We start from the raw sequence: 144,179 nt of genomic DNA, 5'->3' as shown, positions 1-144,179 counted from the left end.
TGTAAGGGGGAGTCACTGACCTGCTGACTTGAAGTGACTCAAATTGCTTATATAGGAAAGGATCCCACAAAAATATTTGCCAGGGTCCCAAACATACTGGGTGAGACCCTGCCTGGAATTCTCAGAATCCCCATTACTCTTATCAATCACTCTTATGCATCCTTATGCCAAATGTCCCACAGCTTGAGGGTCCCTGAGGAAGGCCCTATTCCTTGAATACTGTACACAAATATGTTCGGTGGAGGCAGGGCTTGGTGTCCTGACATGAGGGTCAGGAGTACTGAAGTCAAAGCTTCCAAGTCAGCTCCTTTATTCCAGAATTCAGTCCTCACTCCTGCTTGCTCTTCAGGGGCCCCACCCCCAACACACACACACACACACACACACACACACACACACGCACACACACAGGCTCTGACACCATGCCTGCCTCAGGGAAGCCGAAACTGCAGCCCAACACGTTTCTTGGCACTCCTGCAGGAGCAGCCCAGCAGCCACGACACTGGGCCCACCAGAATAGCTCAGAGATGCCAAAAGAATGTCAGTTCTCAGTCTGGCTGGGGCTGTTTCGGACCCTTTGGGAGTGGTGTGTAATCCCATCACCCCTGTTTGCTGGCTGTCCATGCTGGATGAGTCACTCAGGCTGCAGTGAGCTCTGCTCACCAGGAAGTCTCCAGGTGAAAGCTCCTGGCCAATTGCTATCTCCAGCTTTGGGGGACCCAAAAGCAGAGGAGGGGAGAGGTGGATTTTCACTCATGCTCTTGATCCTGCTACCACTTAGAAAACGAGATTCATTCCAGGGCCAATCTGCTCTCCTCCTCACCCTCGGTGAGCAAGTGAGACCAGTAAACATAGAGGGCCCCCAAAGGGCCACTTCAGGCAAGACTCTTGATTGCAGAAACCAGAAACTGAATGATTTACACAGAAGAGGGATTTATCTGAAGGACGGCAGATACCGATTGGGAGGGCTGGAAAACCAGCCGCACAGGACAGAGCCAGGACAGTTGCCTCCACCCACACTGGTGACAACCCCACATGACTGCCAGACCCCACAGGAGGCACCCGCGACCCTCTGGCCCTGGGCATTGGACTGCTGTCCCCTTGCTTCAGAAACACTGTCCAAGGTGGACCCCACCTCTTTGCATCACCGGCTCAAATCAAAGTCTGAAGCTTCTGACTGAAAATCCCTGGGTCTGGTCCCAACAAGGGAGATGGAAAAGCAAGATTCTGACGTTTTTCTCTTCTCTGGCGGGAGGCAGAACCAAAGCTTGTAAGATGGGGATGCCACAGACTTCGAAGTGGCTTCAGAGGTTGGCAGCCAAGAAGCTCAGCAGCTATCCGCTACAGTAAAATGATCCCCAATCTATAGATGTTGCCCAGTCTCAGAGGGTCAAACGACTAATCCCCATGTTTGACTCTGCCCCCCCCCCCCGCCCCAACATCCATGCCACACTGGCTCATAGCTTTCTACCTCTACAGCCCACCCAGGTATTGCTAAGCATCTGGGCTGCCAAATACTGACTTCCAAAATGTCCCCAAAACATGATAAAATGAAACTGAAATTATTGCTTAATGGCATTTGAGAAGAGGAAGGGCAAAGTTGGATTTTACTGAAACTTTGAAGTCTGGTTTAAGGCAGGTCTTTCAATGTAGGGTTGGGGGGAGGCTTGATTAGGTTGGAGTAGGGGTCAGGATATAATAATTTAAGGCTAGAGGACACAGCAAGGCAAGGGTTTTGAGGCAAGGGGTTCAAAGAGTCTTGGTGTGTGCACCACTGTCCATTGATGATTTCTTCTGCAGAGTTGACAGAGCTTTTGCAAAGTTCCTGGAATGAGCAACAAAATTATTTGCAACTTTTATATTCCAGGGCAAGAGTTCTCTGGAATAGTAAAGTCTTGAGGATGTGTACAGTAAGCTGTGTGGGTGCTGATGGAGAGGATGTTCTGAGAAATTCAGGGCAAGTGGCAAAGCAAAACCCTGGATCTGTGCTCTGGAGGAGGCAGCAGAACCCGGGAAACTAGAATGAAGGGGGAATCACACAGGCCAGGGACAGCAAAGGGGTTTTCAGAATCACCCCAGAGTTGCATCCAACCAGGCAGCTGGGGCTGGGGGGAGGGCGTCAAGCAGGGGCAGAGCCCCAATCCTCTTGAGAAGAAGATGGGGCTGGTGGCTTGGAGACAGGACTCAGGCTTGGGAAATGCTGGCGCTGAAAACAGTAGGTGCCACCTTCAAGGCAAGACTTTGCTTTAGTGTTTGCCCCAGGGCTGGAGAAGGCAAGTGAGGCACTCACCTCAGGTGAAATGTTAAGGAAGTCACTGTGTGGTAAGCACATTTAAAAGGACAGAGCATTCAGGGTTAGAGATCTGAAGCTATGAAACTCAGCATTACCCCACACAGCAACTGTTTAAAAAGTTGAAAAGGTGATCAGACTTCGACTAGAAATATGAATGAAGCTGATGTGGATAGAACTAAGGTAAATGAGAATACACGGTAAAGGATGATGTCATTCATATTTTAAAATTTCGACTTCTGTGTGAGACCAAAAGGAGAGAAGTTTAGTTGGTGCAAAATTTATATTTTGGGTAGCATATTATCTAATTTAACTTGTATGATCAGTTTATTTGAACATCATAATTGCATGGAATCTTGAATAGTATGTGAGATCTTGTTGGTTTGTACAGGTTGGTGTGATGCCCTGATGCATCCCAGAGTGATTTGGGTGGAGAATAAAAGGGTGTTTGCAGAGTGCCCTTGGGGTACTAGGGAGAAAAAAGGAAATGTTCGACTTCCCCATCTGGGGAATTCCTGATATTCTCGCAGGCATTGGGGACAACCAATTCAATAGGCTGAGCCCTCAATCTGGGGCTTACACCTATTAAACTTATTCCTGCAAAGGAGAAGCTAGGCCTTCTTATGATTATGCCTAAGACTCACCCCCAGAGAACCTCTTTTGTTGCTCAGATGTGGCTGCTCTCTCTAAGCAAACTCAGCAAGTGAACTTACTGCCTCCCCCTTACATCAGACATGACTCCCAAGGGTGTAAATCTCCCTGACAATGTGGGACAGAAATCCCAGGATGAGCTGGGACCTGGCATCATGGGAGACCCTTCTTGACGAAAAGGGGGAAGAGAGAAATGAGACAAAATAAGGTTTCAGTGGCTGAGAGATTTCAAACAGAGTTGAGAGGTTATCCCGGAGGTTATTCTTATGCATTATATAGGTATCCCTTTTAGTTTGTGGTATGTTGGAGTGGCTAGAGGGAAATACCTGAAACTGTTGCACTATATCAGCAGTAGCTTTGATTCTATATAGCCTTTACAATGTGTGGTTGTGGGAGCCTTGTGTCTGGTGCTCCTTTTTTCCAGGGTATGGATAGAAGAGTGAAAAAATATGGAGAAAAATAAATAAATAATAGGGGGATAAAGGGTAAAATAAAAAACTGGGTAGATTGAAATACTAGTGGTCAAAGAGAGGGAAGGATAAGGAATATGGGATGTATGAGTTCTTTTTTTTTTTTTATCTTTCTGGAGTGATGTAAATGTTCTAAAAATAATTATGATGATGAGTGCACAACTGTGTGATGATATTGTGAGCCACTGATTGCATACTTTGGATGGATTGTGTGTGTGCGAAGAAATAAAAGTATTTTTAAAAAGGGGGGGGACAGAACATTAGGGCCTCATTGAGCTTATGGTGGAGGTTGTACAAACTGTTCCATGCCTGCTTGCTGGTAAAAATTTGTTTAATGAACATCTGCATGTTTGGTAGAGAAAAATTTAAAGGATTCAGTAATCAAGTAATAATAATATTTTAAGTTTTGAACACAGTCAATAATTAAGATAAATATTATTTTTAGAAATCAAAATTATGTAAAAAAAAAACTGATTAAACAAAAGGTTAATATTTTACGTGAATACCCAGGGACCAGGCCAATCCAATCTGACTTGGAGTCTCCCAGCTCAGCCCGCACAACAGGATTCCACAGAATGGCAAAAGTCCTTGTGGGAGCTGGGAGAATTGGGCAGCCAGCCCCAGCCCTTGTGTCTGCTAATGAGACTGCCGGAGCCCTAACGTAAACTGGTGATGCTGTCCTCTCCATTTGGTGTCTGTCCCCTAGTGTGAGCTGCTAAGGGCAGGACTACAACTCATCTTGGTCTACCCCGAGCCTAGTACAGGACATGGGGTGCTCAGTAAGGGATGGAGTTGGCTACTGTATTTAGACATATTTTCTGTTTATATGAGTCCAGGGGAACATGTGTGTCCTGGTGCCCACAAGGATGCTAGGTCATGGTCTGGATTAATGATGGATGCTGAAATGATTTATTTCTAGAGAACTTTCTCTTGGTCAGGATCATGGCCCTCCCACGGGCCCTCACTCTCTGTGTATATCAGCAGCCAGGGCCCTCTGTCTTAACTGCTCTACACGAACCCAGCCAAGTACCAAGGGTCTCTAGCACCCAGCCCGTGTTGGGGATGGTGATAGCTCAAGCTGCTTCAATTTTCCCACCACCCTGCCTCCCTCAATCAAGCAGCCAGAGACCTGCGGTGAGCACCTGGTTCCAGCACGAAGGGTGGTCAGGTATATAAGACTTGACCCCTATCTTAACAGGCTGACTCTCTGGAGAACTAGAAGAGAACCAGATGGTACATCACAAATGGCAAATGCGTGGAACACACTGTGTGCGTCCAAGACCCCAAAACTCACAGGGCCTGGAGAAGCTGAGGGGACTTCCCAGAGGAGGCAGAATTTGGGCTGAGCCATGAGGGAAGGTTAGGCCACGAATGGGGAAAATGCAAGGGAAAAGGCATGAAGAAATGGTGTGGCAAAGCCCTGCTAAGTTGTCCTGGGCAGGAAGAAGCCTGGCCTGGCTGCAGGAGTGGGTTCATGGGGGTGTAGACACGACAGGGTCACATCCAAAGGACCAGAAGTTAGGTCTAGAACATACATTTTTTGGGGGGGATGCAATTCAATCCATAACATAGAGCTTGTGATATGAAATTCTCTTGCATTATTGGGATAAACCCTAGCTGTTTATTATAAATACCTACATATTTATACACTACAAATTCAGTTTGTTAGTGTTTCATTTAGGACTTCTACATTTATGTTCATAAGTGGAATCGGCCAATAGTTGCTGTGCCAATTTGAAATTATTGTGTCCCCCAGAAAAGCCAAAAGCCATGTTCTTTACCTCTGATTCAGTGTTGCTGGGTGGGATTTTTTTATTTCGTTGTTTGCATAGAGATGTGACCCACCCAGTTGTGACTGGGACCTTTTGATTAGGAGTTTCCATGGAGAGGTGTCTCTACCCATTCAAGGTGGGGTTGTTTACTGGAGTCCTTTAAGAGTGAACCGTTTTAGAAAAAGCTTTAGAGGCCAAACACCTTTAGAAATGCCGAAGGAAAACTCTCCCATGGAAGCCTTGTGAAATAGCCAGGCAAGAACACTAGCAGATATCACCATGTGCCTTCCCAGCTGAGAGAAGGGTCCAGAAGCCAAAGACCCCAGGAGATGCCAGCCACGTGACTTCCCAGCTGACAGAGGTGTTCCAGACATCATCAGCCTATCTTGAGTGAACGTAACCTCTTATTGGTGCCTTAATTTGGACATTTCATGGCCTCAGAACTGTAAATTTGCAACTTAATAAATTCCCTTTTTAAAAGCTGTTCCATTTCTGGTATATTGCATTCCAGCAGTTTTAACAACCAGAACAGTTTTCTATGTTTATATAGTCCTCATCTGGTTATGTTACTCTCATAAAATGGGTTAGGTGCTTTCCTTCTTTTTCTATTATCAGAAACAGTATATATGGAATGGGGATTAACTACATGTTTGAAGGTTTGGTAATGCTCATTTGTAAGGCCAACATGGATTGTTGTTTCCTTTGGAAAGGTAGTGCATTAAGCAGACAAGAAAACACTGCTCCATGTGTTCAAAGGAGGGTCTCATGGATGAATGGGTAGTAGGGAAGGCTTCCTGGAAGAGATGGCACTTAGAAGTGTAGAGTTCACAAAGGCAGTAGGGGGCAGGGCATGATAGGTGGGAGAACAATGTGACCCAAAGAATAGATACTATACCTAGCACCACCCCAAGTACAATGGGATAAACCAGAAATAAGCATTTTTAGTAAGCATCTCAGGTAATTCTGATATACACAAAACAAACCCCTGTTTGCTACATGTTTCACAGGTGCTGCTTTCCTCCCCTGTGCCACTCCTGGGGGTTGGACACGGTGGTGGGCCAATACACTGCATCAGTGGGGCCTCTAAGCTCTCAGACCCATGATTTAGTCCATGCCTGAAACATTTTACCTTCAAAACAGCATAGCAGGGGTGCCCACAGCCATCAAACACTGCTCAGGTAGCATGAAAATTTTTCACCCATCCTACAACAGAAATTATTCCCTTGGGATACATTTCCAGGAGTGGATTTTTAGGTCAATCTGTAGCTGTTTTTTTTTTTTTTTTTTTTCATTTAAAAAATATTTTTATCCATTTTACACATGCACGTATGTTTTAAAATTGCATATTTCTACAATGTTAATTATGAAAAACTCAGTTCTCAGATTGGTATTTTGAGTATTGAATTCAGAATTAGAAATCATGCTTCTTGGGATTCGGAAGGCATTGCTCCATTGTCTTATACCTTCTAACACTGCTTTTGAAAAGTCAGCTGCCAATTTGATTTCCTGCTCTTTGTATGTGGCCTTTTATTTTTATCTTTTTGGAAGATTTTAGGGTTTCATTTTTGTTCTTGTGTTCTCAGTTTTCCTGTTAATATGTCTTGGCATAGGATTCTTTTACGACTCATTATGCTGGACTTTCTATTTGTAAGCTCATGTTTTTCAGGTGTTGAATATTTTCCTGAATTACTTCTTTGATAATTTCCTCTACTGTAATTTATTCTATCTACATCCACCCTCCACCCCCCAATTTTCTTTGTTCTCTCTTTTTGGAATTCCTTTCATTAGATTTAGGAACTTTGATCTGCTCCTTTAATTGTCTCATTTTAATTGCCTTCTCTTTGTATTGTCGTTCCTCTTTCTGAGAGGTTTTTAAAATTTTTTTCCTGCTAGAAATATATATGAATTCCTACATTCCCAATATCTAACCAACACTGTATATTTTCCAGCTTTCTACTTTTTGCCTATTTAATGACTGTAACTGATATCTACTTCTTATTTTAAAGTGTATGCAACCTATTATTAATGAGTTTGAATATCCCTTCACATGACGAGGCTTTCAAATTTATTGCATTGTAAATTGCCTGTTTTCTGTTTTTTCTCCACTTTTCTATTGAGAGCTTGTTGTTTTCGTGTGTTCCAAGTTTTCAGGAGTTACCTATTGTAGATACTAGTCTTTTTGTTTTAAACGCTGCACCTAATTTATCCTAATGTTTATTAGTTAATTTGCACATAACTAGAAAGAAATCCTTAATTTTTAAGTTATCAACCTGATTGATTTATTTTTGCCATTTTTTTTTTTTGTGCTTTTGAAGGTTTACCCAAGAAGTTGTCCCTCCCTATGATACAAGGGCATTATTCTATATTATTGACTACTAGTTTTATAGTTTTCCCCTTTACACCTAGTATATATGTTTGGATATTGTTTTATGTAAAGATCTGGTTTTATTTCTTTCAGTACAGTGAGTTTCCTAATACCGTCTACCAAACAGTATGCTATTTCTTCCCTGATTTGTGGTTACAGAATTACAATCATTCAGTGCTCAGAGGTACATAGATTCATCTTCTATTCACCATTGTTCTTGAGCCCAAACTATATTTCTTTATAATTAAAATTCCATAGTATCTTAATCTTTCCTTCAATAATCACAGAAGTAAAAATCATCCAGTTAGAAAATATGCTTTGACAATAAACCTCTGAGAATTTTACTTAAGAAAATTTTGTAGGTATATTTTTAAGAGTGTTGACATGTAAAATAAATTGCCTTCCACTAGCAATGAATGAGAATGTTCTTTTTTTCATTGTCAATTTGACAGGTAAAAACTGATCATTTATCATGTTAATTTGCTTTTCTTTAGTTATTGAAGTCAAACATTTTATGTGTTTTTGATTATTTGTAGTCATTGTTTTGTGAATTATATAATCATATCTCTTGACCATTTTCCCATTGTCACAGTCATTAAAAACATTCATGGAAATGACTTTTTATATAGAAAGTCTCATGACTATTTGGCTACACCATACTATACAAATATTTTTCTTAGTTTATTGTGTACCTTTAAAGTCTTCTGGATATTTTTGTGTAGTCTAATCTCTCCTTTATGATTTCTGCCTTTAGGGGCACCCAGAAGCCCCAGCTGTTTGTAATATTTCACTTCTTAAGCTAGAAAGAAGACTCATTGGAGTTGACCTTGAAGTATGTCTGAAATAATTTATAATTTAAAGAGAGAGAGATTCGTTCCTCTGACTGTTGAGCGGAGAAGGGACTGGAGAAAGCAAGAATGGATGCAGGTAAACCTGTTAGGAGTTTTGAGGTGGCTGTAAATAGAGGTGTGGGAAGGAAGAAGGAGAGAAGTGGGGGAAACGGTGGGAGCTAATGATTGTAGAAGGGGGTAAGAGGAAAACAGGATACCCAGTTACAGGGTATGGCTGAGTAACTGAGTTGGGAGGATGGCGGTGACCAGGAAAAAGGACAGACTTATAGAGAAGGATGGGAAGTTCGGTTTCAGAACCTCTGGATTGGAGGTAGAGCTGTTCATCTCACATGAATATGTGGGTCTGCGGTGGGGAGAGAGATGGGGTAAGGAGACAGAGAGGTGGGAATCACCAGGACACCAGTGTCCTTGAAGCCATGGAGTAAATAGGATCGCCAGGGAGAGGGCTTAGGGCACTGAGGGGCTGAACAGGGAAGAGGAGCCTGAAAAGGAGACCAAGATGCAAAAGAATAGCAAGGAAGTTAGGGGAAACCACGAGGGTGTTGGTGTTATGAAAGTTAGGGAATTTTAAGATAGTAGGAGTGACTGGCAATGCCACAAGCTGCCAGGACTTCATGCAATAGCCTATTACATTTCAGTAACACCTTCCTATGTCCCACCACCACTGGTCCCTAATGCCTCCTCTAACCTGTCCTGTCCAAATTCTGACCTTCCTTCATACTACAGCCCAAATACCTTCTTTCCAGATCAGTAGCCCTCGCTGATATACCTATTGTTTGAATTTGGGGGAGCATTTACTGTTTGTGCCATCTCTTCTAACCCTCAATTCTAAATTATTTTGCATTAGTCCCCAGCTGCTTTCACAGATAAATTGCAAATTCTTTAGAGTAGAGTAGAAAATATGAGCACCTCTACCGTACATTCCAAGTACCTCTACCCACTCTCCATACACCCTTGCTTGAGAACTGTCTGCAGTGATTCGTGTGTCATTCCAAGTTTGGCCAGTAGGCTGCGCTCCAGAAAGAGGATGCTCAGAAACTCTGGCCGGCTTGCAGAAGCAAGAAACTGTCAACCCCAGTTTAAAGAGCAGTAATGAGCCGTCTTCTAAAAATACTGCTAGGGATGACCTCTCCCAAACCCCAGGACTGCTTTGCTACCCCCACCTCCTAAGATCTCCAAGATAATACCTGAGGTGTGGGGCCACTGGCAAAGGCTCTCTTCCCAGCCTTCTAGAGTTCCAGGGCTGGAAAGGACCTCATTTAATCCATTTGCATGATTTTCTTTATTAGTTTAGCGGAACTTAATTACTTTTATGACTGAATAATATTTCATTGTATATATATTTCACATTTTGTTTATCCATTCATTCAGTTGATGGACACTTGGGTCGCTTCCAAATTTTAACTATTGTGAATAATCCTGCTGTAAACATTGGTGTTCCCGCTTTTGATTCTTTTGTGTATATATCTAGAAATGGAATTACTGGGTCATACAGTTGTTCTTTATTAACTTTCTGAGGAACTGTCAAATTGGTTCCTAGAGTGGCTGCACCATTTTACAATGCCACCAGCAATGAATAACAGTTCCTATTTCTCTGCATCCTAGCCAACGCTTATTATTTTCTATTTTGTTTGTTTAATAATAGCCATCCAGTGGGTGAGAAGTGGTATCTCATTGTGGTTTTGATTGCATTTCCCTAATGGCTTATGATGAACATCTTTTCATGTGCTTATTTGCCATTTCTTCTTTGAAGAAATGACTATCCGAGTCCTTTGCTTATTTTTAAATTAGGTCGCTTGTCTTTTTGTTATCGAGTTGTAAGTTGATATTAAACCCTTAGCAGATAAATGGTTTCCAAATTTTTTCCCATTTTGTAAGTTATCTTTTCACTTTCTTGATAATATCCTTTGATTCACAGTTTTTAATTTTCATGAAGCCAATTTTTCTATTTTTTCTTTTGTTGCTCATGCTTTTGGTGTCATATCTAGCAATCCTTGCCTAATACAAGGTTCTGACAATTTTCCCCTATGTTTTCTTCTAAGAGTTTTGTGGTTTTATATTAGCTCTTATCAAAAGCACTTATATTAGGCTGGCAATCTATTTTGAGCTAATTTTTGTATATGATGGGAGATAAGGGTTCACTTTCATTCTTTTGTATGTTGATACACATTTTTTCCCAGGACCATTTGTTGAAGAGATTATTCTTTCCTCTTTGAGTGGACTCAGCACCTTTATCAAAAATCAACTGGCCATACCAAACCCTTGTTCTTGTGAAGCTTATGTAGCCTACCAATACATATGCATAAGAGTTACTTCCGAAGGACTTCTTTTATTGCTCAGATGTGACCTCTCTCTCTCCCTAAGCCCAACTCTGTAAGTGAAACCATTGCCCTCCCCCCTACATGGAACATGATATCCAGGGGTGAAACTCGCCCTGGCAGCATGGGAGATGACTCCCAGGGTTGAGCATGGCCCATGGGATCAGCAATGCCATCCTATCAAAAGAGGGAGAAGAAGTGTAACAAATAAGGTATCAGCAGATGAGAGTTCAAATAGAGTCAAGAGGCTATTCTGGAGGTCACTCTTATGCAAGCTTCAGCTAGACATTGCTACCTATCATAACTTGCCAAACCCCAACCAAAACCATTCCTGCCAACCTAAAGAACGCCTAGAGCAATATATAAGATTCTACAAAGGTTCCATGCACTAGTAAACTTTCCAGAAGCCTGCAATCTCCAGATGGGTCGCTGGACTGGATAAGTCCTGAAACCTAGAGGGGCCAGCCTCTCCAGAACATCAACTAGTTCCAGCCCTCTATCTCATAGTATTGACAGCCCCTTCCAACATGAAAAAGTTAGAATGGGCATAGTCCAAATACCCCTAAAGAGTGGGAGAAAGATCAAAGGTGATGGTGGAGTTATACAGAGAAGGTAGGGTTTAACAAATGAGTATGATCGTTGGATCATTATATTGATATTTCTTTCGGTCTCCAATATCTTACAGTAGCTAGAAGTGAAAACCTAAAATTGTGGAATTGAACCCCATACCAAACTCTGAAATCTGTTCTACAACTAATTGTTGTGATGTGCTTTGAAATTTCTTGCTTTTTTGTATATGTTATTTTTCACAAAAAAGAAAAAAAATTTTATTGTGATGATAAATACACAGCTGTATGATGATATTGTGAACTACTGATTGTACACTTCGGATGATTGCATGGTATGTGAATATATAATATACATCAATAAAAAATAAAAATCAAGTGGCCATAGATGTGTGGGTTTATTTCTCATCTCTGTGTGCTATTGCATTCGTCCATTTGTATGTCTGTATGATAGTTTTGATTGCTATAGCTTTCTAATAAACTTGTAGTAAGTCTTAAAATGAGAAAATGTGAGTCTTCCAACTTATTTCTTCCTTTTCAAGATGGTTTTCCTATCTGGGGGGTCCCTTGCCCTTCTATATGAAATTTTTTGTTGTTGGGGTGATGGTGGTACATGGGTCAGGAATTGAACCTGGGTCTCCTGCATGGAAGGCAAAACTTCTACCAGTGAAGAAATCAGAAAGAAAGATAGATGTTAAAGATTGAGATGGTATAATCTAGGAATGTCTAGAGTGTATAATAATAGTGAAATGTACAATGTACAAATTTTTTAAATGTTTTGGCATGAAGAAGAACAAAGGAATGTCATTAGTGCAGGGTGCTGAAAACAGATGATAATTAATACTTTAAACTGTCACCTTATGTGTGAGACTAAAGCAAAAAATGTTTATTTGTCACAAAATTCAGATTTTGACTAGAGCATTTCCTAATATAACTCATGTAGATAGTTTGATTGAATGTCATAAGTACTTGGAATTTCAGGTAGCACATGAGATTTTGTTGGTTTGTCCAGAGTGATGCCCCGATGAATCCCAGAATGATTTGATCAGTGACTGGAAAAGTATTTGCAAGACCCCTTCGGGGAATGGTGAGAGTGGGGAGAAATTCAACTTCCCCAAGTTGAATTCTTGATATTCTCACAAGCAGTGTGGACAACCAAAGCTATAGGCTGAGCCCCCAGTCTTAAGCTATAGGCTGAGCCCCCAGTCTTGGGGTTTGTTCACATGAAACTTAACCCCACAAAGGTAGGTCAAGTCTACTTAAAATTTAGCCCTAAGAGTCACCCCCAAGAGAGCCTCTTTTGTTGCTCAGATGTGGCCTCTCTCTCCAGCCAATATGATGAGCAGTCTCACCAGCCTCCCCTTCTCTGCATGGGACATGACTCCCAGGGGTGTGGACCTTCCTGGCAACGTGAGACAAAGATCCTGGAATGAGCTGAGACTCAGCATCAAAGGACTGAGAAAAACCCTAGAATGAGCTGAGAATTAACATCAAGGGATTGAGAGAACCTTCTCGACCAAAAGGGGGAAGAGTAAAATGAGACAATGTGTCAATGGCTGAGAGATTCCAAACAGAGTCGAGAGGTTATCTTGGAGGTTATTCTTATGCATTAAGTAGATATCACCTTGTTGTTCAAGATGTAGTGGAGAGGCTGGAGGGAATTGCCTGAAAATGTGGTACTGTGTTCCAGTAGCCATGTTTCTTGATGATGATCGAACAATGATATAGCTTTCAAAATGAGACTCTGTGAATGTGAAAACCTTATGTCCGATGCTCCTTTTAGCTACTATATCAACAGGAGAGTAGAACATATGGAATGAAAATAAATAATAGGGGGAACAAATATTAAAATAAATTCAGTTTGCAATAGTGGTAAATGAAAGCGAGGGGTAAGGGGTATGGCACATATAGTTTTTTTTTCTCTGTTATCATTTTATTTCTTTTTCTGTTGTCTTTTTATTTCTTTTTCTAAATCGATGCAACTGTACTAAGAAATGATGAATATGCAACTATGTGATGATATTAAGAATTACTGATTGTATATGTAGAATGGAATGATATTTAAATGTTTTGTTAATTTTTTTAATTAATAAAAAAAGTTAAAAAAAATCTAATCCTCGAACATATTTGATAAACCAGAAGAGTATTTCTTTTACTCAAAAGTATAAATTATACCATACAGAATTGGTATTAATGGTGAAATATCATTGATAAATCCATGTTATCTTCAGACCAGTTACTTCTACTTCCTCCTGGTCATTGAAATGGTAAACTTTGACCATGAATACGTTTTATTACCACTATATAAACCATATGTCATCAGAAAAAAAAAAAAACTTCTACCAGTGAACCACCCATGCACCACTCCATATGAATTTGATGGTTGGTTTTTCCATTTCTGTGAAGAAGGCTGTTGGAATTTTGATAAGGATTGCACTGAATCTGTAAATCACTTTAAGTAGTTGTATTAGTTAGGGTTCTCTAAAGAAACAGAATCAACAGGGAACACTTGCAAATATAAAATTTATGAAAGTGTCTCACGTGACCGTAGGAACGCAGAGTCCAAAATCCACAGGGCAAGCTGCGAAGCCGATGACTCCGATGGATGGCCTGGACGAACTCCACAGGAGAGGCTCACCAGCCAAAGCAGGAATGCAACCTGTCTCCTCTGAGTCCTCCTTACAAGGCTTCCCATGATTGGATTTAGCATCACTAATTGCAGAAGACACTCCCCTTTGGCTGATTACAAATGGAATCAGCTGTGGATGTAGTTGACGTGATCATGACCTAATCCTATGAAATGTCCTCATTGCAACAGACAGGCCAGCGCTTGCCCAATCAGATGAACAGGTACCACAACTTGGCCAAGTTGACACCTGTCCCTAACCATGACAGTCCACCCCTTGTCAACTTGGCACCTATATATATATATATATATATCACCTTAGACCATACTCAATCTCCAAATGAAAACAAATAAGCACACATTTTTTCTTTTACCTGACAATACTCAACCATCCCGCATACAACTGGAAACACATTAAATCTCTCCAGAATAGGGTGCAAATCCTTGGGCAACATTCATTCTTAAACTTGATATCTTACAACTTAAATAGTATAACACAAACAAAACAGCATTACAGTCCTCGTTTCTGTAACTGATCATGTGGTCGAAGTTCATATTTATCACTACCTTCTTCCACTACCCATTCCATGTTCCCTTTCCCCTCAGCAAGCACTTCAGCTGGCCGTGGTTCTTTGCCTGGTGAGGTGACCCAAACCTTCATTCCTGAAGTCTCAGAGCCATTAGTGGTCCTGCCTGGATTGTGTTGTTGCAGTTTTCCATTGATTTTAATCACAGGGCATGGTAGTACTAATAGACGCCCCAGGGGATCTCCTATATTCCAAGAAAACTCTTCTTTACCTCCATTATGTACTTGCAGTCCTACTTCTTTCTGATAGTCAGGGTCAATTACCCCAGACAATAATGTAATCCCCTTCTTGGTGTGTTGATCCAGAGGCATAAGTAGCCCAAAGTGACCAGGTGGCAATCTTAACTTCCAGTTCAGTGGTATCACTGTTGTTTCTCCTGGAGAAAGCATACCCCGTTTTGGAACTAAAACCTGTAGACCAGCAGAACTCAGGGTAGCAGGAACAGGAAGCAAAAATTTTCCTAGTGGATCACTAGGAGTAATAGTGAGTGGCACCACATCCATTTCCACCCCTTGGTTCCTGGATCCATGGATCCTGGCTATGGGAGAAACAGCACCATACAGTGGACGCTGATTCAGAGCATACACAGCTTCCTGGAGAACATTACCCCAGCCTTTCAAGTTTTTGCCACCTAGTTGGCACCGTAATTGAGTTTTCAAAAGGCCATTCCACCGTTTTATCAATCCAGCTGCTTCTGGATGATGGGGAACATGGTAAGACCAGAGAATTCCATGAGCATGTGCCCATTCCCGCACTTCATTTGCTGTGAAGTGTGTTCCTTGATCCGAAGCAATGCTATGTGGAATACCATGACGATGGATAAGGCATTCTGTAAGCCCACGGATAGTAGTTTTGGCAGAAGCATTGCGTGCAGGGAAAGCAAACCCATATCCAGAGTATGTGTCTATTCCAGTTAGAACAAATCGCTGCCCCTTCCATGAAGGGAGTGGTCCAATGTAATTAACCTGCCACCATGTAGCTGGCTGGTCACCTCGGGGAATGGTGCCATATCGGTGGCTGAGTGTGGGTCTCTGCTGCTGGCAGATTGGGCACTCAGCAGTGGCTGTAGCCAGGTCAGCCTTGGTGAGTGGAAGTCCATGTTGCTGAGCCCATGCATAACCTCCATCCCTACCACCATGGCCACTTTGTTCATGAGCCCATTGGGCAATAACAGGAGTTGCTGGGGAAAGAGGCTGACTGGTATCCATAGAACGGGTCATCTTATCCACTTGATTATTAAAATCTTCCTCTGCTGAAGTCACCCTCTGGTGTGCATTCACATGGGACACAAATATCTTCATGTTTTTGGCCCACTCAGAAAGGTCTATCCACATACTTCTTCCCCAGACCTCTTTGTCACCAATTTTCCAATTATGGTCTTTCCAAGTCCCTGACCATTCAGCCAAACCATTAGCAACAGCCCATGAGTCAGTATACAAACGCACCTCTGGCCAGTTTTCCTTCCAAGCAAAATGAACAACCAGGTGCACTGCTTGAAGTTCTGCCCACTGGGAGGATTTCCCCTCACCACTGTCCTTCAAGGACACCCCAGAAAGGGGTTGTAATGCTGCAGCTGTCCACTTTCGGGTGGCACCTGCGCATCGTGCTGAACCATCTGTAAACCAGGCCCGAGTTTTCTCTTCCTCAGTCAATTCACTGTAAGGAACTCCCCAAGAGGCCATAGCTCTGGTCTGGGAAAGAGAAGGTAATGTGGCAGCAGGAGTGGAAACCATGGGCATTTGTGCCACTTCTTCATGTAACTTACTTGTGCCTTCAGGACCTGCTCTGGCTCTATCTCGTATATACCATTTCCACTTTACAATAGAGTGCTGCTGTGCATGCCCAACTTTATGGCTTGGTGGGTCAGACAACACCCAACTCATGATAGGCAACTCAGGTCTCATGGTAACTTGGTGGCCGATGGTTAAGCGTTCAGTCTCTACTAAGGCCCAGTAGCAGGCCAAAAGCTGTTTCTCAAAAGTAGAGTAGTTATCTGCAGCAGATGGTAAGGCTTTGCTCCAAAATCCTAAGGGTCTGCGTTGTGATTCTCCTATAGGGGCCTGCCAAAGGCTCCAGACAGCATCTCTATTTGCCACTGACACTTCCAGCACCATTGGATCTGCTGGATCATACGGCCCAAGTGGCAGAGCAGCTTGCACAGCAGACTGGACCTGTCGCAGAGCCTCCTCTTGTTCAGGTCCCCACTCAAAATTAGCAGCTTTTCTGGTCACTCGATAAATGGGCCGGAGTAGCACACCCAAATGAGGAATATGTTGTCGCCGAAATCCAAAAAGACCAACTAGGCGTTGTGCCTCTTTTTTGGTTGTGGGAGGGGCCAGATGCAGCAATTTATCCTTCACCTTAGAAGGGATATCTTGACATTCCCCACACCACTGGACACCTAGAAATTTTACTGAGGTGGAAGGCCCCTGTATTTTTGTTGGATTTATCTTCCATCCTCTGACACGCAAATGCCTTACCAGTAAATCTAGAGTAGTTGCTACTTCTTGCTCACTAGGTCCAATCAACATGATATCATCAATATAATGGACCAGTGTGATGTCTTTTGGGAGGGAGAAACGATCAAGGTCTCTGCGAACAAGATTATGACATAGGGCTAGAGAATTGATATACCCCTGAGGTAGGACAGTGAAAGTACATTGCTGACCTTGCCAGCTGAAAGCAAACTGTTTCTGGTGGTCCTTACTAATAGCTATTGAGAAAAAAGCATTTGCCAGATCAATAGCTGCATACCAGGTACCAGGGGATGTATTGATTTGCTCAAGCAATGATACTACATCTGGAACAGCAGCTGCAATTGGAGTTACCACCTGGTTGAGTTTACGATAATCACTGTCATTCTCCAAGACCCATCTGTTTTCTGCACAGGCCAAATAGGAGAGTTGAATGGGGATGTGGTGGAAATCACCACCCCTGCATCTTTCAAGTCCTTAAGAGTGGCAGTAATCTCTGCAATCCCTCCAGGAATACGGTATTGCTTTTGATTTACTATTTTGCTTGGTAGGGGCAGTTCTAGTGGCTTCCACTTGGCCTTTCCCACCATAATAGCCCTCACTGCACGAGTTAGAGAACCAATGTGGGGATTCTGCCAGTTGCTCAGTATGTCTATGCCAATTATACCTTCCGGAACTGGGGAAATAACTACAGGATGGGTCCGGGGGCCCACTGGACCCACTGTGAGACGGACCTGAGCTAAAACTCCATTGATCACCTGGCCTCCATAAGCCCCCACTCTGACTGGTGGTCCAGAGTGAGGTTTTGGGTCCCCTGGAATTAATGTCACTTCTGAACCAGTGTCTAATAATCCCCAAAATATCTGATCATTTCCTTTTCCCCAATGCACAGTTACCCTGGTAAAAGGCCGTCGGTATCCTTGGGGAAGACTTAGAGGAAGGTTAACAGTATAAATTTGTGGCAGTGAAACAGGTTTCTCCCCCATAGGGACCTGGCCTCCCCTTCATTCAAGGGGCTCAGGGTCTGTAAACTGTTTCAAGTCTGGAAATTGATTAAGGGGCCGTGACTCTGTGTTTTTGTAATTCAGGTTAGACTTCTGTTCCCTTGACCTAGAACTCTTTTGTTTATACAGCTCCAACAAGAATTTAGTAGACTGCCGGAGATCCAAGATGGCGTCTTAGTAAGGTACATGCGTCTTAGTTCCTCCGACTCCAAATCAACTAATAGGTGAACAGAAACAGTACAGAACAGCTCCCAGGGCTACAGCAGGGAATGGACACACAGCGTAACCCAGTCTGGGCTGGTTAGTCTGACTGCGAAACTCGGCTGCGGTGAGTGAGATCCCTGAGCAGCGGGCGATTTCCCGAGCAGCCGCAGCTGCGGCAGTCCGAGCTAATCCCTCCCTCCTTCCCGGGCTGGCTGAGAGACACGGAGAGACAAGCTTCCCAGCCAAGGCGGCCGGCGCCACACTTTTCTGGGCGGCTTCGAGTCTCAGCTTCGAGTCCGCGACTACGAGTCTCGGATCAGAGGGCTATCCAAAGTCTGGGCTGGCAAGTCTGACTGCGAGACTTGGCTGCGGCGAGACCCCCAAGCGGCCGCAGCTGCGGCGGTCCGAGCTAATCCCTCCCTCCTTCCCGGGCTGGCTGAGAGACTCGGAGAGACAAGCTTCCCAGCCAAGGCGGCCGGCGCCACACTTTTGCGGGCAGCTTCGAGTCTCGGCTTCGAGTCCGCAGCTACGAGTCTCGGATCAGAGGGCTATCCAAAGTCTGGGCTGGCAAGTCTGACTGTGACTCTTGGCTGCGGCGAGACCCCCAAGCAGCGCGCGATTTGCCGAGCAGCCGCAGCTGCGGCAGTCCGAGCTAATCCCTCCCTCCTTCCCGGGCCGGCTGAGAGTATCGGAGAAGCAAGTTTCCCAAGCCGAGGCAGGCGGCACCCTTCTTTTGCGGGCGGCTTCGAGTCTCGGCTTTGAGTCCGCGGCTACGAATCTCAGATCAGAGGGCTATCCAAAGTATGGGCTGGCTAGACTGACTGCAAGACTCGGCTGCGGTGAGACCCCCGAGCGGCGCGCGATTTCCCAATCAGCGGCAGCTGCGGTGGTCCGAGCTACTCCCTCCCTCCTTTCCGGGCCGGCTGAGAGTATTGGAGAAGCAAGTTTCCCAAGCCGAGGCAGGCGGCACCCCTCTTTTGCGGGTGGCTTCGAGTCTCTGCTTCAAGTCCGCGGATACGAGTCTTGGATAGGAGGGCTATCCAAGCGGCGGTAGCCCCCCCCCACGGGAGGCTTCCTGGTCCGGTGGGGAATCCCCCAGGCCCGCTGCGGCCCGCAAACTGCCACAGGGTCCCCTCAAGCCGCGGCAGCTGACACCCCCACCACGCGCGGCCCCTGAACCAACGGAGAGAATTGGATCCGAAATCCCCAGGCCACAGAGATCGGTGACTGGGGGAGACCCATTCCAAACACTTGAGACAAACGTGTGCCACGTGCGCCACGTACTGGGCAATATAAGAAAAACAGATCCCAGAGATTTCACAGAAAAATCTTACAACCTTTCTGGGTCCAACACCCAGAGAAATCTGAATAAATGCCCAGACGCCAGCAGCAGAAGATAACTGTCCACGCTCAAAAGATTGAGAATATGGCTCAGTCAAAGGAACAAACCAATAGCTCAAATGAGACACAAGAGCTGAGACGACTAATGCTGAATATACGAACAGAAATGGAAAACCTCTTCAAAAATGAAATCGATAAATTGAGGGAGGACATGAAGAGGACATGGGCTGAACATAAAGAAGAAATAGAAAAACTGAAAAAACAAATCGCAGAACTTATGGAAGTGAAGGATAAAGTAGCAAACATAGAAAAAATAATGGATAGCTACAATGATAGATTTAAAGAGACAGAAGATAGAATTAGTGATTTGGAGGATGGAACATCTGAATTCCAAAAAGAAACAGAAACTATAGGGAAAAGAATGGAAAAATTTGAACAGGGTATCAGGGAACTCAAGGACAATATGAACCGCACAAATATACGTGTTGTGGGTGTCCCAGAAGGAGAAGAGAAGGGAAAAGGAGGAGAAAAACTAATGGAAGAAATTATCACTGAAAATTTCCCAACTCTTATGAAAGACCTAAAATTACAGATCCAAGAAGTGCAGCGCACCCCAAAGAGATTAGACCCAAATAGGCGTTCTCCAAGACACTTACTAGTTAGAATGTCAGAGGTCAAAGAGAAAGAGAAGATCTTGAAAGCAGCAAGAGAAAAACAATCCATTACATACAAGGGAAACCCAATAAGACTATGTGTAGATTTCTCAGCAGAAACCATGGAAGCTAGAAGACAGTGGGATGATATATTTAAAATACTAAAAGAGAAAAACTGCCAACCAAGACTCCTATATCCAGCAAAATTATCCTTCAAAAATGAGGGAGAAATTAAAACATTCTCAGACAAAAAGTCACTGAAAGAATTTGTGACCAAGAGACCAGCTCTGCAAGAAATACTAAAGGGAGCACTAGAGTCAGATACAAAAAGACAGAAGAGAGAGATATGGAAAAGAGTGTAGAAAGAAGGAAAATCAGATATGATACATATAATACAAAAGGCAAAATGTTAGAGGAAAATATTATCCAAACAGTAATAACACTAAATGTCAATGGACTGAATTCCCCAATCAAAAGACATAGATTGGCAGAATGGATTAAAAAACAGGATCCTTCTATATGCTGTCTACAGGAAACACATCTTAGACCCAAAGACAAACATAGGTTGAAAGTGAAAGGTTGGGAAAAGATATTTCATGCAAATAACAACCAGAAAAGAGCAGGAGTGGCTATACTAATATCCAACAAATTAGACTTCAAATGTAAAACAGTTAAAAGAGACAAAGAAGGACACTATCTACTAATAAAAGGAACAATTAAACAAGAAGACATAACAATCATAAATATTTACGCACCGAATCAGAATGCCCCAAAATACGTGAGGAATACACTGCAAATACTGAAAAGGGAAATAGACTCATATACTATAATAGTTGGAGACTTCAACTCACCACTCTCATCAATGGACAGAACATCTAGACAGAGGATCAACAAAGAAATAGAGAATCTGAATATTACTATAAATGAACTAGACTTAATAGACATTTATAGGACATTACATCCCACAACAGCAGGATACACCTTTTTCTCAAGTGCTCATGGATCATTCTCAAAGATAGACCATATGCTGGGTCACAAAGCAAGTCTTAACAAATTTAAAAAGATTGAAATCTTACACAACACTTTCTCGGACCATAAAGGAATGATGTTGGAAATCAATAATAGGCAGAGTGCCAGAAAATTCACAAATACGTGGAGGCTCAACAACACACTCTTAAACAACAAGTGGGTCAAAGAAGACATTGTTAGAGAAATTAGCAAATACCTCGAGGTGAATGAAAATGAAAACACAACATATCAAAACTTATGGGACGCAGCAAAGGCAGTGCTAAGAGGGAAATTTATTGCTCTAAATACCTATATCAGAAAAGAAGAAAAGGCAAAAATTCAGGAATTAACTATCCATTTGGAAGAACTGGAGAAAGAACAGCAAGCTAACCCCAAAGCAAGCAAAAGGAAAGAAATAACAAAGATTAGAGCACAAATAAATGAAATTGAAAACATGAAAACAATAGAGAAAATCAATAAGGCCAGAAGTTGGTTCTATGAGAAAATCAATAAGATTGATGGGCCCTTAGCAAGATTGACAAAAAGAAGAAGAGAGAGGATGCAAATAAATAAGATCAGAAATGGAAGAGGAGACATAACTACTGACCTCACAGAAATAAAGGAGGTAATAACAGGATACTATGAACAACTTTACACTAATAAATACAACAATTTAGATGAAATGGACGGGTTCCTGGAAAGACATGAACAACCAACTTTGACTCAAGAAGAGATAGATGACCTCAACAAACCAATCACAAGTAAAGAAATTGAAGCAGTCATTCAAAAGCTTCCTAAAAAGAAAAGTCCAGGACCAGATGGCTTCACATGTGAATTCTATCAAACATTCCAGAAAGAATTAGTACCAACTCTCCTCAAAATCTTCAAAAAAATCGAAGTGGAGGGAAAACTACCTAATTCATTCTATGACGCCAACATTACCCTCATACCAAAACCAGGCAAAGATATTACAAGAAAAGAAAACTACAGGCCGATCTCTCTAATGAATATAGATGCAAAAATCCTCAATAAAATTCTAGCAAATCGTATCCAACAACACATTAAAAGAATTATTCATCATGACCAAGTAGGATTCATCCCAGGTATGCAAGGATGGTTCAATATAAGAAAATCAATCAATGTAATACACCATATCAACAAATCAAAGCAGAAAAATCACATGATCATCTCAATTGATGCAGAGAAGGCATTTGACAAGATTCAACATCCTTTCCTGTTGAAAACACTTCAAAAGATAGGAATACAAGGGAACTTCCTTAAAATGATAGAGGGAATATATGAAAAACCCACAGCTAATATCATCCTTAATGGGGAAAAATTGAAAACGTTTCCCCTAAGATCAGGAACAAGACAAGGATGTCCACTATCACCACTATTATTCAACATTGTGTTGGAGGTTCTAGCCAGAGCAATTAGACAAGAAAAAGAAATACAAGGCATCAAAATTGGAAAGGAAGAAGTAAAACTATCACTGTTTGCAGACGATATGATAATATACGTCGAAAACCCGGAAAAATCCACAACAAAACTACTAGAGCTAATAAATGAGTACAGCAAAGTAGCAGGTTACAAGATCAACATTCAAAAATCTGTAGCATTTCTATACACTAGCAATGAACAAGCGGAGGGGGAAATCAAGAAACGAATCCCATTTACAATTGCAACTAAAAGAATAAAATACCTAGGAATAAATTTAACTAAAGAAACAAAAAACCTATATAAAGAAAACTACAAAAAACTGCTAAAAGAAATCACAGAAGACCTAAATAGATGGAAGGGCATACCGTGTTCATGGATTGGAAGACTAAATATAGTTAAGATGTCAATCCTACCTAGATTGATTTACAGATTCAATGCAATACCAATCAAAATCCCAACAACTTATTTTTCAGAAATAGAAAAACCAATAAGCAAATTTATCTGGAAGGGCAGGGTGCCCCGAATTGCTAAAAACATCTTGAGGAAAAAAAACGAAGCTGGAGGTCTTGCACTGCCTGACTTTAAGGCATATTATGAAGCCACAATGGTCAAAACAGCATGGTATTGGCATAAAGATAGATATATCGACCAATGGAATCGAATAGAGTGCTCAGATATAGACCCTCTCATCTATGGACATTTGATCTTTGATAAGGCAGTCAAGCCAACTCACCTGGGACAGAACAGTCTCTTCAATAAATGGTGCCTAGAGAACTGGATATCCATATGCAAAAGAATGAAAGAAGACCCATATCTCACACCCTACACAAAAGTTAACTCAAAATGGATCAAAGATCTAAACATTAGGTCTAAGACCATAGAACAGTTAGAGGAAAATGTAGGGAGATATCTTATGAATCTTACAATTGGAGGTGGTTTTATGGACCTTACACCTAAAGCAAGAGCACTGAAGAAGGAAATAAATAAATGGGAACTCCTCAAAATTAAACACTTTTGTGCATCAAAGAACTTCATAAAGAAAGTAGAAAGACAGCCTACACAATGGGAATCAATATTTGGAAACGACATATCAGATAAAGGTCTAGTATCCAGAATTTATAATGAGATTGTTCAACTCAACAACAAAAAGATAGCCAACCCAATTACAAAATGGGAAGAAGACTTGAATAGACACCTCTCAGAGGAGGAAATACAAATGGCCAAAAGACACATGAAGAGATGCTCAATGTCCCTGGCCATTAGAGAAATGCAAATCAAAACCACAATGAGATATCATCTCACACCCACCAGAATGGCCATTATCAACAAAACAGAAAATGACAAGTGCTGGAGAGGATGCGGTGAAAGAGGCACACTTATCCACTGTTGGTGGGAATGTCAAATGGTGCAACCACTGTGGAAAGCAGTTTGGCGGTTCCTCAAAAAGCTGAATATAGAATTGCCATACGACCCAGCAATACCATTGCTGGGAATCTACTCAAAGGAATTAAGGGCAAAAACTCAAACAGACATTTGCACACCAATGTTTATAGCAGCGTTATTTACAATTGCAAAGAGATGGAAACAGCCAAAATGTCCATCAACAGACGAGTGGCTAAACAAACTGTGGTATATACATACGATGGAATATTATGCAGCTTTAAGGCAGGATAAACTTATGAAGCATGTAATAACATGGATGGACCTAGAGAACATTATGCTGAGTGAGTCTAGCCAAAAACTAAAAGACAAATACTGTATGGTCCCAATGATGTGAATCGACACTCGAGAATAAACTTGGAATATGTCATTGGTAACAGATTTCAGCAGGAGTTAGAAACAGGGTAAGATAATGGGTAATTGGAGCTGATGGAATACAGACTGTGCAATAGGACTAGATACAAAAACTCAAAAATGGACAGCACAATAATACCTAATTGTAAAGTAATCATGTTAAAATACTGAACGAAGCTGCATCCGAGCTATAGGTTCTTGTTTTGTTTTGTTTTGTTTGTTTTGTTCTTATTATTATTACTTTTATTTTTTTTTCTCTATATTAACATTCTATATTTTTTTCTGTTATACTGCTAGTTCTTCTAAACCGATGCAAATGTACTAAGAAACGATGATCATGCATCTATGTGATGATGTTAAGAATTACTGATTGCATATGTAGAATGGTATGATGTCTAAAAAAAAAAAAAAATGGTCAGCACAATACTGCCTAATTGTAATGTAATTATGTTGGAACGCTGAATGAAGCTGCATCTGATCTATAGTTTTTTTCTGTTTTTTTTTTCTTTCTCTTATATATTTTTGTACTTTTTATTTTTATTTGTGTTTTCTCTGTGTTATCACTTTATTTCTTTTTCTGTTGTCGTGCTATTTCTTTCTCTAAATCGATGCATATGTACTGAGAAATGATGACCATACACCTATGTGATGATATTAAGAATTACTGATTGCATATGTAGAATGGATTGATTTCTAATGTTGTGTTAGTTAATTTTTTTTAATTAAAAAAAAAAAAGAATTTAGTAGACTGCCCTTCTATTGTATTTCTAGGCACCCCATGATTTACTAGCCAATGCCACAAATCTCTGCGTGTCATATAATTTTGATGCCTCCTTTGAGTTTGTTGTCTATTATAATAGTCGCGTCTACCCTGTCTTTGGTGATTAAGTGCTGCCACCTGGCTTCTGCCAACTCAGGATCCTGTCATCCCCATTGTGTTTAAGGATTCCAGCTCAGTGACAGCAGTTCCTACAGTAATATCTGACCTACAGAGAAGTGCAACCACAGAGCTCTTGAGGGATGATGCTGCTAGTCTCACAAATTTATTTCTCACTGTTCTGGTAAAAGGTGCATCCTCTGGACATTCCTGGGGTGTAAGAGCAGGCTTTGCATGATAAATCCACTCTAACATCCCAATCTCTCTAAGCCTCTGGATCCCCTCATCTACATTATACCAGGGCAGTTCTGGCATTTCAACCTCAGGTAATGTTGGCCACCTTTTGATCCATGTTTCAACCAACCACCCAAACAAGCTGTTAACACCTTTTCTAACTGCTCTAGCTGTAACATTGAATGCAGAATCTCTGCTTAGTGGGCCCATATTAATAAATTCAGCCTGATCCAGCCTTATATTCCTCCCACCATTATCCCACACTCTTAAAATCCATTACCACACATATTCCCCTGATTTATGTCTATACAAATTGGAAAACTCACACAGTTCTTTTGGAGTATAACGTACCTCCTCATGTGTGATACTTTGTACAGGCCCTCACCTTTAGGGGCCTGTTGGGACTTTAGTCTAGTTATAGGTCTAGAAGAAATGAGGGGTGGTGGGGGTGGGTCATGAAAAGAATTAGAAATATCTTCCAAGCCATTTGCTTCAGGGCTTTCATTTGCAGTTTCATCTGGTGAAACAGGATTAATAACTCTAGGGCTAATCCCTTCAGGAGGAGGTTGGGTGGCCAATTCCTCAAGGCAGGCTGGAGGTGGGGCGGCTATGTCCTCAGGGCAGACTATTACAGAGTTATCTAAAGAACGTTCAGCATGGCCTAGGGTTTCAACCTCACCCCCAACATCATTATCAATCCATATGTCACCATTCCATTTTTCAGGGTCCCACTCCTTTCCAATCAATGCCCTCACTTTAATGGCAGACACCGTACAAGACTGAGATTTCAGTTTATGTTGTAAAGTTGCTACTTTAACAATAAGATTCTGAGTCTGATTTTCAGAGATCTCAAGTCTACAGCTACAGGAAATAAGATTTTCCTTCAGGATACTCATAGAAACCTCTACATCTTTCAGACGGCACTTAAGCTTCTCATTTGAAGCCTTAAGCCCATCCCTTTCACCCTTTAATGTAGACAGTGTATCTAACAACAACCAACCAATATCTCTATAACTCTTATTTCTACAAAACTCTGTAAAGGTGTCAAAAACATTATCCCCCAGAGTCTGGCTTCGTACAAGCGAAGCATTAGGAGAATCGAATGATGATATTTTGACTATCTCCTTTGCCAACTCAGTCCATGGATTGGGAGTGTCATTCTGATTACGGGAATCAGAGTCCTTAGTGTCTCTGAGTCCAGTCAGAGTAGAAAACCATTCATAAAAACCCATTTTTAAGATTCTGTTCCTTAAGAACCACTCCTGGTACCAAGATGTATTAGTTAGAGTTCTCTAGAGAAACAGAATCAACAGGGAACACTTGCAAATATAAAATTTATGAAAGTGTCTCACGTGACCATAGGAACGCAGAGTCCAAAATCCACAGGGCAAGCTGCAAAGCCGATGACTCCGATGGATGGCCTGGATGAACTCCACAGAAGAGGCTCACTAGCCAAAGCAGGAATGCAACCTGTCTCCTCTGAGTCCTCCTTAAAAGGCTTCCCATGATTGCATTTAGCATCACTAATTGCAGAAGACACTCCCCCTTGGCTGATTACAAATGGAATCAGCTGTGGATGTAGCTGATGTGATCATGACCTAATCCTATGAAATGTCCTCATTGCAACAGACAGGCCAGTGCTTGCCCAATCAGATGAACAGGTACCACAACTTGGCCAAGTTGACACCTGTCCCTAACCATGACAGTAGTAGTGACAGTTTTTAAAATTTTTAAATTAATTTTTAAATTTTTAAAAAATATGACAGGAAAGAAACACAAACATTCTTAATATATGATCATTCCGCTCTACATATATAATCAGTAATCACAATATCATCACATAGTTGCATATTCATCATCATGATCATTTCTTAGAACATTTACATCAACTCAGAAAAAGAAATAGAAAGACAACAGAAAAAGAAATAAAACAAAAACAGAAAAAAAAATTACACATACCTCTTACCCCTCCCTTTCATTGATCACTAGCATTTCAAACTAAATTTATTTTAACATTTGTTCCCCTATTATTTATTTTTATTCCACATGTTCTATTTTTCTGTTAACAAGGTAGATAAAAGGAGCATCAGACACAAGGTTTTCACAATCACACAGTCACACTGTGAAAGCTATATCATTATACAATCATCATCAAGAAACATGGCTACTGGAACACAGCTCTACGTTTTCAGGAAGTTCCCTGAAAATTACGGCCTCTACATTACAACTTGAATTACAAGGTGATATCTACTTAATGCGTAAGAATAACCTCCAGGATAACCTCTCAACTCTGTTTGGAATCTCTCAGCCATTGACACCTTGTCTCAAACCCCTTTTAGTTGAGAAGGTTTTCTCAATCCCTTGATGCTGAGTCTCAGCTCATTCTAGGATTTCTGTCCCACGTTGCCAGGAAGGTCCACACCCCTGGGAGTCATGTCCCATGTAGACAGGGGGAGGGTGGTGAGATTGCTTGTTGTGTTGGCTGGAGAGAGAGGCCACATCTGAGCAACAAAAGAAGTTCTCTTGCAGGTGACTGTTAGGCCTAATTTTAAGTAGGTTTGACCTACCCTTTGTGGGGTTAAGTTTCGTATGAACAAGCCCCAAGACTGGGGGCTCAGCTTGTAGCTTTGGTTGTCCACACTGCTTGTGAGAATATCAAGAATTCAACTTGGGGAGGTTGAATTTTCCCCTGTTCTCACCATTCCCCGAAGGGGACTTTGCAAATACTTTTTTATTCACTGATCAAATCACTCTGGGATTTATCAGGGCATCACTCTGGACAAACCAACAAAATCTCATGTCCTACTCAAGGTTCCATGTACTTACGGTGTTCAATAAAGCTATCTACATAAGTTATATTAGGAAATGCACTGGTCAAAATATAAATTTTGTACCAAATAAACATTTTTTGCTTTAGTCTCACACATAAATTGAAATTTTAAAATATGAAGTACCATCTGTTTTCAGCACCCTGCAGTAATGACATTCCTTTGTTCTTCCTTATGCAAAAACATTTTTAAAATTTGTACATTTAGTCGCTATCATTATACACTCTAGGCATTCCTAGATTATACCATCTCAATCTTTATCATCTATCTTTCTTTGTGATTTCATTTGTGCCCCCAGCCCTCCTCCCTCTCTCATTCTCACATTCAGCTTCATTCAGTGTTTTAACATAGTAGTGACATTTTAAACAATATTTAGTTTAAATATATAGTCTAATCCATGAGCACAAAACACCTTTCCATTTATTTAGGTCTTTAATTTCTTTCAGCAATGTTTTGCAGATTTTGCTGTACAAGTCTTTTACATCCTTGGTTAAATTTCTTCCTAGATATATATTTCTTAAATGTTTTCTTGAGTTTCTTTTTGATTACTGGTGTATAGAAGCACAACTGATTTTTGTATGTTTGATCTTGTATCCCACAGTTTGCTGGATTCACACTTCAGAAAATTTTTTTTGTGTGTAATTGAATCAATGCACATTTGGAGGTTTTTTGTTTTTGTTTTTGTTTTTTGCATGGACAGGCACCAGGAATCGAACCCAGGTCTCCGGCATGGCAGGCGAGAACTCTGCCTGCCGAGCCATTGTGGTCTGCCCATATTAGAAGTTTGAATTTACACTATTCATGTGCTCTGAATCTATCCAAGACCCTAGCAAAAACAGGTCCTAGACCAGTGATCCAAGAAGTTTGCATTGCACACAAGCAACAAAAGAATAGACAACAACAATTAGAATAAGCAATAATTCCAGGGTCGGAATCTGGAATAATATGGTTCCCAGGGGACAAGATAGGAATAAGGAATGGGAAGTTAAGGTTGAAAATGTTCAGAGTTCCTATTTGGAATGATGGAAATGTCTTGGTAATGGATGGTGGTGATGGTAGTACACCATTGTGAATGACATTAACAGCACTGAAATATATATCTGAATATGATCACAAGGGTAAATGTTAGATTGTATATATGGTAACAGAATAAAATTTTCTTTTAATCCATGGAGCTACACTACAAAACAATGAATATTAAGTTAAACCATGGACTTTAATAGCACAGTTATAAAAATCTGCTATCATCAACTATAACAAATGTTCTATACCAATGGAAGGTGCTGGTGGTGGGACTCGTATATGAGAATCGTGTATTTTATGTATGATTGTTCTGTAAACTATAGCTTTTCTAATAAAGAGAAAAAAGAAGAGCTAGATTAAAGCACACACACATACACACCAATCAATAAGGAAAGATGCACAGAAAAAAATGAGCAAAGGATTTGAACAAGCAATTTCCAGAACAGAAAACCCAAATGGAAAATATATATAAATGAAAAGATGTTGAGCAACGGGAATTGGAATCCCCTGCTGGTGGATTTGTACTTCAGGAGCATCATTTGGGAGAGCCACTGCTATATCCAGTGGAGTTGAGGGTGAGCTCATACTTTGACCCAGCAATTTCACTCCAAGGTGTTTACCCAAGAGCAGTGGAGCTGAACGGGGTGGAGGTGGGGGTAAATATTGCCCCTTGGGAAGCATTTGGAAATGTGCGGAGTCCATTTGTCATCATGATAGGGGAGGGCAGGCCTTTAGCGGGTAGGGTTGCTAGATATCTTGTAACGTGCAGGAGATCCCATACAATGAAGAACTGTCCCACAATTCCACCTATAAACACATAGCATTTTTTGCATGTTTTTAACATACACTGAAGTTTCCTGGTATGCAATTATGAGGTAAATAGAAGGAAAATTATACTTCGTGCTCTTAGGAACATTACCAAGAGTTGTTCATTCACCATTTCAGAAACTGATGGCATTAGCCACAAAAAAACAAGTTGCAGAAGCATGCATACAATGTTGCCACACCATAACGATGTATATTATTTACAGATACGAACCTAGGTAGTAAAAATATAAAAACCTGCAAAGAAATAGCAAACAAATCATGATGGTTGGCATTTCTGGGCAAGGAAGGCTTCAAATATATTTGTAATGATTACTTTCTTTAAAGGAAAAAAATTGATCGGATATAAACATAGCAAAATGTAAGAGTTGACAAATCAGTGTACGGAGTGTGTTGTTGTTCCTTATTGTATTCTTTAACCTCTTCAGTGCTTTAAATTACCTAAAAAAGGGAGAGACTTGAGAAGAACGGGAGGGAAGAGGAAGGCAGGCAGGCAGCCGGCCCGGCCTCTGCACGTGCTTTGTAACTCTCCAATGTCGAACTGCGAACTGCGAATAGAAGATTTTAAGCTTCCACGGGACTGAGATTTTCTTAAAATCAAGACAGCGTTCTCAGCCCTGCTCCTTCTTCCACTGTTCTCCATTTTGTCCTGAGTCCACCCCCATCCTCAGTATTTCCTCTGCAACTAGCAGTCTGTTGTGGCTTAAAATCTCATATACCTCAAAGTACATTTTAATAGTATACTAGTGAAGAGGACTCAAATAAAATGAATCTCTTATGGTGGGGTTTGGGAGACTGGCCTTTGCATACTTACATAGTTATTTGGGGTAGGGATTCCTCTTGAGCACAACTCAGATTGTATGATCTGGGCAGACATTTCTGGTAACCTACTTATAGTGAAAATCCTGAATAAGAATTAAAACATTGGATGGAGAATGGGGACTGGAGGTGAAAGTTACAGAAATGATACCCACCAGTAGGTGGGATAATTTTTATTGATCCTTTGAAGGATTCTCACTCAAGGAAAAGGGTTATAGCTCAACATTTTTCATGTCTATCTTTCAGAAAACACCCCAAATCTCTGCTTCTGTTTTGAATTCAGCACACCCAGCCTACCTGGATTATCTGTGGGCTCAGTCCTGGCCCCCGTGTCCAGAAGCAAATATTGGTATGTGCGGTCCCGTGAGCATGGGTGTTTGTAGGGGTAACAGGACAGGCTGGGACCTCCAGGGAAGATGGGGCTGCAGCCCTGCACGTGCTGCAGAACAGGGGCCCGCTGGGGGCAGCGCCGAGGCAAGCCTGGAAGGATCCCTCTCCCGTGTGCTTGATTTGGGGTCGTTCTTTGGGTGCAAGAATAATATGCAGGCTCCAACCTATGCCGGGTAAGGAGAGGTGACGCAGGGTCTTAAAGGGTAAGAGTTTTCCAGACAAAGAGGAATTGGGAAGGTATTCCAGGGACAGAGGACAGACAGCGAGAGCAAACCTAGAAAGTAGGAAAGTCCTGGTTTCGGGTATGTGTTGAAACAGGGAGTTTAAGGTGGAATGGAAGCTAGGATTAGGAAAGCGGGGGTTGGGTGTGGGGCTGTTGCTGTGCTACCGGGAAGCTTGGACTCCGTCCCCTATCCGCTGAAACAGATCGGTGGGGAAACAGATCGGTAGCAATGTGAGAGTGTATATAACTAGGTGAGAAAAGCGGAGTGGGGCGGGGGCGGGGTGGAAGGTGCGGATGGAGTGGGGGAAGGGTGCGAGGGGGGGCGGAGTGGAGTGGGGGGGAGGTGACATGGAAAGCTTTTGAGGAGGAGTGACGATTGTCCTGAAAGGTCGAGGGGTTATTTGGGAAGAGGGGGAGGACTAGAGAGACCCCCACCCCCATCCCCAGGGCAGAAGAGAAGGGACTGTGGCCAGTGATGTGGGCTGGAGGAGAGATTTGTCTGACTCAGCAGGGGCCAGCCCACTGGGCTCGGAAGGTGGGGTCGACGAGAGAGCAGACCCTTGGGGGCTGGCTGGGGGCTTGGAGGTTCACGGAGTTGGGAAGACAGAACAGCGCTGGCGAGGATGGGAGAGGGTGGGATTCAGCGCACCAAGGAAGCCCTCAGTCGACAGAGAGGTGGCTCAATTTTTTTTTTTAAAAGAAACGAAGCTAACTTTGGGTTTGCATACGACAAAACAGTATAAGAACGCATCAAGTAACAATTCCCCCCCCCCAACCAGATCCCCACGTAAAAGTGACCCGCGCTGTCTGGGCTCAAAAACCTACTGCCCGGGTTAAAATTTCCACCTGGGAGAGGGTGAGGGGTCTCGTCCCTCCGGCCTCCCACGCGTCCTAGCCTTGGGAGCCTCAAGTTGCTCATTGAGAGACCCGGAGTGGGCGGTGGGGGCGCCCCTAGCACAGGACAGCCTCCAGACGCCTCAGTCGCGGCGGGGTCCCCACGGGCTCGGCCCAGCCGGCACCCGCTCCCCGCGTTCGGGTCCCACCCGCGGGGCTTAGCATGCCCGACAGCACTAATGCGGCGGGGCCCTGCCAAGCAAATCTTTTGTCCTGGGCGGGCGCTGACTCAAAGGGCGGCATCAGCAGGCCCGCCAGGCTGCAGACCCAGCGGGGCGCTGTCCCAGGGGCTCCGCGGGCACCACCACCACCACCCCAACCCCCCCACCCCCGGCCCGGGTATATATCGGGGAGGCGGGGGCAGCGGCAGGAACCCGTGTTGCCGACGATGGCTCAGCGCTCCGGGAAGGTGAGTGCGTCCCGGGCGCGGGCAGGGCGGGGGGTTGCTGAAATCCGGCGGGAGGGACGAGACCCCTCACCCTCTCCCAGGTGGAAATTTTAACCCGGGCAGTAGGTTTTTGAGCCCAGACCGCGCGGGTCACTTTTACGTGGGGATCTGGTTGGGGGGGGTGTTGTTACTTGATGCGTTCTTATACTGTTTTGTCATATGCAAACCCAAACAAAGTTAGCTTCGTTTCTTAAAAAAAAAAAAAAAAAAAAATTGAGCCACCTCTCTGTCGACTGAGGGCTTCCTTGGTGCGCTGAATCCCACCCTCTCCCATCCTCGCCAGCGCTGTTCTGTCTTCCCAACTCCGTCCCCGGCTGTGGGGTGGGGGTGGGGGGTGGGGGCAGACGCCGCTGGAGCCTTGGTTGCGGTGTGAGGGGAGGGGGCGCCCTGGACTTGTTCATCGAGCCCCTTAGGCCCCACTTCCCTCTGTCTTTTTTGCCTGGCAGCCGAAATATGACTTTTTCTTCCTCAGGATCTCCTCAGGGGTCACTGCGCTGGTTCTCTGCAAAAGGTTGAGATATGAGGTACTGCTCCAATCCTTTGGGTGCCCAGGTCTCCTTGATATCTGAGACCTTCTGCTGAGGCCCTCAGCCAGACCTGTCTTGAGCCTGGAGGGTGCCTGATTTTAGATTCTCTCCCAGTTCTCTAGCTTCCCCATCCTAGCTAAAGCCATCTGCCTCCAGAGGCCACATTCAGGAGTGCTAGTGGGTGACAGCTGTACAGTATGGATAGGCTAGGTTATGCTTTAGTAACAAGCAACCCCAATAGCTCATGACTTCAAACAACTAAGATAGATGCCTCGCTGGCTCACAACACATCCATCCTGGTCTGCTGGTTGCATTATTCCCTATGTCCCAGGCTAACAAGAGTGAAAGAAAGAGCATGGCAGAATGCGCACCAGCTCTGAAAACTGCCACTTCCGCTGACACCTCTTTGGCCATCAAGTATATGGCCACGCCTGACTTCAAGAGGCCGAAAAGTGCAAGTTTACTGCATTCTCCTGGGAGGAGAACCAGCAATATTTGTGGCAGAACCAATGACTGCCACATTTACTAGGCCCCCACGTAACATTATTTGCACTTCACCAGGGCCCTTCTGGCAGCATAGTTTGTGAAAACCAGAGGGAATTTAATGTTGGTTGGAATTTTAGGTTCCACTTCAGAAACTGAGTTTCGAGAATTGTTCCTTCTTCATACTGTGTTGTTTGGTGACAAAGAGACTGTGTAGGTGCCACACAGCTGTAGGGCATGATGATGGAACTGATCCCTGGGTAAATAAAGTTCTGGATCTGACATGCCAAAGGAATGGCCTGCAAAACAAAGAGAGGAGAGATTAAAGAAGCCCTCGTTATATAACTTGTACGTTGTGACTCTGATCGTGAAAACCTTGTATCTGATGCTCCTTTTATCCAGGGTATGGGCAGATGAGTAAAAAATATGGATAAAAAATAAATAATAGGGGGGATAGGGGATAAAATAAATTGGGTTGATGGAAATACTAGTGGTCAATGAGAGGGAGGGGTAAGGGGTATGGGATGTATGAGTTTTTCTTTGTTGTCTTTATTTCTTTTTCTGGAGTGATGCAAATATTCTAAAAATGCTCATGGTGATGAATACACAACTATGTGATGATATTGTGAGCCACTGATTGTACACCATGTATGGATTATGTGTGTGAGGATGTCAATAAAAATATTTTTTAAAAAAAAGGAAAGAAGCTCTCTTTTGAAAACTTTAATCACTGAATTCAGACTAGGTGGATTGGGGAACTCAGTTCCTCCAGTTAAGGAAGCTAGTCCCAGGAACTTGACTTTCTGGAAAATAAATGTTGGGTTATGATGGTGTGGTTATGATGGTTTTCAAAAGACAAACCGTTTTCTTTTGAAAACATTCTCATTAGCATTATTGCGGGTACAGAAACTAAGCAATGGAAGTTTGAAAGGAGCTTTTTCCCCAAAAATGGCCTCTAGACAAAGGGGAAAATCCTTGCCCTCAAATATCCACTGAAATTTGACTTCTCAACCTTGAGCTCCAGAGGGCAGATGAGGGCCAGGGGTGTTGAGTTTAAAATCAATCCACCACACAGAAAGGAGAGAGAATTCCATTCATTCCTTTACCCAATCAACAAATACCTGTGGAATACCTATTGTGCACAGCAGGACTGTGCTTTAATAGTGACCTTGGAGGTTGTGGCCCTCTAAGATGTCAGCTCCCAAAGCCAAAGGAAGAAAAAGCCCTTGAGGTGCCCTGCACCCTCTGACCCAACTTTTCTCTTCTAGATCACTTTCTATGAGGGCAGACACTTCTCGGGCCGGAAGCTGGTGGTCTTTGGGGACTGTGACAACTTCCAGAACCGAGGCTTTATGAACCGAGTCAACTCCATCCGCGTGGAGAGTGGAGCCTGGATTGGCTTCGACCACCCTGACTTCCGGGGCCAGCAGTTCATCCTAGAGCATGGCGACTACCCTGACTTCGTCCGCTGGAATGGCCACAGTGACCACATGGGCTCTTGTCGGCCCGTGGGAATGGTGAGGGGGCCATTTGACTTGGGGAGTGTGTGGGCGGACTTGCTGATGGAGTGACCGATGGAGAAGGCCTGGGAACAGATAATCAGGGGAGCGTGGCCCTCTCAAACTTAAGATCTGATGAGACTGTGGGATCTTTGAAATAAGAAATAGCTCTACACAGACCCACCCATTGTCATGTGGGTGCCAAGGATCCAATTGGAGAGCCTCCTGAGAGGGGGACTCTCCGGTTTATGAACCTATATTCATAAACTGTTCGTGAACCTGTGTTCCTAAGAACTTCCACGTTCAGCCTTTTCATGGCCTGATTGTCCTGGGTTGTGGCCAGACCTTACAGGGCACATCACCCCATCAACACGTCTTTCTTCTTCTGGGTTCTGCTGACTGAGTAAAATTCACCTGATCAGCCAAGTTTTCATGCATATGTTTTCATGCATGCACATTTAAATATCTGATCCAAATACCTTGTTAAATTTTCCAGTTAAAATGACATCGAAAATATTATGATGTAGCTTTGAATTTATATCCAGATGGGGAAACTCTTAGCAAAAGTAAGGCTGATTTTGGCCTCATGTATCAACTCATGCAGGTAATCTTTTAGCACTTTTCAGGGATCTCTGTGCTCTATCCTTAGGCTGATAAATGGAGGAAGCATAAATATCAAAGGCCAGCGAGGGAAAAGTTGTGTGACAGGGGTCTCTCGTAGCCACCCAGGGGCTTCCTTCTAACACGTTTGGTCCTGTTTGTGTAAGGGGAGCAAATGAGGAATTCCTTCATGGCTAGGGACTGTTTGTGTTTGGTTACCCCTATAGTGGGATTTGAAGAATAGGTCTCCTTGGAACCACCCTGTCCCCCAAGTCACAGCATTAACCTGCTGTGAGTTCCTGACATTTGGGGTGGGAAGTGGCTGAATCCTGAGACCAGGGGAGAACGTCACTCATCAGAGAGCATCTCAGCCACATGTCTACAAGAGGGTCCGGTGGCCAGACAGTTCTGGTGATCATCTGGGAAACCCCTGGGAAAGGGGGCTTCTCTGTGTGGGGCCCTCATCTCCTTTCTACTTCAGTTGCAAAACCAGCTGGGCTTTGGCAATTCAAATTAAAAGAATGATTTCTTGATATTTCCACCAGGCCATGGCCATTTGGGAAAGGGAATTAAAATTGTTGGCCCTGGCTCTTGCATAATGCTATTTATATGAAAAATATACTAAGCAACTTGCAAATGCTGTTTTCCTAAGAACTATCGTTAGGGCCAGCTGTGGCACGGCTCCAGGCCCAGCCGGCATCCAGGGCCCATGCTGAAGCTCTCAGAGCCAGCCGGGAGGCTGGGTCCTCCTTTGTCTTTTGGAAACATGGGAAATCATATAGGGAGATGTATGTCTTGATCTGAGCGAACGATGATGTCAGGTCCATCAGGGATTTCAGCAAAAGATCTCTCTGTTCTTTGTTTTAGATTTTTGGCTCCATGTTTGAATAAAAGGTTCTATTACAGTTTTTAAAATATTATCATTTAAAGGCTTGCATGTGGCATGTGGCCCAGGCGAGGGAGAAAAGGGCAGAGGAATGTATTCTTATGCCTGGGGCAAGAGGTCTTCAGTCTGAGCTCAAGGAGGATCCCAGAGAGGAGCCCCACGGCTGGCCCTTGCTCAAAGTTGAGCAAGTCACTTGCCCTCTCTGGACCTTGGATTTTTTTTTTTTTTTTTTTTTTAGTTGTAAAACGAAATAATTGGACTGATTCAGGTGGTTTGAAACTTTTAAAGATAATAAAACCCTTTAACCAATCCAAACCTTATGTGGGAGATGAAACAAAGTGCTTGGGTTGAGGTGTGTATGGGGGTGGAATGGGGGGGCACTCATATCTCCATGCTGTGTTCCCTCACCCTGGCCAGGCCCAGGGGTCCCCCGGGATTTTTGGAGTACTCAGAGCTCTGGATAATTCTAAGTTCCTTCCTGCATGGGTCTTCCGTTTATGGGGAGAAGAAACTCAGGAATGTTTTCCCTTTTTCTTTCTTCTACTCCCTTGGATCCTGGAGCACGGGGAGCATTTCCGTCTAGAAATCTTTGAGGGTTGCAACTTCACGGGCCAGTGCCTGGAGCTCACGGAGGACTGCCCCTTCCTTCTGAGTCAGGGCTGGGCCAAGAAGTGCGTCAACGCCATCAAGGTGTTTGGGGACGGAGCGTGAGTAATGCTGGCCTGAGTGCTGACCACAGCCCTGCTGTGTCCTTCCCAGGGGGCAGCATGGGATGAGAATTTGACCTCTAGCCAGCCGGTAGTGTACCCCCTGCCCCAGAAGCCCTTTTCCTCCCCCAGCTGCCCGTGTCAAGCTCACCTGCCCAGTCAAGCAATGGGTGGCTTCTGCCTAGAAGGGCCATGGCGAGGGGCACTGGGTCCCAAAGGCGCCCCTGAAGGGGAGGGCCACTCTCTGGGGGTGTCAGTCCTGGAGCGACAGTGAGAGCATTCTGTAAACTGTAAAGGTTCTCTCTACGATTGGATTGAAGTTACTGATTGTAGGTTGGCTTCCTTGACATTACCGCGTGGCGGCCCTTAAGGCATGATAAGATTCACAAGTATACTCCCCAGCTCTGAAAAAGATGGACCTGCCCACCTCTTAGCCAGCACAGCTGACCTCTGAGCTGGACACCTCTCCATCCTAGCAAGTTTGATGGGGAGACTTTGGGGAGATGCACTTCTGGATGGCTCCCTTCCCTGCGGCTGGGGGGATTGTGCTTGTCTGCCCTGCTCTGAAAGTGCAGTCAGAGCCCTGTGCAGGCCCGGGGTTTTGTCCGACCCCTGTACACACATTGCTTCCTTCTGATCAGGACAAGAACAGTAAGTACTTCCATTTGTGAGGCTCTTGATGGGCCCCAGAGCTCTTTCAAATTGGCTGGCTCATTTCATGGTCCCACCCATCCCAATGGGTAGGTTTTATTGGCCCCATTTTACAGAGGAGAAAGCTGAAATGTTCACGCACCCAGTTTGTACGTGGCACAGCTGGGATTTTGCAGCCAGGTCTTATGATTTCAACTCTTGATTGTTCCTGTTCCGGAGCAGGGAGTCTTCCCAGATCTCACTCCCATCCCCGCCGCCGGAGAACAGCCAAACCCTTGGTTGGCCCCAGGAGCCTGGCTCCTGTCAGAGCCACTGAGGGAGCTGTGTGCATTATAGATTTCTGTAAGACAGGTTCAGGGAACGTCACCAGGGAGTGCCCACAGGAGTCCCATGGGGGGCCTGAAGGAAGACAACAGACTAACAAAAGAAAGGACTGTAACATCCCACCCTTCCCCAGGGCAGGTGAGGCTGGGCTGCTGCCCCCTGGCCCCCTTCCCACCCCAGTCCCCCCACAGGCAGCATGTTCTCTGCCCTGCTCCCTTCCTGCTATTTCTTTGTCACTTTGAATCTTTCCAGGATTCTGTTTCTCAAGTCTGCCTGTCCCCTGCCTCTTCCTCTGTCTCCGTGAAATTCCTTGTTTGCCCTAAATTAATGGTCTCTGGGAGTCCAGGGGTAGAATTCCAGAACAATAACTTGCCCTGGAAAAATTCCTGGCCAAGCTGTGTCTTCTGAAACCAAAGTAAGGCATCTTTGGTTTCAGAAGACACAAGACACAGCCCCCCTCACGCCCACTCCCCAGGAAACTCCAGAGACTTGCTTGCAAAAAGGGTAGGAAAGGATGGGAACTAACTTTTTTTTTTAATGTAGATCTTCTTTAATCTCTGTTTTAAATGTGAGGAAGTGGAGGCCCCCGGGCGTGGTTAGGAAATTATTTTGAGGCTGCATAAGGTGGGCTTCGCCTTTGGACCCTAAGTTCTGATGGGGTGCTCATACTTTGCTTCCAGCAACTAATTCCTAAAAATGATTTTAAGCCCTTGGCAAAGAGAAGCCACCTGGATGGGGACACTTTTAGTGGCCTCTCCTGGGACCTCTTTGCCGAGAAGCCCCTCCCAGATGCCCAGAGTTGTGCCCGTGATCCAGAGGGTCAGTTCAGGGATGACCTGTGTTCACAGGCCTAGCCTGGGAAACATGCTGGCATCTGGGCTGGCCCCGCCCCCACCCCTTAGAGGCCCGGTCTCCTCCTGCTCCCTTCCTCCTCTTCCTCTCCCAAGTCACAGTGGGGAGGGGCGGGCTCCCCATTCCCAGGAGGAGGAGGACTTCCTGCTGAGGCCAGTTCCTTTCCTCTGCATTTCAGGGACACCCACGCAAGCTCTAGGGTATTTCCCCAAAGGGACTGGGCCGGGGGCTGCCGGCGAGGGAGGAATTGGCCCACTCCCTCCCCCAGACAGCCTCAGGCCTCAGCTGCAGCCCTGGGAGGTGGTGGTGGTAGAGCTGGAGGCCGAGGGTGGGGGAAGCTCCCTCAGCATGTGCTCCCAGCTCACCTCCCTCTCCTCATTCCTGACCCCGACCCTTGCAGCAGGCCCTGCCAGGCACCAGTAATGGGATTCAGAAAGAGGCAAGAGGGGGACCCATAAGTGGCAGGAGAGTGTGAGGGCCAGGAGAAGCAGCCCTGAGCTTGATGGCCTGGTAGGCTGTGTGGCCTTGGGTGGCCACTGCCCTTCTCTGGACCTCATCCGTCAATAAGGGCATTGAGCTACAAGGGGTCAAAAATCCTGAGCTGGGTCTTATGTGGGAGAAATGGTCTTTGATGGCAAAGAGCATAGGGGCTGGTGGGGGTTCACTATTGAGAGGCACCATGAGAGAATCTCTAAGACCCCAACCAGAAGGGACCCCAGCAAGCAGATCTGTGTGTGTAGCTCCTTGTGGGAGGCCCAGAGGCTGAGCCTCTTATTGCTTCCCAAGACCACCAACCACCTCTCTCCACGACAAAAAAAAAGCAATTTTCTATCAGTGGTGAAAATGAAAAAGAGGGTTCTGAAAATAGGAGGTGGAGAGGCCTGTCCTGGCAAAAATAGGGGATAAGCCAAGTTAGCTTTGAGTCCTCCTTCAGTGAGTCCACGCCGGCAACACCCTGCCACACACACACACACACACACACACACACACACACACACACACACACACACACACACACACACACACACACACACACAGCTTCCCCTCGGGACAGGCTTCAAACATGCCTTGGAGCAGGGAGTGGTTCAAAATGGTTCAAAATGGAGCCTTTCTGTGCTCCGCTCCCCACAGCCCCATGCTTCTCTCTGGGAAGTGAGGAGAAGACCCAGGTGTCTACAGGTCTGTTTCTGGAACCCCACACCTCTTGTCCAGGCCGAGGTGGCTCTCCTGGTCCTCCACTTACCTCCCCACCACATCTCTTTCAAGGGAGAAAGCCTCCCTGCTTCCCTGGGCCCGGCGCCCTTTACCTGCAGCCCCACAGCTTCCTGGGTGATAAAAGGCGAGAGCAGTGCTCTCTCCTGCCCCTGGCACAGGTTGTGCGCTCCGAGGTGCTCAGTAAAGACACGTTCCCTGGTTTCTGTTCTCTGGGTTGTTAGCAGCTTCCCAGGAGCTGGGATGGGGTGAGAAAGGAAGGAAAAGGGAGTCTGTTAGAGATGCAGCCATGGCCTGCCAGGCTCTGCAGTACAAGTACATTTGATTAGCCACCATACATTTCCCACTAGAACGTACAGCCCACGAGTGCAGGAGCCTCATCTGACTTACTGAAACAGAGCTGGCACATTCGTAGGAACTGAATCAGCGTCAGTGGAATGAATGTACATTAACTGGTCCCCACTCTGTGCCAAGCACAGTGCCAAGTGTAGGGGGTACTGCCCTCTGCAAGCCATTCCTTGCAAGGAGGAGTGGTAGAGGGACAGGGGGGTGGAGGGGAATCATTCCTGCCCTTGTGATGAATGCCCTGAACCAGGCACGTCAAAGACGTTGACAGTGGCTGAGCCCCACCTGGCTGCCCAATGCCATGGCCCCGCCCTGGCATAACCCACGTGGGCAGTGTAAGGAGGGACGAGAGGGAAGGAAATGGGCCACAGAAGGGCTAGGGCACTGTTGGCTCAGGGGCTGGGAGGGAGCAGAGGGGGTGGCCAGGAGCTGGTGGGCAGTATCCTGACCCTGCCACGGAAGGAAGGAAATGACAGGAGCCTGAGAAGGCTCCGAGTCCAGGATGGCTCCAGGGGCTTTGACCAGCCTCAGGTGCTGCTCTGCTCCCCTCTGACTCTGTGCTCCCCAGCGGTCACCCTGGCCTGTCCCTCTGCCCTCCTTGCCCTTCCTCTCTGCTCTAGGTGGGTCCTGTACGAGGAGCCCAACTACCGCGGCCGCATGTTCCTGGTGGAGAGGGGCGACTTCCGCAGCTTCACCGACTGGGAGGCCCCCAGCGCCCGCGTCCAGTCCCTGCGCAGGGTTGCCAACTTCTTCTAGCCCAGGCCCGGCCACCCGTCCCCGGCCGGGCCCCCAGGGAGAAAGGCAGCCCCTTCCAGCCCCCAGGACTTAGGACAGTGGGGAATAAAAGTCCTCAAAGCTGGAGAGCTGAGCTGGCCTCGAGTGACTTCTCTTTGCCTTCCAACCCCTCCCCACCGCCGCCCGCCCACGGCAGCAGGGTGGGGGCACCCCAGTTCCCGAGCAGAGTGGGAGGCTCTCAGGACTCCCCCAGGCTTTCCCTTCCGGGACTGGGAGAGGTTCATCTCTCTGCACCTACCTTCGTATTCTTCCTACACAGTGGTGCTCATGCCTGCCCCAGGGCCCTGCCGGCGTGAGACCTGAGACCAGACAGTCGCCCAGTCCCCACTCCCTCCCTGCATTGGGAAAGGTGGAGGAGGGCACCCGATTTTGGAATACAGGGGCCGGAAGGGGCCTTATAGATCATCCAGCCCAGCTCTTTTGTTTTACACTTGAAAAGCTGGTGCCTTGGATCATAGAGCAAGCTCCTAGCGAGCCAAGACAGAGGCCCAGGTTCCCTGCCTCTGGGTTCAGAGTACTTTCCCTCCTTCCCAGGACCCCCAGGTCAGTTAGGGGAGGATGGGAGAAGAGGGGGCAGGAGGGAGGGCTGATGGTGGACGGCAGCTGACAGCCGGCCTCTGGGCTGTCCCTCGCCCTGACTCAGCAACACACAGCTGCCAGGCCACGTGACCTGTTCGGCTGCCAAAGGCCTGACCGAGGGGTTTCTGTATGTCTGCATCTCTGGATTGCATCCTCTCAGCTTATCTTGTTTGCTGGGGTTATAAGGGAGGCCCCTCTGAAAGCGTGGGACAGCTCAGGTCGTTCGCCCCTGTGAGTGACTCCTAGCAGCATCCTGTCAGGAAAGAAAGAGAGAAATTAGAGGAGGGCCTTGGAGAGTGACGAGAGGGGCCCTGCGAGGTATGGGCAGGTGTGTCTCCAACAGAACGAAGGGGAAAGCAGACTGCTGAAGAGGCTGCTGGGAAGGAGACTTGGAAGGAGCTTGCAGAACTGAAAGGAGCATAGAAAGCAAGGAGTCCAACCCATTGTCTTGTAAATGAGGAAACTAAGTCCCGGTGAGGGGCCAGGGCAGATCTGAGGTGGGTCATGGCCAGGCCCACACATGCCACCAGGTACCAGCTGATGGGACATCTCTGGCCTGGGCACTAGGTCCACCCTGTTGAGAGTGGGCTTGATTCCAGGAGCTGTGGGTCTGCACACACATTCCCCACCCCCGCCAGAGACAGAAGGGACAGAGGCAGCCTGTCCCAGGAGGAGACCCCTCATACTGGGCAGTGGGATTTCTGGGAATAAGAGGGTCCACACCCCAGAACACCATGGCTACCATGCTTCAGAATCCAACGTCCACTCCTCAGAAAGAGAAGAAAGAATTAAAACCAAATCTCCATAGACAGAGAGTTCCTGGTCCTTGGCAGTGGTCCTGGCAACCTCCCGCCCCTGCCTGCAGCCCCTCAGGCAGAACCTGGAATTGCAGAGCACCCCCCACCCCCCGCCCCGGCTGACACTCGTCTGTAGAGACTGAAGCTGCAGAGCAGACATGTCCGTCTGGTGAAGAAACCTCAGCTGATTTCAGGAGAAGGGAATGATACCGAATCCTCTCTCAAGGACAGGGTCTCTGAGGAGAGCACAGGGCTCTGGAGCCCTGAGGATGGAGGGTTCGTGGGGACCGGGATGCCCGAGGACATCTACCTCCTGGCGTTGCCTAAGGCAACAGCATAAGTGTATCAGATTGCCCACAAGCCTTCTGACCGTGGGTCGAGCTACTTGACCTGCGAAGCCACTGTGGGTCCAGGGGCCCCTCCCCCACCCCAACATGGCGGCCTCCGACCCAGCCACGTCGCCTCCCACCGCCTCCCTCCCGCATGTCTCCCCCGTTGCTCTTTTGATTATATGAAGGAGTTCCTGCCTGGGAAGCACCCCCATTCCAGGCTACCCCCCACACCTCAGGGTCCCCAGGGGAAGGGACCTGAACCTTGGTTATGACTAGAGTTAGACATACTGACAGGGTTAGGTGGTGGTGGTAATGGAACCCAGAGTTTAGAGAGGGAAAACAGAGCTCCTGAAAACAGAAAAAAAAAAAAAGAGGAAGGGGTGGAACCCTGCAACAGGACTTGAGTATGGGGAAAGAATGGTATGACTGTCCCAGTTGAGTGTGAGGTTATGGGTGACTCCAGTCCCCTGGGGAACATCTATCCCCCACCTTCCCCAGCTCCTCACTCCCCACGGAGAGAGAAATGAACAAAAGCGAATCATTAAGGACTTATGTAGTTCAGCCGGGATAGTGCCCCCACCAAGAGCTGAGTGGCCAGGCAACTCGGCTGTGGGATCCCTCTGAAAGGGTTATGCAGGGACAGCAGAGGCAAAATTAAGAACTTACATGTGAGATAACCATCTACCCCACCCAGGAAAGGAAAAGGGGCTGCGGCTCTGCCATGTGGCAGGTCAGATCCATGAAGCTGGGGCTGGAGGACATTCTCTCACTGTACCCTGTACCCAAGGGCCCCCAGTCATCTCTCACTTTGCTTGCAAATCGTAGATATTGGAGTTCCAGAACTCCTTTTACAGTGTGGACACAAGGAGCTGCAACAGAGAAATTACCTGGCCACAGTTCTGCGGCTTTCTCCATCCAAACCTTACCTCCACTTGAAGGCTTTTAGATTTAGAATTTAAAGAAACTGTTATAGCAAAACAAACCACAAACCAACCTCCTTTACTGAGCTCAAATTTGCGAGCCCGGAACCAATTGCCATTTATGTGTAATGTTGCTTCTGAGTCAGGACAAGTGTTTATTTTAAACCGTGTCCTTGTTTTTAGTTTCTTGCCAGTTGGTTCATGGGAATGAAGTTTTCTCTGTGAGCTCAGTCAGACCTGTCTCCAAATGAGGGCTTAACCCATCAGTGGTCTGCCCACAGAAGGCCTTCCCCTTGCCAGGACCCTGTCACTGCAGAGCTAGTGTCTTCTGCAACAGAGACTGACATTCCTCAATCCTCCAGACCAGGCCTGGGAAAGGAAGGTCAACAGTATGCAGCAGGCCCCAGGCCTCTAAGCTCTCACACTCCTTTTGCTCATTGTTGATCATGATGATTGTTTTAGTTTGCTAATGCTGCCGGAATGCAATATACCAGAAATGGACTGGCTTTTACAAAGGGGATTTATTAAGTAACAAGCTTACAGTTCTAAGGCCATAAAACTGTCCAAACTAAGGCATCAACAAGAGGATACCTTCACTCAGAAAAGGCCGATTTCCATCTGGGGTATCTCTGTCACATGGGAAGGTACATGACAACATCTGCTGGCCCTTTGCTCCTGGGTTTTGTTGCTTTTGGCTCCTCGTTCCAGTGGCCTCCTCTATGAGTTGCTGTCTGTCTGCAAGCATTTCCAAACATCTGTGTCTATATCGGTTCTGAAGCAACTCCAGATGTCTGCATCTGCCTCTGAGTTTTCTCCAAAATGTTCCCCTTAAAGAACTCCAGTAAATGAATCAAACCAACCTTGAATGAGCAGAGTTACATCTCCATCTAATAAAAAGGTCACACCCACAATTGGGTGTGTCACATCTCCCTAGAAACAACCTAATCAAGAGGTGGCACTCTACAATATTGGATCAGAGTTAAAAGAACATGGCTGCCCCCACAAGATTGGATTAGGAGTAAAAGACATGGCTTTTCTGGGGTACCTAACAGTTTCAAAACCAGCACAATGCTATGATGATGATGATGGTATTACTTAATTTATTGAGCACTGACTTTATATCCAGCTCTGTACTAAGTGGAATCTATATAATTTTGCTTGTCACATGCACTCACTCCATGATTATGCTACTCTTGTGATCGCCAGAGTGCAAATGAGAAGAGGAAGGCATGGCCAGGTTGAGTATTTTGTCTAACTAGTTGTGGTCAGGACCCAAACCCTGGCTGATTCCAAAACTTTTGCTCTTAAACAAAACTTTTGCTCTGCTGTACCCTAAATATATGCATTTATTTTTGCAGTTTATTTTACAATGATTAAAATGACAGTAACGCCATACACGAACATCTTGTGCCAGCAAGTAAAGGTAACTAGATGCTGTTACCCTGGCTCAGCAGGGTGCAGGATGGGTGCAGGACACAGTGGAAGAAGCAAGGTTTGCCTTCCCCATTCACCTAGGATGTTAACCTGAAGCAAATCAAATAGCCTTTCCAGGCCTCACTTTCTCACTCTGTGAAATGAGTGCAGTAATATTGGCTGTACCAACTTTATAGAGTTGTAAAAAATCCAAAAAGTAGAACATGAGAAAGTGCTAGATATGGGATATTGGTATTAAGTAACTTTCTCAAAGCACAGACAGGGCTCTGGATCTTGACCTCTCCCTTCCTAGGATGAGACCTTGGACGAGGTGCTTTTCTGTGCCTCAGTTTCCTCGTCTGTGCAGTGGAGATAACAGTAGTTCCCACCTCGGAGGGTGGTTGTGAGAACTGAGAACTGAGAAGCCCTCCGCCCGGGCCTGCGCCAGCTCAGCCCAATTACCCGGTAGTCACGGGAGGAGCCAGGCCTTAGCAGCCCTTCCAAGTGTGCTCCAGTGGTTTCTCCTGAACTTTTCATCCCTGCGCCAGCTCTGAGGCACAGGAGAACCTCATTAAGGGGTGATTCAGTGCTTCATGGAGAGGCTTGGTGCTCCTCTGTGACCTCCTCCTCACCCCTGCCCCCTGCGCCCTAATCTGCCAGCAAATCTGCTTTCCGTCTGAAAGAAGAAAAACAAGATTCCCACCAAAGTGCTTGTGGGCAGGCTTGTAATTTATCTGAAGTCAGTCCAGGGGGTCGGTGGACCGAGGACGCAGCAAGCGCCTTCCGCCAGGAGACCCACAGACCCACAGATGTTTCACATATTTGTCTCCACTCTGTGGTCTGGGGAACTGAGAATCTTTTTTTTTACCGGGCGCATCCCCTTGGATGCCCCTGCCCACCAGGCCGCTCCCTCCCCACCAGCTCTCGCAGCTGGCCAGCCCCATGTTGACCAGAGATCGGTATGCACTTTTCTTCTCCATCTCACCACAGGAAAAATGTTCCCTTTGAAAGCCCCGCAGATTTTCTTCCTCGCCAGCAACCATGAACCAGCCGTGCAGCTGGTCCAAAGAGTATTCTGTTGGTCCCATTGCATTTCCCAGGAGACCGCCTTCTCGCTTCCCCTCCTCCAGGTGAGTCCAGGTCTCACCCAGGCAGCCCGGTTGTCTCTCCTTGTTCTTGACTTGCTAAAAGTTTCCTTGTCACTGGACCCCTTCATCCCACCAGACAGAAATCACCTTCAGGGCGGGAGCATACGTATCTTTGTTCTCCTCAAGAAATCAGAAGAGGTTTTCAATAAAAACCTTTAGGAAGAGGCTCTTTTAAAAGTTTACTTCCTTGTTCCTGGAGTGCTAAGGGCTGTTGGGAAGTAATTTGGGTATACAAGACCCTGGACCCTGGAGGACTTCCTCTATCTCACCTGCCCAGACAGGTGACCCTGTGCCTCCCCTTACCTGAAGAATTTCTGCCAGCACACATTTGACTTGCCTGATCTCGTTTGATTTCCCACAGAATCCTGTGCAGGGCTATCCTTGATTGACTGCTGAAGAAATTGAAAATGTGCAAAGGTAATGTTTCTTGAGCAGGGGTCAGGATTCAGACTTCCTGACTCCCAGGCCCCCCCCAACCCCCCACCAACCACACATCTCCTCCCTCCCTCCCTTTCTTACCCTTCCCTCCCCTTCTCCCCTCCCCCTCCCCCTCTTCCAAGAGCGTGGTGGCAGCTCAATGACACAGGAAGGAGTGATTTTTGTTGCTGCTTGTAAAGCCTGGAACTGTAAAATGAACGGTTTTGTAAACCGGTTCTTGGCTTTCCTGCTGCCTGTGGTTAAACCCCCCTTTGGAATCCAGTGATTTGAAACAATCCTGAAAAGCCCAGCTGAGTCTTTTCCTTGGCATCTGTTCTATGTGTCGGGGTGAGGGGTGGGTGGTGGGGTTGCAGGGCGCATCCTTGGAGCCAGCCTGCTGATTTGGAAAAGGTCCAGGCTGGAAGCTGAAACCAGACTCCAGCTCAAGGTATGTGGAGGGCAGGGGGGTGAGGACAGCCTGAAGGGTTAGAGATGATAAGCCTGGTCTTAGTCCATCCTTGTCCTGAGATCAGCCTGGGAACCACCCCCCGCCCCCATCTCCCAGGGCTGCTGACCATGGGTGGGGGTGGGGAACAGAGGCTGAGGGCAAGGACTGAGAGGGGAGTGGGTGGGGTGAGCCATTAACCCTGTGAGTTGACCAATTTTAACCAGAAGAAGACCTAGCGATTGTGTAGAACTGCTCAGATGGAGGGTGGGGAGTGGGGGGTGCCCAAAGCTGGCTAAAGGAAGTGGGCAGGAAGACTGGGGCTAGATCCTCTCTCCTCCTGCCTATCCCCTAAGGCCCAGGGCTCCCCATGCTGCAATTTGAGGTGTATTATCTGCTTTGAGGCTGGAGAGGGTTGGCTCCGGGCATCCCTTTCCCATGGAGTGGTAGGTCAGTCCCTGAGGATTAGGTGTCAGCAATGGGGAGCAGGATAATGTGCCCAAGTCACGGCTGTGCCCAGGGCCCCGAAATTCCTGAACCACAGAGACAGAAACATATAGGACAATAGGTTCGGGCACAGCCCATCCAATGGAGCTGTTGAGTCCAAAGTCTTTAATGAACCTGGGCCTCTTCCCAGGCGACAGAGAGAGGAGGCTTCCAAAGCCAGGTTAACCTCTTGAGATGGCAGCAGACAGAGAGGGTGGCTCAAGTGCCACTTTACACAGCCATGGATTTGGGGTGGGGGCGAGATTCCAAGGTCAGGAAAGGGGCCCATCTTACTCTAAGATGAAGATATAAAATATATGCGAGGAAATCTTTCAGGGAGAGACTTTTTAAAAGGTAGTGATTAGCATCCATAATATCATGCATAGCACAAATCCTTTACCCTTTGCTAAAGATGGGCTAATTGAGCCAAAGCAAGCAGGGAAACAGGATCCGTTCCATAATCCACAGAGTCCAAAAGATAAAAAGAAACTAGTTTCCCAGGAGAAGGCCCGCCATTCCTGGGATTTAGGCCAAAGAGAAATTTCTTCCATGGGTGCTCAGGAAGGAAGATGCTGATGATTCATGAGCTGCATCCTCAACAAGTTTCCTAGGACTCTTGCTTAATGACATCCCATAGGGTAGTCCGATGACATGATGCCAAAGTAAACTTTTTAAAAATTTGAGTGTTTTATTGTATTCATCTTTAATTAATGCTCCCTTGGTACATTATAAGGTGGCATACTCCGCAAATTAGATGCAGAGAGCAATCCTTTTCTAGTCTTTTATGTCCATATAGTCCCATGGATATCAACATGAAGTGTTTAGTGCTTTGAACTTAATCAAGGTATGGCACAATTTTAATGTGACTCCTCTGCTGTCCTGTAAGATCACAGCCTAGAGTAACTGAGTTTATGTAGAGCAGGTGGTTCTCATTTCTTAATTACTTGCTCTTCTCTTTCTCTTCCACACTGAGTAAGTGCTCCAATGACCAATCTCCCTTCACTTCCAGAGGCCTTCTGGGAAAGGAAGTAGAAAGGATATATAGGGATATGTGGCAACCAATTTTGATCATCCAGTCAAATGAGACTCATGAACTTCAAGATTTAACAAGGCTTCTCTTCACGACACTCTCACTTGCACATCTGAGAGGCACAGTAACTACTTCAGCTGTTTTAGGAGGTTCTGCAGGTAAGTTAAAAGCCTTTTTCTATGTGGGTCATTCAGGAGGTAGTGAAATTTTGGTTACAGGCTTAGGCAAGTTCTGTCTCTTTGTGGCCTTTCTATTTGAAGTTTCAGAAAATGTCTGGTATTTTCAAGCTCCAAATCTTTATTACCCCAAGTTTGTGACTGTTGCTTAACTCCTAGGTTTTGCCTGTCATTTGATAAAGACCACTTCCAGTTTTTTCTATTTCATTTGCTGTTGAGGTTTTAAAACATTCCCTATCTATCAGCTGGCCCTTTCACCCTGTGACTCCTGGGTTTTTTGCACAAGTTTTTGCCTTTTCTCATTCTTCTTCTTTCAGATAAACTTGGGAAGATTTAAATGAGTCAAGCCATGAGATAGTCACAGAAATTATTAAAGTAAGAAGAGCAAGCACTAAGAAAATCCAGCCACACAGCAAAATAAGATTTTTAATTTTTAGATCCGGGATCCCACTCCAAAACTCCAGACACAAGGGAGACTGGGAGGGGGGGGTGACTCAGAGAGGAAGAAAACACCAGTGTCCCCACAAGAAGCCATTGTGGCAGGAGTCCTGAATCAGGGCAGAGAGCCATCCAAAGTAAATGTTTTGCTGGGAAGAAGATTTTAACATCACTCATTTACAGACAAACATTTAGCTAATTTTAAGTGCATCAAACAGGTCATTAAAGCAGGACGCGACAATACTTGGTTATCAGTAAATAGTAACAACAGCACAGCTAACATTTATTGGACAATTTTACCATGCCCCAAACACTGCGCTTAACCATTTTCATATGTAATGTCATTCAGTCCTCACAATAAGGTGGGCGTGTGATTGTCTCCCTTTTACAGTTAAAGAGCGAGGTTGATACACACCCTTCACCTTTTTGCTTTCAGCCAAATAAAGGCAGGTGTGGAGTTAATGGCTCAGCTGGCCCTGACTTCCATTAAGAAAGATACTAAACAAATGCAAAATACCCTTTGTAAGATTAACAGCACAATACTAATTAATCCACACAGAATAAGCAGAAGCTTTTGGTGCATGTATATATGTGTGTGTGTGTGCATGTGTGTGTGTGTGTGTGTGTGCAGCTAAAAATCTAAAACAGATGGTGCTAGCCTGGGCTATCTTGTTCCTTTTTGTCTCACACAAGCACACACTCCAACTGGGATGCCTACAGTGTCAGATGAGAATGAAAACCCTTTTACATGACAAGAGAAGCCTATGGATAGAAAGTCTGAGATCTTTGGGGAAGAAGTGCGTCAGATGACAAAAGACTGGATGTTGCTTGCTTGCCCCAGTCCTCAGAGAGAGGCACTTCAGGGTGGACCCCAGAATCCATCATCTGAATATTCACAGTATGCATTTTCCACACAGGGAAAGGCAATTTTGCCAGACCTTCCAGTGTTTAGGAAAATTCAGTGGGATTGGAGAAAAGGGATATCACAAGCGTTCTGTGTCTTAGGCGCAGAGGGACAGGCTGTTATCCATCTGCTGATTCTCTGTCATTTGGTAGACAGATAACTTAGATTGTGGTTATCTAATAAACTTGGGAAAAAAACTTAGCTCATTAGCTGAGTGACTTTGCTTAACCTCTCTAGGCCTCAATCTCCTTATCCGTAAAGTAAGGATGATATTATTTACCTTAAGCTGTCATGAGGATTAGAGGTTATTACATAATATGCTGAACATAGTACCTGCTTATACCTACAAAGGGATCTATTATTGAGTTTCGAGTATTGGTTATCAGATATGTGCTTTGCAAATATTTTATCCCATTTTATGGCAGCTCTATTCATTCTCTTAAAGGGTCTTGAAAAGCATAAGTTTTAAATTATTACAGTGTCTTTCAAAGAGCAGAAACTTTTAATTTTGATCAAGTCCAATTTATCAATGTTTTATTTAATGGGTTGTGCTTTTAATGTCATATTCAAGAAAATTTTGTCTACCCCAAGATCACAATAATTTTCTCTTTTGTCTTCTTCTAGAAGTTTTATAGTTTCAGATTTTACTTTTGCATCTATGTTGCATTTTTTATTCATTTTGGCGTGTGGCTCTAGATATTCCTTGGTTTATGTATATCCAACTATTCTTTTCTTGCTATTTTGCTCTTGCTAGAAACACTAGCACAATGTTGAATCAAAGTGGTAAGAGGAGACATCTTGCCTTGTCCCTGGTCTTAAGGGACAGCTTTCAGCCTCTTATTGTTAAGTATGCTGGTAGCTGTAAGTATTTCATAGATGCCCTTTAACAGGGTAAGTTCCTTTCTATTCCTACATTGTTGAGAGTTTTTATGGAAAATGGAGGTTGTATTTTGTAAAATGTTTTCTTTGTATCTATTGAAAATATGCCTTTTCTTTTTTTAGTTTATTATGGTGAATTTAATTCATTGATCTTTAAATTGATATATAGTTATTATATCATAAAATTCACCCTCTTAAAATATGCAGTTCCGTGGTATGTAGTATATTCACAGGTGATGCAATCATCATTATTACTTTATTCTAGAGCATTTTCATCTCCCCCAAAAGAAACCCGTGCTCATTAGGAGCAACTCTCTTTCCACCTTCCTCACTAATCTACTTTCTGTCTTTAAATGGAATCATACAATTTATGGCCTTTTGTGACTGGCTTCTTTCACTTAGCATTATGTCTTCAAGCTTCATCTATAATGTAGCAGGTACTAGTACTTCATTACTGTCTACGGCTGAGTATATTCCATTATATGGACATAGCATATTTTGTTTATCCATTCATCACTTGATGGACATCTGAGTTGCTTTCACTTTGGAACTATTATGAATAATGCTGTTATGGACATTCATGTACAAGATTTTGTGGAAATATGTTTTCAATTCTTTTAGGAATACATCTAGGAGTGGAAATGCTGGGTCATATAACAACTATGTTTAACATTTGAAGAACTGCCAAATTGTTTTCCAAAGGCAGCTGCACCACTTTACATTCCCACCAGCAATATATAAGGGTTTTCTATCTCCACATCCTCCCCACCACTTACCTTCCCTTTAATTTCAATTACGGCCATACTAATGGGTGTGAAGTGATGGTTCATTACCATCTTCATTTGCAACTCCCTCATCATGAATGATACTGAGCATCTTTTTATGTGCTTATTGGCCATTTATGTATTTTCCTTGGAGAAATGTCTCTTCAGTCCTTTGTCCATATTTTTTTCAGGCCCCATGAGTTTGACTTTATTTTCTTGCCACAATCTCACATGAACCTACATTTGTTTTAACATTTTTTATTGTGAAATATAACATAATGCAGAAAAGTGATAAATTTCAAAATACAGTCTAATAAGTAGTTTTAGACCAAATTTCAAAGTATTGTATGGGTCACAGTTCCAGAATTTCAGGTATTTCTTCTAGTAGCTCTAATGCACTAGACATTAACAAGAAATATCATTATAATGATTTAGAAGTCACAGTCATTTGTTGCATCCTATCTTCTTTGTTCCAACTTCTCCCTCTCATTTGATTCTTCTCCTAATCTTCAGGGATATTTTGGCAATGACCATTCTAACTTCTTCATGTTAAAAAGTGGTGTTGATATGTGATGATATTGTGAATTGTTTATATACCAAGAATGGAATGATCATATGGTAAGAGTGTTTGTGTTTGTATGTTGCTAGGTTCAAAAAAAAAAAAAAAAAATCATCCCCAAAGCCTGATCCTGGAAACTGTATCCTTCCCATTTTTCTATACATACCCTTGCAGAATCTTAGCCTGGATCAATAAGAAATAGCTGCTACTTTCTATTTTGTTTAAAGTGGCTTTTAGTTAGTGGAGTAGGTATCCTAGCTCTCTGTGCACAGGCACTGTAAAATGCAAAGTAGCCAGGTAACTGTCTCTGAGGTAATAAACTCATAAATGATTCCTGTCAAAAAAAAAAAAAGTGGTGTTGACATTATGGGGTAGGGGGTACAACTAGTTGACATTATTGGAGAGACTGGTGTCTCTGGGTTTCAGGGCTTATTTGGCATAGGAACAATCTGGAAGTTTTAAGTTTCTGAAAAATAAACCCAGTGAGTGAAACTTTTATAGAACCTCAGATAGAGCCCTGGGTATTCTTTAGGGTGGGGCTTGGTATACTGTGGCAATGAGCAATATCTGGCTGAAGCTTGCATAAGTGTAACAACCTCCAGAATAGCTGTTAACTCTATTTGAAATCTCTTAGCCACTGATACCTTTGTGTATTTTTACTCAGACTGTTTGTCCTTTTATTGTTGAGTTTAAGCGTTCTTTATATATTATGGCTACCAAACCTCATTAGATATACAGTTTGTAAGGAATTTTTACCATTCTGTGGGTTATATTTTCACTTTCTGAATAGTGTCCTATGAGGCAAAAAATACTTTAATTTGATGAAGTCCAATTTTTCTTAGTGCAGTGTGGTGGTTTGAAGCTATATATACCCCGGAAGGGCACGTTCTTGTTCCTATGGATGTAAAACCATTGTAAGTAGGACCTTTGGGTGAGGCTACTTCAGTAAAAATGTGACCCACCTCAATCATGATGAGTCTTAATCCTATCACTGGAGTCCTTCATGAGAGAATGAAATTCAGACTGAGAGAGAAAGCCATAGGAATCAAGAAGCTAAAACAGAACCCAGAAGAGAAGGAAGAGACCAGGAGATGCTGCCATGTGACAAGCTAAGAACCAAGAATCACCAGCGGCCAGCCCCAGAACTCCACAGGCTTAGGGAGAAAGCAGCTGCTGCTGGTGCCTTGATTTGGACATTTTCCTGGTCTCAAAACTGGAAGTTAATAAATTCCCACTGTTTAACCTGATCTGTTTCCTGATATTTCCTTTGAACAGTCTATGAAACTAAACCATGCAGTTATCAAGTTCAAAAGGCAGTTATTAAGTTCAAGAAACTTACCCATTGATATAATGCTTATAGTCTATGTTCTGATTTTTTTCAGATGCCCCAATAATGTCCACATGAGCCTTTTCCCCTCTATTATTGGATCTATCCAGGATCACTTATTGCATTTAATTATCATTGTCTCTTTAGTTGCTCTTTTTTTTTTTAAATTGTGGGGATATTCTACATATGTGTATATAAATGTGTGTGTGTGTGTGTATATATGTGTGTGTATATACTATTATCAAGATTCCCTTGTACGTGATACATCGCTTCTCTCTTATGGCTTTCAGCCTTCACTCTTTATCTTTGGCATTTGACAGTTGGAATATAATATGTCACGTAGTTGATCTACTCGGGCTCTTTTGTTTGGAGTTCATTTAGCATCTTGGATGCATATATTTATATCTCATTAAATTTGGGAAGTTTTCAGTCATTATTTATTTGAATATTCTCTTGCCCCTTTCTCTCTTTTCTCTCCCTCTGTGATTCCCACAATCATGTATCAGTACACTGATGGTATCCCACAGATTCCTTGGGTTCTATTCACTTTCTTCATTCTTTCTTTCTTTTTTTTTTATGCTGTATGGTGGGGTCACACTTCATCCTTCTTCCATGTGAGTATCCCCTTATTGCAGCACCATTCGTTGAATTTTTTGTTTGTTTTTGTTGGTTTCTTTGGGAAGTGCATGGGCTGGGAATCGAACCCGGGTCCTGCATGGCAGGTGAGAACTCTACCACTGAACTACCCTTGCACCCCCCATTTTTTCTTCTTTCTTCTCTCAGATTGAATGATTTCAATCATCTTGTCTGCAAGTTCACTGATTCTTTTTTCTTCCAGCTCCAAAATGCTGTCGAACCCCTCTATGTAATTTTAAATTTCAGTTACTGTGGCCTTCAGCTTTGTTTGGTTCCTTCACCTAATTTCTTTCTCTTTATTAACATTCCTTTTATGTTCATCTATCATTTTCTTTATGTTTTTCAGTTCTTTGTCCATGGTTTCTTTTAACTCTTTGAGCATATATTGAGCATACATAGAACCATTTTTTAAGAGTCTCTGTCTGCTTTGTCGCAGGTCTGGCTCTCCTCAGCGGTGGTTTCTAATGCTTTAAGTATCTCCTTTGCATGGGCCATTACTTCCTGTTTTTTTGTATGCTTTGTAAACTTTTGTTGAAACCTTTTGTTAAAACCTGAACATTTTTATATTTTAATGTGTCATCATTGGATTTCAGCTCTGAGGTATCTGTTCCTTAAGTTTTTATCAAACTGGAGTTACAACAGAAATTTCCTTGAATGCCAGGTGTAAACAAAAAAAAGAAGAGAAGGAAGATGAAGAGGAGTCATAAACTTTATCCTTTTTATATATTTTTAGACTCATCTGCCAACTTTTTGTTTATAATTTTTGCATCTATGTTCATGATGGATATTGGTCTTTAGTTCTCTTTTTGTATAATGTCTTTGTCTGTTTTTGATATCAGGGCAATGCCAGCTTTATAGAATAAATGGAGAAGTATTCCCCCCAGTTCAATTTTCTGGAAGAATTTCTGGAGAATTGGTATTATTTATTTCTTAAATGTTTAAATTCTCCAGTGAAGCCAGCTGGCTTTTAGTTTGCTTTGTGGAAAGATTTTAACTACACATTCAATTTATTTGTTAAGACTTAGGTCTATTTAGGTTATCTGCTCTTTTTATTGAGCTTTGGTAGTTTGTGTCTTTGAATATATTGGTTCATTTCATACAAGCTGTTGGATTTATTGGCATAAAGTTATTCATGATATTTTCTTATTATCCTATTGTATCTGCAGAATCCGTAGTGATGCCACCCCTTTTATTCCTGAGGTTGATAATTTTTACTTTTCTCTTGTTTTTCCTAATTAGACTGGCTAAAGTTTTCTCAATTTTATTGATCTCAAAAAACAGCTTTTGATTTCATTGATTTGTTAGTTTCTATTTTCTATTTCATTGAGTTTTAGCTCTAGTCTTTATTATTTTCTTACTTCTGCTTACTTGGGGTATAAATTTGCTCTTCTTCTCCTAGTTTTCTAATGTGTAAGCTAAGGTCATTGATAAGAGATCTTTTTTCTTTTCTAATATAGACATATAATGCTATAAATTTTTCCTATTATTATACTACATTAGTGGCATCACACAAATATTTATATGCACTGTTTTTATTTTCATTCAGCTCAAAATACTTTACAATTTCCATTATGATTTTTCCCTTTGATCTATACTTTATTTAGAAGTTATTTAGTTTCCAAATATTTGGGAATTTCCCAGAAATCTTTCTGTTAATAATTTAACTTTTAATTTAATTGTGATTAAATTGTGTGTGCTTTGTATCTTATTAAATTTCTTATGACTTTTTCTTCTTGAGACTTGTTTTATGGCCCAGAATATGTTCTGTTTTGGTCAATGTTTTATATTCAATTGGAAAGAATGAGTACTCTGCTGTTCTCGTGGAATGTTATATAAATGTAAATTAGGTCACGGTTGATAGAGTTGTCCAAATCTTCTATATCCTTACTGATATCCTGTCTTTGCATTCTATTGACTATTGAGAGAGTGGTTTTGAAATTTCAGGCTATAATTGTGAATTTGTCTATTTCTTCCTGTAGTTCAGTTGATTTTGCTTCATGTAATTAAAAATTATGTCATTTAAGAGCATATTCTATGTCTTCTTGATTAACTGTACCCTTTATCATTATGAAATAACCTTCTTCATTGGTGGTAATATTTTTTTTTGCTCTGAAATTTACTTTATCTCATATTGATATAGCCAGCTCGTATTTCTTTCAGTTAGTGTTAGCCTGAAATATATTTTACCATTCTTTTATAGTAAACTATTTGTGTCTTTATATTTAAAGTGGGTTTTTTGTACACAGCATGTAGTTGGGTCTCGCTTTTTCATCAGGTCTAACTATCTCTGGCTTTTAATTGGCAGAGATAAATCACCAATTACACTTAATGTGGTTATTGATATGGTTAGGTTTAAATTCATCATCTTGCTATTTGTTTCTTTATTCCCTTTTACCTCATTTTCTGCTCTCTTTTGGATTGAGTGATTATTTTTATGATTCGATTTTACCTCCTTTAGTATCTTAACTATGCCCCTTTGTTTTTTTAGATATTGTTTTGAGGTTATAATATACATTTTTAATTTTCATAGGCTATCTTCAAATGATATTATACCACTTCATTTATAGTATAATAACCTTACACTAGTATACATCTATCTCTCCTCCCAATTTTTGTGCTTTTGTTTTCATATTTTTTATTTTTTCCATATTTTATAACCCCCCACAGTTCATTGGCATTATTTTTGTTTAAAGAGTCAATCATCTATTAAAAATATTTAAAGAATGGGGGAAGGAACTATAATTATCCAGTAGTTTCTGAATGAAGAGCACCAGAAATGCTTTTGTGTAGTTCCACATTTCTCCATAGTATCATTTTCCTTCTGCCTGGAGGATTTCTAACTTTTTTTGTGTGTGTATTGTGACTCTGCTGATAATGAATTATTTCAGTCTTGGTATGCCTGGAAACATCTTCATTTTGCCTTTACTTTTGAAAAGGTATTTTTCTGGGTATTTAATTCTAGATTTTAAATTTTCTTCTTTCAGTACTTTAAATATTACTTCACTATTTTCTTACTGCCTTATGTCTGATAAAAAATCTGCTGCCATCCTTATCTTTGTTCCTTTGTATATAACATGTCTTTTTTCTCTTTCTTGCTTTTAAAATTTTCTATTACTAGTTTTGAGCAATTTGAGCCCTTGGTATAGTTTTCTTCATGTTTCTTGTTCTTGGAGTTACTTGAGTTTCTCAGATCAATTGGCTTATATTTTTTCATCAAATTTGGAAACTTTTCAGCCATTATTTCTTCAAATATTTTTCTTCTCCCTCCTTTTCTCCTAGTCTTTAAGGTCTCCAATTACATGAATGTTAGGCTGTTTGAGGTCCCGCAGCTCACTGGTGTTCTTTTAATTTTTAAAAATTCTTTTTCCCTATGTATTTCATTTTGGATAGTTATATCTTCAAATGCACTGATCTTTTCTTCTGTAATGTCTCATCTTCTGTCAATCACACCTATTAAAATTTTTTCCGTTTTTTTAGACAGTTTCATCTCTAGAAATTCACTTTGAGATTCTTTTATATCTTTCATGTTTTCCCATAACCTTTGAACACATGGAAAGCAGTTATAACTGTTTTAATTTCTTGTCTGCTAATTCTAACATTTCATCAGTTCTAAACTGGTTTCAACTGGTTTATTTTTCTCCTTATTATGTATCATGTTTTCTAGTTTCTTTGCATGCAAGGCAATTTTTGTTTGGAGGCCAGACATTGTCAATTTTACCTTTTTTGGATGCCGAATATTTTTATATTCGTATAAGTATTCCTTTTTCCCCTCAGTAGCATTTTTGAATTAATTTTTATTAATGAACATTCCATAGCTACCAAATATACCTATACATATTTTAAACTTTGTTCTGGGCACACTGAATTTACTTGGAAAGAGTTAGTGCTTTTAAAGCTATTATATGGGAGTAGTCAAATGCTCAATTCTAGGGCTAATTGTCCCCCACTATGAGGCAAGACCCTTCTGACTACTCTACTCAATGCTCTTAAAATAATTAGGTTTTCAATTTGGCAAGTGGGAACAGGCGCTATTCTCAGTGTGTGAGTGTCAGGTAGTTATCTCTAATCCTTTCAGGTAGTTACTTTCTCACTTTGAGTTGTTTCTTCACATGTATCTGCTGATCATTACTCAGCTAAATACTGGAGGGGTTCATCTGTAGATATTCAGGGCTCTCTCTTTGGCACTCTGTGCTACAAACTCTAGCCACTTTGTTCTCCCTAGATGCTCAGCTGTCTCAACTCAGTTTCCCCTCCCTGCGCTGTGGTCAAGAAACTCTCAAGGCAGGAGATAGGGGCATTTATAGGGCTCCCCTCTTTTTTTCCTGTCTTTTAGGGATTGCTCTCCTTCATTACCTGATTTCCAGTGTCTTTAAAATCACTATTTCATATATTTTGTTTGATATATTATATATTTATATTTGATATATTATATCTATATATAATAATATATATTATATATTATCTGTTTGATAATTGTTTCAGGCACGTAGTAAATCCAGTTCTTGTTACTCTATCTTGGCCAGAAGTGGAAGTCAAAATTAGTGAATTTTACAGGCTATTTCAAATGGCATTCTCTTTGTATAGTTGGTCTCTAACATTTCTCTGAAGCTGCAAGGAAGAGCCTGTGTAAGAGATAAAGTGAAATGGGGGTGGGGGTGGGGGTGGGATGTTTACCAGCTGGCTTTCATTCTACAAAATAACCATGACCTTATTAACTCAGCCCTAGTCAAAGACTCAGGAAAGGTGCAAACATTCCAGTCCCAGATGCAGGAGGACCAGGAAGACCCATATGCATGTCCAGGCTCTGAAACTCCACCGCACCCTGGGGCCAGTCTCTGAGGAGCAATTTTATCGTCTAGAAAAGCCTGACTCCTGATTCTGGGACCTGAGGCAGCCAGCAGCTAGAGGTAGCTGCCAGGAATGGCTAGTATAAAAGGGATTTTCCTGGCATGAGAGGGAGATCTGGTTTTCTAAGTCTGCCCCCTCCTTAATATTGATCCTGATTGGAATGGACAGTGATCCCTTGGACTTGTGCCTTCCTGGGAATGAGAGGGCATTCTCACGGCCTGGCTTAGAACCCTTGCTCAAAGACCAGGGGCTCTGTAGGAATTCTAGTGCTGATCCTACCTTCTCCGTTCGCCAGAAACATTGACAGTCTGGGACACATGTATAGCCAGTGTATTATTCTCCAAACATTAATAATTTTAATTCTCTCAGATACTTGTTCTCCAAACAGTAATAACTGTAGTAATAATATAGAAGTTTCATAAAGCTTTGTTTGTACAGTTTTGTTGTTGTTGTTTTGGGTGCATGGTCCGGGAATTGAACCCAGGTCTCCTGCGTGGAAGGTGAGTGTTCCACCACTGAACCACCCATGCACCCTGCATAGTTTTGAAATTTAGAAAGTTGTTTTTATTATAACATATTTCAAACATAAAATGCAAAGAATAATATACTGAAAATTCATATATCCACCTCCAAGATTCTACATAACCTTTTTCTTTCCCCACATAATCTTTTTTGAAAAATATTTTTATTTAAGAAAATAAGCAATGCACTTACAACCACCAAAAATGGATATTTTAGTTAGCTTAACCATAGGCATATTTAAATCAAGTATCCAAACAGTCATTGTAAAACCTGTGTTTGCACAGTAAGTTTCATAAGCCAATTTAGAATTAAGGCAATAAGGAAAAGAATCTACAAATTCAGATAGCAAAGTTCTTAAACTCTAAATATTAAACACTAACAAATACCATTTGATAAGCTGTCAAAACTGAATGTTCTCAAAATATCAAGTAGAAAGTTATTACCAATATCTACATTGCTATAGTAATGACCTATGTTACTAAACATTTTCCTGATTTCATAGGCATTTCCTGATTTCATGAAAATACCTTCTTTCCATATGTATTTTAAAATACAATATCTAAGTAATCATTGTAAAGCCTGTTTGTACATGTTTCATAAACTAATTTAAAATTAAAGCAAGGAAGGAAAAAAAATCTATAGATACAGTTTTGTAGCTAATCAAATGGTATTTAAGAGTGTTTAATATTTAGAATCTAAGAAACTCTGATAACTGTACCCGCATGTCCTAGCTTACTAGCTGCCAGAATGCAATATACCAAAAACAGAATAGCTTTTAAAAGGGGAATTTAATAAGTTGCTAGTTTATAGTTCTAAGGCCAAGAAAATGTCCCAATTAAAACAAGTCTATAGAAATGTCCAATCAAAGGCATTCATCCATGGAAAGATACCTTGGTTCAAAGAAAGATACCTTTCTCTTTTAAGTGAGAAGGCACATGGTGAACATAATCAGGTTTTCTCTCTTGGCTGGAAGGGCACATGGCAAACACGCCTCACCTGCTAGCTTTCTGTCCTGGCTTCCTGTTTCATGAAGCTCCCCGGGAGGTGTTTTCCTTCTTCATCTCCAAATGTTGCTGGCTGGTGGACTCTGCTTCTCATGGCTATGTCATTCTTTTCTGCTCTCTCAGAATCTCCAGCTTTCTCCAAAATGTTTCCTCTTTTATAGTATTCCAGTAAACTAATCAAGACCCACCCAAATGGGTGGAGACATGTCTCCACCTAATCCAATTTAACAACCACTCTAGATTGAGTCACATCTCCAGGGAGATGATCTAATTACAGATTCAAACATACAGTACTGAATAGGGATTAGAAGAAATAGCTAGATGTATAAAATGGGGTTAGGATTAAAACATGGCTTTTCTAGGGTACATAACATCCTTTCAAACTGGCACACCACATAATCCTTTGACTTCAGACTTTTGATAACTAAAGCTTTAGATGTTGGTTGGTGTTTCTGAGATTGAGTTTCACAGGTTCTCTGTGGGGTCCATCCTTGCCTCCTTTCTACCCATCACAGCAGGTGTTCTGTCTTCTTATTTAAGGCTAATCTCTCCTCCAGCTCCCTGGACCCACCTCCTCTTCTTGTACCCCTACAGTCTCATTTTGTCATATGTCCCCTGTCTCCTGAATCTTCAACTTCTCCCTCTCTAAAAGTTCTTTCCTAGAAATATTTAAACATAATCAAGCCTCTCAATCTTAAAAAACATCCTTTCTTCAACTCTTTATCTTCCTCTAGCTGCTGCTTGCCTTTCTCCAAGCAGCTTCTATGCTAACTATAAAGCAGTACCAATCATGCTATGAATATCAGTACAATCTTCCTAAAATATATTTTTGGTCATGTATCCCCGCCCCTAGTTGAGAATCTTCGGGGCTTTCTCATTTCCTCCTGAAGAAAGCTGATCTCCTGAGCCTGGCACAGAAGACTCTTCCTGCCTAACTGGTGCCACATTAAATAGCCTTATGTGCACTCTGCACCCCCACATGCCTCCAAATCCACCCAACACACACTCTGTGCTCCTCCAAAGTACCAGGCTCTATCCCATCCCTCTGGCCAGGAAGTTCCATGGATGTGCCTTTGTGTGTCCTTTTCTTCCTTCTATCTCAATCCTCACCTCCTTGGGTAAGCCTTTCCTGACCCTCGCCCATGTCTAGCCCCTGTGTTCCCTTGAATTTAGCACTTTACTGGGCTAAGTTGGGAATTCAATGTTTACAAGTCTGCAAATTACTTAAAGAGAAGAAAAGCTTACATTTTCCTGAAAAAATACCAGGCAGTTAGTGTAGTACCTGGAACATAGTAAATGCTCAGTAAAGGATGACAATAACGACGACCACAGTCACCCTCATCCCTACCAGAGCAGGGCTGCACCAGAAGGGAAAGAACAATCCTGACAAAGCTATGACTATGAGGTCCCTTGGGAGTGCCCCGAAAGGTATCTCCCTCAAGTCCCCAGACTTGAGAATATCTGCCTTTCTTGATGTCCCTCAGAGTGGACCCAGTAGGGTCGTTCTTTTGAGTGGGCAAAGTTGTAGCTGTTTGCGTGGCTTGGGGTATGAGCACTTGTAGTGGTTTGAAGCTGTATGTACCCCAGCAAAACATTCTTAAATCTAATTCATTGCAATGGAAACCCAATTCTAAGTAGGACCTTTTGATGAGGCTATTTCAGTTAAGGTGTGACCCGTCTCATTCAGGGTGGGACTTAATCCTTTTACTGGAGCCTTTTATAAATAGAATGAGGAGTGAGAGGGAAAGGGCAAGGGAGCAAGGGCATGCGCCATGGAAGCAAGAAGCTGAAAGGAATGAAATCCGGAAGAGAAGGGAGAGACCAGCAGACACTGCAGGTACTTTGCCATGTGGCAGAGAAGCTGAGGGTCGCTGGCAGCTGATTTTTGGGAAGGAAGCATCACCTTGATGATGTCTTGACTTGGGTTTTTTCACGGCCTCAAAACTTTATAAGCTTGTAAGCTAATAAATTCTCATTATTTAAGTGGAACCATTTCCTAGGCTTTTTTGCAACTTAGGAAACTAAAACAGCACTCCTGGCATAAAAAGATTGCCTTCAAATGGTGCTGAGAATTCTCCATTTTAATTTGTTAAACCTTGTCCTTTTCTCTCCACCACCCCACCAGGACCTCTTCTTATGATTACTTAAGATTATGAAATTATTAGATATAGGAGAGAGCTGAGCACCATAAGGATTCTGGGCCCTTGGAGGGGACTCAGAGTTAAGGGCATGAAATGGGGGAGAGAGTTAAGTTTTTGCTGATTTCACAGTTTTGCTGGCAGACCTAGCCTAGCTTCTAGGTCTCTATAGCCATAATCTCAATGTGGAGAAGAAGGGGGAGATTTCTTCTTTCCCTTAGATCCTAGCTTCAGGGGAATTAGGTATCGCTTTCCAACTTTTCCATTTCCTTGCACTCCTTTTGGATTTGGAGGAAATTGTCCAGAGCAGGTTCTATAATCTGCAACCTGTAAGAAAAAAGTGAAGCGAGGCTGGCGTAGGACATCTTGAAGAATTCACTATACACACACACACACACACACACACACACACACACACACACATAAATGGGCTGGTTCACCAACCACAAGGGGGGTTACTTTTCTTGGCCAAATCAGTAAGAAAGACGGACAGACTGAGAAAAAGAAGAAGGAAGTTCAAGAAGAACAAAATATATCAACTTGGAACGAGGAAAACGGAAGATGTCAACAGTGAACGACAAATTGATAGCAGTATTTAAAAAAAAATATTTTTATTGACAAATCTTCACATACATACAGTCCATACATGGTGTACAATCAGTGGCTCACAATATCATCACATAGTTGTGTATTCATCACCATGACCATTTTCTAGAACATTTGCATTACTCCAGAAAAAGAAAAAAAAGAAAAAACTCATACATCCCATACCCCTTACCCCTCCCTCTCATTGACCATTAATATTTCCATCTATCAATTTATTTTACCCCTTATCCCCCCTATTATTTATTTATTTTATCCATATTATTTTTTACTCATTTGTCCATACCCTGGATAAGAAGAACATCAGACACAAGGTTTTCACAATTGCACAGTCACATTGTAAACGTTCTATCTTTATACAATCGTCTTCAAGAATCAAGGCTACTGGAACACAGCTCAACAGTTTCAGGTACTTCTCTTCAACCACTCCACTATACCATAAACTAAAAAGGGATATCTATATAATGCATATGAATAACCTCCAGGATAACCTCTCAACTCTGAAATCTCTCAGCCAATGAAACTTTATTTTGTCTCATTTCTTTCTTCCCCCTTTTGTTCAAGAAGGCTTTCTCAGTCCCTGGATGCTGGGTCCCGGCTCATCCTGGAATTTCTATCCCACATGGCCAGGGAGATTTACACCCCTGGGAGTCATGTCCTGCATAGTGGGGAGGGCAGTGAGTTCACATGCTGAGCTGGCTTAGAAGGAGAGGCCACATCTGAGCAACAAAAGAGGCTCTGGGGGTGACTCTTAGGCCTAATTTTAAGTAGGCTTAGGATGTTTTGGAACACTCACTGTGTGCTGGGGGCTAAGAATGAAGGAAGATGGTTTCTGTGGATGGCTGGATGTAAAAGCCAGAAAGGAACAGATCTCATCTTGTTCGCTAAGATAGTGTGACTCCCTCAGAAGCTAAACTTTTCTCCTAGGGTTTCTGAGAGTACAGCCAGGTTCATCCCCACCCTGCTTGGATGTAGCTGGCTCTCCCCACACTTCTTTAAACACCCTCCTCTCCCTCACAGCAGGGGACCAATTTCTGAAGAGTTAGTCACCTCTTGAACATCCCTCACATTTCTGCCCTCTCCATCCTTACTGGATCACTAAGCAGCCTCCTGCCTCCTTTTAACTCCCCTCCACCTTGCCAACAGCAGCTTTTCAATGATTCCAAATCCATTCATAATGCTCCACTGGCTTCCCACTGCCTACAAAATAAAGTCCAAGCTCCTTAAACTGAGACACATGCTGGTTTACAAGTTTATGGAAAGAAAGAATGGATTTGTCTAGTTGTGTCACGTGGGGAATAAACACACCAATACTCAGTGAAGCCCCATATGGAGTCCCTATATGATCAACCAGTTGCGACGGAAAGGTCGCCTTGACAAAGGCTGGGTGTCCAAAGCCACCTCCACCCTCAACGCAAATCCAATTGTAAGTTTGCCTGTCTAGATTTTAGGCAAAGCCCTAGAGGGTTCAGGAAATCCTGCTACCTCTAGGACCTAGAGGGATGAGAGTGTGTGTGTGTGTAGGGGGTCATCCTTCCCGCGCCCCCCCCCCTCCCCTCACCCCAGCACGGTTGACAGACCTGGGAGCCGGAACTGCTCTAATGAGAAACAGCAGACTGGCGCTCCGGGAGGCCTCTCAGGAGCCCGTAGTGTGGGTTCTTGCAAAGACCCAGTGGGACAATCAGATCCAGCGCGCTGACCCAAGGGGCGGGCGGAGGCGCAGGGGATGGGAGGTGGCGGTCAAAGATGTGTGCGGCGGGTGGACTCTATAACCCCAGCGCTGAGAGCGGTGAGACCTCGGCGCGCTGGGGGTCTCGCTCACGCAACGTCGGGCTGGCTCAGTGCGCCGGGGCTCCTGGGAGCGAACCAGACGTATTCGGGAAACGGCAACCAACCCTTACGTCCTGGCTTGCACCCCACGCCCCAGCGGCACTGGGAGACCAGCCCCTACCCCTTCTATTGCGCGACTAGTTTAAAACTCGGGGTGCGCGCGTGATTTCCCACCGAAAGCGGACTCCGGGCTTACTGGGTCGTGCTCTCTAGCCACCCCTAAGTTCCCCCCAAGAACCCCTCTAGAAGGATCCATAGGTTTGAAAGCCTGGAAGGATCAGTTTTCCCGGGTAACTGCGAGTTGCTGCCGGCCCGAGTCGAGTAGCATCTCTCCTCCCACTCGGACACTGGGGAACTCAGGCTGAAGACGAGCATTTCGATCCACCTTCGCCTTCGCCTCTCGCTCCCTGAACTCTGGCTTGGGGGGAAGGTGGAGGCAGGGGTGGGAGAGATGCTGCCCGGCAGCCGGGAGCACGTGGAGTCTTCGCCACCGTCACCGGAACCGGCAGAGGGTAGCGGGCGACGTGGGCGAAGGCGGCGCTGGGCAACGGGCGAAGATCAGTCCCAGGGGACAGGGGAGGCCGCGGGAACGCGGGTTGGGGGATGGGGGCGCAGCCCGAGAAGTGGGAGGGGACAGGTTGAGGGGTGGTCTCTGAGGAGGAGCCAGGCCGGACTTTATTGTTCGGCGCTCAACCGCCCGGAGCGAGCTGCGCCGGGCCGGGAGGGCGCGTGCGTGTAGTGGGTGACCGAAGCTCGGCGTCCACTGCGCCTTCCCTGCCCCCGGCCAGTGGTCGCCGGCGTGGGCTCCCTGCGAAGAGACTGGAGCTTCTCTGCTCGCTCTCCTGAGCGCCCAGGTCCGACTCGGCTTGGGGCCTGGAGGGAGGGGCCTGGTCAGGTGGGGGTGCAGGTCTTCGGAATGGGCTCTGGAAAGGGAGTGCAGCCTGGCCTCACGGAGCTAAGGCTGGTCCTTCTGGGGGACACACGGGGTATGAGGCCGAGCCCCGGGGGGTGGCGGGCGGGCCATTCCCTGCTGGGTCCGAGAGGGAGGGCACGCAGCGAAGCTTGGCTCTTCCGAGTGTGCCGCGCGGGAGGCGCAGCTGGGCCGCCCCGGCCGCACTGGTGCCCGTTCGGCGTTTCGTCGACTCGCAGCAAAATGCTGGGTCGGCGGCTGGCGAGCGAGGGCAGGGTGGCTGGTGCGGCTTCCGTTTGACCCCGGCGCTGCTGCCCTGGCCCTGGCCCTGGCCCACACTGCGCCCTATGCCTTTGGCAGGAACCAGGGCGCGCCTCGGGCCCCCCACGATGGCCGCCGGCAGCCGCCGCCACCGCCGGGAGCCGCGGCGCGGACACCCGGGCGCCCCTCCCTAGCAGGGCCCGGCCTGCTCCTCGCCACCCCCACCCACCCTCGCCCCGGCCGGCAGGATGGGGGGCGGTGGGTCGGCCCTGAGGGTCTGCGCAGACCACCGCGGAGGCATCAACTGGATCAGCTTGAGCCCCGATGGGCAGCGCCTGCTGACGGGCAGCGAGGACGGCACCGCCCGGCTCTGGAGCACCGCGGACGGCCAGTGCTGCGCCCTCTTTCAAGGTAAAGCCCCACAGCGCGACCGCCCCTGCCCCGCACGGCAGCACCCCATTTCGACTTTCTTCCACTCTCTTTCTCTTCTTCCGCGCTCTCACCTGGATTCTTTTGGAGCCTCAAACAATAGGACCTCTCAGCTTTTCTACCGACTGACACCTTTTTGAAAGTCCTGCCCTCTGCCGATCGGATCCGCGGAAGAGCACTCGCCAGGGGCCCAGCATCCAATCAGCTGAGGGCACGGCGGTGTGGGCTGGGGTTCAGAATGGGATGCAAGGGGTGGAGGATGAGTGGAGGGCCACCAGCCTGCGGGACCAGGGTCACTTGTTAACCCACTGCATTAAATCATTGCCACAAAACAGTTTTAACAGCAAAAAAGAAATCATACTTCTAATCCATCAGCTAAATAAAATTTTTACTTTTTTCTCATTTGCCCTGCGGCCTTTGGCCACACATTTCTTCTCTCTAGACCATATATATATATGTCAGCAGCTCGTTATGTGCCAACACGGAACTGTACATTACAGGGGTGATTTCTTCTAATTCTCCCACTACTGCTATTCCACTCTTACCGACATGGGAACTGAGGCACAGAGTTAGGTAATATGCTCAGGGTTACACAACTGGTGGAGCTGAAATTTGAAACCCTCTCCCCATCCATACCTCCCTGCCTTGCTATCCCCTGCGGCAGCAGTCCAGGGAAGGGGATAGGGAAGGAATCAGAGAGCCTAAGTTTCTCAACTTTGTTAAATCAATTTCATATATTTGAAAACATGATGAGGTATCACATATAGTAGATGTAAATATTTTTTTATGAAATAGTTTTGTATATACTATAGATTTATTTATATTTGTGTACTTGTTTGGGAGCACAATGCCTTTTTTACTGTGGGTCCTTTGTAGAAAGTCTGCCCTGGATGGTCTGTGAGGTGTCTGCCCAGCATCGACCCTCTGCTGTTGGCCAGAGTAGCACATACACAGTTCCTTCGATGAGGCACAAGGCTTTCGGCCTTGTGTACAGTTATTTATCGTGGGCTGGTTTTTCTGCAATAATCAGCAAATTCTGGGTGGCCTGCCCCAATGCCTTCCATTTTATGTAGGCCCAGGGAGTACAAATTAATTTAGATATTGGTTGATTTTGACTCTGTTGGTTTTATAAAATGAAAACTATTGTGATAGATATTTCAAAGCCCAGTACGGATGGGTTTTGGATTACCTGTTACTGGGGAGTTGGGGTAAGTGATGGACAGTTGGCCACAAACTAACCCAGGCTCCTACCCCACCCACAGATGCACACATTGTCGCATACTCAACTGGGACCGAAGGATGTGAGAAATTTAAAATACAAATTGTATTGCTTCCCAAGCATGAATTTATCTGGAAGGCTTTCAGAAATGCAGGTTCCTAGGCCCCAGCTCCAGCTATCCCCATGAATTGGCATTTCTGACAAGTTTTTGGGTGAATCCGATGTTCCCTGCAGGCTGGTGGCTCAATGTGGTAAAGATTACTTTCTGAGGCTCACCAGAGTAAGAGGCTTTACTAGGACCTCATCTTAAAGCTATGATCACAGTAACTTTCTAATAAATGGGATTGGCTTTCAAACACAGTGGGTGAGCTCACAGTGAAAAAGGAGTCTTAAAAACCAATTATTCTGTAAAGAGCAGAATTGCTTTTAATGTAGTTAACCCCGCTCCTCCCCCTCTTTTACCCATTAGGTAGGTACTTATTTGGGGGCACTCAATTTGATCAATGGCTAGAAGATAAGCAAGGTTTCCTAACGTGGCAGTTCCCATGCTGTTCTGTTCCCATTGAGAAAAGGACTCAGCCTGAAGATTCTGACCCATTCTGGCTGTTCCATAAGCTTCCTTGTCTTCAGACAGCATCTTCTAACATGATTGGGTTTTGGGAGGGCATTCGTTTTTAATTCCATGGCTACAAACTGCACATTCCTATTTAATGGAAACCTATGGCCAGGCCATGTGAACCCTAGAGGATGACTGCCAGTCTGCTTTAATCCCCTCTACTCTGCAGTGAACAGGTTGGGCTGTGATGGTCTAGAGTCTGAGCTCTGGAGCCAGATTGTCTGGGCTCAGATCCCAAGTTACTTAACTTCTTGTGCCTCAGTTTCTTCGTCTGTAAATTGGGAATGATAGCAATAGTATCATAGCCTCATAAGGTTGTTGTGGGAATTAAACAAGTTAATAAATGGTTTGTCACATAGTATTGGTTGTTTTATCGTTAATGCCTAATTGACAGGCACAAACTGGTAACCTAGCAGCATCTCGTTGGCACCGTACCTTGACAAGTTCAAAACTCTATCTCATATTCTTCTCCCAACAAGCGTTTCATGTCTCCGTTCTGTGGGTGAGGAAACAGACTCAGTGGGGCTAACCGACCCCCCTCCCCCCCGCCAAGGGCCTGAATTACTCCTTCGTGTCCCAGAGTTCTCTCCCCCTCACCTGCCCATGGTCCCCTAAGGTTGACTGTGCCAGGTGGCTATGTCGGATTTGAAAATGCAGGACTCTTGGATCCTGCCATAGCGAATTTACAGATTAGATTGAGAAAATGATCTCTAAACTGAAGAACTTGGTGCAGTAGAACTTCAGTAAAAGGGAAGCTGGATCCTTGGAGCTGCCCCTTGACCCAGGTGGGACTTAAAGCAAGGATTGGATTTGGAGAGGCACAGGGAAAGAGAGAAGACATCCTGGGCTCCGGGCCTGGTGTAAACAAAGGCATGGGGATGACATTTAAGTGGGTGGGGGAACAAAGCCTGGCTTGATAAGAGGTGGTGCATTATTTTCTCTTGTGAGCTCACAACTGCATACATGTTTTTAAAAGGGCATGGGGGAGCAGAGGGAAAGCTTTCAAACATAAGCAAATCATCATGAGCTTTGTCTCAGTCTAGGAAGGATTCCATCGAAATACGAAATTTGTTCTAACTGTGGACCTGAAGGAAACCTGTTGGCAATTTATTCTTAGCCCTTTAGAGTCCACTGTCTCTGGTGACTTCTCTTGCTGTGGGGTCAGAGTGAGGCTAATGGGGAGATGGAAGGGGGAGAGCAGTTGGGTCAGCATCATGCGGAGGGAGAAGACTGGGCTTGAAGCAGTAGGTGCCTTTGCAGCCCCACTGATGAGCACATGTCCCTTGTGGCTGGGAGCTCTGGTTGGCCCACACAGTGGATGGACAGCTGAGCACTGAACCTTCTTAGTGGGGTCAGATCCCCTCAGACTGTCTGGGAGGTCAAGACTGTGGTGAGTCCTTGGTCCAAAGTTGGGGGGGTTCATAGATACAATGTGAGTTTTTGAAGGCTTTGTCAGGACACTTTCAGCCAACTTCCATGTTCTTGGAGCTCCATGCTTTCTCCCACTCTGGCTTGGTTGGAAATCCATCACACAGCCCATCGGTCTGGGTGCTAGCAGGAAACAATATGCCACCCTCAGGACAAAACATGGGCAGAATATTAGGGGAACCACAGTTCTTTTGGCTAGGATCAGCAGGGCAGAGCTAGTACTGTTCCTTGGCCTGAAGGGCAAGGGGTGTGAGTGGTCACTGCAATCCAGAAATAGCTGGGGAGAGGGCTCTCTTGGCGGGAGGTGTGACCTTGATGTGAGGGACACATCCAGCCTGGAGTGACCCTGTAAAATCTCTTGCTGGAGGTCCCAGTGGAAGTGGGAGAACAAGAGAACCCACTTGTAATCTAATCAGGTAGGGGGAGCAGCCAAGAGCAGGGTGGACCAGAGAGAAGGGCGAGATGGAGGGGGAAATGGAAGACAGCTGGTTTGGCCATGGGCAGCAGGCTGAGTCAGAATTGGGAGGATGGATTCCTCCTGCTCCTTCTACGGATAAAAATGCAACTGGAGCAATCCTTGTGTTGAAGGGTTCAGATAATGCCACCTGATGGGCAAATGGATGCCAGGCTTTTGCCCTCCTCAGAACTCAAACATCCTGTCACCATATGGCTTTAAGAAAGGAAACCCCCCGCCTCTTTTTTTATGCTGAGTCAAAAGGCATTTTCCAGTTGGACCAGTCACCCTGGGGAAGGAGTGCCCACTCCAGGCTGCTTCTGCCACCACAGACAGTATTATTTCAGCAAGCTCCCAAGCGCCCTGGATTGGGAGGCAGCTTTGAGCTTTTTGTGTATATGGAAGGAGCAGTTTGACTTTAAACTTCCAGCCAGAGCAGCAAGTCCATGGGGTGTGGTGAGAATGGGGACTGTGTGTGGGCAGGGAAGGGGGGTTGCTGACTACATTGGCAAGAAACCCCTTAGCCTCAGCACGTTCTTTTTAACATAATAACTGCATCTTATCTGCATTCTTCATCCCTTCGAAAATATTTACTTTTATTTGGCTTTTTTGCTTCTCAGCACAATTCTGACAGCTGAATGGATGAGGCAGTAAGAGTCTCCGGAGATGCAGTTGGGGCCTCATGCGTCCATCCATCCATCCCTTTGTCCATCCCAGGGGCAGGGCTGGCAGGCTCATCACAAGGCTCCGTGTGTGGCAGGCATGGTTTCTCCCATCCGTGGTGGGCCCCCACAGGCCCTGGGCAGTGGAGCCCGCATCATCTCTGGTGTTCTGTGGAATATGTCAGAGATGTCCTGCCTGGCAACACTGCAGTTTCCCAGGACCCCTCGGCTGGCCCAGTGCTGTGAACAGTGACTCACTCCTGCTTGTGTTTTCAGATGTGGGGTGGGTGACCCTGTCAACAAAACAAACCTCAGGGCCTAGTGGAAGGGTCTTGCCCACAGGAGAGCCTTCAGTGCAGAGCCCCCTAAGAAGGCATGGGGTCAGCTTGAACCCAGGCTCAGAGTTGAGGTTTTCTGTCTTCTTTAACATCTGAAAACTTATTTTCATTGTTGCATCTTTTCTTCAAGTCTTTATATGCATTTAAATTTTTATTGATTCACAATCAGTATATATATATCCCCCCCCCCCACCTTTTTTGTATGCTGTCTGATGGAGGTCTATTTCATTCTTTTTCCATGTGATTATCCTGTTATTGCAGCACCATTTGTTGATTTTTGGGGTGGGGTGGGGGGGTGGGGAGTGCATGGGCCAGAATCAAACCCAGTCTCCTGCATGACAGGCAGGAATTCTCAACTACCCTTACACCCTCCCCCCTTTTTATTTTAACTTACTCATGCCATAAAAGTAGTCCCATATAGTTCATGGTCTTTTATTATCCCTGTTTTAATGGCTGGAGTTTTCATTGAATAGAGGTGCCTTAATTTACCTTCCTGTGTCTGAGATGCCATGTGGCAGGATGGAAGCATCAGGGCCTTTTGTGTCTGGTGGATCCCAGTGAGCCTCTGTGAGCTGCCTGAGTTAGCGCCAGAACCCAGGGTTCCCAGAACTAAACGAGAACGCCTTGAAGGGCCCCCACGTGCCCAGCACCTCACTGAACTCAGTACTTGGTGGTTCCCTTTTGCTCACCTCTCTAGTTCCTCCTGGGAGTTTCCTGTGAAGCAGTTAAGGCGAGAGGTCCCATACCCACGTGGGGAAGCCCAAGGGACCTTCTTCTTTCTGTGCTCTGAGCCCTCCTGACAGCTGGGAGAGAAGAAGAGGAGGAGGGTGGAGCAAATCTGGTCTCAGGGAAAGTTTGTTGACAATCTTAAAATATTTTATAAACTTTTGGGGGTTGGCAAAAATCTGGACTGTTTGGCAAAACTCATTCTGCCCTTAACTTTTAAACCCATGCGTATTTTAAGGGAAACATAATCTGTAGTTTCTTCAAGTGTTTACTTAATTCGCACAAACATTGTTTTCTTAAAGAGTCCTCGTGGTATCTGCTATCCAAGAAGACTGAAAAATTTTTCTTTCTTATTTTTTTTAAATTCTGTTTCCTAGAACCCAGGAAATTAAGTTCTTCCAAGAGTAACCAAGCTGAAACCCAAGACAGAAAAATAGAAATAATGTGAATCAGCTTGAAACTATCCAGGGGATCATAAATCTCTGCCTCCTTGATACCAGACATCTAAAAGAGAATTTTAATTTTGATAAGAATCCTTAGCATAATAAATACATTACACTGAATGTGTGGATATTTGAATTAATCAGTTTTCTCATCTGAAAAATGGCTTTGAGTTCTGACATTCTTGGATTCTATTGGTTTTCTGGTCCGTGAATTCCTTTCAAATATACCCAACTTCAGTGTCCTTTCGAAAAGTTATCATTTGCGATGGAAACATCTTTACCTGAAGGTCAGGCCCTACTATCTGCTGCCAGGTCTGCTTAGTCATGTTGAGGGCATAAGAGTTGATCACTATGGCCAGAGTGATATTCAAAATATCTTAACCATTGGGCACACCACCCAGTAAGATGGGGTGGCAGCTAGTCGGTCAGTCACACACGTGTGACAGTTCAGACCCCAGACTCTCTGTATGTCTCTTCCACCCATTTCTAGACTTCACGACCTGTCCAGCCCCACCAACCATTTCTGCCAAGCACCTAAGTTCTAGACTTTGTGGGCTACTCAACAGCCACCACCCCACCCTCCACCCGCCAGCATGCCCACAGGTCCCTGCTCCTGCTTTGCATGTGTTGTCTTCTCTGCCCAGCTTGCTTTTCTCTCTCTGCATGTACCAGGGAGACGCTTCCTCCCTCTTCAAAGGTCCCACACTGGCTCCTCTGTGTAACTTACCCAGCCACTGCCCAAGCGGAGGTGTTGACACCCTGTGGACTCACCACTGGACACTGCCCTGCCTCAGCAGAGACCACACTTAGGCTTGATTATTTATCTTTCATTCTGAGCTGGGGGCACTCATGGAAGGCAGGAAATGTGTCTTGTTCATATTTAGTTCAAGACACAGGAAATGTGGCTTGGTCGTCTTTAAACATCTGCATTAGTTTCCTCTAGTTGCTGTAACAAATTACCAAGGGTTTAGGGGCTTAAATAACATAAGCATATTCTCTCACAGTTCTAGGGGGCAGAAATCCAAAATCAGTATTCATGGGCCAAAATCAAGGTGTCAGCAGGGGCACACACTCCCTTCGGAGGCTGCAGGGGAGAATCTGTTCCTCGCCTCTCCCGGCTGCTGGTGGCTGCCAGTATTCCTTGGCTTGCAGCCACATCCTTCCAATCTTTAAGTCCAGCATCTCCAACTCTCTCCTTTGTCTTCACACCACCTTCTATGTGTGTCACCAAATCTCCCTCTACCTCTCTCTTATAAGGATACATGTGATGGCATTTAGGGCCCACCTAGATAATTCAGGAGAATCTCCCCATCTCAGAAGACACTTCATCACATCTGCAAAGACACTTTTTCCAAATAAGGTAACATTTATAGGGTACAAGGATTAGGACCTGTATATTTTATGGGGCCATTATTCTGCCTACCGCAGTATCCAACTCTAAATGTAAAAAGAACAGCTCAGGGCGGGCCACAGTGGCTCAGCAGGCAAGAATGCTTGCCTGCCACGCCAGAGGACCTGGGTTCAATTCCCGGTGCCTGCCCATGTAAAAAAGAATAGCTCACACACATACAGCACGTGCTGTGCAGCTAATGCAGTGCCTCAGTCTGCATAACAATGAAGTACGTATTGTTACTAATATCATTGCAGGTGAGGATGTGGAGGCACAGAGAGGTTAAGTAACTTGCCCCCAGGCAGTCAGTAGGGGCACCGGGATTCTTGTCCAGGCAGGGACTCTTAAAGTCACACCCTTGGCTTCTACATTCCTGCCTCCATAACATCAGGTTTGTTAAATGACTGAGTAATTACCAACAGATGAAAAATTTAAAGAAGACTGAATGGAGAGTAGGGAGAAAGAAGAGAGTGGAAAGGAAGGGAGCAAAAGAATTTGTGGATCCAGGATGAGTTCCCCCTTGAACTGTTTCTGGAACCTCAGGGTTTCTTGAGACTCTCCCAGACCTAAATTGTTCTTTGAAAAGGGACTGTCAGTTGTCTGAAACATTCTCTGCCCCTGCTTTTTTCCCTTTCTCCTCTTTTCAAACATTCTTCCCAGAAGAAAAACAGCAGCTGGCTCCCACTGGTATGCTCACGTTTCCCCTTGTCTGCAGGACATGAAAGCTACGTTACCTTCTGCCAGCTGGAGAATGATGCCGCCTTCACGTGCAGCGCTGACCACACCATCCGGAAGTGGGACGTGCTGAGCGGGCAGTGTCTGGCTGTTTACCGAGGACACACGTCCATCGTGAACAGGTCAGCATGGCCTGCATCCTTGGGCAGGCGGTTAACCAGGACTTGGCCTTTGATCGTGGCCACCCTCCCCTGGGTAGGACCCGAAAGGGCAGGGATGAAGGAAATGGGGTTCCCTGCCCTTGAGCAACCTAAATTCTCTGGGGACTTCCAGATGTGGACCCCTGGGGAGGTAGTCAGTAGCACAGAGTCATGGAAGGCCCAGGACAGAAATTTCCAGAGGCACAAGTGCTAAATGCCCGAGAGTACAGTTAGGAATCTGTGAGGAGGGTGTAGGGGAAAAGAAGGCTTATTCACTTTCCCAGACTCCGATGCAATGAACTGTGCCCGGACAGCCCTTTCCCCCCTTGGGGGCCCTGGCAGCATAGCTACCCTCTGCCAGGTATAGGGAAAGGCTTTGGAGCCTACCGCTCCCACTGATGAGAACAGATTCCAGAGGAAATTGCTTAATTGATAACCGATGGTAGACCAGGGGGCTGGGGAAGAGAGAAATGGGAATTGTTCTGAAGATGGAATCAAGGATACTTTTAAACCTCTCCTTCCCATGTTGTTGTCCATAACCCACCCCCTTCCACTTCTCAGGGAGGTTTGAATTTTTACTCTCATTGTTGAATTTGGTTCTGAGCTGAGCAATGGAAATTTCTTTGCTGATCAGATCAGTTTGATGCTATTATTTGACTTACGATGGTTGCCCAGGCTGTGTCAGACTCTGGAGGTAATGTCCATTGTGGGGAGCCTTGAGGCCCCAGGCCCACACGGTCCCTGTAACCAGGGAGGGACAAACTGCTCTGACCTTCTACAAATGCCTTCTGTCCTGGAGGCTACTCTGAGTGAAGGGAAAGGGCTCAGGGCAGGCGGGAATTTGGAGAGGGTTGCTGTCGGATGGTCTGAAGGCTGAGGCTCGGGTCGAGCAGGAAAGAAAGATGTTGTCAGCCAGAAGGACCTCATGGTCAGTGTATGCCTGGGTCGGGGATGGGGAACCAATGAGCTTAATGGTTCAACACAGTAGGGGAAAAGAGTGGGCTGGACTGATCATTTCAACTAACTGTGCAGTGCTGGCTGCCTGCACTGAGAACGGTCAACCCACAGGCCAGGGGGCATAGAGCATTCCTAAGCAGAAGGATAAAAATAAACTAGAAAACTTCACCGTGTTGACTCAGGACGGTACTGAGTAGAGAAGTCTGGAAAGGACCCTAGGGGAACATTCACGCTGCCCTCCTGCCTTCCAGTGGTGAAGACCCAGAAAGCTTTCGATACTTACCCAGGAACAAGCAGACAGAAGGTGGTGGAGAAAGGAGAAGGGACTAGAATTTTTGGGGGGGTTTGTTTGTTTGTTTACGGGACTAGAATTTGAACCCAGGTTGCCTGTAGCTCCTGCTGGCCTCTTCGGCCATTCTGAAGAGAGAAATTTGTCACCGAAAGAAAAAAAAAATGTGTCAAGGTGGAGTGAGTTTCCTTATGTGAGGCAGCTGGAAAGGCTGACCAGGTAGGGGCCTGCCCTCCGTTGACCAGCCTGACTTGAGGTCACCGGTTGCTAGCCTGAAAACTATTACCTACTTTCCCAAAGTAAACCTGGGCAATGAAGGTTAGAAATTATGCTCTGCAATGTTAAGACTCTCCCTTCCAACCCCGAACCACCCGCACGTGCACACATGCAGTTTTTGAATGGTCAGCTTTTAGAGACCCATAGCTCTGGGTAGATAGTACATTATTCAGTAATTTAGGACACAAATGTGCAAGATCCCTGAGATAAGGACGTGGAATTCACATCCTCTCTTGTTTTCAGAGATGATACCAGGCCCATCCCTTTGCACACCAGGCTATACCTGCTCTTCTCATGTGCCCCCAAGCCCTACCTTGGGCCTAGCTCCCCTCTCTCTCTTCCAGAACATTACCCTTTGCTGTAGATGGCATCCCGTCATCACTTTACTGTAGAAATACACATCTCGTGAACATCATGCCTATTCGAAGAGTAGGAAACAGCCAGTCAGAAATAGAGAATTCTCATTTTCGTGCAGTTCTGTTTCACTAAATGACTTGCTGAAAATGAGACCTGTCCAGAGGGTCCTAGAGAGGAGGTTGGGGTGGCGTGTGCGAAGTCCGAAGGTGTGTTCGCTCCTTGAGCTAGTTTGTCTCTGCTCCGATATAAGTTTTTTATCTTGCCCTAAACTTGCCAGCAAGACTTTTTATTTTTAATAATGGAAAAAATTCAGTTTAATAATGTTTAAGCCCCTTATTTCATCCAAGGAGTTATTGTCATACATATATTTCATTAGTCTGTGAAAAGATGAATCCACAATACTATTACCTTTTATCTGTAGAAATGGTTACGTACTTTGCCAATGGTGTCAGAAAATACTTTAGATTGGGAGTTTTTTTTTATTAAAAAATTTTTTTAAACTTAACACACAAACATTCTTTCCATATGATCATTCCATTCTATATATAATCAGTAATTCACAATATCATCACATAGTTGTATATTTTCATCATGATCATTTCTTAGAACATTTGTATCAATTCAGAAAAAGAAATAAACAGAAAACAGAAAAAAATTCATACATACCATACCCCTTGCCCCTCCCTTTCATTGATCACTAGCATTTCAATCTACTAAATTTATTTTAACATTTGTTCCCACTGTTATTTATTTTTAATCTGTATGTTTTACTCGTCTGTTGACAAGGCAGATAAAAGGAGCATCAGAAACAGATTTTCACAATCACACAGTCACATTGTGAAAGCTATATCATTATTATACAATCATCTTCAAGAAACATGGCTACTGGAACACAGCTCTACATTTTCAGGCAGTTCCCTCCAGCCTTTCTGTTATGCCTTAATTAAAGAGATGATATCTATTTAATGCGTAAGAATAACCTCCAGGATAACCTCTCGACTCTGGAATCTCTCAGCCACAAAAAAATGAGACTGTATTTTGTCTCATTTCACTCTTCCCCCTTTTGGTCGAGAAGGTTTTCTCAGTCCCTTGATGCTGAGCAGCAAGACTGTTTAAAAGAGGCAGCCCGAGGATCTGCACGGTCATAGCTCTGATTCTGAGATTTAGCTGGGGTCCACTGTCCCCACACAGGACACTCCTGGCAGGTATATAACCCCCTGTCCCAGCACCCCCATTCCAGCACCCCCTCCACCCTAGTAACTCCTATCCCAACACCCCCACTCCAGCTGCAGCTTTGGACCCAAAGCCCTTTGTGGTCTCCTCCCCTCGTGAGTGCCGGAGTTCTTAACAAGGGTGTATAACTCTTTGAGGTTATATATAACATTCTGTATGTAAAGACAAAGGTGTGTTTTTCTCTGGAGAAGTTCTCAGCATTCATCAGAATGAACACAGAATCATGCATCTTTATTGCTTGGGGAGCCTCTCTGTCCCCTACCTGCTGGCCAGTTCCCTGAATGAGCAGAACTACGGCCTCTTGGCTCCTCCCACCCAAAGTTCCATACCCAAAGCCTTGGCCCAGTCCTGGGTGCCTAGAATCCTAGGGCTTGAGTGTCTGGCGAGCAGACCCCAGCCCAGAGGAGGTTCGAATCCTTGACACCCACCCCATTTAGCGGCTTTTTTCATGGTTGTGTCTTAGGCCAGCGTGCGCCTCGGCTTCTTGTGGGACCTCGCCTTTATGGAAAGCCACTGATGGGCACCCTCTTGGGGACCAGTGTTCTGAGAGTGATAGGAGGGGCTGGCCTTGGGCCGGGAGCACAGAGCCCTTCCTTACGAGTCACCCGTGTCTCATCTGCAGTGCCCTGCCCAGCTACTTGAGTCTGGCCTGTTCCTAGTGACCAACTCTTCCCAGTTTGCCCAGGACTTTCCCAGTTTTAAAACGGAAAGTCTTGTGTCCACAGAAACCATTCAGTTGTGGGCAAATCAGGATGGGTGTGTGTCTTACTTGTCCTCCCTCCCTCCTTCCTCCCACCTTTCCTCCTCCCTCCCTCCTTCCTTCCTTTCTATAGCCCTTTATTGAGCAGCTGCTGTGAGCTAGGTGCTGTGGGGGATAAGAGTTATGTCCAGGTGAACATGAGGGGAATTCAGATGACTACAGGGTGAATTCTGGGTGGGTTCCTGGAGAAAGGGCTTTGGCTGCACCGTGGGAGGTGAGTGTGTCCGGTAGAGAGGGAGAGGTTATTCCAGTTGCAGCTCAGAGTCTGGCTGATTAGGAGAAGGCCTGGATTCAGGCAGGAGACAGCAGCGTGGCTGAGAGAGTATCTGAGGCCTACTGAAGAGACGTTGAAGCTGGGTTTCATTCTGTGAGTGGTGGGGGGGCCCAGATGCCAGGCCTCCTGCTTGGGGCCCCTGACATTTCAAGACACTGCTCTCTCTGCAGCAGGGGGCCTGGGGGTTCCCTTTCCCTTTGATTTTCTCAGATTTGGATCTCCTGTTTGCTGGGAACATTTTGTCCTTCTCCATTAGCTGGACTCAGTGCACACATAAGCATCAGCCAGAGGACTGCTGCTCCCCACCTTGGCCTTGCGACTCATGGGGGTGGGGTATATAACCCTGTGCCCCGTGCACTACCAGCTCCTGTGGCCAGCCTGTCTGGATTCTCTGTGCGGTCTGACCCCTCGTCCTTCCCCTCCTGCCCCCCAGGATCCTAGTGGTCAACAGTCAGCTCTTCAGCAGCTCCTATGACCGGACAGCTCGCTGCTGGAGCATGGAAGAGGAGCAGGTGTTCCAGGAGTTCCGGGGCCACCGCAACTGTGTCCTCACCCTGGCCTACTCTGCCTCCTGGGACCTCCACGGCACTCCCTGTGAGCTGGAGGAGGACATGGCCAGGGGGCTGCTGGTGACAGGCAGCACAGATGGCACGGCCAAGGTGTGGCAGGTGGCTGGAGGCTGCTGCCACCAGACTCTGCGGGGCCACACGGGTGCCGTGCTGTGTCTTGTGCTGGACACGGCCAGCCACGAGGTCTTCACCGGCAGCACAGATGCCACCATCCGTGCGTGGGACATCCTGAGTGGGGAGCAGCTGCGTGTGTTCCGGGAGCACCAGGGCTCCGTCATCTGTTTGGAGGTGAGACCCGCCCTGGGCCACAGCCTTTCTGCCGTGACGATTCCAGGGCGCTCCTCACAGCCACCACCCTGCCTGCACTTCCGAATCCCTCCTGAGGGTCTGGGCCCAGATCCGCCAGAGGAGCAGGGAGTGGGGGTCGCCTGTGTTTCTCTGTGTGTCTTTGTACTGCCAGGCTAAGGACTTGCTCAGAGCCTGGAGTTGTGGAGATGGACCCTGCCATGTTTATCAACTGACCAAAAGGGATTTTTTAGGCATGTAGCAATTCAGCAGAGTGGCAGTAGTATAGAATGTAGAGGCAGGCCGTGGTTGAATCCCTGCCCGGTCCCTGTCCACCCAACTGTGGGCAAGCCACTTACCTTCTCTGCACCTTTGCTTCTTTATCTGTAAATGAGAATTATATGGACCCACAACCTTTTGTCTGTAATTCCTAAATCCAGAAAGTTGTGGAAAATGAAATGTTTTTCTTAAAGGTTGACACCAAAACCCACTTGGCAGCAAATCCTGACCTGAACAGTTACAAGACTATGTGCAGCTTTATTCATCCCACTTAATGTGAATACTCATACCTCTGCTGTTGAAACATTAGTATGTTTGAAAATATAGAAACACATCTTGATGCCAAGGTTTTGGAAAAGAGATTGCGGATGTGTAATTGTACTCACCTCATGGGTTGTAGTGAATTAACAGTAGACATGAAAAGTGCCCAAACAGGGCTTGGCACATAGTGCGTTCTCGGTGACTGTTGGTGATCAGTACTATCACTGTCATTGTCATGTTATGATTAAGCATCTAATGATATGCTACCCTGGCTTGGCAGTGGGCCATCTGTTAGATGTGACCCTCACCTGCTGTTATTTCTTTAGGAAATAACACCCAGTTCTTCCTGGCTCTGCTCTTGGCCAACCACTTCCCTTCTCTCGGTTCCCACACCTGAAGATGAGCAGCTTGGGGCAAGGCACTTAGCGGCACCTGATGCTTTATGAAGCCACAAATGAAGCAAACAGATGGGTCCAAAGCCCAGAGAGGGGTGTCCCTGGTGGTGGCTTTCACGGCATTCTTCCCGCTGGGGAGCCTGGCCAGAAAGTCTCATTTTTTTTGGTTCTGGGGGTGAAAGGCTGCCCTGGAGCTTCAGGGTACTTTTTTTTTTTAAGTGGAGAATAGCAAACTTTATTCAGATCACATATGAATTTCTTGTTAGCTCCTTATCTACTATAGGAATGAAAAGACTTTTTTTTAATTTACTTATTTTTTATTGTGAAATATAGCATATATACAAAAAAGCAATAAATTTCAAGGTACACTGTAACAGTAGTTATAGAACAGATTTCAGAGTTTGGTATGCGTTACAGTTACACAATTTTAGGGTTTTCCTTCTAGTTGCTCCAAGACACAGGAGACTAAAAAAATATCAATATAATGATTCAGCAGTCATACTCATTTGTTAAATCCTGTCTTCTCTGTTTTTACTCCTCCTTCTCCTTCATCTTTCTCCCAATATTTATAGGTATTTGGACTATTCCCATTATAACTTTTTCATGTTGGAGAACACTGTTGATAATAAGGGGTAAGGGGATGGAACAAGTTGATGTTCTGGAGGGGCTGGCCCCTCTGGGTTTCAGGACTTATCTGGCCTAGGAACCCCTCAAGAGGTTGTAGGTTTCTGAGAAGTTAACCTAGTACATGGAACGTTTGTTGAATCTCACATAGAGCACTTGGTGTTCTTTAGGGTTGACAGGAATAGTTTTGCTTAGGGTTTGGCAAACCATGGGTAAATAGCAATATCTAGCTGAAGCTTGTGTAAGAGTAGCCTCCAGAGTAGCCTCCTGACTCTGAACTCTCTCAGCCAGTAATACCTTATTTTGTTATAATTCTTTTCCCCCATTTGGTCAGGCAGGCATTGTTGATCTCATGATGCCAGGGCCAGGCTCATCCGTGGAATTCATATCCCGCATGGCCAGGGAGACTTTCACCCCTGGTTGTCATGTTCCACATAGCAGGGAGAGTAATGATTTTCCTTGTAGAATTGGGCTGAGAGAAAGAGGCCACATCTGAGCAACAAAAGAGGTCCTCTGGAAGTAACTCTTAGGCCTATAGGTAGGCTTAGCTTTTCTGCTACATCAATAAGCGTCACAAGAGCAAGCTCAAGATTAAGGGCTTGGCCTATTGACTTGGGAGTCCATGATATTTGAGACAATAGCAGTGGTTTCCCTGGTGGTAGAGGTTAATAGTTCCATATTTTTTCTCCCATCCCTCAAGGGACTTTGCCAATACTTTTAAATTATCTGTTCAACATACTCTGGGATAGATCCCGGGCATTATATTCAGCTACACAGAATTGCAAGTCCTCATCCCCAGTCTGGTCTCCCATGTGCTTATGTTGGTTAAATGATCTATCCAGACAGGTTGAGTTAGATTATGTGCCACAGAAAATTTATGTTTTGGACAAAATAAACCTCTCTTCCTTTGGTCTCAATGGGTAAGTGAAGTTCTAAAATACAGACAGTGTCCTCCTTACCCTGTGTTCTGATTTACCTTAGTCCCGACCTGATCAGCTTCATTCTCTTTTTCAGTTTCTTTAACGGTAGTTGTATGTGGCAGTGCTGACTTTCAGACCTGCAGACCTGCAACTCTGAGTGTTAAGTGTCACACAGGTAGGGGTGGGGTGGGGTACTTTAGCTTGGACAGAGAATTAACCCTCTGTCCTCTCATTCCGGACCGCTCTAAACCCAAGAGTGGTTCAGGTCCCTTAATGCTGGTTTGCTTTGCTTTTTAAGCTGTTCTGCGGAAACTGCATATTTTGTAACTCACATCCTGCTTTAAGATACTGTGATCCAGTTGAGGGGAGGGAACACTGAGCTTTGAGTTGGTGGTCTGGTTTCTAATCCCATCTTTGCCACTCACTGTGCAGTCTTAGGCTTCAGGGCCTCAGTTTCCTCATCTGTCAGATGCTGGCAACGAAAACAGCCCTTCCAGTTTGCTCGGGACACAGAGATTCAGAGATAACAGTTATGATAGTGTCTGAGGAGTTTATACAGAGCTGTGCAAGTCCCAGCCTGTCTCCTTAAGTGGCATGCTGTGGAAAGGCCATTTGCTGTGAAGCAGAAATTTGTCAAGCAGAGGGTCCCCAGGGGAATCACTTTCAGGGGTGGCTGTCCCCTGCCCCAGGGACCTGGTGGGACTCCCCAGGTGCCGCCTCCACGGGGTTATTCTCACAGGGTCTGAGTCCTGTTCTTTCAGCAGAACAGGAATGGGGAGGGCTGTACCAAAATCCAGGCTAGGAGAGAGTGCAGGGTGCCAGAGTGTGCAGGGGGGAGTGAGCCCAGGAAGGGCAGAGCCTCTGGCTGTGTGCTGGGCCTTTGTTTTCTTTCCCTTTGAAACTTAACCTAATAGCCCCCAAAACAAATTTAATGGGCTGAGAAGAAGAGAAGCAGAGGGAAGAGGATGTCAAAGAGTACAGGCATATGTCTGTGACAGGACTGCCTGCCGGGCGCAGGGAGCCAAGTGAGTAGAAGATACTGGAGAGAGGGCGAAAGGTGGGGCCACAGAGGCCTCAAGGAGGGTGAGTCTTGAAGGACTCGCAGGATTTAGATGGGGCAGGAGGAGGGGCAAAATGAAGGGCAAAGCCAGGACCTCAGGCTGGTCCCTGGAGGCAGCACGGTTTTGGGGGGGGGGGGTGTTGGCGTGAGGGGCCTGGACACTGAGTCCCGGTGGGGGGCCAATTCTTGCCCAGCGGGCCTGTGTGTGTGTGTGGGGGGGGAGCCGCCTCCTTCCCAAGGTTTGCAACAGGCTCGAGTTCTGAGGCAGAGCAAGGGGAGATTGCTAGGGCCACGCCCGCACTTAGAGCCCCAGGCTTCCAGTAACTTCCAGTGGGTGTGTCTGTCTGTCTATTAGCCTGCAGCCGCCTGAACTTGGGATCTAGCCAGGTGTTAATTTTGAGTGCAGGAACTGAGGAGTACGGCGTGCGGGAAGCTCAACCACAAAACTTAATTCCCAGTGTAGGGTGACCCTTGCCCTCATAAGCACAAACCGTAGTTTCCAGGGCAAGTGAGTGAGGCCCAAAGAGTGAGGAGAGAGAGAGAGAGAGAGAGAGAGAGAGAGACAGAGAGACAGAGAGAGAGAGACAGAGAGAGACAGAGAGAGAGAGTCTCTGAGGAGGGTCAAGGATGCGGGAGCCCTAGGTGGCTGGAGACTGTTGGGGAGGACCTCGCTGGCTGGGGATGTGGTGGGATCTCCAGCTGGAGGAGCTGAGTGCTGCCGCTAGCACCAAATGGGTTTCTGAAGGGACTGATTGGTTTGAGTCGAAGGAAGCACATGCTTCGTATAAAGAACAGCTCGATCTTAATTCAGTAAACATCCAATTATTTGGTTGGTTGGTTGGTTAGTTACATAGTTAGCTATTAAGTTGCTCCCTGCTTCACTCTGCAGTGGATTTTAGATAGAAAAGCCCCCGTTATCCAGAATGGTTGGGGGCTAATGTGTTCTCAGCCTTTGCTGTCTCTCTGAAATGTAGGCTTCCCACTTTTGGGGGAAACCATTTAATAGAGAACCCAGCACTAACGCTCTATCAGATCTTTCTGTATTGGTTTAGGCAGCATAGCAAGAGTTGTCTTGTTTTTTGGCATTGAGGCCCGAATCAGAAATGGCAGCTTGTGTTTGTGGCCTCTGCCCTGGACCCTGGTAAGTCCAAAGAGATACCTCTGCTGATGAAGGGTATATGTGGGGGGGCAGGGCCTGTCACCCCAGAATCGGGGTGGGGGTTGGGCTATGTTTTCCCATGTGGATTTTAGATAGGGAGGACTTTGTCTATATGTTTTCTGTCATTTTGCCCCCTGGATACGAAATCAAATCTAATTGTATAATGACCTTCATCTTAATGCCTTTATACTTCCACGTGAGTGTAAAATTTAGGTGTTTCCTATTGTGTATTGGCTTTCCCCACTTCCAAGAGTCTTTCCACCCCCCCACCCCACCCCCGTCACCCCCAATAACAGGTGGGGGGAAGCAACTTTTTCTACCTTTTCTGCTCTGTTTATATTTAAAGAACAACCGTGCTTAGAACCCAGAACTTTCCAAGAGCCCCTGACCCACTACCCAGGGCAGATTTCCATGGATGGAGAAGCAGAATTTATTAAGCTCTCTTTTAGCCTGATAAGCTGGTTTCTTTCTGTTACAACAGTTGAGTAGTTGAGACAGCATAACTCACAGAAATGAGGATTTTATTTTTCTTTTCGCTTTCATGGGATTTCTTTCAGTTAATACCTCTCAGAAAATGAGACTCTCTGGAGGCTAGAAGGCCAGTGACATTGGATTAAGGCATTGGAAATTTTCTCGTATTATCTTGATACAGCAGGGTGGTTTATGATGAAGATTCAGGGGCATGTAGTTCCTGGAGCAAAGGGCAGGAAGTCAGCCTCATGAGGGGTTTCTTGAAGCCAGAAGTCAGGTTCAGGGTTCTCTGATCCTTTCCTGGGGCCTCACAGTTTTCTCCATGATGCCAGTTGGCTGCATTCTTCTCTCTCCTGTTTTCTTGGCTTCTCTCACCATGGACCAAACCTAACTGCCCAGGACTCTCTCCAGCCACCACAGCACCTCGGTTCAAGCCTCCAGCTGAAAGTCTCTGGAATTGCTGACCATCTAATTTCAAATTTCCACGAATGGCAGATTGACTGTGCTGGGGCCTGGACACCTGGTCTGGGAAGCGTTGGCTAGAAGCATGCTTGGTATAAACCATGGCTTCATTGGTTGATCTCGTGGACGTTCGTGGGGTGTCCGGGAACCCAGCAGGACTCCTCTAATAGCTGTTCTCACTCCACTGGAAGAGAGGTGGAGTTAAAACTCCACCCTTTTTTTTTTTTTCCAGAAAGAATGACTGAGGCAGAGAAGCTGAAGCCATTTAATTGACATTACCCAAGAGACAGGGTTTAGGCCTCAGCCTCTGAGTTCTCTCCCAATGACTAAGAAATGACTCTTAAAGCATGGATAGTGGAGAAAGGGAGGGGGCAGGCATCGGGCTGGTTCCCTTGGTGTCCCTGGCCCCACAGCCCTGCTGGGAACCCATGGAGCCCCGTGCAGGGAAACCAGAGTCTGCTTAGTTAGTACAAGTCCAGGGCTCACTGCTGGGTGGCTTCAGGCAGGATTCTGATCATGCAGACCTTGTCTTTATGTTTTGTACACAGGAACCAACACAACTGGTGCCCCTGAGACGGACAGGTTGGTTTCTGATGTGGTGGGGGCGGGGCATGGATGGAGCTCCGGTTCGATCTATTTTAACAAAGGGAGTGCCCCAGTTAAGAGCCTAAGAGGGGATCTTTCACTTTCCCATGTCTCCCATTCCCTCTGCCACTCCCTACCCTGGCCCCTTGGGCATTCTTTCTTCCTTCAGTGCCTGACCTTCGCTCACACCCCTGTGCATCAGAGTTGGTTGAACTCCCTAAGCCACTGCTTCCTCGTCATCACTCTCGTATTCGGAACCCTTTGGGGGGCCACTCTGAAAGTTCTCTTTCTCCAGGTCCACCCAGCCCCCGTGTCTGAGATAATTGCTGACTGTATTGGTCACTTGGCCTTTAGTGTGCCGTGACCAAGTGTAGAAACTGCATGAGCCCATCTAGTGATGCCTGTGATTCATGGAGGGCCTTGCTTGCGAGAGTGCAGTGCTCTTTAACACAACTGCCTTCAGACACCTCCGGGAAGCACATGGGGTCGGATGCATGACACTTCTTCATCTCCATTGTAAGAATGGAAAGTGTGATGTACAGATAGTTTACTTTTCCCTCCTAGTCATGTGGCATGGAGTCGGGGGGCTCTGATGCCATGGTCTGTCTGTGAAACTCTCATCTCATTCCCTACACCTTCCTCCAAGCAAGGCATAAACTTCATGTTAACTTTTAGTTTTCTTTCTCTTTCCCGGACCACTATATGTATAAATCCGGGTCAACACATGTGAGATTCTGGGGAATGATTTCTTTTAAGGACCTCTCCCCAGAATTCCATCCCTGAGTGCTTTTAAAGCACAGTCCCCTCACAGCAAGGTGAGGGGCAGACAGCCTTCCCAGGAGGCCCCTTCAGAGACAGGCAGCATTCCCTGGGGTATCTGGAGACCAAGTAACAATCCTGGCCCGGAATAGTTTTTGTGGATGATTTTGTGAGCCCCACACTCTGGTGGCCTCACCTCTGGAACTGTTTTGGTGAGGAAGTGCCTACACTTGCTGAGAGCTGAGGGGGAGCTGGTCTGTGGTTTCCTGTTTGGGCAAGCACAGGACACCTACTGGAATCCTGATTGAGCCTTTTGATAATGGCGTGTTGGAATTACACTATTAACAGTAAACAGGCCAAGTTCCTTTTGCTTGCTGAGATAAATTTGTGGGCCGCCTTTTTGGAGGTTCAGGGAAGAATACAGGAGACTCTTTACAGAGTTATATACTCTCATGATCCTGCCTCCAAACTGAGGGCCCCTGTGTGGATTGGGCAGCCTCTGCAGCATCTCTCCCCTGCCTTCTTGCAGTCCTTATGGACAACTTAGAACCTTCTAAAAGCAGAAGCAAGGCCCAAGAAATTGTCCAAGTCCCAGAGGCCTCTGCCTACCCTGTTGATCATGGAACACACATCCAGGGTACAGCATGCCACCCCATTTCACGACCTCAGAGGGGGCAGAAACAGGAGCCACAAGGGTCTTCTCTGCACAGGTCTGGGCCACAGAAGAGGGGACGGCTTGCTTCTAAGTGACAAACCCAAAGTCAGAAAGGAACTCGGATGTCTAGTCTGCATCTGGCTGCCAACCACTGGAGAGCTCCCAGTGCTCTGGGCTTCCCCCGGCAGCACTTATGAAGAAAGGGAACCTGGAGTCCCTTCCCCATCCTTTCAGATTTTTGTATTTTAAAATTCTCTTTAAAATTATAAGACATTTCAAGCTTAAGTATAGAAAACAGCAAAATGGGATACGTATGTACCCATATCCACTTCTGAAATTAGATATTAACCTTGTGCTATGTTCATATTTTTTTAAACAAGTAGAGCAGTTCAAGTACAGGCAGAGAAAAGGAAGGAATTGCTGAGTGGGGCTGAGCACTGTCCCTGGCTCGTCCGCAGCACTGACGTCTGTGTGTCATCCCCTGCTTGTAAGAACACTGTCATTGCAACTCGTGTGAGTCTCAAATCCTGAGAACTGGCGGGACAGAGACTGCTGCTGCTTTACCAGCTACCATTTTTGATGGCTCACCTTAGGCCAGCACTGGGTGCTAAGGGAGCCATCTCAAGGCTTCTGAGGAGAGAGAGAGATTGTTGTCTTCATTTCACACAGGTGAAAACTGAGGCTCAGAGAGTGGAAATAACGTAAGACCTCTTGGCTGGCAAGGGACGAGTCAGGATTTGAACCCAGGACTGCGTGTCTGGAAAACACATGCTTTTCACCACCACCTCATATGAAGAGGCTGGCTGACAAGTCTGGGATTAGAAAGTTGGCATCTGACGGTGAGACTGGAACCCTGTGCCATGCTTGAGTAGGGGAGCCCCTCCTGAGGTCTTTGCTTTGGATGCAGAATTTCAAGACCTACCGCTGGTTTGGAGCCCAGCTGTCCTCTCTGTGGCCCAGTGTCACCCACAGCCTGGCCCAGCTGCTTTTCATTCTCCTGCCCTGATATATGGCATCATGGAGTAGAGTGGAGGTGGAGGGTTCACAGCTCCAGAGACCATCTGAGCCTCAGGCCCGCACGCTTCGTCGTGCTGTCTCTGTGGATGGATTACATTCCCAGGGAGACTCAGGAGAGATACAGCCAAGCTGTGTCTCCTCAGAGCCCCCTTGGCTGTGGGGACAGCTGTGGGACCTGACCTTTTGCAATGAAGGCACTTTGGCATGTCCCTGTCACAGTCTGTCCTGCTTTCCCCATCTGCCTTGGACCTCCCCTGGCCTCTCTGGGCTGTCCTGCCACTCCCCATGGGTGTCCTATCAGGAAATCAGCCAAAGTGAACAGGGAGGCCTCAGCCAGCCAAGGACAATAATGCATGGAGCTCATCCTTTGGCCTCTGGTGGTTTGGGATTTGTACTTTGCAAGTGTGTTGCTCGATCATTTTTAAAGTGTCAACAGGCCCTGAATGGTTAGGACATAGCAGGTGGGCTTTTCCCAATCTTTGTCATCACCAGCCATGGACACTCGGAGTGCCTCCTCATTTGGGGTGCTGGGCGGTACAGCGATGCGGAGCCACGGATCCTAGATGTCCTACAGTGGGTCTCGATTTCAAACATTCTGCCCCTGTCCATGCCCCTTATTACGCGTCCGTAAGTCTCAATGGTAGTGTGGAAAACACAGTCACTGGAGGCCTTGGAAGTGACTCTCCGGAAGCTTCCAGCTTGACTGGGGAGATGGCCAGAAAACATAGGGCCCAGCAGCAGTGGTCAGTTTGTCAAGCAAGACAGAGGTAAGCCATTCTGCAGACATCATGAGGAAGGGATCTCGGTTCCATCCCAGTAGGACAAGGCTGGAGTGGGGCGGGGTGGGGGCCTTCTGGGCAAAGAGGACTTCGAAGCAAACATGGGGAGGAAGACGTGTCCAGTGTACCTAGGGGACAGTGATGGCTTGGGAGCCTTGGAGCAGGTACGTGAAATGGAAACTGGGATACACAGCCACCCCGAGAACTCTGAGCACCTGGTTAAGGGGATGGTCCTTTCTCGGGAAGTGGAGGCAGCCATCGAAGGACGTGAGCGAGGCATGTGCAGAGGAGACATATTTGGCCTTTCTGCCAGTGCCCTTGGGATGGCTCAAGACCCAAATCCCACTGGGTGGCACAGACAGTGAGAGAACTGAGTGGTCAGGAGCTGGAAGCTCTGTGGAACTTAGAGGGGCAGGTGCAACTCCTCCCTGGAGTAGGCTGTCCCATGAGAGGGCAGGGTTGGTTCATCCACGTGGAACTAGAAAAGCCAAAGGACAGGCTAGGTTGACTGGGACCATCCGTAAACACAGCAGAACTTTAGAGCCTGGGTCTGAGAGATAGCAGCAGCTGTCCCTCTGCGCTGAGGGAAACTGGCACCACAGCCTCTGCTTCCCGGGAGGCCATGTTTTGTTCCTTGGGAAATCAGTCCCTTCCCTAGACACAGTTGATTGGCCCAAGGCCAGTTAAACCCTTTGACCTGTGGCCTGGTTGGAAGGATGAGCTGCTGGTCGGGTTCTTGTTCTTTGAATTTTTTTTTTGTATGCTGTATGGCAGGGTCACATTTCACTCTTTTTTTCCATGTGAATATCCTGTTATTGCAGAACTATTTGTTGAATTTTTTGTTTGTTTTTGTTGGTTTCTTTGTTTGGGAAGTGCATGGGCTGGGAATTGAACCCGGATCTCTTGCATGGCAGGCAGGACTTGCACCCCTGAACTATCCTGATACCTGCTGTTCTTTGGAATTTGAATTGGGACATGTGGGGTGGGGAAACAGAGCTGGTTGTAGGAACGAAAGTGCAAGGCAGCTCAGAGAGGACCGCATGGGCAAGCCTGCAGTCGGGTTCCGAGGGTGGAGGGAGCATAGAGGACACTGGCAGTTGATATGGACTGACCTTGGGGCTGGGTTCTTGATGCCCCACAGGGTGGGGGTCTGGGGAGGGCAGGAGTCATCCACCCTTTTCCTGTAAAGAGCCTTTGTCAGCTCCTAAACTAGTTCTCAACCTCCAAGAGTCCTGAGCCTCCTGCAGTATTCGCTGGTGGCTCTGAGTGCCAGGAGCTCAGAGTTGGTGGTGGCTTCCTGTCATCTCGTGTATAACTGTGGCCGAGGAGCCTCTGGCTCGGCCCTTTGGCTTCTTGTGTTTCTGCTCACCAAAACTGCCAGTTGGGACGCTCTTGCCTTGGTGGTGTTTAGTCTAGGGAGAGTTTCAGAATTATTTTAGTAGTCTTTGCACTTCCCTGTGGGCTGTTATGCACATCCATCTTGGCAAGGGGGTCTCCTGTGAAGAACAAGCTGCCTGGGGAGCCTAGGGGAGCTGGCGGGTCTGAACCCTGGGCCCCCCCTTCACATTCCTTGTCCCCATCTCCCCAGGGCCTTTCTCTACCTCTGCTGGATAGAGAAGGTTGTTAATGCAATTGAAGCTTAGGCTAAAAAGAGTGAGACTGGGTAAGTCATTGGGACTCTCTTCTCTCCCCATGGGGTGGTGGCCCCCATCTTTGGACAGTCCCATGGACAAGGAATCCAGTGACCCCATGATGGCCCGTGGATGGCCAGCTCTGCTCCTAGGAGGGTTTACCTGTACACACACTCAGCCCCAGCCCTGTCAGGTGTCATGCCTTCCTCTTTCCTATCTGCCTTTTCTCAGCTGGGATGACATGAGTAAACTGATTGAGACAGTTGTGATGATAGCTGTGGTTTCACTTATTGACCTTCCCAGGTACAAAGCTGTATTTTAACAGAGAAACAGAACTGACAGACTATATATGTATGTAGATATTATGAGATTTATTACAGGATTTGGCTCATGTGACTGTGGGGATCGGCAAGTCCGAATCCCGTAGTGCAGGCTAGGCTGCAAGTTGGGAGCTCTGATAAAGGTTTCTACCAGGAGAAACTGGCTAGCTGAAGTTGAGATAAAAATTCTCCCTTCTGACTCCTAAAATCCTCCATGTCCTTTTAAGGCTTTCATCTGATGGGATGAGACGACTCTGATTGCCAAAGGCAGTCTTCTTTGTTGATTACAGATGTAATCAGCCATAGATGCAGTCAACTGACTGATGATCTAAACCCACTAAATATCCCCATAGTAACAATCAGGCCAGTGCTGGCTTGACCAAACAACTGGCCATCATAACCCATCCAAGTCGACATGTGAACTTAGCTATTATAAGAAGCTACTAACAAGAGATATTTAAATAATAATAATAATAATAATATTGGCTAACATTTGAGGGTACTTGCTCTGTACTGTGCATGTATTATCTGTGGAAGCCTCCAGGCATCCCAACGAGGAGGGTGCTGTCCTCGTCTTGACTGACTGAGAAGCAGTGGCCTTGTAGTCCATGACTTGGCCCAGGACCAAGTGACAGATAGATGTGCACCCAGGCTGCACCCCACCCCACCCCGCTCCTCTGACACCACACGGCACTTCCCTCTGGGGAAGGTCGGAGCAGTGTGATCTGGGGCCGCCGTGGGGAACTGGAGTGGGAACGTGACGGGCAGGGGCTCTGTGGAGCGGGCGGATGCACGCTGGGCCCGCAGCCCCCTGCCTGGGCGCAGACCCTGCCTTCTCTTCAGCTCGTGAACAGGCACGTGTACTCGGGCAGCGCGGACAGGACCGTTAAGTGCTGGCTGGCGGACACAGGGGAGCGTGTGCGCACATTCAAGACCCATGGACACAGCGTCAGTGCCCTCAAGTACCACGCGGGCACCTGTAAGTGACCCTGCCTGCCTGCCCGCACTGCCCCTGTCACCCTCTGCCTGCCACTCCTAGGCCTCGTCTGTACCTACCCCTTCACTCCAGGCCTTGGCTCACTGCTCTGCGCCCACAGTCCTGTCGCCCAGGACCCCAGGCACTGATCCCATGCACTGACCCCAGGCACTGTTCCCTCCCTGACTGCTCCGGAACCTTCCCAGTCCTTCCCCAGACCTGGAACCTAGTCCACACGGCTCTAAGCTTTTTTGCTTGTCTGCTCTGTCGTTCCCTCACTGAGTACCTTTCAGGACTGTCAGCACCCAAGAAAGTAGCCTTCTCCATGTCTCCTGTTCCTCCAGGTTATTTTGCAAAGAAGGTCCAAGAAAGGGTTTGGGGGCCCCTCCCTACCTTTACCCCACAAGAATGTGGGAAAGACCTGAATGTTCAGAGCGCCTAAGGTAAAAAGCACCTGACAAGGAAAATTTCTAATTATCTAAATATCTAATTAGCAGTGACCCCCAGTTAATCCAGCCAGTCCTGAGGGATGCTTCGCTTGGGATTAGGTTTGGCTACAGATAAGAGAAAACTCAAAACAATGGTGTATTGTATTTTTCTCTCAGGCAAAGGAATTTCAGAGGCTGGCAGTCTGGGCTGCAAGAGGTGGTTCCACTTTCTTTCTTTTTTTTTTTTTTTGCTTCAGCATCCTTAGCATATGTTTTCTAGCTTTAAGATGTCCTCATGATTCAGTATAGCTGCTGAAGCTCCAACCATCAGGTAATGCAGGAAGAAGAGAAGGGAAGGGCAAAAGGATGCCACTTCTAGCTGAGGAGGCCCCATTAAAGGTCTTTTCTGGAAGCTCTACCCAAATACTTCCCATACATCTCTCTGACGACTGTACCTGAAGGAAACACTGAGTTATCTGGTGATATTGCCACCAGCATTAAAATCAGTGTAATTTTGGAAAGAAGAGTAGAATGGCTTGTTTCTGTCCCACAGATATGAAATTGCCACATATCTGGACCTTTTACTTTGTCCAGCTGGCTTGCCATGTGTTTATACTCCAGACACACCCAGAAAACACTCTATGCAGGGGAAGCAGTCCTTCAAACTCCTAACACCTACTGGAGAGTAGGGCTCCCAGCTTCCTGAAAATCTCTTTTCCAAAACTTCCCTGCTTTCCCAGACTTCTTGTTCAGCCATCAGCCCACCCCACACAGCTGAGCCTCAGTGTCATCTCCCTAGCCTGGGCAGTGAGGGAGAGCACTTTGGGAGGGGGTGGGGGGAAGAGTCACAGTGAAAAATTATGGCTTCACAGCCAAGGTGTTAGATGAAGACAGAACAAGAATTTCTGAAAATAGAGCCTGAGATGCCCTCGAGATTTAGGTGTCTGACACCGCAAAATTATTTTTTCCCTCTTCCTGTGTCAAAACCTGTAAGTGTGATGATGGCTCTGTTCCTAAGTACCAGTACTTTTAATTTAAAGAGAAGAGTGTTCCACTCAGTGGCTACAGCCAGTGGGAGGTGGGGTGGCTCCCACTGTGGCACCTTGGCACCTTCACTTGGTCGCAGCTAGAATTAAATCTGCAGGTGAAGCAAATCTCCCCAGGCTCCATCTGCTTCCCATCTGTTAGGAATTCCGTACTTTGGCCTTTGCCAATAAAGGCCCAGGATGCCCAGGCTTTATTCCTGACCCCCTCCCTACCCAGGGTCCCCATGCTGGATTGGGGACCATGCCAGTTTCAGAGTTGGCAAAGGGAAAGGCAGGGAAAGAGATCTAAGGAGACTCTGAAGTGAAACTATCCCCCACTAAGGCAATCCAGGGCCACATTTACCCTGTAGCTTTAACAAGGTAATCTGGGTCTTACCTAACAAGCTGAAAGTAGGCAAGTGAAGAATGGTTTAAGGGAGTGAGGAAGATAAAACCCTCAAGACCAGGAGCCCACCCAAAGAGGTACCAGGCTTGGGCTCAGCTTAATGTTGCTGAGTAACTGAGGCAGGTGCTGCTGGGATTGCACTCCACACTCACTGGTCCAGCGTCCGAGGGCAGTTTCTTGTTGCACGCACCGAGATTCTCTGCTAGATGGCATTGCCCTGTGAGGGGCAGTTCAGAGTTCCATCGGGGTCCTAGGGAGTGGACACTTCCAAGAATGGCCCTTGACCATATGGATAAAAAAATCATATCCCAAGTGGTAACACTCCAAGGCACTGTCTGCCTCTCCCACGGCTCCTGGCAGATTGAGCCTAGTTACCCACAGCAGTTACTGCTCGTGAACACCTTCTAGATTGGAGCTCTTCCCTTCCCTGCTTCTCATCCCACCTCTCCTACATGTGCTGCCTGGGACCCCCTGCCATCTGAACTGTTTGCACTCAAATCCTAGTTCAGGGTTGGCTTCTGTGAGAACCCAGCCCAACTAAATAAGCAGACAACCAAGTCCCTTTAGGCCAGATGTTGAAGGATATTCACTGGACCAGCAGCATCCCCTGGGAAGGTGTAGAAGCACAATTTCTCAGTCCCTACAAAAGATCTACTGAAACAAGGATTCTGGGGGTAGGACCCAGCAATATGTGGTTTAACAAACCCTCCAAGTGATTCTAATACACACTCAAGTTTGAGGACTGTTGGACTAAGTCACAGTGTAGGGGGATACCCCCAGGGGAGGCAAAAGCCCAGGCTAGGAGAAAAATTTTGTAGAGGTTTTGCCCTGCTAGAGTGGTCCCGCAAAAGAACTCTACTGATCCCCCAGAGGATTTTAATCTTGTTTCAAGGACCAAGTCTTACTGAGGAGGGCAGCCTTTTTAGGAGTTTCTGATTAGCCAGCCCTTGCTCCGAAACCGGCTGCTCGGTGGATGGGAGAAGGGGGAGAGCTTCCAGGGCATGGATGGATTATCCCCTCCAGGGGCTTCAGGGCCTGCCTCCCACACCAGGCCAGGCAGAGGACCAGGCTTCACTAAAAGCATCCACCAACAGCCCAATGAGAAGTGGGCCAGGGACTCAGGACACATTCAGGAGGGACAGACATCTAGAAGGACAGCACATGATGACCTGAAGTCCTAAGGGTTATGGCAGCTGCAGGCCCTATGGAAAGGTCTCAGACCTCTCCTCACCCTTGTTCACAGTGAACTCACAGGAATGGACTAAATGACGTGCCATCTGTTTACACAGTGCCTCATTCTTTTCAAAGGCCTCTTGCGTACCTTCCAGTTTTGAACTTTGTAATTCCCTTGTGAGGCAGGCAGGGCAGCAACCACCATCTGACAGACAGGAAACTTGGGTCCCAGAGTCCCAGGTCACATTGCATTCCTGCTCTGGCCCATGGAACCTGCCCTTCCTGCTGGAGTTCAGTTCCCATCTCCTGGGTTCCGTGGTGGGAGGAAGTAGGGGGATTCCTGCCAGCTGAGGGGCCCAGTGTACATGCTCTGTGTTCCCAGTGTTCACGGGCAGTGGGGATGCCTGCGCCAGGGCCTTCGATGCCCAGTCTGGAGTGCTGCACAGAGTGTTCCGGGGCCACGCCTTCGTCATCAACTGCATCCAGGTAAGACTCCATCCCCCCACCCCCCATGTGTCCTGGGACCCTCATTAGTTTTTTGGCCAAAAAAGGGTCGAGAGCAGGCCTAAATCTCTGCCTTAGAGGTGAAGGCCTCACAGCAACCTTGGTCCTGGGGCCCAGATATCCAATGTCCTTCCCATCACTTCCCATCAGGCAAGCTAGGAATCTCCTTTTCCCACCAAGTCCTTAGACCCCCTTTACCTAGTGTTTTACTACCAGCAAGATGCTGTTCCTAGGCCTCTGTGTACGTTATTCCCGTGTGGGGTAACTTACACCCCACTAGGCGATGTTGGCTGCAGCTCCTGGTTGGGGAGGCCGGCCGAACCCCGGAACGTTGCGATTCCAGGACGCCCTCTCCCGCAGGTGCACGACCAGGTGCTCTACACGGCCTCCCACGACGGCACGCTGCGGCTCTGGGACGTGCGCGGGCTCTGCAAGGCCGAGCCCTGCCGCGCGCCCCCGGAGCCGCCGACGCAGCGCCGGGGCGCCCCCAAGCGGAGCCTGTCGCAGCTTTTCAACAACAAGGTGGGCTGTGCCGCGGCGGCGCCCGCGGACGGGGAGTGAGCACCTAGGCCACGTGAACGCGGCCCGGCGGGGAACAGCGCGCGCCCAGCGCCCCTCGCACGCCCGGAAAGGCCGCCTCCTGCTCCGGATGGCAGGGCGTCGAAGAGGCACTCTTGAGACCGGAGGCCTTGGTGGGAACTTTGTATTTGTGGACTTTTTCAAAGCCCTCTTTTGTTCAGCTGCTGCAGCCGCCCACTTGATGGGAAGGCATCTTGGAAAAAGACTGCATCGACTCAACAGATTGTACTCTTTCCTCTGCGGGGAGCTCATGTCCTCCAAGCCCCCTTCCCCTTTCCTCTTACTTGCTCCTCTCTCTCCTTACACCCTGTTCAGCTGAAGGCCCCTGCCCTCAGGCCTTGCCACCTGTCACACCCCTAAAACTCTCAGGCTGGTGACCCTGAGAGCTTTTGTGGTTGTGGGAACGCACACCGACCCCCAAGCTTCCGAATTCCCTAATGAAGCCAAACCTTTCCTGCTGAAAGGAGAAGGGAGACATTTTCTACAAAAGCCACTGAGCCACAGATTATTTTTCACTTAGGCAAAATGTCATGTGAACATTCGTAGAGAACTAAAGTAGATGTCTTTAAAAGTGCTCTTTGCCTATTTCACTTTGCAAAATGTCTGCTTCTTTTAGGGGAGGTTCCAGGCATACAGGGGAAGGCTGGCCTCTTGTCCCAGCTCTTCCTCACCTTGAAACCTTAGGAAAAGTCACACACTCTGTCTGCTTCTGCCCATTGCGGATGAAACTTGGTCCCTGCAGTGTCACTTGTGGCTGGGCATAGCTGTGGAAGAAGCAGGAAGAACAAAACCCAGGCTCTTCTGCCTGTTTAAGTAGCAGTGGGGATCCTGTCACTCCCTGCTCTGGAACTCCCATTATTTTCTTCAATCAATAAGATGGGTCCCTTCTCTTAGGGTCTGGTGTAGAAAGGCTGGGTAGTTGCCACCTAGGCTTAGCCCTGTTCCAGGGACCTGTCTAAAGTCTTAAGAGCTAGCTCTATGCAGCTATTGGAGTGATTTGAAGTGAAGCAGCACTATAAGGAAGGCTTAATGGGGGAAGTGGGGTTCAAGTTTTGGTGAGATAGCCCCAGACTCTGTCCTCACATACCTATAAGTAGCCCCTCATCACATGGAGGTAGGTAGTGCTTCAAGCCCTTTGCTAGTGCCCATTTTCTACATCGGCAGAACCCTGGGCCAGACTTTGGCTGGTCCCTTGTGCAGGAAGAGAAAAAGCTGCAAAAGACAGAGTCTGCCTTGAGAGCTCCGTGTCTCACCTCAGAATCCCTCTAGGGAGACAAACCTCCAGTGTAGAAGCAGCCCTTGATGTAGAGAAGTATGTCCTTCATTATCCTAAAAATATAAAAGATGTGTGGCAGGACACATCTCACCTGCTCTCTGGGATGCCCAGGAGGACACAGGCCCAAGCCTGTGGGTAGACATCACGCCTCCAGCCTGGAGGAACAGGAACAGCACCGGCACGGGGGAAGTAAGAAGGAATAGGCACACGTGGGACTGGGCTCGAGGTCAAAACTCTAAACACTGATCACCCAAACAGCCTCCCCAGGAGAGCAAGTTTCTGCTAAATAGAAAATGTCAGTACAGGACACCTGTTGGAACAGTATCACTTGCTGTCACTTGAGCGTGATTTAAACATACAATACAGATGGGTGGGATTGCCAGGTTCTGCTACTGGCTGTGTGAGAGCCATCACTTTCTAGCCGCTCCTTTACACAGGCTATGGTTGCAGCTGCACATGGATGCCCACCAAAAGTGGGACATATTAAAAAGCTGAAGTGATATTTCAGGAAGGCCAGGCAAGGAAGAGTATCTGTTTGTCAATATTCTTGGAGGAAACAAATCCTGGGCCGCTTTACATACACATTCTCAGAGTCCTGACTTGCATAACTTGAGTAGCCAGACGCTGGTGCTAACAGGCAGTGCTGCCTCAGCAACTCTTGGTTATATCATCTTAGATTTCCAACTTTTTCTACCACAGCAGAGTACAAAATACATATGCTATGATACACCTTAAGAGAAATATCCAGCTGGACATGGATAGTAGAAAATGTGCTGCTTCATTAGTTTTCTCCAGTAGGAAACCGAAAACCACTATTTTGTATTTATACAGCATAATACATTTGGATAACTTTTATTTCAGCAACACAAAGGCCTCTGTTAGTGTTGAAGGGGATATTAAAAAGACCCAATATTCATCTCTTTGGTTCCCACAGTCCCATGAAAGAAGAATGTACCCCATGGTCACATTCTCTAAACTGAGATTAGAGAATTCTTTATAGCACCTGCCTTGCTATAAAGAAAGATCAGAAGGCAAAGGCTTTTGCCTTTGATAACTACAGTCAGTTGGATAGAAGGTGTCATGGTCAGGTTCATGTGTCAACTTGGCCAGGTGGTGGTGCTCAGTTGTCTGGCCGGACAAGCAATGGCCTGTGGCTATGAGGACATTTCACAGACTTAAATCCTGATCACATTGGGGAAGTGTCTTCTGCAATGAATGAGCTTAATCTAATCAGTGGGAGGCTTTTAAGGAGAGACAATCACTCTTCCTGCTTCAGCCAGCCAGCCTCTCCTGAGTCTGTTGAGGACCTTCAGAGCTGCCAGCTTGTGGCCTGCCCTACAGATCTTGGACCCTTACATTCCCATGGTGCCCAGCCAGCCTCTCCTGAAAGTTCATTGAGGACCCTCATCGGAGCTGCCAGCTTACAGCCTGCCCTACAGACCTTGGACTCTGCATCCCCACGTTTACATGAGACACTTATAAATTTTACATTCATGGATATTTCCTGCTGATTCTTTTTCTCTAGAGAACCCTAGTTAATACAAAGTGTAAGGAACCATTTCAGACATGGGTTTGAAAACAAGGACATGATATTGCTGTGTCACCAAGGCTAAGAGCAGACAGAATTTTGTAAGTCATCATTGTTAAGTTCATTTGATCAAGTATAGAGTTTTGCAAGTCTCACAGGTGGTTTCATCTGCCTTAAATACATCAGTATCCTTCTCCTGCTCAAAATTCTCTCATGGCCCTGACATTCTGCCACATCAAATCTAAAATCCCCTGCCCCGTTTCAGGGTGCTCTGTAATTGGGCTGGGCAGCCATCCAATCTCATTTTCCTTTCCTCTCCTCCACACATGCTCTAAAAGAGCATAACCCCCACAACCCCAAGAATATGTCACACTCACTCTGTCCTACTCCCATGATTTCCTCATTTATCTTGGGTCTAGAATGTACTTTCTCTCCTCTTCCCAAGGAGATCCCCATCTAGGCCCCCTACTCTGCGATGAATTCTCTAACTCCTCCAATCTCAGTGCGCTTCCCTACTGTTTACTTTACTTGCATCACAAATGTTCTTTGCTGCTTCTATTGCCCTAAAAGCAGGGAGTGGCAGTGACTGACTGCTAAGTTGCACATGATTAGTTAGAAGCAGAGTCAGACTCAGAACCTGAGTTTCCCAACTTGTGCAGACAGGCAGCTGGCTGTACCCTGGCCTGTGCTTGTAGATAGCATATCACCAGAACTGCCTCCAAGGGACAGCATCTGCCTTGACACTTCCTAACTCAAGAACTGGCTTCTTTTTCCATCTCTCCAGGAAAAATGGAGCAAAGACAGGTACATCCCTAGCCTTCTGCATCACCATTAACAACATCAGGGAAGTCAGAAGCCATGCCTGGCCCAAGCTCAGGACAGGAACTTGTCAACCAAAGGCTTCAATTCAGACACGAAACCCAACTTTGACATTCTCTCAAGTCAAACAAAGTTCAGCAACATCTCTTCACATGGCTCAGAAGCAGCTTCCAAAGCTGAGATAACGAACCCCGACAGATTCTGCTTCAGCTGCTCCTCCTCTCTTAAGCCTTATTTATCCCATGTTCAATTCCAAGGTCTGCTTTTTACACTTGCTCTTTTTATAACAGATATTCAGTGTTACTTTTGAGGGCACATGATTTCCTCACAAAATCCACTGGAAACAAACATCTAGGAGGTCAAATGAAATTCTAGCTCACCCAAATATTTTTAACACTTAAAACAATTTAGAATGTTGAGTAACTTATTGCAAAGTTAAGCTGACAATTTTTAAATACATTTTTCACCTTTTATTTCTGTCAGTAGCATCCATTTTAAAAGAATAACAAGATTCCCAAATATCCAAACTGGACTGCTGTCCAAGATTTATGAAAATGACTATTCAAAGAATTGAATTATTTCAGTCTCTTCACAGCAAAAATATGGCACATCTGGCCCTCAGTCATAAGTAGCTTCCCATGACTTGAAAGGGCAGAAGGAAGTTCTGGAATACATCTGGCGCTTGATTCATTCAGCAGCTGGTTGCTGCAAGCTGTGCCCTAATTGCTGAAACCGATTTTTATTTAATACAAATCTAGAGAAGAATGCAGGGTGCAATGAGAATGGTTATTTGTGCCATTAGAAAGTGCTAAGTATCTTTACAATAATCTCTGTAATATAGATATTACCAAAAGCTCCACAAAAAACCTGGAGAAAAAAATACCTAAATCTCTGATATGTAAATTAGCTAGCATGAATTTAATATGACAGCATAGAGTCTAAAAATATTAATTAAAAATAGTTGCTTTTGTTCACATAAGATTTTCCCATTAATAAGACTTTGTTGTTGTTAAGAGGAATACTGTGTACACATCAATCCTGAATTTCAACCTTTAACTTCAAGCGTATTTTACCGTAACTAAGAGCATAAAAAACATCGAAGATTCATGCTAAAGACATTTGCCATAATTTGATTTGGCCACTGTAGCCTCATTTTTATGCCTCCAAAGCACTTGAAATGGTTGAAGATTTAAGGGATGATTTTAGGGACTGGGTGGTAAAGATGATGCAGGAAAACATGGGGCTTAACAAGTTAGAGACTACATCATGGGAAGATGGAAAAGAATCAACAGTTGGGCTCAGGAGGGCAGAAAAGAAGAAGAGGAGGAGACAGATCAGAGGACACTTTCTCTCTTAATCACCCTTCTCCTGGAGACCTTCCCCAGTGCCCACCCTCCTCTCCACAGCAATCTAACCCTCTCCTTCCCATTTCTGATGAAAAGCAACCAAGCAGGGAGGGCAGAGTTAGAAATGCAGAACCTGAATCAGAAGACTTACAAGAGTCAGGCCAAAGGAAGCTCTTCCTTTACTCATCAAGACCAACCATTATCCACCAAAACTCTCTCCCCACTAAGTCTTATCTTTACTTGATAGGCCTCTATTTCCTGCCTGTCCCTCCTACATCCAAGTAGGAATCACTCTTGTAAGAAAATCAGATAAAAGGTAAGAATAAAAGACCTGCATTAGACTTTTCATAATGACAGAATTTATAAGCAGAAACTTAGTACTTATTTCTGTCCATTATTTAGTCTTTCTTTACTGCTGACTTTATATTTTCTACATAGGATAAGTACTCCGCAATAATAATTTCTTCATCTTCCAGAGTTGAGTCAAGATAATCTTCTTCATGTTCTGGAATATCTTCCAATATTTCATTGACTGCCTCTGTCTCCATATCGTCATCTGTTGAGGCACTAGAAGTTCCTACAATAAAATATTGTACCAATAAGTGAGTTCAGTGGGAAAAAGTCAACCTCAGGTATGTCGTTTGCTGGCCATACTCTCAAGCCAGCCTGCAGAGACTATGTCAGGGAACATCCTCCTCAGTCCCCACTTCTGCCTATGTCAAAGTCAGGTTCCTGATCTGTCAGCATCCAACTTAATAGGAACACTTTGCTATTAATTTGATATTCAGAGACCTCAGACCTACCTGCAGAACCTGAAGGGGAGGTGGATGGTGTTGATGAAGAATCTTCCACTGAGAGCTGTAGGTCAGGAGGAAGACTTCCTCCATTGAGAGCCAGGGTCTGAGCTGCCAGCTGGACGTTCCCCCTGAACACTCTCAGTGCAGCTTCAGCAGCTACAGCGTCAAAACCCATGTAGACCAGCTAGGGAAGAAAAAAGGGAGGTGATAGCTGCTGCTGCTGAACCTCAGCTCTACAGCACTGAGACTCACCCCTGGTTCCATGTCAAACATTCCTGTCATCCACATAGGCACAGCTAGGACAGCCTCATCTTAGAGGCAATAAGTTTTTAAAAACTGCCATGCATACCACTGCCCTTTCAGCACAGATCAATCTTAGTGCCAGTAAAAGCCGGAAGCAACATGGAAAGGACCTAGGAAAACTTGGGCCAAATACATCAGGGTCCAATCATCCTAGGAATAGGCAATGCTCAGAGAACTGTTCTAACAAACCAGTTACTGTTAACACTAGTTAAGTAGTTACAATTTTACTTGGCATACCTAATTTGAATGTGTGGCTGGCAAAAGTGGACAGAGTTATCACTTGAGTCACAAAGTTGAGCAGTGTTTTAGAAGAAACAGTGACATCATTTTAGGTCACAGGCAGAGAATGTGGGCTGTGAGGGTTGATGTAAAAGTTGATATACATATACAAAAGGAGAAACTTCTTAAGAAAGAAGAACTACCAGTTGCTTTCTTATTTTTCCAACTCAACTCTAAGGAATTATCTCCTACTCCTCTTCTTCCACCACGCCCTCATTTCGGCACACTTGGCTGGCCTTTTAGGGCAGGTTCAAGGCACACATGGAGCCCAGAGAGCCACGCCACCAGCACAGACTCAGCCCTCAGTCCTAACACCAACTTTGAAACCCAACCAAACCCACTGGGGCACATCAAATTTTCACTCACGTGACCAATGTTTTCCTGGGAAGGACTTTCTTGATGATTGTTAGTGTCAGCATCTGAATTATTTAACCACCACATATGAGGATTACTGAGAAGAACCTAAAGACATACAGGAATACACTTTAATGATTATTAAGAATTATTCACTTTGCAACCACTGACTGAGCACCTTCATGTGCTAGACAGACCCAGTCCGTCTTCCTCTCCTCAGGCCAACCAGAAGACAAGCAAATAATTACAGGACATCATAACAGAACTATGCAAAGGGTACTCTGGAAGCAGAGAAGTGGGGCACCTAACCCCGGCTGGGGGCTGGAGAGGCTGCTATTCAGAGAATGCTTCCTGTAAAAGGTAGTATCAGAGGTGAGGCTTGAAAGACAAGACAGATAAGCCAAGACAAAAAGATCACTTCTCCTGAGGAAGCAGGGAGAAAATGAGACACAGAGAGCAGGGGGAAGAAGTACTCCAAGAAAACAGAACTTTTGCTAGAGTTTAGACTTTGGGGCTAAGAAATCATAAAAATCAAAAACAAAATGATTTCTTAAGTAGTTCAGGGCTACCCAATGTAATCTATCCTTTGAAAGTGCCATGCCCTCTAGATTTAAAATTTCAAAGAGTACACTGGACTCTTGATCTCTTTGCCAAATGATATTTCCTCCTAACCTTAAAAAAACCCTTTTGAGGAATTTCCCTTCTAACTAAATGTTAGAATGTTTTCTGTATGGGTCGAATGTTTTACAATAAGAATGTATTTAAGTATTACCTGTATAACCAAAATATATTTTTGAGTCCCCTGAGGATTTTTTTACTTTTATATTTCTCCAACACAAGAAATAAAACTAAATATTCAAATGCATCTTAATTTTAAAACATTTATTTAAAAAACAGAAGCATGGGATTTTTAAGGTGGTGAAACTACTCTGTATGATGGTATAATGGTGGAAACGACTTTAATGCATTTGTCAAAACCCAAAGAACCGCACAACAGAGTGAACCTAATGTAAACTATGGACTATAGTGAATAATAATGTTTCAATATTGGCTCATCAATTTTAGCAAATACACCACACTAATACAAGATATTAGTAACGGGATACTGGGGGGAGGAAGGTGGAGTATATGGGAACTGAACTATATACTCGATTTAGCTGTAAACCTAAAACTATTATAAAAAATAAAGTCTAGTAATTAACAAAACAAAACACTAACTTTTGGGAACTTCTGAGGAATGAAACAGAAGGAGGTCAGGAGTATATAACGTAAGGGTGGGGAATTGTAGTACCCCCTTTACCTGCAAGATCAAGTGTGGCCTCCCTAGCAGGACAAACAAGATGATACTTGCTAACCTGGCCCTCGCCTACCTGTTCAACCCCATCTATCCCATCCCACCCTGCCCTGGGAAGCCCCGAACCTAAGCCTCAGCAACCCTGAGCAATTCCTCCAGTGCTCCTGCATCCGCATGCCTCAAACCCTCCACACTGATGGCTACATCTTCCCAAAGAGCCTTCTCCTCCCTCTCTGACTGCCTGGCTAGCAACCCTCCTCTTCCACAACTCAGCTCCCAGGTCCCTCCTCCAGATGGCCTTCCCCGAACCCCTTCCCACACCCTGTGCTTGCCCCTTTGTAGCCCTCACCCCACTGTACTCTAATTGTACGTCTGTTTCTCCACTGACCTGTGGGTTCCAAGAGCAAAAAAACTATCTTCCACTTCAAGTTGTTGAGCACCTGCCCCCATTTAAGTATCCAATATACTTGTTGAACAAAAGTTGAAAGGAAATGGACACAGGTAAAATTACTACTAATCTGGATCCCAACCTGTTTTGTCACTTCTGAGGATATCTTTAAAAAGCCCCTTTGCCAACATATACTACAGACTTTTAAAAACGAAAAAAAAAAAAAAAGCTAGATATTAAAATAAAAAATTTTGATTCTTACAAAAATCCTGCCCTGTGCCACAGCTTGGGTTCTACCAAGTTGTGAATAGGCACAAATGTACCTGAGCAAAGGAGGGCTGGGCTAGGCACCATGCTTAGGGCCCATCATTCTGGCTCTGTAAGTGGATTAGAAAACAAAAAAGAGTCGATACTTACATCCAGAGAGTAATGAAAAGGATGGTCCCACAAGAGTGGGGCTCCTTGAATCAAGGAAGGACACTGGAAAGCAGCTTCTCTGAAGAAGCCAAAGAAATGGTGCCTGGATGATGATATAGTAACTGAGTGAGGATGCTGTCAGCAACAAGGCCAAAGGGAACCTGGCTGGGAGTACATTACCTTCAGAGCTTCATCCAGGTTTCCATTTGCCTGATGGAGGGCCTGTTTGGCTGCATGAGTGGAGTAGCCCATTCCTTTCAAAACGTTTATGCTCTCTAGGCGGTGTCTTCTCTTTTCTTTTTCCTCTTTCCTTATTTGAGCCAATTCCTTCAGGAAAACAGCAGTCTCAAGTTAGAAACTGAGGTTTCATAGAAAATTTTCTAAATCTATGCTCCATAGGACTCTCTGGGTTGCCAGGCAAAGCAAAAACAGAAAAGGGAGAGTGATCCTCCTCTCTTTACCTATTCCTGCCCAGTCAGATAGCATAACAGCCAGAAGGGAAGAAACCTACTGAATGCTTCTCCTAAAGGCAGATCAGTGGAAGTTAGAGATTTCAGTTCACGACAGGAAGAAAGCTCCTCACAATTACTACTACCCAAACAGCCATGCAGGGCCCGGTGAGCACTCACCACTGAAGGCTGCCAGAGAAAGGTGGACTTATCACCTCCAGAAATGGAGCAGAAAAGATTCCTGGACAAGGTAGGAGGATTTCTCACCCTGTGATGAATCACCTGGACAGGGGGCTATTTCATCAAAATGTGAATACTGAATCAGTGGCGGGGGGGGGGGCGCCTCCTGGGTGATATCAATGCTGCTGATCCACCCATCAGGTTCTTAGTGGCAAGAACTCACATACCTTCTAGGGTCTCTCACCCCATTTAAAACCTAGAGAAGGCCACTTCCGGAGAAGATGGCGGCTTAGTAAGACGCGCGGGTCTTAGTTCCTCCTCCAGAACAGCAACTAAAGAAACAGAAACAATACGAAACAGCTCCTGGAGCCACGACAGAGACCAAAAAGACAGCGTACCCCATTCTGGAACGGCTGAACGGGCAGGGAGAATCCGCTGCGGTGAGATACACGAGGGGCGCACGCTTTCCCAAGCCAGGGCGGCTGACGACCGGGGTCCCTTCCACACACGTGGCTTCCCGGTCCGACTGGGAACGTTGGATAGCGGCGCCCTCCCGCCACGCTTGGTGTCTCGGGTCACCTGGGCAATTTGGACGGGTACTCCCCCAAGCCGTGGTGGCCGGCGACCCCCCCTCCACACGCGGTTTCCCGGGCCGACTGCGAGATTCGGATTGGCAAGTTAAAGGAGCCACAGCATCTTTTACTGGTGGGACCCGCAGACAGACGAGCGCCATGAGCGCCACCTACTGGGCAGGAAAAGAAAAACAGAGCCCAGAGATTTCACAGAAAAACCTTTCAACCAGCCGGGTCCCACACCCAGGGAAATCTGATCAAATGCCCAGACACCAGCAGAAAATAATGGATCACGCTCGGAAAATTGAAGATATGGCCCAGTCAAAGGAACAAACCAATAGTTCAAATGAGATACAGGAGCTGAGACAACTAATGCTGAATATACGAACAGAAATGGAAAACCTCTTCAAAAACCAAATCAATAAATTGAGGGAGGACATGAAGAAGACATGGGCTGAACAAAAAGAATAGAAAATCTGAAAAAACAAATCACAGAACTTATGGGAGTGGACAAAGTAGAAAAGATGGAAAAAACAATGGATACCTACAATGGTAGATTTAAAGAGACAGAAGCTACAATTAGTGAACTGGAGGATGGAACATCTGAATCCCAAAAAGAAACAGAAACTATAGGGAAAAGAATGGAAAAACTTGAGCAGGGGATCAAGGAACTGAATGACAATATGAAGTGCACAAATATACGTGTTGTGGGTGTCCCAGAAGGAGAAGAGAAGGGAAAAGGAGGAGAAAAACTAATGGAAGAAATTATCACTGAAAATTTCCAAACTCTTATGAAAGACCTAAAATTACAGATCCAAGAAGTGCAGCGCACCCCAAAGAGAATAGACCCGAATAGGCGTTCTCCAAGACACTTACTAGTTAGAATGTCAGAGGTCAAAGAGAAAGAGAGGATCTTGAAAGCAGCAAGAGAAAAACAATCCATCACATACAAGGGAAACCCAATAAGACTATGTGTAGATTTCTCAGCAGAAACCATGGAAGCTAGAAGACAGTGGGATGATATATTTGGGATACTGAAAGAGAAAAACTGCCAACCAAGACTCCTATACCAGCAAAGTTGTCCTTCAAAAATGAAGGAGAAATTAAAACTTTTATAGACAAAAAGTCACTGAGAGAATCTGTGACCAAGAACCAGCTCTGCAAGAAATACTAAAGGGAGCACTAGAGTCAGATATGAAAAGACAGAAGAGAGAGGTATGGAGTAAAGTGTAGAAAGAAGGAAAATCAGATATGATATATATAATACAAAAGCCAAAATGGTAGAGGAAAATATTATCCAAACAGTAATAACACTAAAAAGTTAATGGACTGAATTCCCCAATCAAAAGACATAGACTGGCAGAATGGATTACGACCCAGCAATACCACTGCTAGGTATCTACTCAAAGGACTTAAGGGCAAAGACACAAACAGACATTTGCACACCAATGTTTATAGCAGCATTGTTTACAGTTGCAAAGAGATGGAGACGGCCAAAGTGTCCATCGACGGACGAGTGGCTAAGCGAACTGTGGTGTGTACCTACGATGGAATATTATGCAGCTTTAAGACAGACTAAACTTATGAAGCATGTAATAACATGGATGGACCTAGAGAACATTATGCTGAGTGAGTCTAGCCAAAAACTAAAGGACAAATACTGTATGGTCCCACTGATGTGAACCGACATTCGAGAATCAACTTGGAATATATCATTGGTAACAGAGACCAGCAGGAGTTAGAAACAGGGTAAGATAATGGGTAATTGAAGCTGAAGGGATACAGACTGTGCAACAGGACTAGATACAAAAACTCAAAAATGGACAGCACAATAATACCTAATTGTAATGTAACTATGTTAAAACACTGAATGAAGCTGCACCTGAACTACAGTTTTTTTGTTTGTTTGTTTGTATCTTTCGTTTTTGTTTTTTTCTTTTTCCTTTTTTATATATATATATATATTTTTATTATTATTATTTTAATTTTCTTCTCTATACTGACATTCTATATCTTTTTCTGCTGTTTTGCTAGTTCTTTTCCTAAATCGATGCAAACGTACTAGGAAATGATGATCATGCATCTATGTGATGATACTAAGAATTACTGAGTGCATATGTAGAATGGAATGATTTATAAATGTTGTGTTAATTTCTTTTCTTTATTTTTAATTAATAAAATAAATAAATTAATTAAAAAAAAAAAAACCTAGAGAAGGCTAAATGTTAGGTAACATCAAAGTTCTCTAATCCCATAATTCTCAACCCTGTTTCTCAGAGGTACCTGGTGTGGCTGCAAGAGCCTCAGAATACATGTGGAGGATGTTAGTCTCTTCCTATCTCTCACCCCCAACCCCAACCAGAAGAGTGCTGAGTTTGTTTTGTAAACTGCACCACCACATAAAAATGTCATTTTTCCATCAAAGGATTTTCTATAAAGGCTTTAAAAAAGTCTGAAAACCACAAATTTAATCCAATCTTATTATTTTGCTTATGAGGACATAGAAATGTTTTAAGAAAGTTAGGTGACCTGGCCAACATCATAAAGTTGACAGCAGAACTGGGACAAAGGCTTCTGCACAATTTGAAGACTGTTCAATCCTTTTCCCTGACAAGTTCTCACAGGGAGAACAGTCCCACCATAAGCTGCAGTGAGCACAGTGGAGAAAACAACTTTTTCTCCTTTGATGTATGTCTCCTGTGTCCATGGCTAAACCTAGGTAACAAGTGCCCCTTCTATCTTCTTTCTCATGGCAAGAATGTGGCCTCATTCCTTAAGAAAAGAAAGAAAACATTATCACGAACCAAAAATTCCCACAGGGTCAGCAGGAGGAACAGAACAGAGTTATTACTGAAAATATTTCCAGGGATTAAGACATACCTGGATTGTTATTAACAGTTTAAAGCATCAGAGAAGCTAACAATGAGCTCCCTGAACTCATCACAGCATCACAGCTCTGCAGGCCACCTTTCCCCGCTGTTCCGTCTATATCAGGCCCTCCCTCCCTGTCCCCACATCCTGTTACAGTCCTCCCATCTCCTGGTGGCCAGGTTTTCTCTACTCCAACCCTCCTTCTTCACCGTGCAATGGAATTTATCATCTCACCCACCCATGCAACCTCCCCACCCCCGCCCCAGTGGCTCCTTACTACCTATTCGATCAAGCACCATTCCTTATTCTGACCTTCAAGCAAATTCCTGGGCCCTACCCAAGGTCTCCAAGCTGATCCTATCCTGCTATACTACAGGAGACATGCAGACCAACAAAATTATTCCCCCCCCCCAACTATGACTCACAATTCGACTATCATGCTTTTATTCACACACAGACCCATGTAAATGCCTTTACTCAGCCTCATCTTCTCTTCTCAATTACAACTTCTTCTATTTATATTTTAAAAGGGTAAGAAACACGCATAACATTCAAGTACAGAGAAAGATACTCCTGGTCGGTCAGAGCGTATGGATGTCAGCATAAACTTGGTACAAAATTGGAGCCTCAAATAATACCTTTTTTTAATTACAAAAGTAATGTTATCTAATGATTAATTTCTTTTAATCATGTAAACATCTGAGGGAATTAAGAAACTTTCTGATACTTTTTTTATACCAGAAAAAGAAAATAGACCAAGTAAATGAGTACAAGTTGTACTGAAATATTTTATGGATACAGTATAGTCAAATCTTATGTGAGAATTAGTTTCTAAAGTCAATGTTTATAGTGATAACCACGTATGGTCAAAATTACTCATGAAAACCTTAGGAATTTTGTCATGATAATTTTCACAGCTTCTTAATACTTCAGTACTATAACAGATCTCAATTTCTTTAGTCTTAGTTTCTTTCACCAGATGAGAAACTGGCCTGTACTCAGGGCCATATATGAAAGATACAAACTTTTAAGAATTACATATTATACTCATCTTAGTGAGAAGCTCAATTAGAACCTTGGGAACTGAGAAGGCAGAATGTTCATATCTTGCATCTTAAGTTCCCAACAGAACTTACTATCTATGGGACACTGTGTTTCTCCCAATATCCATTCTACCCACTTCCATGGTTTGGGCGAGTGATCCAACTCCAGTAGAGGATGAACATGAATGGACTAAACTAATGATAGTACTACGCCTGTATCTCTTGCCACAGCTCTAAACCAATCAGATCTTGGTTCTACCCAGCCAGAGCTGATTAGTTCAAGTGTAGCCCATTCATTAAGAAGCTTAGGACTTTCACTGATGACTTTGGGACACAAACTATTAGACTATTCCTTTTGGTGTAATTGGAAGACACTGATAATACTGAGGGGAAGGTAGTGAGACAGAACCCAAATCCTCAATGACATTATTAAGCCACTGAATCAACTAACCCTGAGACCTTTCCCTAGACCTATCCCTAAGAGCCAATAAACTTCCTTTTTGTTTCATTTAAGCTCCTGTGAATTGGTTTTTTATTGCTTTTAGCCAAAAGCATCCTAATGAATATACATCCACTGAATGGCATTCTGAGCAGAATCAGCTGCACTACATACATAATTGTTTTTACATTTTTTTTCCCAAGGCTTACAGCCCTGCTTTTTCAAATGCTAATAAACTCTTATTGATAAAAACTTAACAGTAAATAAAAGTATTAATTGACAGTATTTGCTCTTCTATTAGTACTGCATTAGACGCTAAAATGCACACACAAACATAGTTTTTCAAAGTCTTTGCCTTTACCTACTCATTGACTTCAAAAGCAAGACTCAATGGATCATTATTTAGGAGAGCAGTGAGAGGTAGACTGGGGAAAGAGAGAAAAAGATAACTAACACTGTTCGTGTATTAAAAGGAGAAACCTAAGCAAACCATGGCAATATTGGTTCATCCATTACCAAAATTTTTCATTACCCCAAAAAGAAACTCTATACTGATTCAGCTGTTAAGTCCCCTTTCCGTTCCCCACAAACCCTGGTAATATCTAATCTACTTTGTGTCTCTATGAATTTGCCTATTCTCGATATTTCTTATATGTGAATCATACAACAGCTGACCTTTGTGTCTGGTTTATTTCACTTGGCATAATTCTTTCAAAGTTCATCCATGTTGTAGCATTTATCAGAGCCTCATTCTTTTTATGACTGAATAGCACTCCATTGTATGCGTATGCTACATTATGTTTATCTATTAATCTGTTGATGGACCCTCGGGTTGTTTCTACCTTTTGGCTACTGTGAATAATGCAGCTATGAACATTAGTGATCAAGTGTCTGTCTGCAGTTCCTCTGAGTACACACGTAGAAGAACCACCAGGTTCCTCTTTGAGGAACCACAAAACTGTTCTCCACGGTGGCTGCACTATTTTACATTCCTACCAGGTTGTTTTACATGGCCATAGTTTCGTACCTTTGCTTTCATAGTATAATTATGCCTATGATTTGACTCATGTTTCTAGGCAAGGAATGTTATCCCAAATTATAATTTGGGCCTATGAGAAAATCCAGTGTCCTTTACACTATGGTTAAAAAAAAGAGAGGCAGCGCCCATGCCCCGCAGCAGCCAACCCGCCCGCCCTCCTTCTCCCCTCTTTGTCTGCCGGCCCGCCGCGCGGCGCCCACGCCCCGCAGCAGCCGACCCGCCCGCCCTCCTTCTCCCCTCTTTGTCCGCCGGCCCGCCGCGCGGCGCCAACGCCCCGCAGCAGCCGACCCGCCCGCCCTCCTTCTCCCCTCTTTGTCCGCCGGCCAGCCGCGCGGCGCCCACACCCCGCAGCAGCCGACCCGCCCGCCCTCCTTCTCCCCTCTTTGTCCGCCAGCCCGCCACGCGGTGCCCACGCCCCGCAGTAGCCGACCCGCCCGCCCTCCTTCTCCCCTCTTCCCCCTCCTGCTCCGGCGGCTCTTCAACCACCACGGTGCCCTCTTCCGCCTTCTCCGGCTCCTCTGCCACCAGCCTCGACAGCCTGGCCACCCTCACCTTTCCTCCTCCAGGACAGCTACTGGGGGAGTGGAGACAATACAGAGCAGCTCCCGGAGCCACGACGGAGATCAAAGGGACAGCGTATCCCATCCTGGAACGGCTGACTGTCTGGGAGAACCAGCTCCGGTGAGAACACCGAGGGACGCGGGCTTTCCTGGGCGGGATGGCAAGCGGCCGGAGTCCCTCCCTTCCTCCTTCCCAGGCCAGCTGGCAGAATTGGGCAGGCGGTCCCATTGGGTCGCGGCGGCTGGCGTCCCCACCACGCGAGGCCCCCCGGACCAACTGAAAGAGTTGGGTTGGAAATCCCCAGACTGCGGAGAACGGTGACCAGGGGGTCCCTTCCAAACACGTGACTCCCCGGTCCGGCTGGACACAGTGCACTCTCCCGGGCTGCGACAGCTGGCGCCCTTCCGCCACGCTTGGCGCCCCGGGCCGACTAGGAAATTTGGTCGGGCGCTCTCACGTGCTGCGGTGGCCGGCGACCCTCCCCGCGTTTGGACCCGCGGGCCGGCTGGCACTCTTCCAAGACGCTTCGGCTGCCAAACCTCCCCTACGGCGAGAGTTTTCCAGAGTTAAAGGACCCACAGCAACTTTTACTGGTGGATCCCGTAGACAAACGTGTGCCACGAGCGCCACCTACTGGGCAGGATAAGAAAAACAGAACCCAGAGATTTCACAGAAAAATCTTTCAACCTGTGGGGTCCAACACTCAGGGAAATCTGACTAAATGCCCAGACGCCAGCAGAAGATAACGGATCACGCTCAGAAAATTGAAAATATGGCCCAGTCAAGGGAACAAACCAATAGTTCAAATGAGATACAGGAGCTGAGACAACTAATGCTGAATATACGAACAGAAATGGAAAACCTCTTCAAAAACGAAATCGATAAATTGAGGGAGGACATGAAGAAGACATGGGCTGATCAAAAAGAAATAGAAAAACTGAAAAAACAAATCACAGAACTTATGGAAGTGAAGGATAAAGTAGAAAAGATGGAAAAAACAATGGATACCTACAATGATAGATTTAAAGAGACAGAAGGTTAGAATTAGTGATTTGGAGGATGCAACATCTGAATTCCAAAAAGAAACAGAAACTATAGGGAAAAGAATGGAAAAATTCGAACCGGGTATCAGGGAACTCAAGGACAATATGAACCACACAAATATACGTGTTGTGGGTGTCCCAGAAGGAGAAGAGAAGGGAAAAGGAGGAGAAAAACTAATGGAAGAAATTATCACTGAAAATTTCCCAACTCTTATGAAAGACCTAAAATTACAGATCCAAGAAGTGCAGCGCACCCCAAAGAGATTAGACCCAAATAGGCGTTCCCCAAGACACTTATTAGTTAGAATGTCAGAGGTCAAAGAGAAAGAGAGGATCTTGAAAGCAACGAGAGAGAAGCAATCCATCACATACAAGGGAAACCCAATAAGACTATGTGTAGATTTCTCATCAGAAACCATGGAAGCTAGAAGACAGTGGGATGATATATTTAAGTTACTAAAAGAGAAAAACTGCCAACCAAGACTCCTATATCCAGCAAAATTGTCCTTCAAAAATGAGGGGGAAATTAAAACATTCTCAGACAAAAAGTCACTGAGAGAATTTGTGACCAAGAGACCAGCTCTGCAAGAAATACTAAAGGGAGCACTAGAGTCAGATACAAAAAGACAGAAGAGAGAGATATGGAGAAGAGTGTAGAAAGAAGGAAAGTCAGATATGATATATATAATACAAAAGGCAAAATGGTAGAGGAAAATATTATCCAAACAGTAATAACTCTAAATGTTAATGGACTGAATTCACCAATCAAAAGACATAGACAGGCAGAATGGATTAAAAAACAGGATCCTTCTATATGCTGTCTACAGGAAACACATCTAAGACCCAAAGATAAATATAGGTTGAAAGTGAGAGGTTGGGAAAAGATATTTCATGCAAATAACAACCAGAAAAGAGCAGGAGTGGCTATACTAATATCCAACAAATTAGACTTCAAATGTAAAACAGTTAAAAGAGACAAAGAAGGACACTATATACTAATAAAAGGAACAATTAAACAAGAAGACATAGCAATCATAAATATTTACGCACCGAACCAGAATGCCCCAAAATACGTGAGGAATACACTGCAAACACTGAAAAGGGAAATAGACACATATACCATACTAGTTGGAGACTTCAATTCACCACTCTCATCAATGGACAGAACATCTAGACAGAGGATCAATAAAGAAATAGAGAATCTGAATATTACTATAAATGAGCTAGACTTAACATGTTGACATCTATAGGACATTACATCCCACAACAGCAGGATACACCTTTTTTTCAAGTGCTCATGGATCATTCTCAAAGATAGACCATATGCTGGGTCACAAGGCAAGTCTTAACAAATTTAAATAGATTGAAATCATACACAACACTTTCTCGGATAATAAAGGAATGAAGTTGGAAATCAATAATAGGCGGAGTGCCAGAAAATTCACAAATACATGGAGGCTCAACAACACACTCTTAAACAACAAGTGGGTCAAAGAAGAAATTGCAAGAGAAATTAGTAAATACCTAGAGGCGAATGAAAATGAAAACACAACATATCAAAACTTATGAGACGCAGCAAAGGCAGTGCTAAGAGGGAAATTTATTGCCCTAAATGCCTTTATCAGAAAAGAAGAAAAGGCAAAAATGCAGGAATTAACTGTCCACTTGGAAGAACTGGAGAAAGAACAGCAAACTAATCCCAAAGCAAGCAAAAGGAAAGAAAAACAAAGATTAGAGCAGAAATAAATGAAACTGAAAACATGAAAACAATAGAGAAAATCAATAAGACCAGAATTTGGTTCTATGAGAAAATCAATAAGATTGATGGGCCCTTAGCAAGATTGACAAAAAGAAGAAGAGAGAGGATGCAAATAAATAAGATCAGAAATGGAAGAGGAGGCATAACTACTGACCTCACAGAAATAAAGGAAGTAATAACAGGATACTATGAACAACTTTACGCTAATAAATACAACAATTTAGATGAAATGGACGGGTTCCTGGAAAGACATGAACAACCAACTTTGACTCAAGAAGAAATAGATGACCTCAACAAACCAATCACAAGTAAAGAGATTGAATTAGTCATTCAAAAGCTCCCTAAAAAGAAAAGTCCAGGACCAGATGGCTTCACATGTGAATTCTATCAAACATTCCAGAAAGAATTAGTACCAACTCTCCTCAAACTCTTCAAAATAATCGAAGTGGAGGGAAAACTACCTAATTCATTCTATGAAGCCAACATCACCCTCATACCAAAACCAGGCAAAGATATTACAAAAAAAGAAAACTACAGACCAATCTCTCTAATGAATATAGATGCAAAAATCCTCAATAAAATTCTAGCAAATCGTATCCAACAACACATTAAAAGAATTATACATCATGACCAAGTAGGATTCATCCCAGGTATGCAAGGATGGTTCAACATAAGAAAATCAATTAATGTAATACACCACATCAACAAATCAAAGCAGAAAAATCACATGATCATCTCAATCGACGCAGAGAAGGCATCTGACAAGATTCAACATCCTTTCCTGTTGAAAACACTTCAAAAGATAGGAATACAAGGGAACTTCCTTAAAATGATAGAGGGAATATATGAAAAACCCACAGCTAATATCATCCTCAATGGGGAAAAATTGAAAACTTTCCCCCTAAGATCAGGAACAAGACAAGGATGTCCACTATCACCACTATTATTCAACATTGTGTTGGAAGTTCTAGCCAGAGCAATTAGACAAGAAAAAGAAATACAAGGCATCAAAATTGGAAAGGAAGAAGTAAAACTATCACTGTTTGCAGACGATATGATACTATATGTCGAAAACCCGGAAAATCCACAACAAAACTACTAGAGCTAATAAATGAGTACAGCAAAGTAGCAGGCTACAAGATCAACATTCAAAAATCTGTAGCTTTTCTATACACTAGTAATGAACAAGCTGAGGGGGAAATCAAGAAACGAATCCCATTTACAATTGCAACTAAAAGAATAAAATACCTAGGAATAAATTTAACCAAAGAGACAAAAAACCTATATAAAGAAAACTACAAAAAACTGCTAAACGAAATCACAGAAGACCTAAATAGATGGAAAGACATACCGTGTTCATGGATTGGAAGACTAAATATAATTAAAATGTCAATCCTACCTAAACTGATCTACAGATTCAATGCAATACCAATCAAAATCCCAAAAACTTATTTTTCAGAATTAGAAAACCCAATAAGCAAATTTATCTGGAAGGGCAGGGTGCCCCGAATTGCTAAAAACATCTTGAGGAAAAAAAACGAAGCTGGAGGTCTCGCGATGCCGGACTTCAAGGCATATTATGAAGCCACAGTGATCAAAACAGCATGGTATTGGCATAAAGATAGATATATTGACCAATGGAATCGAATAGAGTGCTCAGATATAGACCCTCTCATCTATGGACATTTGATCTTTGATAAGGCAGTCAAGCCAACTCACCTGGGACACAACAGTCTCTTCAATAAATGGTGCCTAGAGAACTGGATATCCATATGTAAAAGAATGAAAGAAGACCCGCATCTCACACCTTATACAAAAGTTAACTCAAAATGGATCAAAGATCTAAACATTAGGTCTAAGACCATAAAACAGTTAGAGGAAAATGTAGGGAGTTATCTCATGAATTTCACAACTGGAGGTGGTTTTATGGACCTTAAACCTAAAGCAAGAGCACTGAAGAAATAAATAAATAAATGGGAGCTCCTCAAAATTAAACACTTTTGTGCATCAAAGAACTTCATCAAGAAAGTAGAAAGACAGCCTACACAATGGGAGACAATATTTGGAAATGACATATCAGATAAAGGTCTAGTATCCAGAATATATAAAGAGATTGTTCAACTCAACAACAAAAAGACAGCCAACCCAATTACAAAATGGGAAAAAGACTTGAACAGACACCTACCAAAAGAGGAAATACGGATGGCCAAGAGGCACATGAAGAAATGCTCAATGTCCCTGGCCATTAGAGAAATGCAAATCAAAACCACAATGAGATATCATCTCACACCCACCAGAATGGCCATTATCAACAAAACAGAAAATGACAAGTGCTGGAGAGGATGTGGAGAAAGAGGCACACTTATCCACTGTTGGTGGGAATGTCAAATGGTGCAACCACTGTGGAAGGCAGTTTGGCGGTTCCTCAAAAAGCTGAATATAGAATTGCCATACGACCCAGCAATACCATTGCTAGGTATCTACTCAAAGGACTTAAGGGCAAAGACACAAACGGACATTTGCACACCAATGTTTATAGCAGCGTTATTTACAATTGCAAAGAGATGGAAACAGCCAAAATGTCCATCAACAGAAGAATGGCTAAATAAACTGTGGTATATACATACGATGGAATATTATGCAGCTTTAAGACAAGATAAACTTATGAAGCATGTAATAACATGGATGGACCTAGAGAATATTATGCTGAGTGAGTCCAGCCAAAAACTAAAGGACAAATACTGTATGGTCCCACTGATGTGAACGGACATTCGAGAATAAACTTGAAATATGTCATTGGTAACAGAGTCCAGCAGGAGTTAGAAACAGGGTAAGATAATGGGTAATTGGAGCTGAAGGGATACAGACTGTGCAACAGGACTAGATACAAAAACTCAAAAATGGACAGCACAATAATACCTAATTGTAAAGTAATCATGTTAAAACACTGAATGAAGCTGCATCTGAGCTATAGGGTTTTTTTTTGTTGTTTTTTACTATTATTACTACTTTTATTTCTTTTCTCTATATTAACATTTTATATCTTTTTCTGTTGTGTTGCTAGTTCCTCTAAACCGATGCAAATGTACTAAGGAACGATGATCATGCATCTATGTGATGATGTTAAGAATTACTGAGTGCATATGTAGAATGGTATGATTTCTAAATGTTGTGTTAATTTCTTTTTTTTCTTTCTTTCCGTTAATAAAAAAAAAATTAAAAATTAAAAAAATAATAAAAAAAAAGAGAGAGTGCAGATTGCTTGCACAACTATACTTATGAGCTACCTCCCACTGCAGCAAGAAATTGATGCAATTAAAAAAGACAAGTTTCTCCTTATTTCCTAATCTGAAGTGACAGAAATTGTTCCTTATTATTAATACATACTATGCAATTATCTTTTTCGTCCTTTCACATCCAAGAGACCCAAGACATATTAGAAAATAAACTCTTACTATTGTCCCAATTTCACAACCCACTCAAAGAACAATGCATAGGCCTCCATCAAGAGGTCAAGACCACATTAAGGTACCTCTCTGCGGTTGGATATGTGAGTGGCCGCGTGATCCACATTCCCATCACATGCTCGTAAGCCAAGCCGGGCTTCCTGGGCAGTAAAGCCCAACTGCAACAAATTGTGAACTTTCGATGGATCAATATATAGCTCTTTAAAAAGCTGACGTGCCTATAAACAGGAAAAATTTAAGACTCATATAACTATAGGCATGTTAAATAAGCATAACAAATATAAAGCCAGAAAAACTGAGACTGTACCCAAAGTGAATTAGGGTGTATCGATTTCAAATAAAAACTAGTATGACTGGAAACAGGTAACTCTTTCTCTGCATACATTACTTATAGGTAATACAGTATGAGAAAACAGGCTGGTGTCATAGAAGGGACTTATATCCTTTATCCTTCGAACTTGAGTTGTGCACATGGCACAGCTAGAGTACATTTAGAACCTTCCTTTCAGGAAGGTTGTAGCCAGGTAGACAAGTCTATGCCAATGGAATGCAGGAAGTGCACAACGTCGGGATCATCTCTTTAAAGAGGCTTGCCCAGGACATTCTCTTCTCCTTTCTACTGGCTGGAAGTGAAACTGACAGGAGCAACCTTGGATACCAGATACTGAGGTGGGCAGAGCTGCTTCACTTGTCCTGACCTGCTCAGCTCTAAATTGCTAGATGAGAAACTTCTATTCAATGAAAGTAGTTAAGATTTTGATGTTTATTTACAGCATCTTGCCACTACTCAAACAAATCAAATATGTTTATTATGGCTTATGTGAGGGAGAGATGCATATTTCTCATGATTCATAAGCTATAAATTTATAAAACACATAATTTCTGGGGAACGGGAAAAAAAAGCAGGTGAAAATGTAATAACTTTGGAGTGTTCCTGTTCTTACCTTGTTGAGATACTCACAAGCCTCTTCGCCATTTCCACTGTGATAGTTTCGGATACCCTGAAGCAAGTAAAGTCTTAGGAACAATACCTTCTCTTTCCCACAATTTCCCTAAAATTATTGAGGAAAAAAAAAGATAAAACTGTCATTTCTAATCATAAATATTAACAGTTGTAATTTCCTTTGCCTCCACAGGGAGGGACAAAATAGTGTTACTTAAAATTTTAAATATTCACTATGACTGAAAGAAAAAGTGAGGATCTCCAGAGTACAATGACATTCTCTGTACACACACAAAAGAAATGGTTTCAGAACTCCTGTCAACAGACACCCAGGAGAGTGGCCCTTCTGGTCAGTGGGAAAATATACAAAAACAAAAACCACAGATATCTGATGGTGCCCTGTAATTTCTAAGCAGAATTTTGATGTCTTGTTGAAATTACCTTAGAAAATTCACAAGAAAATCATATCTCTTGAACTATTCATTCATGTGAACTGTTACTGTTTAAATGTCTATTTTACACATTTAAATCTTCCAATAGATTTTCCTAGGAATAAATAAGTCACAAGCTCTCTCCTAGTAAAATGTGAGGTCAGCGGTGTTCCATGACTAGGAAACTGTGTAAGCCAAGCTTACAGGTTACACAGACAAAAAACAAAACCGCTAGATTTGTGAAACATTTAACAATTTTAAAATACAGCTTAAAAAGAACACACTACATACTACTATCAAAATAAAAAAACCTTTTGACTTAGTCTAAATACGTGAAGAGGAATAAACACAAATTCTAGAAATGCGCTTAACAACTAACAAAACAAATTACCATAACATACTTTTATGTGAACCAGTCTCTGATGATTTTCTCCATAACAATTTTTAAAGCATTTCTGGGCCAAGTTTAATTTTTTTTCTGCATCATCAAGGCATTCCAGTTGTTCCAAGCGGAAGTAACACCACACTATATCCAGCTGGAGTACTGCATAGTTATCTACTGTATCCAGTAGCTCTCTGCAACATTCACTGTGAAAGAAAAAGGAAATGACATCATTGGAAATAGGCATTTAAAATCTTTTTGTGAACTACTAGAATTCCTTTCCAGTTTTTGTTGTATTTTCAAGGACCCCAATATATTTGAAGAAAACTATATTCATAAAGCTAATCCTTCCAAGGGGGGAAAAAAAGAAGTTAGGGTTCAAGAATAGAAGCTCAAGAGCCGATACACAAGCACAAACACATAACCCCTTGCTATGTGGCGAAGAGGCCTTGGTAGGAAGCTGGATTGTGAGCCACTATGTCAGAGTCTCTCAGCAAACATGGTGGAAACTGCGCTAAAGCAGCGGTTTCCAATCCTGACTACATATTAGAATCATCTAGATGTGAGGGAGAGACAGTTGTTTTTGAGAAACACTGATCCTGGGGACCCACCTAGACCAATTATAATAGAAATCTCTGGGGGTGGATCTGAACATGGTATTTCTAAAATTTCCCTAGGAGATTCTAATGTATAACCAAGGTTGAAAATCACTGCTTAAGAAACACACACACACACACAAAATCACTACTCATTAAGAATGCCTCAACTACTCATTTTATCCAGGGTATGGATAGATGAGTAAAAAAAAAATGGATGAAAATAAATAAATAATAGGGGGGATAAGGGGCAAAATAAATTGGTTACATGGAAATATTAATGGTCATAAGGGATATGGTATGTATGAGTTTTTTCTTTTTCTGGAATGATGTTAATGTTCTAAAAAATGATCATGGTGATGAACATACAACTAGGTGATGATACTGTTAGCCACTGATTGTACACCATGTATGAAACGTGTATGTGTGAAGAGTTTTCATTAAAAATATTTTTTAAAAAAGAATGCCTCAACTGATGAAGATTCTGACAAGCCTATTATGTTCAATCACATTCCAGCTGGGAGGAAAAAAACCCAGAATCTGCCTGGTTCTAAGTACCTAGCTGATTTCTGAGGTGCCACATGTGGGTTAAATGCTACTTCCTAGCAGTGGCAGCAGGCTAAGCCCAGGTACAGAGAAAGGGAATGGAAAGACAAGGCAATAAACAGAAGGCAATTGGTCCAGGAAGAAATATTGAAGATGGACATCAATATAAGTTTGATTTCAAATTGTGATTGCATTAAAATTCACAATGCAAATCTAAGTCTTAAGTCTGAACCTTCCCTTAAATAAGAAAAGAAAATATTTGGAACCATGCATTATACATTAATAAACTTAAAATATTTTGTCTGTTTATTTTCACTGACAATCTACTAAAAATAAGACTGCTCTTGTATAAAATTACAAAGTCCACAAGCCCTCAAGCTTCTCATCTAGACTATGGAAATCTGCTCTGAAAAAAAAATAAGAAAAACCAAAAGGAACTTGATTTTATCATTTACCCTTTAGAGTAGTGGTCTCCTAAAGTAGAGTGCCTGCACTCCAGGGTATGCACAGACAATCCACTGGGGTGCAAGAAAATTATATTAAGAGCAGTATTTTATAAAATGTTTTTAAATTGTTAAATATAACATATATACAAAGCAAAGAAAGGAAAAAGCAATAATTCTCAAAGCACACTTCAACAAGTAGTTACAGAACAGATCCCACAGTCTGTCATGGGTTACCATTCCACCATCTCAGATTTTTCCTTCTAGCTGCTCCAAAACACCAGAGGCTAGAAAGAATATTAATATAGTGATTCAACAGGCATACTCGTTTGTGAAATTCTATTTTCTATGTCTCCTCCTTCTCCTCCTCCTCCTTTGATCCTTCTCCCAATCTATAAGGATCTTTAGGTAATGTCTATTCTGACTTTTTCATGTTGAGAAGGGGTGTCAACACTAACGGATAGGGGGATGTAATTAACCAACAATCTTGGAGAGGCTGGTCCCTCTGAGTTTCAGTACTTATCTGACCAGGAACCTTCTGGGAATTATAGATCCCAGGAAGGCAAACCTAGTTAGAGCAGTATTTTTATGCTGTCTTTCTTTTAATGTATCTATTATTTATGAATATTTTAGAGTATATGTACCATCTGCACACGTGTGTAACAAGTGAAGGGAACTTCCTCTGAATCTTCTGCTCGGTCTGAGAATCTGACTTTGAGAAGAGGAAGAACTTCGTGGACTGTGGTCTGATTTTACACTCAAAATGAGATTTAATGATCTGCCTCTAGAAATGTTCTGACTTCTCTGACAGAAGATCCTGCCAGTCACAGGAAAGGGATGAACATTTTGCCAATTTTCAATTTCTTACATGTGTGAGCAGGCTCTTTCTTGTGTACTAACCATCAAGAGTAAGGACAGATACTGCCTCACTTCAGTTGAAAATGAAGTCACTAAATATTTCAAAAACTCAACCTAGAATTGGCTATTTGTACAGTCTCACATTAAAGATAAAAAAATACATTATTCTTGTAGTTTCAAAAATAACACTTCTTATGTGGAAATAGGCCTATAGACCAAGAAATCAGATAAAAACTTCAATCTGACCTAATATCAACTACAATGAATGGAAACACACCATGATCTGTGCTTATATAATTTACATGTAAAATAACAAGAGTTGCATATAATAATTTCGAAACTGACAGGCCTACATTTGAACCTGATTATGTCACTCAAAAACAAACTTTTGCTAAAACCTTGTATAAAATTGTGCCTTAGACTATATTTTTATTAATATTGCTTTAACTTATGGTTTTAGTAGTTTTAATATTCAACACCACCAATAATTTTCAAACTGTAAACAACAAAAATAAATTTACAAGCTTTATTTAAATAAATTCTACCAACTCAAACTTTAAGGACAAACTAAATCCCTTTTGGGCTCAAGCCTGTTATTTAACAGAAATTTATTATGTTTGCCTTAAGAGTTCTAAAATTTTATGTAAAATAAAGAAGGGTATTAATTTCAAGAAAGGTATGCTAAACATAACTATCTTTTTTTGCTCCTAGACAGGTTGGCTAAACAGTCATTTTCTATTTTATTACTGGTTTTAAGGAACTGGATGATAGGGCACCTAAAATAGTATACATAAACCATGTTTCTGTGCCCTTCTACCCCCCACCTTTATGTAGTTCTGGGCATAAATTACATATTTATATATTGAATCCAAACCATGATTTATTATTACATTTTATACATTTGCCTTTTATTTCCTATAGGAAGTAAAAAGTGGAGTTATAAATAAAAAATGAATACACAACTAAATGATGATACTGTTAGCCACTGATTGTACCTCATGTACAAAATGTATATGTGTGAAGAGTTTTCATTAAAATTATTTTATTTATAAATATTGGTATTTATATTTACCCATGCTATTATCTTTACTGGAGATCTTTATTTCTTCATATAGCTTCAGTCAATTGTCTAATATCCTTTCCTTTCACCTTACAGAACGCCCTTTAGCATTTCTTGTAAGGCTGGTCTAGTGGTGATGAACTCCCTCAGCTTTTGTTTATCTGGGAAATGACTTAACCTTTCCTTTTTTTTTTTTTTTTTGGTGCATGGTCTGGGAATCTAACCCAGGTTGCCCACATGGAAGGTAGGCATTCTAACCACTGAACTACCCATGCACCCTTCTCCCTCATTTTTGAAAGACAGTTTTGTTGGATATAGAATTCTCGGTTGGCAATTTTTGCTTTCCACACCTTACTTATGTCTTCCCATTGCCTTCTTGCCTCTATAGCTTCCAGTGAGAAATCAGCACTTAATCTATTAAGATCCCCTTGATTATAACGTGGCACAGGGTGGGTCTATTTGGGTTTATCCTGCTTGGAGTTCACTGAACACCTTGAATGTGTATATTCACACTTTTTGTAAAATTTCAGCCATTATTTCTTTGAAAATTTTCAAAGAAAATGCACTCCCACAGTGCATATATTGGTATGCTTGGTGTCCCACAGACTCCTCAGGCTCTGTTCACTTTTCTTCATTCTTTCTTATTCCTGCTCCTCAGACTGGATGATTTCAATTGTCTTATTTTCAAGTTCACTACTGCCAGCTCCAATCTGCTACTGAACCCCTCTAAGGAATTTTTAATTTCTGTTACTGTGGTCTTCAGCTTTGTTTGATTCCTTTTCATAATTTCCATCTCTCTATTGATTTTCTCTTCTACCAGTAATGTTCTGCCCCAGACATCCACTCGACTGTCCTATTACAGAGTTCTGGGGAGAGGTTGGTGAGCCACCTTCTATACACAGGACAAGTTCTAGGACAGCAAATCCTTCAGGCCACCACCAGACAGACTGGGCCAGACACATATGCTCCCAGTATGGGCAAAAGGGTTACTCTGCTCACTCTGGAATCACAACCAGGAATCTACACTGGGAGTGTGGGCTGGCTCCAAGACCAAGTGCTGAAGGATGGGAGAGGGGCCAGCCAGGGTACCAAGAGAGCCTATTGCTTTAAAGTAGCCCTTTTCTTTATTCGGCATTTGCCCTGTTACTGCAGTCCTTTAACTATTTTCTAGAGCTTTGAGAAAAATGTTTCAGCCAGTTCTTGCTGGCTATTCAAGTCTTCGATAGAGTAATGAAGCTCTGAAGCTTGTCACTCCACCATCCTGATCATGGAGAAGGTTCAAAACTTGCTTTTAAGCTTTGTCAGGTGGAACAAAAGAAGCCCTTAGTCTAATTTTAGGCTAATTTTGCCCCACTACTCAGCCAATTCCTTTCTGAGTACTCTATCTAATGCCCCATGATTACAAGGCTTTCCACTCTAGCTGGTGTGAACTATTCTTGGTCCTTTGTGAACTTTGAGGATTGTTCTCTCTGCTTCTTTGGGACAGTGCTTCCCCAGCCTTGTATACTTCCTTCACTTGCATGTGCTGATCATTACTCAGCTGAAGACTCAAAGAAGACCCACTGAAGATCTCCAAAGTACTCCCTCTGAGCAGCTCTCTTCTTTCAGGTTTTTCGCTCTGCAAGCATATCTTCCCACTGGGCTTCCCTAGATTCCTAGCTCCCTCTCATAAACTCAGGGAAGAATATGAATCTCTGCTTTATATTTCTCCTCTCTACACCATGGCCTGGAAATTATTTTCAGGCAGTCAGCTGAAGTAATCACAGTACTCACCTCAGTTGTTTTCCCTATCTCAGGGGTTACTGTCCTGCACTGCCTAAAAAATAGTTTCTATATTTCGTCCAGTTTCTCAGTTGTTTCAGGCAAGAGGGTTAATCCATGTTCCCGTTACTTCCTCTTTGCCAAAAGTGGAAGTCCCATTTTTAGTTTTAAATAAATAAAGAAATTACTCTTGAGGACATCACATGCCATACCTTAACATGTTAATAAGGCTTTAGGGTCTTGTATAACAGAAAGTTGTGATGAGACTTCTAGCCTACTTGGAGAAGGTAGAAAAAAAAAATCAAGTGGGAAAAAAATGGAACAATTGAAGTTTCTTCCACCTTTATTACTGACTTGCTTTAGAGATGATATCTTTATAAAGGGGAAATCACACAAGATGTGTCCTAAGAAGTAGGCCAAATTAAACAGAACCTCAAGAAAACAAATCATTACTCAAAAAAGCACTACTATTGCATTATATCTACCACTTAACTAAACATGTTAATGTACTGTGAGATGTAGATAAACTTATTTTTATTCAGGGGTTCCCTGAGACTTAAACATTACTTCAAGGGCTTGTCCAGGATAAAAAGATTGAGAAAGTTTTGTACAGATGAATCAAGAACAGCCATGTCTTGACAATTGTTACAGGTAGATGATAAGTGTATGGCAGTTCATTATACTAGTCTCTATTTTTATATAGGTTTGAAATTTTCCATAATAAAAAATTAGAAACAATTATCAAAGAGGATAAAACTTTTCCCTGGATTTCAAGGACACAACTTACATCCTGCACTGTTTGCAGTCAAAGAGAACAAAATTGACACCCAGAAAGCAGAGACAAAGAAAAGTAAGAGATTCCTAGAAGCACAAGCCCTTGGTTTTAATTATTCCCACTCTGCCCCCTCCTCCTAAATATTTGAGAAAATAAATCCCCTCTTTGTTTAAGCTAAAGTTGGGATATTTTTACTTAAAATCCAAAGGACTGGGCGGGCCACAGTGGCTCAACAGGCAGAGTTTCCGCCTGCTATGCTGGAGACCCAGGTTCGATTCCTGATGCCTGCCCATGCAAAAAAAAAAAAAAAAAAAATCTAAAGGAGCTGACCTATACATATGGCGTACTATAAATATTTATAGTCTTCTTCTTGAAGTACAGGCATATCTCAGAACTATTGCAGGTTCAGTTCCAGACCACCACAATAAAGGAAATATTGCAATAAAGTCAGTCACATGAACTTTGTGGTTTCCCAGTGTATATAAAGTTATACTTACACTATACTATACTTTATTAAGTGTGCAACAGTATTATGTCTAAAAAAAATAGATACCTTAATTAAAACGTGACACAGAGTCACAAAGTGAGCACGTAGTTGAAAAATGGTGCCAAGAGACTTGCTTGATGCAGGATTGTCACAAACCCTCATTTTGTAAAAAACACAGTATCTGCGAAGCACGATAAAATGAGGTATGCCTGCATACAGTATTATACCAATAATTCACCAAAATGGAAAAGAAAATAACACTGAAGTTGTTAACTCCTGACCACATTTAAATAACAAGACTAGTTTTATTTCTGGATTATAACCTCATACAAATACCATTTCCCATTAAAAGAAATCAGAATCCTTGGCGGAACTGGCAATTCCCAACCTGGGGCAGAAAATGTCAGAGATGAGTCTGGAATACCTTTGGGCATCGGAGATCGCAGACACTACAAAGACTGCCAGTATCATGTTAAAAAGACTTAGGACTACAACATGGGTGAATCCTGAAGACATTACATTGAGTGAAACAAGCCAGACACAAAAAGATGGTATATGATCTCATTTACATTAAACACCTAGACCATGCAAATTGACAGAGACCTAATAGATTACAGGTCCTCAGGGGCCAGAGATAAGGGTAAGGGTAAGGGTAAGGGTATGTTATTGTATGACATGACTATCAAGGGTGAGCCTGGCCCTGGCGTCATGGGATTTAGAGAGTCTTCTTGACCGAAAAGGTAAAGAGAAATGAAAAAAAATAAATTTTTAGTGACTGAGAGATTTCAAAGAGTCAAGAGGTCATTCTGGAGGTTACTCTTACACAGTATATAGATATCCTTTTTCAGTTTTTGGTGTATTGGAGTAGACAGAGGGAAATACCTGAAACTGCTGAACTGTAATCCAATAACCCTGATTCTTGAAGATGACAATAACTATGGAGCTTTTAAGGTTTGACAGTGTGATTGTGAAAACCTTGTGACTGACACTCCCTTATCCAGTGTATGGACATATAAGTAAGAAAATAAGAACAGAAAATAAATAAATAATAGGGAGAATGGGAGGTATGGGATGTTATGGGTGTTCTTTTTATTTCCATTTTTCCTTTTATTATTATTATTATTTTTTTGGAGTAATGAAAATACTCAAAAATCAATGTGATGGCAAATGCAGCACAGCTATATGATGATACTGTAAACCAATGATTGTGCAATTTGGATGATTATATGGTATGTGAATACATAATATATCTCAATAAAATTGGATTAAAAAAAGGAGTTCATTCTGATACATAAAAAAAAGAAAAAACATCTCATTGGTCTCATTTATTCTGAAAACAAGAAAATAAAGGGAAAGAACCAAGCATTTTATCCTGTCTTTCCTGTATATTTTGTACCTCAGCAATACCAAATAGCTGATAAAGAAAAATATATCTTTGCAGAAGAAATTCCATCTAACAAATGCTGAATGAATAATAGAATATCACTATTTTGTACCCTCTAAAGAAACAATGGATATGGGAGAGGATGATCAATGTTGACACCAAAACCATTAGATGAAAAGCTGATGTGGGGGACTTTGTAACAAATTGTTCAGGCTGACAACACATCCGAAAAAAGAGCTGACATTCTACCTGCTTGCTGTAAAAAAACCTAAGTACTTATGTTTATAAAATTATTTTCTTTATATGGAAAGGAGATCAATTAAAAATAGGAAGGGAAAAAATTCACAAATTTGTCTACACCCTACCTACTATATTACATTTCCCACCGTCTTGGGTGAAAATCTGAAGTCTGAAGTGCATAGGGGAAGGGAGGGTACTATGTATAATTTGGGCCATCTTCTTTAAAACCGGTATTCACCAAGTATAAAAGTTCCTACCAGAAATATTTGTCAGCATCCAACAGACATGGCAATGCTATTCCATACTCTTTTCTTTTCAGGAAAGCTCTGCCCTTCTCATGATATCCCATAGCTAACATGAGGGCCTAGGAAAAAATACGGATTTAAAGTAACATCACTTTAAATTATAACAAAAACAAATAACATTAAAAGAATGTTAATTCTAAAAAAATCTAATGAAGTAAAAACCAACAACAAAGGAGATCATAACTAAATCAAAAAGTCAAGTAAGAAAAACATAATTAAAACTTTATTTCATTTAAACAATGAAATGAAGTACTCCATTTAATATGCTTAATATGGTCATAACCAACACCTATCTTGTTGTTATATTAGTTTTTTTTCTGTATTTGCAAATCTACATCTATTTCTAGTTTCCTATAATTAAGCATAGAAAAAAGTAGCTGTGATGCCATTCATTTTTACTTTCTAGTTTTAATCAAGTTTTTTTTGAAGTATGTGTCAGTTATAGCATTCCCAACACAATTTTAAAAGCTGATCCAAAAATGTTTTCATTAATATTTCAGATTTGAATTTTTATGTAATTCGATCTTATAAATGCTTTCCAGAAAGATCTAGAAATCATCATTTAACATAAGATAGCAACAGGACAATAATCATCAACATTTAGAAAACAAACAAACATTAACCCACTGCTATCATTACAAAGCTCCCTTATTAAAACTTAACCCGGGCGGGACACGGTGGCTCAGCAGGCAGAGTTCTCGCCTGCCATGCTGGGTTAAATTTCCGGTGCCTGCCCATGCAAACAAACAAACAAAAAACAACCTAACCCTAAATTTCAATTTTAAACAGAGTAAATTCATATATTGAGTTCTACTCAAACTTGTGCTTTGAGAACAAAAAAATTAAAATTAACCTTATCCACAGTCATTAGCGCTCTCCATTTTAAGAAATTATTGGACCCTAGTAAATTGGCATTAGGGCCTAAATTTTTAAAATCTGCTATAAAGACTTCCTTGGATATGTTTAAAGGTAAAAACCACCTCCTACCTACTCTATAGAACAGGGAAGGGGGACAGGTAAGGGGAAACGGGAGAGATCTCAGAATTACCTATCAGATTTTTCCTGAACTATACACTACACCCTATTTTGATATATCCCTTAGGGAACGTGGCCCCTAATAAAATAAAGTAAACCAAACCAAACGAAATCAAAACAACCACTGCCAGAATGGAATGATCACATACTGGGAATGTTTGTGTTTCTTTCTGTAATTTTTTTTAATTAATAAAAAAATTAAGAAAAAAAAAACCAAAACAACCACTGCCAGAGAAAGTCAGTTATAATGAAGGCAGTGGGTCATATCATCTGGGAACATAGAAAATCACTGCAGTGGGCCACGGTGGCTCAGCAGGCAGTAATGCTTGCCTGCGATGCCAGAGGACCCGGGTTCGATTCCCGGTGCCTGCCCATCGGAAAAAAAAAAAAATTACTGCAGGACAGCAAGATCATGGCATTCTATATTACTGTACTGAAAATCAGAGTATAAAACTGCTATATGCAACTTCTCATCACAAAGTTACATTCTCTGTTTATAAGGCTTAAGATAGAAAACCGTTTCTTAATCTTTTGTAACATTTCAGGATAAAATAAGCAGAAAAACATCATTTCTCTGATAATAAATTTAACTAGCTATAAATTTATTTATAGCACTTACTTTCCTTTCTGATGGAGGAATTCTGATTGATCTGCCTGTTTGGTTAGCTATATCTAAGTAGGGTGTACTTTCTGGATCCACCACCATCTCAGCTGCAACAAAAGCAAAAGGAACTCTATTAAATTCAATGTTAAAAAGCAGTGGCACTCTTAAAAATGTCAGACTACTGGGGGAAAAATCAGTAAGAAATATACAAACCCCCCATATTTATGTGACTTGATGTCACCTTTAAGCACCTGAGCTAGTATATAAATGAAAAGCACAAAACCCTGTGTACCTCTCTCTGCCAGTATTTCCAGTCCTCTCTTAGTTCTCTGTATTTTTTTTTCTTTTAATTCAGCTTCATTTTGCTCTTCTTCTACCTGAAAGGTTTTTTTCACATCCTCTTCAGACTGTTTTAATTCGAGTACCATTGCTTTCACATTGTGTGTCACTCCTTGCTCTTCAAGTGTTTTTGCTGTAAAAAAAATTGCATATTATAAAAAGAAACAGTTTTCTATCTTAAAGAGCCATTACATTTACTGGGTAATAATCCATTTCCTATGTTAAATGGAATTCCGAAACCTTCATTAATACCCCAACCACTGCGGCCACATAATTGCTTAGAATAGGTCTAAATTTGGCTATTTAAACTATGTTACTGTTAAGCAGCTGTGAGAATCAGGCAATGTAAACAGAACTAAGTTCACTCTGTCCAATCTTTATTCTTAACATAAGACCAAACTGAACACAAATATTTGAGAATCTATTAGAGGGAGAGCACCGTGTTAAGCAATATAAAGAAAAATCACAACTTCCCACCCTCCTAATAGAGAAAAAAATAAACTCAACTCACAGCAATGGATGAGGGGTTATGAAGGCATAGAGCATTGTGAGAGGGAATTTATAACAGCAATGAAAAGCAAAGACTATAGCTCCATCCCTTTTTAACTATGTGGCCCTGGGTAAATTACTTATCTTAAGGACTCAGTTTCTCCATATATAAAATGGAAACAAAAACAAGGGTAGAAATCAATAAAACAGAATGAAAGAGAGAACACTAAAAAAAACAAAAATTGGTTCTGTGAAAAGACTGATCAAAAAATTAATTACAAGGGGCAAATTAATAACATACAAAGTAAAAAAAAAGGCAATATAAATACAGATGCAAACAGACTTTAAAATACTATTATGAACTTAAAACACATAAATTTAAAATCATTTCTAGAAAGATAGTAAATGACAAAATTGGCATAAGGAAAAATAGAAAATTTTGAATAGGCCAAAAACCATTACAAAAATTAAAACTGTAGTCAAGGAACTCTTCCTCACACATCTAAACAAAGAAACAATAAGACCCTGTACTCATAACTTTTACAGGCAAGTTCTATCAAACTTTCAAGGAATTTGTATAATTGTTTCTAAAAATTAAGACAAAAAAGTTGCCTAACTCATTTTATGAAACTATATAACCAAGCAATAGAACAATAAAATTATGGGTCAATTTTAACTATGAGGGTGCACAGGGAGTTAAGTAGTACAATTCTCGCCTGCCATGTGGAGGCCAGGTTCAAATTCTGGGCATGCACTCTAAAAAATAAAAAAAAAGTTGTGAACAAAGTTCCCTATGATGTACATACCATCTATCTGCCTCTGGGTGTGTATATGTATAGATACAGAAATACATGTATGTAGGGAAGCACATGAAAAATTTTATTTTGAATAAACAGGTGAAAATCTTAAAGCATAAGCTAACTACATCAAACAATGTTTAAACAAAGATATAACTTGACTAAATAGCATTTAATGTAAAAATGCAAGAATGATTTAACATCTATCAGTGTATGCCCATATTTTCAAACTTAAAACTCTGTGAGAGACCAGAGAGATGTTTATTTGATAAAAAATGTTTATTTTGGGTAGCACAGAAATAATTTAACTTGTACGGTCAGTTTACTTGAACACCATAATTACACAGAATCTTGAACAGGGCCTGAGATCTCATTGGTTTATACAGGTTAGTGTGAAACCCCAATATAATCCAGAGTAATTAGTGCAGAGAATAAAAAAGCATTTGCAAAGTCCTTTTGGGGGGCTGGGAAGAAAGGAGGGATCATGAAACTTACCCATGTGGGGAATTCCTGATAGTCAAGCAAGCAGTGGGGACAACCAATTCAATAAGCTGAGCCCTCAATCTTGCGGCTCACCCCTATGAAGCTTATTCCTGCAAAGGAGAAGCTAAGCCTTCTGGTAATTATGTCTAAGAGTCACCTCCCCCCCAACCTCTTCTGTTGCTCAGATGTTGCCTCCCTAAGCCAACAAGGCAAGTGAACTTACTGCCCACCCCCCCACCTCAGATAAGAAGCAAGAACTAGATGCAGACAGCAACAAAGTCAGATCATAAAGAGGACTGAGGGGGGGGAAACAATGAAAATGAGATCCGTAGCACAATGCAATTTTGGTAAATTAAAACACACAGAGCAACATGAGGTATCTTACAAGGAGATATAGATATTCAAGAAAGTATAAACATATCGAAGTGACTGGTTATGTGGGGGAGGGGTCTGAGGGCACGGACCAGGAATGAAGGAGAAAAAAAACAGGAGTTGCCGTTGAACAAAATGATGATAGTATGCTAGCAAATGAAGAGTATGATTATCTCAACTCCTTATTCCCAAGGTATCAATACAAAACAAAAACTAATTAACAATGATCTAAGGAGATTTTTCAAAACTTCCCATTTCAGCCATCCACACAATTGTTAAAACCTTTACTGAGAACTTTCTTCACATTGTGCTGGTCCTTAGAACATAATTATACTTTTGAACTGTTCATCGTCTGGGGCGAGAAAGAGACATGTAAAACAAGACTAAGTGTAAAAAGAAATGAATAAATGCAAACAAATATTCAATTAATGCTGCTGGAGCAAAGGGGGTTCATAAAGGCATTAGGAAAGCTATCTCCAAAAGGAGGTGACAAGTGAGCTGGATCCTGGGATATATTTAAAAGTTTGGAGTGGGAGTAAAGAGGAAAGAAGGAAGAGGGATAATGGAGGTAGTTCAGGTGGAGGAAACATGGAAGGGAATAACTACCAATAACAGTGACTTGAGTATGGCTCCAGCCTAAGGTGTCTTACAGGAAATGGCTAGAAATGACACCGTAAAGAAGGCTGGGGTTAGGCTGCAAAGGGCTGAATATATGTCAGGATAAGAAATTTGAACTTGTTTCTCTAGGCCACAGGAAGCCACCTGGAAACCAGGCAACAGCGCTTGCCTAAATTACTGCAATAGGTAACTGGTCTCTCCAAATTCACTAATGTCCCTTCAAATCCATTCCCCTCATTATAGTCAATGATCTTTAAAACATAAATATGGTATATACCACTCTTCATACTCAATGGCCTCCCCATGCTCTTATGAGAAACACCATAATACTAATGAACAAGGTTCACAGAATCCAGGTTATCTGAACAGGAACACTTTTGACATTTTGAGTCACATAATTCTTTTTTTATTTTTTTGGAGGGCTATCCAGTGTATACTGTAGGATGTAGCAGTGTCCCTGGCCTCTACCCAGTAGATGTCAGTAGCAACCCCCATCTCCACCCGATGTGACAACCAAAAATATCTCTATACATTGCCAATATCCTCTAGGGAGCAAAATCACACCGGCTGAGAACTCCTATTATAGTCCTTCACATTACGGCCTCTCTCTGATTTCCCATTCTTACAAAGAGCCACTCTTTCCCCCAACTCCTACACTCAGGCATACTAAACCTTTTTCAGTTCTTCAGATCTGCATCATGATGTCCCAACATGAGACTCTCAGCCTGGAACACTCCCCATCTCTGCCTTCCCGACTCAACTTTAATTCCTTTCCCTCATGGAGAATTTATTAACCTCTATTTTATACCTTAGTCTTCTATTTTACAACATTCAATCAGACCTACAATTGGCGTCTTTCTTCCCCACTAGGCTACAGCCCAGCACAGAGCAAACAATAAATATTTATTGGAAAAGTTATCTTCTACTTTACATTTTTATATTAGTAAACTTCTAAAATAACTGGTTTGGGGTTATATATGTTTTATAGCCATTACACATTTTTGAATAGAGGAATAGTGAATAAAACAGAAGGAAAGTCATTATTTCTCTATTAGTTTGATTTTGAATTTCTGCATGCTTTGCTATAACATACCTAGTTGAAGCTGTTTCTTATTTATTACAATTTTGATATAGTTTTCTTGAAATCCAAACGTTTCAGCTATTCTGTAAAATAAAACCATTGAAAACTATAGGAAAACAAACATAGTAATTATTATCCAATGAATAGATTTTAATCATAACTAAACATTTTACACAAAACACCTAGTAATCATACTTTCTGACCCACAAACATCACTTCATCATAAAGTCAGCCAGAGAGTTATCAAAACTCCATGAGACAATGTCATTTTTAAACCATCTGTTTTACTACTTTTTTCCTTATGAAGTGGAAGATCACGATGCTTAATATATATCTGAACAGAAGGGCCTTATCTGTCCGCCAAGAGAAAATCCATTCCCCAGACCTTCTAAAATCCCTTGGAGGAGCCAACAACAGAGGAGTTGTTCTATATAAATCATCTCTTCACATGTGTTAAATAAATGGTATTTCCTGAATCCATCCCTAACAGTCCTGGTGTAGACCAAAGAAGAAAATGAGAAAAATAAGTTTAAGAAACACTGACTAATTAGCCCAGGAGATAAAATACCTACCACTTAAGGATACACACGTACAAGAAATAACCGACAAGATCTCAAAATTAGGATTTCACTAGTTAGTGACAGGCTAAATCACTTTGCTGAAGGTCACAGCAAGTTATTAAGAAATATAATTCAAAACTAATGAGCTCGCAAACACCTGGCTGTCTCTTTTATATATGACTCATTCTTCATTCAAATTTGTATCAAGGACCTATTATGTGATGAGCATTGAGCTCAGATCTGATCTAAAGTTATACCAAGAAGTAAAAAAGAGTGTTATGAGTCTGGAGTTCCCACTGTGCCACTTAACTACCATTGTAAGCCTTTACAGGTCATTCAATCTCTAATTCTCAATTTTTTTCTTCCATAAAATGGAGATAATAATACCCAGCCCTATCTATCTCATAGGATCATCACAGAAGACCAAAGGAGTGAATGTAAAAATGGCCAAGACCACCCTGGACACCAGAGCACACAGATACTTACTTAGACCTCAGTTCCCTGCCAGTGATGTGCAATCGGGTCTCCAACAAGTTTTTCCTATCCTGCTTAAAACATTAAAAAATTAACTGTACTTGAATTAGGTATTTTTTGAGTTATTACACCGTGTCTACAAGATCAGAAGGTTAATATCAAAGGATGCAAATACTTAGGTCACTGATTGTGGACGAAAACAATGCATGCATAGAGGAAGAGGCCTCTTGAACCTAAGTAGGAACTGGGGACCTGAAAGTCCTCAAGGGGGCAGTAGTTTGGTAGCATCAAAAAACAAAATAAAACAAACCACTTGGTGCTAGGCAGGGCTTCAGTCTGGTGAAAAGGTACTTCCTTAAGGGATGTGTCACATGGCCTTCTTTATTCAAGTTTTAACCAAGGGAGATGGTCTAAGCTCTACAAGGACCTAACCACCTTCAACATTAGGGGCCACCTCTATGAGCAAGAGACATTTCCTCCTCACTGTATACTCTGTGGCCATGACAGTAATGATAGACATGCTTTTTGAACGTCTTCATTCTCCGCTGGCTGAGCATAAAATGAAAACATAGAATCATTAGGAACACTTGAGGCCATCCAAATCTTCTGCTCAGATTCCATACTCACCAATCAGCTTTCTAACTAGTAGTTTGTTTCCCAGATACTTGATACTAACAATGAGACTAGTTCTGTATAAGTATAAGCCCTTTAAATCAATAAACAGGTTTTCTGAGAGACACTGCATACTTTTATTTTTCTCATAAAGGCCTTTATTTTTCCTAGACATTTTTAACAGCTGTATTGATATAGTATAATAAAAAACTTGGCTGGTCTTTTCCCCAGTTCCTGGAGAAGCAAACTGAATCTTTGGAATTTCCTGTGAAAGGACTGCCTTCTATTCTTCATGGAGAACCTAGGACCACATCTGATAGTTGCAGGGTGGGGCCAGCAGCCTGAGAGTAGGGTTTAGCCCTACCAGAAAGATCAACCAGGTACTTGGGGGGTGGCGCTTTGAGCCATGTCACATCAGCCCAGCTCCCCAACATCTGGGAGATTATATTTAATTAATCTGATTGCCTTCAACCAGGTGGAGATTGAGTCTATTAGTCACAATTACATAATGAGGCCACTTGAAGTCCCAGTGACCTTCCATGATTGAAATAATACATCTCTGTGCTGGGAGGGTGATGTGCTCTGACGCCTCGATGAGTGGACACGTTTGAGAGCCTCCCAGACCTCGACCAATACGTCTCTTCCTTTGGCTTCCTTTTATATTCTTTTACTATAATAAAACCATAATCCTAAGTATAGCACTTTCAGTGAGTTCAGTGAGTCATTCCAGCTAATTATCAAGCCTGAGCAGGTGCTGGGAACTCCCTCAATCTGTGGCCAGTTGGTCCAAAGTGTGGGTGGCCCCTAAACCTGTGACGGGTGCCTGAAGGACGATCTTATAGGAGATTTCCCTTAACTTGCGGAATGGGCCTAATGGTAGTGAGAGTCAGAATTGTACTGGACTGAGTTACTGCAGTATTTGCAGTTGGTGTCAGAACCTGCTAGGAACACTTGAGGCCATCCAAATCTTGATAGATGTTAGCTGAGGAAGCTAACTAAAGTTTCTGATACCCTTACAACTGAGATATAATTTACATACCATAAAATTCATCTGTTTAAAGTCTAAGGTTTCTAGAATATTTACAGAGTTGTGGGACCATCATCATAATCCAATTTCAGAACATTTTCATTATCCTCTCCCCTGGCAAAAATCATACCCCATACTTTTCCCAATCTTCCCACCTCTTATTTCATCCTTACCTTCCCCATCCACCCAGCTCTACTCAACCAGGAATCTGCTTCCTGTCTCTAAGAAGTTGCCTATTCTGGACATTTCACATAAAAGGAATGTGTCTGGTTTCTTTCACTTAGCATAACGTTTCTGAGATTCATCTGTGTTGTAGTATGTATCAGAAGTTTCTTTTTACTACCAAATAACATTCCATTCATGGATATACAACATTTTGTTTATTCATTCACCATCCTTTTGTTTTTATATACATAAATGTTCATTCATAAACAGGATATATCATATTTGCATGTGATTTTATGTAAATGGGATCTGGGAAAACAAACTACCAGCTAGAAAATTAAAATTAAGTTGTAAGTCAATAAACGTTCAACATGCAAAATAACTTAAAGAAGTGTAAGTCTGGATTATAGTTTTTTAAAAATCACAACTTAACTTTTCACTAAGTTAAACATTAGGACTTATGTTACTCACTTTTCTTACTCTTGGTGGTAAAAATACCTCAATTGTAGCAATTCCTGTTGTTTTATAATTTTCATTTCCTGTTCCACGTTCAATTGCTTTGCAACGTATTTCTTCTATTATTTTTTCAATCTCACTTTCACACCATTCTAGCTTGTCAGAGTATTTCTTAGCAAGGTCCTATCAAGAAAAATCAGAAAACACAGATCAATATTGTACCAACTTGGAAAAAAATATATAAAAGACAGAATGGCACATGTAGGACTCAAGGCAATAAACTCTGCTGAGTTGCGGTCATGTTTATTAGAGTAAAATCCAGTTTGCAGCTTGTCATCTTGTGAGGCACAGAGAATTCAAATTCAGGGGGTGGGGGGGGAAGCTAGAGAAACAGGCCCAATAGAAAAAGTGAAATAATTGGGATTACTATAGGTGAATAAGAAGGGTAAGCTGTGATTTATTGACTGGAATATGTAAAAAAATTATTCAAGGAATAGTGAACTATTTATCTCTACTGCAGGAAAACAAAAAGAGAAAAATGGAGAAAGCATTTTAATTGTAGTTATAACAAACCAGGTAAGGTTTAAACAATTTTTTTAACAGAAAATTCTGAATCACTGGTACTGGTAATAAAATTATTTGTAAGGAGGGCTTTAGAATTGGTAAAGAGAACTTAAAAGACTAAAGGGGCCTCAGAGAAAGATCTGAACCAGTTATTATATGAAGTGAAGTCACTATGTTTCCTCTCCAAGAATATCTGCTTTTAAGGTTTAAAAGCTCATTAAGATCTGAGAGGCTTCACTCCTCATAAAACATTAAACACTCTAAAGAACCCTAAAGCCTAAGGTTTTATAAAATTTATAATGCAGTACTATGCAGTGCTTAAAAATGATGGAGCAAAAAAAAAAAATGGAGTTTATGATGGGGGAGATATTGATGGTCTACATAATTAAAGCAGAATGCTGAGTATTTTATTTTTAAGATACTATATACCTACTTGTAATACTTAGATATTTCAACATTTATATAAAAAAACACTGAAAGAATATAGCACTATTAATGATATATATATTTTAAATGTATTCCTTATTTTTTGAATTTAATTATACACATTTTTAATGTATTATTTTTAACATCAGAAAACTAAGTTTTTTTGAAATAACACTTTTAAAAAAACTAATTACTTTCCAAGCCAAGAAATTATAATAAACAAATTCAGAAACAAGGTCATAAGGTAGGTTGCAAAAAATAAAAGTGAGATTTGCCAGGGGCAGAGGACAAGAAAGACAGAAAACTCTTAGCACCCTGACACAGTTTCGGCCACTTCTCAACTACATCACTGCAAAATGACAGAGAACAATTTCATGCCCTCATGATAATCTCTTGTCCCCAATAAATGCTACATCATATTCAGGATACTCAGACTGAAAAAACTAAGAAATCATGACAGGATTTTACAAATTAATAGATTTCTATAAAAAATGATTGGTTTTTGGATTAGGTAAGCAGGCAAACTTCAGTTTCTAGAAATTTCATTTTTGATGATGCCATAAAAAACTGAGGCATAACCATTAAAAAACATATATTTTGGAAAAATGAACACTGATAGCCACAGAGTAAAGAATTGGGAAAGTGGAGCAATGATTTTATATAAGACCATGATAAGCAAGAGGACTGAGAAACAACCAAAACAATGGCGCTCTAAAAACATAAAACAATAACTTAACTAGCACTAGTACTGCTGAGCTGTTAGGTCAAAATTACTTCCTAGATAAATCATTTTATGTAATTTTGTGACGGTATTAAAAACAGCGTATGCCTGAAAAATTAGAGAACATTCTTAAATGAATAAAATCTTATTTAACATAAATAAGTCTGTCAAATCCTAGCAAAAAAGTGGGTACCTGCTTTATCACTGATGCTTCTGGTTATGCCAAAACTTTATTTGGTTGTGCCTGGCAATTTCTGGTAACTTCAGAAATTTGTTTACTAGAAAGATCTATAACACTGCTGATTACTTGTCTTAAAAGAAAAATACCTTCAATGCCAAACCAACTTCTTTATTTTCATCTGTATATGGGGGTTTCCAAAGTTGAATTCTGTCTTCCCTTAAAAACTGGGTCAATTTTGCTTGAAGGTATTTCTTTTGTGCCATCCTGGAAAGCAAAATTGTATAAGATTAAAACCCCACAGCACATTTTGAAATGCTTTATAACTTACTTAATACACTGAGGTATTCTGTAAAATAAACTCCCTCCTACCCTCTCTCTCATATTTATCTAAATTACTAACGCTTTAACTAGCTCTAAAGGTTTTAAAAAAATTATGTATATAGTAAATCCAAAATTGCCAATATATAGCAAGACTTGTTATACTTTTTTATTTCTTAATACATTATTACCTGATCTGAGAAAAAAAGAACTAAAAGATGAATCCCTAAAGTAGCAAAACATTTCAAACTTAAGTTCTAAAGATTGTATTGTGCAATAACTTGAGAGTAACTTTTATAAATAAAAAGCATTGAGCTCATAAATTCTTTTGTATTTTGGCTAAATTTAATTAAAATAAAAGATTGACCACCCTGGTAAATAAATATAAAGAAAAGCCAGCTTGAACCATGAAGTATCAATAATAAATAATATCTATACCTGAATTTATAGAATTAAAAAGTTTTACAATTCTAGAAAAGTTTTGCATGACATTTTGTGAAAACAGTATTATAGCATCTTTACAAATACTAAATTAAATTATAACACTAGTTGAAGCATCGTTTTACTACATTTAATTCATTACTATATTCAATTCTAACTCTAGTTGGAGCTTAGAAAACTGAGGTCCCAGGTTTGTAAAACGACTCAGTCACAGCCACAAAAATTAGGCTGGAACTTCTGCCTACAATAATGGACTCTGCATTTTATAATGCAATCGTAGGTGCTTTTCTGTTCTCTGTATGTAACTACTCTTTCCCAAAGAACCACATGCCATCAGCAGACCTGTCTACATATAGCACTTAACTTACGATCAGAGCAATCAGTGTTGTGGGTGTGACTGATGACAAATAGTTGATAAAGTATAGTGCAAATAGTAGAAAGGTAAAAAGTTAATAGCTCCTGAATGGTGGAAACGAGATCTAGAGAGGAATAAAAAAATCTATATATCTATTATCTATCCATCTATCTATTTATATATATATATAAGGGGAAAAGAGACATAGGATGTATCAGGTTTTCTTTTCTCCCTCTTTTTTTTTGGAGTAATTAAAATGTAATATAATTGATTGCGGTGATGAATGAATAATTATGTGATGATATTGTGAGCCACTGACTGCAGACTCTGGATGGACTATATGGTATGTGAGCATATCTAAAAAAATTTGCATTTAAAGTATATATAGTTAGTATTAGGGCAGGTCAGGGTGGCTCAGCAGGCAGACTTCTCACCCGCCATGCCAGAGAGCCGGGTTGGATTCCTGGTGCCTGCCCATGCAAAAAAAAAAATAGGGAGCACAGGTGGTTCAGTGGTAGAATGCTCACCTTTCATGTGGGAGACCGAGGGTGGATTCCCAGACCATGTACGCAAAAAAAATTTATATATATCTATGTTAGTATAACCTAGACAAGGACTTGTTTTCTATTTAAGGCACTATTTCACACACACATATGTACTCTCAAAATCCAGTTCACCTGACCTTTAAATCAAGTTTGGTAACTTAAGTGTTTTCAATAAATAAACATATTTAAAAGAATAGTCCAGTCTGTTATACTAGTTTGGGACAAGATAAGGGAATAAAAGGGAGGAAGGAACTAACAGGGAGAGTGCTGCCTGCACTGGGGCGCTGCCCATGAAAGAATCCTACTTTCAAGTACTAACTGCTTCTCACGCTGAAAAACTTCATAGTACTTATGAGCAGTACCTTTTCGAAGGCAAATAACTCACATGACCACTACACACGGTTATGTTCCTTACTCATATCTCTTCAGAATTTCTGAATAAAATACCAGGGCAACCCACTGCCGGAATAACTTCATGGGCTACTGGAGCCAAGCTATCTGGAAGGCTGAATGCACGGCCCTCAGAGGACCCACCCAAGCCACCGCCTGCCAAAAGTGTTTCACAAACCTAGTCTGTGTCCAACACATCACGCAGCAAATGAACAGCTTAAGATTTCATTTTTTCCCACTGTCTTTAAACACAAGACTTCAGTGACAGATAACAGACTAAGCACTGCTACAGATTTTAAGTACACTGAAAAAGAAAAAAGCTTAATAATCAGTTTTCTATTTTAATGGATAATTGAGAAAGCTAGTTTCCTGCCTGTCATCCAAAACAACCAAAAAATGCTGAAATCCATTAACATCACTGTTACAAATTGAAAGTGAAATGGTAGAAACCACAACTTTAAAAGTTTCACTTTCACTTTTGTAAGTTAATGGATCGACGCCACCTTGACCCAAAGCTTTTCAACTGTATCTACCCAAAACCCCTTAAGTTTTCTTAGAAAGAGCAATAAAAGACTCTTCTATTAAAAGATTAAGAGTAAAGGAAAGAGATGAGAAATACAGAATCATATGGTCAAGGTTCAGGAAAATCAACCGTATTTACTCATTAAACAGCAAACAAACAAACAAAAAACCTCTGGCTTTCACTGCAAATAAATCCGAAAGGCTTATTTGAAATAACAGTGTTATGAGTCAAGCTTTTGGTCTGGCTAATTAGTTATACATATATATATATTTATTTATGTTTTCCAAAAAAACAATACTCCAAAATTCCTTTTTTAAGACTCCCCTCCCCACCGCCCCAGCCCAAGGCAACCTTAGCAAACCAAAAGACATCCGATAGCCTGCGCGTCCCGAAGCGCCCCGCCCGGCCGCCGCCCCGGGGTCGGACCGGGCCTCACGCAAGAGCCGCTCTCCAGCCTCAGCTCCCGGCCAACCCCAACCGGGTCGGGGAGGGGCGTCCGAGTCGCGCCAGAGCCACTCCGGGTGCCGGCGGGCGTCCGGAAAATGCCGCCGCGGCGGCTACAATTAAGCCGCCGGGTGAGTCCGTCGCCTCCTCACCTCCGCCACCGCCGCTCCTACCCGCGACCAGCCGAGTGCCCGGATGCGGTGGCGGCCGCTGTTTGTTTTCATTCCGGGTGAAACCGGCCTCCGCCTCCGCAGTCTCACAGCCCTCGCGCCCACGAGGAGGCGGGGTGGGGGCGGGGTTGCGGGTCTGGGGCCGGTCGGGAAGGCGGGGTGGGGCGGGGGCGGGGCCACGAACGCGGGACGGGGGCGGAGCTGCCCGGGCGGGCTCGCCCGGAAAGCCGGAAAGAACAGGGCCCCTGGGAAGGGTGGGGTGGGGCGGGGCGGGGGCGGGGCCG

At 43.6% G+C, this 144,179-nt stretch overlaps 3 protein-coding genes, 1 long non-coding RNA gene and 1 pseudogene across 5 annotated transcripts; 3 read left to right on the top strand and 2 right to left on the bottom strand.

Annotated features, from left to right (window-relative positions):
• Positions 1-32,693: 32,693 nt before the first annotated feature.
• On the top strand, positions 32,694-41,916 carry CRYGN (crystallin gamma N). Its single transcript, XM_077165080.1, has 4 exons — positions 32,694-32,936; positions 35,254-35,502; positions 37,532-37,677; positions 41,682-41,916. The coding sequence occupies exons 1-4, from the start codon at positions 32,916-32,918 to the stop codon at positions 41,815-41,817; spliced, it is 552 nt and encodes a 183-aa protein (XP_077021195.1). The 5' UTR covers positions 32,694-32,915; the 3' UTR covers positions 41,818-41,916.
• Positions 41,917-47,003: 5,087 nt separating this feature from the next.
• LOC143687774 (uncharacterized) lies at positions 47,004-49,449 on the top strand. Its single transcript, XR_013177681.1, has 3 exons — positions 47,004-47,027; positions 47,407-47,462; positions 49,403-49,449. It is a non-coding gene; the product is annotated as an uncharacterized LOC143687774 (long non-coding RNA).
• On the bottom strand, positions 49,311-50,206 carry LOC143687767 (UBX domain-containing protein 8-like; annotated as a pseudogene).
• Positions 50,207-67,433: 17,227 nt separating this feature from the next.
• WDR86 (WD repeat domain 86) lies at positions 67,434-98,416 on the top strand. 2 transcript variants are annotated; one of them, XM_077150125.1, is made up of 6 exons: positions 67,435-67,633; positions 75,643-75,784; positions 80,382-80,805; positions 93,023-93,158; positions 96,570-96,673; positions 97,052-98,416. In XM_077150125.1, exons 1-6 carry the CDS (start codon positions 67,471-67,473, stop codon positions 97,250-97,252), a joined length of 1,170 nt encoding a protein of 389 aa, XP_077006240.1. In that variant the 5' UTR covers positions 67,435-67,470; the 3' UTR covers positions 97,253-98,416. The 2 variants fall into 2 exon arrangements, with proteins under 2 accessions (XP_077006250.1, XP_077006240.1); XM_077150135.1 differs by lacking the exons at positions 96,570-96,673; positions 97,052-98,416 and adding an exon at positions 93,500-96,538 and having other exon boundaries at positions 67,434-67,633.
• A 2,924-nt stretch (positions 98,417-101,340) lies between these two features.
• NUB1 (negative regulator of ubiquitin like proteins 1) lies at positions 101,341-143,740 on the bottom strand. The gene is made up of 15 exons (XM_077150116.1): positions 143,633-143,740; positions 140,856-140,973; positions 138,833-139,000; positions 136,570-136,628; positions 135,536-135,606; positions 131,637-131,816; positions 131,360-131,451; positions 129,658-129,764; positions 121,270-121,456; positions 120,439-120,546; positions 119,560-119,712; positions 106,252-106,398; positions 103,985-104,080; positions 103,043-103,220; positions 101,341-102,816 (listed from the first exon to the last, which is right to left on the bottom strand). Exons 1-15 carry the CDS (start codon positions 143,650-143,652, stop codon positions 102,638-102,640), a joined length of 1,863 nt encoding a protein of 620 aa, XP_077006231.1. The 5' UTR covers positions 143,653-143,740; the 3' UTR covers positions 101,341-102,637.
• Positions 143,741-144,179: the final 439 nt, after the last annotated feature.

The sequence above is a fragment of the Tamandua tetradactyla genome, chromosome 1, assembly GCF_023851605.1.
Source record: "Tamandua tetradactyla isolate mTamTet1 chromosome 1, mTamTet1.pri, whole genome shotgun sequence".
In the NCBI taxonomy this organism is placed as follows: Eukaryota; Metazoa; Chordata; class Mammalia; order Pilosa; family Myrmecophagidae; genus Tamandua; species Tamandua tetradactyla.
This window is presented reverse-complemented; position numbering and strand designations above follow the sequence as displayed.

Excerpts from the sequence above, each read along its gene's own strand:
- CRYGN (XM_077165080.1), top strand. The coding sequence starts at position 32,916 with ATGGCTCAGCGCTCCGGGAAG. Across the intron at positions 32,937-35,253 it reads TGGCTCAGCGCTCCGGGAAG|ATCACTTTCTATGAGGGCAG; the intron begins GTGAGTGCGTCC and ends TTTCTCTTCTAG. Across the intron at positions 35,503-37,531 it reads CTTGTCGGCCCGTGGGAATG|CACGGGGAGCATTTCCGTCT; the intron begins GTGAGGGGGCCA and ends TGGATCCTGGAG.
- WDR86 (XM_077150125.1), top strand. The coding sequence starts at position 67,471 with ATGGGGGGCGGTGGGTCGGCCCTGAGGGTCTGCGCAGACCACCGCGGA. Across the intron at positions 67,634-75,642 it reads GTGCTGCGCCCTCTTTCAAG|GACATGAAAGCTACGTTACC; the intron begins GTAAAGCCCCAC and ends CCTTGTCTGCAG. Across the intron at positions 80,806-93,022 it reads GCTCCGTCATCTGTTTGGAG|CTCGTGAACAGGCACGTGTA; the intron begins GTGAGACCCGCC and ends CCTTCTCTTCAG.
- NUB1 (XM_077150116.1), bottom strand. The coding sequence starts at position 143,652 with ATGTCTTTTGGTTTGCTAAG. Across the intron at positions 135,607-136,569 it reads GGCAGGGAACTGAGGTCTAA|AATAGCTGAAACGTTTGGAT; the intron begins GTAAGTATCTGT and ends TTTATTTTACAG. Across the intron at positions 121,457-129,657 it reads GATGCTGACAAATATTTCTG|TGAATGTTGCAGAGAGCTAC; the intron begins GTAGGAACTTTT and ends TTTCTTTCACAG.